We start from the raw sequence: 144,179 nt of genomic DNA on the forward strand, positions 1-144,179 counted from the left end.
GTTGGAAGATAGGCCCAAGCCCACACGACCAAGGAAGACGCACAAGATGGACCCAAGAACATAAGAAGTAGGACCCACCATGATTACCACAAGCTGGCATCCTTATCACATAAGTTGGAAGATCAAGAAGGACTCACCAAGGCATCTTTATCTTATGGTCACATCCTAGAAGAGTTTTAGTTTGAGTTATGTTTGCCTTTTATCTTTATTGAGTTATTTAATTATGCTAGGACTTATCTTTAAGTGTTAGAGTTAGGGTGTAATTGGGACAAAAGTAGTTTTATTGTAATTGGACTCTACTACCTTCCTCTTTTATAAATAGAGGTTCATGTACTCTGATTAAGATAAGTTTATGAAGTCAATGAAGTATTTATCTTTTCCATAAATTCAACATGGTATCAGAGCAGGTTCTGTGAATTGACTTGGTCAACCCACGAAGATAACGATATCCCTTTCTCTAAACTCTAAACCCTAAGTCTAGGTTTGTATTATTTTTCTTTTCTTTTTAGTCCCTACACTCGTTAGTTTTTTTTACGTTTTCACCTTTATAATGATATTTTCATATTACAAATTATATATTGACGGAAAGATATTCAACTCAAATTTCCAATAAAAAAGAAATTTTTCCAATCAGATTTATCTACAAAGAGAAATCGATATTTGAATCAGAAAAGGTCAGATTGGAAAATAGGTTCAAACAGCAACAAAAAGTTTCAAATTCTGAGGTATTTTATTCTATCAAGAACGAGACATTATATGGAGAATTATACATCAAAACAAATATCTGAAGTCTATTTTCTTACCTACTCAACCAATTCTCTATTTGAGTTTTATATAAGGAGATATTGATCTTGGAAGAGTCAATGATCATTGGCAAAAGGAGAAACAGTACTAAGTTCGGCCAGATGATAGAGACCAAAATCTATCAAATTATTTATCTTTTAATAATTACATTTTATGAATAGAAGTTATACTTGGATGAATGGTATTTAAGTATAGTTTCAGAAGGAGAAAGTTTTATGTCAATCTGATCTATAATTAAAGATATATTCGCATTGGAAGAATCAAAGGTCATGCTGGTATTCTGTTGTATTGAAAAATCAAAATTTATGCCAATTATTTTGCGTCACTTTTTGAGTTGATATATCAAGAAAATATCTCACTTCTCCCAGGTTTGAGGGTTTATTTATACATCTCTGTTATTTTGGCTTATTTCTAAATCTATGATATTTGGTTCAAGCTGGGATCACTGCCATTACTTCCATGCTTAAGGGGGAGAAGTAGAAGAAGTACAAGAAATAGGTATTTTATTCCTTATGCTATGGATAAGTTTATGTGACCAAAATATTCAAGAAAGGGGGAGCACAAAAGATGAAGCTTCTGCAACTAAGAAAAAATATTTATATCAGATTATAATTATTTCATTGGTCCTTCTACGAAGTTTATTATTTTGGTTCGTGTTATATGTGTTGGAAGATGGTCGTGTTACATTACAGCTGCTATTATTATGTCTCTTTGGATGTAACATTATTATTGATGAAGAGGTGGCCTTAGTACCTTTTCTCATACCATAATTTATTTGACGCTCAAAAATATCACGGTTGGGACAACATGAGAGTCGGTGCCCGGATTGGGACACCATGATAAATTTAACTCTAAAAAATATCACGGTTGGGATACCATGAGAGTCGGTGTCCGGATTGGGACAACATTATAAATAAACCCACTACCCCCCTTGTAATGGCTTTTATTAATCCTATCACTTGAGAGTTGTTGTCCTGTGGAGGGACACGGTGGTGGACACTTCAGAGCAATGCCGATAGACACACTACCTACAAAAAATGGAGTGTACCGTACATCCAGCATTAGGACTAGAGTATGGAGCAATGTCTTACCGGCTAGGAGTGATTTTTGCTCTCCCTTATATTATAGCAGTAGGGCCTCAAGGAAGGACGCAACAGTGTGAGGGGAGTGTTGGAAGATGAAGGCATACAGGAAGATGTGCCATTTTATACAAAAAAAATTTATACATCATTTGCAGCAAGCTGGGAGTTCATGTTGTTCTCTCACCCCCAGCTTGAGAGGGAGTGTTGGAAGATAGGCCCAAGCCCACATGACTAAGGAAGACCCACATATCTAAGAGTATTATAAGATGAGCCACACGACCAAAGAAGGCCAACAAGATGGGCCCAAGAACATAAGAAGTATGACCCACCATAATTACGACAAGCTGGCATCCTTATCACATAAGTTGGTCAATAAAGAAGGACTCGCAAAGGCACTTTTATCTTAAGGTCACGTCCTAGAAGAGTTCTACTTTGATTTATGTTTGTCTTTTATCTATATTGAGTTATTTAATTATGCTAGGACTTACCTTTAAGTGTTAGAGTTTGGGTGTAATTGGGATAAATGTAGTTTTATTGTAATTGTACTCTACTACCTTCCTTTATTATAAATAGAGGTTCATGTACTCTGATTATGATAAGTTTATGAAGTCAATGAAGTATTTATCTTTTCCATAAATTCAACATTCTGATTTACTTCTAGGGGTATGTTTTCTTAGTCTTCCTGAGCAATATTCTCCATCCCAATAACTGAAAGATCTGTCAACTGGATCACTTCAGACTTCTTAGCTTCATTGTTTGTGCTCTCAGAATCTATTCCCAACCTGTCTTTATTATGGCCACCTTAATTGAAGATCACATCCTTACTTCTTATAACCTTACGACTTTGGTCATCCTATAAACGATAACCAAACTCAGTACCACCATTGGCAATAAAGAAACATATCTTGGATTTAACACCAAGTTTACTTCTAACAGTAGAATTAATGTGAATATAAGAAACAAAACCAAACACTTTCTAGAAAGAAAAGTTTATCTCTTTGTCGCTCCTAACCTCTTCTGGTATTTTACAATCCAATGGTGTTGAAGGACCTTAGTTGATCAAATAGGCAGTGGTGTTAATAGCCTCAGATCAGAACATCTTTGGCAATCCCGCATGTAATCTCATGCTCGTTCAAAGTTTTCTTCATGTTCTTAGCCACACCATTTTGCTTCTTCATCTTGATCCCATTATCAACACAATACCGCTTGAAATCACCATCTATGTATTCTTCCCCATTATCTAACTGCAAACACATCACCTTCAAATCAGTCTCATTCTCAACCATTGTTCTCCATTTCTTGAATGTATCAAAAACATCAGATTTGTTTTTCAGGAAATAAACTCATACTTTCCTGCTTGCATCATCAATAAATATCAAATGGTAATTTGAACCACCAAGGGAGGTAACAGTGGAAGGGCCCCACACATCTGTGTGGACCAACTCCAATTTTGATATCTTTTGCTCCTTTTCAGCCTTAGAAAAACAAACACTTTTTTGCATGTCGAAAATACAGCCTTCATACAAACTATTGTTTATTTTTCAACCAGGGTAGCTTCCCTTTGGACCGAAACACTTTAATTCTCTTCTCACTCATGTAATCGAGCCTATAATGCCATAAATCAGAATCAGTAACAGCATCAGCAATTGCAACTGTGTCTCTGCAACTAGAAGTGGTGTAAAGAGTTCCAATTTTAAATCCTCGTGCAACAACCATCTCACCCTTAATGACTTACCAGACAACACCATTAAAAGTCACAGTATGACCTTCAACATCAAGTTGCCCCACTGAGATCAGATTACGCATCATTTTTAGTACATGTTTCACCTTGTGAATTTTTCACACTGGCCCATTTGACATCCTCAAACTAACATCATCAATACTGACAATATCCAAAGGTTCTCAATCAGCAAGATATCAACATAATTCTCCATAATCTCGCATTGTGCAGTGGTGTGAATAGAAGCTCCTAAACCTAACACCCAAAAGTCAATAGGGCTATCAAATGACAATAGTAAAACATCGTGTACTTCTTCAATCATAGCCTTTGCCACGTCATTTTTCTTTTCTTCCTTCTTGAGTGCTCTGAAGTTCTTATTTATATGACTAGACTTGCCACAATTCCTGCATTCCACATTTCTTCCGAATTTGGACTTGCTTATTTAATTCTTTGACTTCCATCTATTGTTGCCCTTGTTAGAATTCCTCTCGAAGTTCCTACCCTTAGTATCGATATTTAGGGCAAAATTAGATGTCGACGATTCTCTAGAGTCCTTTCCACGAACTTCCTCAACAAAAATAATATCTCGACCATCATTAAAGATCAACTTCCCGTTGCCTACAAAATTGCAGACCGCAGCCCTCATAGGCTCCCAAAAATTTGGCAGAGATGCCAAAAGAATTAAAACACAAACCTTATTGTCAAATTTAATTTGAATGAAGGTTAATTGATTGACAATCATGCTAAACTCATTCAAATATGTTACCACTGATGTATTTTCTATCATCTTTAAATTGAACAGTGTTTTCATGAGATGTACCTTAATATTTACATAAGGCTTCTCATACATATTAGACCAAATCTTCATCAATCCTGTTGTGGTTTTCTCTGACGCCACGTTATGAGCGATATTCTTCAAAAATGTTAACAAGACTACTCCTTACACCTGTCTATCAAGGAGATTCCACTCATCATCTTTTATACCTTCTTGTTTCATATCCGGAATTGGTGAGTGCAGTTTTTTACCGTACAGATTATCTTTGATCTGCATCCTCCAGAACGCAAAATCCATACCATTAAACTTGTTGAATCCAAGTGTGATCCTTCTCCACCAGCCATTGCTCCCAATCATGAATCAAAGATCTGATAGCACTTGTTAGGTATTGGAAGATGGACTTAAACCCACAAGCTCAAGACTTAGAAGCCCACACGTCAAAGGAGTGGCAAAGTGGTTATTTATGGTATGTTCCATAAGGATGGCATGAAGATGTAAATACATTATCTTAGTACATCTTTTAATCTATTGAGTTGTAACCCTAAGGGCTTTGTAAGACTATAAATAAGAGCAACCTTTTCCTCTCTTGGGAAAAACATCTAGCCACCCTCTCTTCTCCCTTGACGCATTCTCTCCTTCTCCTTTCTCTCTCTTCTCTCTCTTTTCTCCTTCTTCCAAGTTAACCTAGAGTCATTCTCATGGGGTCCTAACTTCTACATGGTATCAGAGCTTAGAGGTTAGGATCCCTATTCAAGTAGCTATGTCATCCATTCAATAACTTGTGTATAGAAGAGGGAGTTCTGCCATGAAGAGAGAGGTAAAATCTGTTTTTTTTTTTTTTTTTACATTTTCTCTCTTTATGGTATCAATTTTTTTTTTCTCCCTTCTTGAATTCTTGATTCATGTCAAGGCAAGATAATCTTCATAAACATTGTGAAGATCTATCTTGTAAGACTAAAAGGATATTGTAGTCTTGATCATCTTGTAGCAAAATTACATGATTGATCAACGGTTAATTTTTTCGGTTTGTTATTTGGATTCAGTTACCTTTATGTAACGGGAATCACACATTGTTGATATGGGATTCCAGTATATGTTGTTGCCAATTCTATAATCTAACGTTACTCATGGGTGTGTGTTATGTGGTTGGATGCCCGTTATATGTTTGATGAAATTCCAACACTCATTTATCCCTATTATTTTTGGCGATTGAACTTCAGCAATTGAATTTTTTTTTGTGTTGAAGTATTCCCATGAATTGGAATTTATTTTGCCAAATCTCTAAATGTGAAAAAAGAAGAGTTGCATCTATTCTCTTCTCTATATTTTTTTTAAAAATACAAGAAAAGTTGAGTAGTGGTTGGTTCTTGTTATCACTTGACAAAAACACCAATTTTTCCATGATTTGGAGCTTATTCTCGTGAAAATATTCTCTACTTAGTTTTGGTGGCTAATTTGGTCTACGGGTGCTTCAAATTACGTTGCGTAATTGTTATTTGAGCCCCTTTGATAATTGACCTTACTAGTTGATTTGCGTTTAAATGGAGAGTGGACATATGAGTAATAAGAGTGACATACTCCGAATTACTACAATTCCACTAAAAGGTCTTTCCAATTACCTCAGTTGGTCACAATCGGTACGGAAGGTTCTGCTTACTCATGATCTTGTCAATCATGTTATCAAAATCCCTCCTCCAATTGATGAAGAAGATGAAGTCCACCGTAAATACGTAAAAAATGATAACATGGTTATCAGTTGGCTTATTAATAGCTTGGAAGAGCATGTCGCTAACAATGTGGTCCACTTGGACACTTCCAAGGATATTGTGGACACATGTGCTAAGCTCTATTCTACTACCGCTTCCTTGCAAAGAGTATGTGATGTTTTCCAAAGTATGTTGGCAACCAAACAAGGAGATAATATTCATGAGTTTCTGGCCCGATTTCGTGGCCTTCTCCACCGCGAGGCCCTGGCACCTGCTATTTGCCTTACCAATATTAAGTCATATCTAGAGGTGGCCAAAACTCAGCTTCTTAGTTACTCTGCCCTTCCCTCTTTTGATGACATCACTGCTACATTATTACGGATACCTGATCCATCTCCTCCTTCTCCGATTGATGTTCAATCAGCTATGTTCTTTGGTAATTGGGGTACATCATCCCCATTTCGAGGATGTGCCAGAAATATAAAAGGAGGCCGCAATAGAGGTGGTCGAATGGGTCCGACCCATTCCCGCACTAAGCTTCAATTGCGCACTTACTGTGGTGGTCAGAACCACCTTGTGGATTCATGCTGGAAACTTAAAGAAATCTTTATATGAGCTTAAACAGTTCCCTTGGGCCTGGTTTGATAAATTCAGTCAAGCGCTTCTTCGATTTGGCTTTCATAGGTGCTCAGTTGATCACTGGGTGTATGTTAAAGAAACTATCAAAGGGAAGATAATCTTAGCCGTGTATGTTGATGATATTATCTTAACTGGAAATGACGCTCATAGTATACAAGAACTGTAGAATATGATATATAAAAAGTTCAAGACTAAAGATTTGGGTAAGCTCGAATATTTTCTGGATATAGAAGTCCTTCAATCAAATCATGGAATAATATTGTCTCATAGAAAATACGTCTTGGATCTTCTTGAAGAAACCGGAATGAAGGGTTGTAGAATAGTTGATACACCTATGGATGCAAATGAAAAATTGTGTTCCACAACTGGAGAAGAAGTTGACACTGACAAATATCAATGACTTGTGGGAAAATTGATCTATTTCAAGGTAACCAAGCCAGATATATCATATGTTGTGAGAGTGGTAAGCCAATTCATGTACAAACCACAAATTAGTCACTGGCAAGCGTTAGAGAGAATACTACGATACTTAAAAGGTGCTCCATGAAGAGGATTGTTATATAAACAACATGGTCACTTCAATATAGAAGGCTTCTCAGATACAGATTGGGATGGATCACCCGATGATAGAAAATCTACGTTTGGGTATTGTACCCTTGTTGGGGGAAACTTGGTCACATGGAAAAGCAAAAAGAAAAACGCGGTTGCAAGACCTAGTGCTGAAGCAGAATACCAAGCTATGGCCCACCCTGTAAGTCAACTTTTATGGATAAAGACTCTTCTTACTGAATTGGGATTTTATAAAGGAGGCTCTATGGGCCTACATTGTGATAATCAAGCAACTATTCATATTACGTCAAATCCAGTCTTCCATGAAAGAACTAAACATATTGAAGTGGATTGTCATTTTATACAGGAAAAGTTTCAAGTAGGAATAATTTCTCTTAAGTATGTTTCATCTCTAGAGCAATTAGCTGATATCCTCACCAAACCGGTAACATCCAAAATTCTATCGTATATAGGTGGCAAGCTAGGTAGTTATGATGTATTTTTTCCTCCAACTTGAGGGGGGGTGTTGAAAGATGGGCTCAAGCCCACAAGCTCAAGGCTAGAAGCCCACACGTCAAAGGAGTGGCAAAGTGCTTATTTATGGTATGTTCCATCAGGATGGCAAGAAGATGTAAATACATTATCTTAGTATGTCTTTTAATCTATTGAGTTGTAACCCTAAGGGCTTTGTAACACTATAAATAAGAGCATTGGCTAAGAGGTAAAACATTTAAGCCTTTTCCTCTCTTTGGAAAAACGTCCAGCCACCCTCTCTTCTCCCTTGACGAATTCTCTCCTTCCCTTAATCCAAACTCTCCTCTTTAACGTCCTTCTCCTTTCTCCCTCTTCTCTCTCTTCTCTCTCTTCTCTTCTTCTTCTTCCTCGTTAACCTAGAGTCATTCTCATGGGGTCCTAACTTCTACATTAGGAATTAGATGCCCAAATTCAAAACTAATGAGAGCAATAGTAATCGTAGAAGAAGAAAACGCAACCACGAAAAACACAAGATTTATATAGGTTCACCTCAAGGTGAGACTACGTTCTGTCTTCAGCTGCTGTAATAATTCACTATGAAGATGAAATGGTTTACAAGAGAAATGACTTTTCTCTAACCTCTCTCAGCCGCAACTGATGATCCTTTTCCCGATGATTAAACCCTAACAATGGTGCCCACACATATAAAGAGAAAACAAGGGCAACCGTAATATAAGAGTGAAATCCCAAAATTATCCTTAATGAAATAGTAGTCGATCTATGACACAATGATCTGAGTAAGGCGTAAGGTGTTAATTAGGCTCCATAACTTAACATGCACACCCAGTTATCAGTCCTCAAAGGACCAAAACCAGTTCTACTACCTCTTGCCTCCTCTATAATTTCTATTGTACCCTCTGTTGGTAGAAATAGTACTCCTATTGCCTGAGTACATAGCAGAAGATACCTCAGTCAGAGGAGAGGAAGAGGGGTCTAGTATCCAAAGTAGTGTGACACTTATGTCATTAAAGGATGGAAGTGCTGAGGAGCTGAGATGTTGTGATTTGGCCACCTCTAGATATGGCTTGATATCGGCCAAACAAATAGCAGTTGTTTTGGCCTCCCACTGTTTTTCTTGAATTGAAATGTCAATGTAGGGTTGAGCAAATTTCCATTAATGAATCAACCCTCTAAACCGAACCAAGTACTCATGTAGATTTTCCCCTTATTTTGCATTAAACATATTTTCAAACACATCATATAGCTTTTGTAAATTCTCGGTACAAGAGTACAATTTGGCACATGTGTCACATAATTGCTTTTTTTGTCTCAAGGAGGACCAAATTATTAGCCACATTCTCCCCATGCAATTTATTGACCAACTAATCACTAGAGTGTCACACTTGAGCCAGTTAATATAGGAGTTATCCTGTTCATCAACAGGTGGAGTTAGTGTAGTTAACTCTCCTAAGAGGTCCCAAGTGATAAAGAACCTTTTAACCGATTGAGACTATTGGAAGATAGGACCCAAGCCCACATGACCAAGAAAGACCCACATTCCAAGTGTATTAGAAGATGGGCCTAAGCCCATAAGACTAAGGAAGACCCATGCATCCAAGAGATATAGAAGATGGGCTCAAGGCCTACAGATCAAAGAGAAACCCATAGATCCACATACAATGATGGCAGGATGGTAAATAAAGGGTCATCTCATAGAGATGGCATTGCAGTAATTAAGTTCAAGTTTCAAGGTTAACACCCTAAACCCAAAGTTTAGGGGTATTATTATAATACAATAGTTTCATAAATCTATAAATAGAGCCTCGGGGGGGGGTTTAGGATCATCAAGTTCATAACCCTTTTTCCTCCAGTTTTTTCTCCATGAGCTAAATCCATGGAGTCCCAAAAATCAACATGGTATTAGAGCTTTGATTTTCAGGACTCCGACTAAGGTTTTTCAGGTTTCATTATCCTCCGTTTAGGATAAGAAATTTTTTTTCTCTCTCTTTTATTTCTTAGTCTCGTGAACTATTTTTTTTTCTTTCGTGTTTTGATTAAATCTTAACATACACCATGCCCGTATTCCGGAGGCAACCACAACTCTCTCTATGCTTTTCAACGATGGTCTTTGGTCAATATCATTCCAGTTTCTCAGTGACGATTATTTGTTAGCAAACAGATTATTATAAAAGCCATCAAAATCTGATACATTGCAAGTTGGATTGGCTTTTCTGCTCTGTTTCTGGTGTATAATATCAGTTATATACATCTTATTTGAAAACAACAACAAGTACATAGATTTATTTCTGGAAGTTGCAGGCATCGTTATTATTCAGAGATGGAGCAAGAATGCACTGCTCGTTTTCACTCTACAACTCGTCTGCCGCCTTCGACGTTGTCGATCGTCTATTTCTGGGAGAACTGCCATTTCAATCACTGTGTATCATTGTTCCAATAGATGGATCCTCTATTCCAGAAAACTCAGCCGAAAAAAGGGGCCTACCAGCGTTTCTGTTGCTAAACTCTGCTCCACCATGAACGTCGGTATTTCCACTTTCAACATCGGTTGCTAGAATTGAACAGTCAGGGGAACTCGTCGTAATAATTCACCCAGAATCAACAAACACAGCTTGGTGCACCAGCTGTATCGTCGACTTCTCAGTTCCGGGATGGGCTTCGGGGTGCCAGAGTTGTTTCTTATTTCAAAAAAAAACTCTGCCACCCGAGACTCCTAGAAAAATTTTGTTGCATGGTTTCCGCGAGAGGACAATGACCCTGAACTATGCAAGGAGTTGTAGTTGTTGGAATGTTTTTGTCGCGAGTCTGTCGGCGCTGAGAAAAATGACTACTGTTGTGAGAAAGTTTCTCGTTACTGCTATCTGAAAGATCATTTCTAACTATCTTCGGAAAATTATTTTGCGTTGTTGTTTTTGGAAGTTATCATCATCAAAATCTTACCTTTGACTTTCTGCTTGATTCCTAGTGATGTCTCTTATTTCAAAAAGTTTTCATTTCCATTTTGTCGTCAAGATCTCTCTTCTCGATTGTTGTTATTCTAAAAATTTCCTCCAGAAAAACTCTCTCTGTTCGGAACTTGGGAAGCAGACACACTGGTTAGGAAAAATGAAATAATTATTGCTGGTTTAGTGTAGCCCACGCCCATTCCAGCCCAAGTCAAACCGTACTGAGTTCCCAGCCAACCCAAGGATACTGCTTCTGCACTAGCTAGACTGAGACAACTCGGACAAACTCGGTTCGGGTTTGAGTCAATCTGACTCGGGCCACTTATTTTCTACCTCGGTATACGTATCTAGGCCAAAGTTTATACATATTTCTATAGCCACTCGGATATATTCGTCTACTATTTTTATCCCTTAATGCTTAGGATTTTATAATTATTTTGGTGCCTAAATATACTCATTATTCTTATATTTTCAATTAGGATGCAAATGCAAGTGTTAAGTGCAAAACGAAGTTAATTGGGTGATTTTGGACAGTTTCAACATAGCTTCGTAACCTGGGCATAACTCACTCATCCGAGTTCTGAAGGAGATGATTCAAGATGATATGGAATTCCAAAAAAACGTTCTACAACTTTTCTGTTCTTTTTTTTATGCAATATGGCTTGCATCCAGCTTAAAACCGGGCTTGAAGTCTCGGCACGTGCACTGTGACCCAAATCGGATGAACGAAAAGAAAAACCCTAAACCGGGAGAGAAAAGGGAACTAAAAAGGAGAAAAGGAGTTTGGCGCCCCAGACCTTATTTTCTCTTCTCCAGCTTTTCCTCTCTCTTTTCTTTTGTTTTTCCTTCAAATTTCTAATTGGCCCAGCGTGGCTAAACTTTCAGACTTGATCTAAGGAATTTGAAGCCTCACTATCAATAAAATTGTGAGATCTGATTTATTTTTATCGTTCAATTTATATTTTGAGTATCTGATGTTCTTTTTTAATTTTCTTTCATGATTATCTCGTTTAATCACTAGGAGGCCTACTAGTTTATTACTCATTGCAATCTAGTGCTAAGCTAGATGTCAAATCCGTATTTGTTTGATCTCTCTTACTTGTGAAGCAATAGAGATTTGATGATTTGTTGCATCACGAATTGTTAGATCTTGAGAAGAACGTTGGACTAAATTAAATGCAGCAGTTTGTGCTTGTGTTGTTTAGCTTCATCGATCTCTCTAATTCTTAAGGCTCCTGCTAGATTAAACCTTTAGCCCTTGTCTTAGGTTGTTTAGTAGTTAGGGTTAATTGGTTCGCTTGTTTTACAATTAACTATGAAAGGAGAGATAGGTCGATGATCAGCTGTCAAATTTCGATGGTGGATGTTCACTTAGACCAAGGTTTGTTCTTTTGATTGATTTCGATTCTTTTAATTTGAATTGTTTCTAAGTTGTTATTCTAAAAAGTGGTTTCGTTATACTATACACCCCCCCCCCCTCCCTTTCCATGTCACAGAGCATAAAAGTAGACTAATCACTCTTCATGGGATCGATCCTTATTCTCACTACTACATATATTTTTAAAAGTATAGGTTTTAATTTTGGTTGCCTGCGACAGCACACCAAATTTTGGCATCGTTGCCGGGGAGTGATTTTAGTTGATTTTTGTGCTTCTTGAAATAATTATTTCGTTCATGAAAATTTTGAAAAAAAAATCGTTAGTTTTTCCTTGTTACGGTTTTGGCAAAATCTTGACTCCGAAGCCAAATTCCACAATTTCTTGGATTTTTAAAATTTTTATTTGTTTTCATTATTTTAGATTTTTCTTGATTTGCTTTTCATGTTTTATTAGAATTCCCTTGATTGTTTATGACTGTATCTCTATCTTCTAATCAAGCTGATTATTGGAAGATAAGATCAAACCCAAACGACCAAGGAAGGCCCACATATGTAAGATTATTATAAGATGGACCACATGACCAAGGAAGGCCCACAAAATGGGCCCAAGCCCATAATAAGTAGAACCGATAAGGATTACCATGAGCTGGCGTCCTTATCACATCAGTTGGAAGATCAATAAGTACTCACAACGGTATATTTATCTTAGGGTCACGACCTAGAAGAGTTTTAGTTTAAGTTATATTTGTCTTTTATTAATATTGAGTTATCTAATTATGTTAGGACTTACCTTTAAGTGTTAGAGTTTGGGAGTAATTGGGACAAGGGTAGTTTTATTGTAATTGGACTCTACTACCTTCCTCTATTATAAATAGTGGTCCATGAACTCTGATAACAATAAGTTATTGATGTCAATGAAGTATTTCACTTTTCCATAAATTCAACATGGTATTAGAGCAGGATCTGTAAGTTGACTTGGTCAACTTACAGATCCTGCTCTGCACGGAGGTAATGTGATCCTTTTCTTTAAACCCTAAACCCCTGGTCTAGGTTCGTAATTATTTTTTTCAGTCCCTTCACCCGTAGTATTCTTTGCATTTTGTTTCCTCTATACGGAGTTTTTAATATTACAAAATATATATTGATGGAAAGATATTTGAGTCTAATTTCCAAATAAATACAATTTGTTCCAATTGAAGTTATATACAGAGAGATATCTATATTTTAATGAGCCAAGGTCAGATTGTAAAAAGGTTCAAGCTGTAGCAGCAATCTTCCGATTCTGAGGTATTTTTTGCTATCAAGAACTAGACTTTATATGGAGAGATATATATCAAAAAAAATATTTGTAATTATATTCTTTTACCTATTCAACCAATTTTTTTCTTAGTTATCGACAAAGAGAAATCGATATTTGAAGCAGCAAAGGTCAGATTGAAAAAGAAGTTTGAGCGACAATAGAAAGCTTCAAATTTCGACGTATTTTATTCTATCATGAAAGAGACTTTTTATGGAGAATTATATATTAAAAAATATCTATAAGTCTATTTTATTACCTATTGAACCAATTCTATTGATCTTGGAAGAGTCAGTGGTCTTTCTTGAAAAATAGGAGAAACAATACTTTGTTCGGCTAGATGACAGAGACCGAAACCTATCAGATTATTTATCCTCTAATAATTATATTTTATGAAGTGATGTTATACTTGGATGAAAGGTATTTAAGTCTAGTTTCAGATGAAGAAAATTTCATGTCAGTCTGATCTATATTTAAAGATATATTCATATTGGAAGAATCAAAGGTCATGTTGGTATTCTGTTACATTCACAATCCAAATTTAAGCCGATTGTTTTGCCTCACTTTTTGAGTTGATATATCAGGAAAATATCTTACTTCTCCCAGGTTTGAGGCTTTATTTATACCTCTCTGTTACTTTGGCCTATTGCTACTTATATGACATTTGGTTCAACCTGGGATCACTGCCATTACCTCCCAGCTTGAAGGGGAGAAAAAGAACAACAACAAGAAAGAGGTATGTTAGTCCTTATGTTGTGGATAAGTTTATGTGACCAAAATATTCAAGAAAGGGGGAGCACAGAAAATGAAGCTTGTGCATCAAAGGAGAAATTTTTATATCGTATTATTGCATGGGTTCTTTGACAAAGTTTACTAATTGGTTCGTGTTATATATGTAGGAAGATGGTCGTGTTATATTCAGTTGCAGCTATTATGTCTCTTTGGGGAAATTATTATTGAATAACAGGTGGCCCCATGTCATCATTTATTTTACCCTGTCAAAAAGATCAAAATTGTTTGTGGTTGGGAGTCCACGACGGAGAAAATTCATCCCCATAAAAAAGATGAAAATTATTTGTGGTTGGGAGTCCACGACGGAGGAATTTCATCCCTGTAAAAAAGATGAAAATTATTTGTGGTTGGAAGTCCATGACAGAGGAATTTATGATTACATCTATGTTACCCCCACCCCTCCCCCCCTTTAATGGCTTTTATGTCTCCTACCACTTGAGAGTCGTTGTCCTCTGGAGGGACACGGTGGTGGATACTTTAGAGCAATGTCGATAGACACACTACTGATAGCAGTGGAGTGTGCCCTACATCCAGCAATAATACTGGAGTATGAAGCAATGGCTTACCGGCTAGGATTGATTTTTACTCTCACATATAATGCTGCAGGTCCTCATAGAAGGACGCAACAACGTGAGGGGGAATGTTGGAAGATGAAGACATATTGGAAGATGTAACATTTTATATAAAAATATTTTATACATCATTTGCAACAAGCTGGGAGTTCATTTTGTTCTCTCACCCCCAGTTTGAGGAGGAGTGTTGGAAGATAAGATCAAGCCCAAACGACCAAGGAAGACCCACATATGTAAGATTATTATAAGATGGGCCACATGACCAAGGAAGGCCCACAATGTGGGCCCAAGCCCATAAGAAGTAGGACCCACAATCATTACCATGAGCTGGCATCCTTATCACATCAGTTGGAAGAAAAAGAAGAACTCACAAAAGTATTTTTATCTTAGGGTCACGACCATGAAGAGTTTTAGTTTAAGTTATAATTTTCTTTTATCAATATTGAATTACCTAATTATGTTAGGACTTACCTTAAGTGTTAGAGCTTGGGAGTAATTGGGACAAGGGTAGTTTTATTATAATTGGACTCTACTACCTTCCTCTATTATAAATAGAAGTTCATGTACTCTGATTACAATAAGTTATTGATGTCAATGAAGTATTTCACTTTTCCATAAATTCAACAGTGATTTGCAGTGCGATCCAGAAATAGAGGCAACTTTGCATAGGTTAAGGAGAGAAACTCAGAGGAAATCTGAAGAGAACGATCTAGCTCGTGATTCCCCATTTGATAGTGAATCTGATTTAGAGGAGGAGGAAGTCATGGCTGGAAATCAAACTTTGAAAGAGCTTGCAACCCCTGATTTGAATCAACCACACTTATGCATAACATTCCCTACTTTAGATGCTACTACTACATTTAAATTAAAATTTGGACTAATACATCTCTTGCCCACTTTTCATGGTCTTGCAGGTGAAGATCCTCACAAGCAGCTAAAGGAGTTTTATGTGGTAAGCATGAGTTTGAAACCCACGGGGGTGATTGAAGAGCAAATAAAATTACGAGTCTTTCAGTTTTCTTTGAAGGATTCAGCTAAGGATTGGCTCTATTATCTATCCTCCTAGAGTATTACCACATGGGACGAGATGAAGAGATTGTTTTTGAAGAAATATTTCCCAACTTCAAGTGCGGCCAACATTCAGAAAGAAATTTGTGGTGTGAGGCAGCATAACAGAGAGTAGGGGTGGCATTCAATCGAGCCGAGCACGAACCTGCATATGTTCGAGCCGAGTTTGATTTAAATATTTTGAACTCGAGCTCAAACCAAGCCTAGGTTCGAGACTAAAATTGTTATCGAGCTCGAGCCTAATAATTTTAACCAATTTCGAGCCGAGCTCGAGCTTCAACATACATTTAAAATTTTTCAAACAATGCATGTTAAATAAATTGTATATAAAATTATGCATACATTTTACATAAAATCTGGAATAACATCTACTTAAAATTGGGCATCAGGGTGACATCAAATCCAGCTGAGTCCGAACCTTGCTCAAGCCGAGCTTGATTTAAATTTTTTGAACTCAAGCTCGAGCCAACCCTAGCCTCGAACCTAGAATAGTAATCGAACTTGAGCCTAATAATTTTAACTGAGTTCGAACTCGATCACTACTTGAGTTTGACCGTAACCTACATTTAATACTCGATATAAAATATATGTCAAATAAATTATATATAAACTTATACATACATTTTAAAAAAAGAATGATAGAGGAGGTTTAGGATTGAAGTTCACTAATAGATTAAAATGCACCAATATTAATTTTGCCATAAATTTACTATGGCCTCCTTAGTGCCCCTGGTTGAAACTTATATTCAAGGAAAAACTAGAAATATTTTTCCCATGATACATATTTCAAAAAATTTAAATAAAATCCTATTACTATTAGTGACTTATTATAAAATTACAAGAAATATTTTAAAATTTTCTTAGGAAAGTTAAATGGATCTCTTATTGCCTCTTTCAGGGAAATAAATAAAAATTAATAATCAATCTAATATAATACTATACTTATCGATAAATTTTTAATCAAATAATTTGTCGAACACAAAATTACAAAAAAAATTGCAGTCAAAATTGCCTCATGCTAAAAGTATTACAACATCAACTGTCAAATATTTATTCAAAAATTTTCTATACGGTTTTCTAGCCCATCTTAGATGGAAAATCTTACTTAGAAAAGTATATGATTTTTTAATAAGAATTATTAATTAGAAAAATGTTAACAAAAAACATCAGACACTAATAGTCCCTAGAAACTTATTTCTACTACAATGTATTTCTTCAAGATCCATGAGGAAGGAAAGTTTAAGGAATTTTTTTATAAATGTTATGTTCTCGCACGTGAGAAATCATCTTCTAGTAGAGCGGGGGGGGTAAGAATTATTTCTCTCCTGAACTTTAGTATTCCGCAAAGACGACGCAGACAAAGCGTGTTACGTCGCCAGTGTTGTCAGGGATGTTGGCAGCAATAGAGGTTGTGGCAATGGAAGCGGTGGCGATGGAAACAGATATGAAGGTGAGGGGAGGAATAAATCGAACGGTCGATGACAGAGGCGGTCAGCGAGCGGTTATCGACGGCGACAATAGTGGATGGGAGGGGTTCGATGGTGACGAGGGGAGGAGGAATTTTTCCCCCCTCGCTCTTGCTCTCAATCCCACTCCCGCTCCCGTTCCCCGCTTCAACTCCCGACTCAACTTGTTAACGAACCGGCTCGGGAGTCATCGAGCCGAACGAGGATTCAGTCGAGCTCAGTTTATTAATTTAAACGAGTCGATTCCGAATCTCGAGCTAGAGAGATACCGAATTGAAATGAGCTGGCACCGAGCCGATCTCGAGCCGCTCGCCACTCGGCTCAGTTCAAAGCCACCCCTAACAGAGAGTCCCTACACGAATATTGGGAATGTTTCAAGAAATTATGTGCAAGTTGCCCCCATCATCAGATTAGTGAGCAACTTCTTATCCAGTATTTCTATGAGGGCCTTCTACCCACTGATAGGTGAGTGACTGATGTTGCTAGCAGAGCAGCTTTGGTGGATGAAACTCATGAGGCCGCGAGAAACTTGATTGCAAATATGGCGGCCAATTCTCAACAATTTGGCACTAGGCTTGACTTTCCATCTGAGAATGTTAATGAGGTTAATATTTTCTCATTTGAACAACAAATTGCGAGTCTAACTTCTCTTAGTCATCAAATGGTTGTAGGAAATACGCAAACAGTGAAGGCTTGTGGGATTTGTTTAGTAGTAGGTCATTCAACCGATATCTATCCAACTCTTCAAGAGAAGCCCACTAAGCAAGTGAATGCGGAGGGTGGTTTTCCTAGACAACCGCAAAGGAAGTATGATTCCTATGCAAACAAGTATAACATGGGATGGAGGGATCATCCCAACCTTAGCTATGGGAATCCACAAGTTAATCAATCCGCGACTCAAAATTACCAAAGTTACTAGCAATATAGGCAGCCATATCCCTCACGATAACAACCGGTCCAAACTTCCAATTCTGGTATGTCTTTAGAAGATATTGTTAAATCTGAAACCACAAATAATTAGCAAATTCAATAGGAAACAATGGCCAGTATTCAAAGTTTGGACAATCAGATGGGTCAAATGGCAACCGCAATTAGTCGGCTAGAGGTACAAAGTTCGGAGAAATTACCCTCTCAAATGGTATTAAATCCAAAAGAAAACGAAAGTGTAATCATTTTGAGAAGTGGTAAAGAAGTTGAGATTCCGGTAAAGGTAGCCCCTGCATCGTCGAAGCAAGAAAAGGAGAAAAACGTTGTTGCAGACAGGAACTTTCCCAATGTTGATGATGTACCTAAGCAAAAGTTTCCACCTCTTTCTGATTCTAAACCAGTTCCTCCTTTTCCTCAGGTTTTGACAATATATGAAACTTTTCATAGATGTGAGGTAAATATTCCACTATTAGATGCTATTAAACAAGTGCCTCGTTACGCTAAATTCCTGAAAGAACTGTGCACAATTAAAGGGAAACAAAAACTTAGAGGATGTGAGAAGGTGAGAGTAGGGGAGAATGTTTCTGCAATTATTCAAAGAAAACACTCTGCGAAGTGCAAAGATCCAAGTATGTTTACTATCCCTTGTACGTTAGGTAACATCAGATTTGAGAAGGTCATGATAGATTTAGGGGCTTCAATTAATGTCATGCTATATTCTATAAATGTTTCTTTGAAACTTGGACCTTTGAATAAAACTGGTGTTGTGATTCAAATAGCTGATAGAGCTAATGCCTATCCTAAGGGTGTAGTTGAGGATGTTTTTTTGTGCAAGTTAATGATTTGATTTTCCCTGTTGATTTCTATGTGCTTGATATGGAAAATGGTGACCAAATTGCTCCTATTTTGTTAGGAAGACCATTCTTACAGATAGATCTTCATAGTGGCACACTTACCATGGAATTTGATGGTGAAATTGTTAAGTTTAACATTTATTTTAACATTTATGATGCCATGAAATATCCTGGTGATTACAATCATGTTTATTCTATAGATGTGATTAATCATTTCGCGTAGGAAATTTTTGAACTTGATAGAAAAGATGAATTGGAAGTTTCCATTAGTAAGCATCTAGAGAAAGAGAATGAGGAGTTATCCTTGAGTTCTGATTTGTAGAAAATTGTTGCAACGTTAAATGATATTCCACAGTTACAACAATCAGGTAACGTTCCATATATTGAGTTACCAATTTCTAATGAGAGGCCTTTACCCCCTGTTTTACAGGCTCCCACTCTGGATTTGAAGCCTCTCCCCAATCATCTCAAGTACATGTTCCTTGGAGATAGAGGAACGTTACTAGTGATGATTTTCAGTAAACTTAGTGCACCTCAAGAAGAAAAGCATGTGCAGGATGAACTTCATTTGCAAGAAACATTCGCTGATGAGCAATTCCTCGCCACTAGTGTGACATAACCTTGGTGTGTGAATATTGTAAATTATTTGGTTATTAATATGTTACCTTCTCGTTTGTCTAGGGCTCAAAGAGATAACGTCAAGAGTGATGACAAATACTACGTATGGGATGACCCTTAATTATGGAAGCATTGAGTCAAGCCAATGACGATAAACAAAGGCACTGCTTGGGATGTAACCCAAGGGGAGTTCATTCATTTTTCACTTTATTTTCACATTTATATTTTGGTTATTTGTGCCTTCTCTTTACATTTCACCTTACATTGGGGACAATGTAAGTTGTAAGTGTGGGGGAGGGGATTATGCTGTGTTTCAATTTTGTTTTCAAAAAAAAATCTTTGTTTTTGTATTTTTTAATGATTTTTGGTTGTGTATGTCATGAGCAAGATAAAATAAGGTTCTTGAAAGATTCATAACATGATTGAATAAGTAATCTTCCAACTGAGAATGAATTAGTCTAGTTATTTTCTTTGAGGATGGTAGTGACTAAATTCTATAGACAAAAGTCGATAAGATTTTGAGCCTTTAGATTAACACATCCATATCAGTCTCACTATTTTCTTTCAAGAGAGATAATCTTCCATGGATTTGTTCATCTAGAACTTGCCTTGATTCTCTTTGAGGTCACATTGACACAAGCATGCATGAACATGATTAAGGCCCTCTTTGTTATAAGCTACATAAGCCAAATAGTTAGTGTGTTGTCGCAGGCAACCAAAAATAAAACCTATACTCCTAAAAATATATGTAGTAGTGCAAATAAGGATCAATCCCACGAAGAGTGATTAGTCTACTTTTATGCTCCGTGAACAAGGATGTGGGGGGGTTGAGTGTAATGAAACCACTTTTAAGAAAAACAACTTAGAAATAATTCAAATTAAACGAATCGAAATCACTCAAAAGAACAAACCTTGGTCTAAGTCAACATCCACCATTAGAATTTTACTACGAATCATCGATGCAAGCATATATCAATTCGCACTTGAATATTGACCATTGGAAATATCTTCCTATATCTCCTTTTGTAGTTAATTAGAAAATAAGCGATCCAATTAACCCAAACTACTAAACAACCCAAGACAAACGCTAAAGGTTTAATCAAGTAGTAGCGTTAAGAATTAGAGAGATCGATGAAGCTAAATAACACAAGCACAAACGGGTACATTTAATTTAGTCCAACATTCTTCTCAAGATCTAGTAATTCCTGATGCAACAAATCATCAAATCACAATTGCTTCACAGGTTAGAGAGATCAAACAATAATGGATTTGACATCTAACTTAGCAATATATTGCAACAAGTAATAAACTACTAGGCCTCCTAGTGATTAAAAGAGACAATCATGAAAGAAAATTATAGAAGAACATCAGATATTCAAAACATAAATTGAACGTTGAAAATAAATCAAATCTCACAGTTGTATTGATATCAAGGCTTCAGTTTCCTTTGACCAAATCTGAAAGTTTTGCCACGCTAGGCCATGAAGAAATCTGATGGAAAAAACTAGAGAAAAGAGAGAGGAAAAACTGGAGAAGAGAAAATGAGATTTGGAGCGCTGAACTCCTTTTCTCCTTTTTTTCCCCTTCTTTCTCCCGGTTTTGAGTTTTTCTTTTCGTGCATCCGGTCTCGGTCACAGTGCTCGTGTCGCTACTTCAAGCCCCATTTAGACCTGGATGCAGCCCATATAACTCAAAATTTAAAAACATAAAAGTTGTATAAAGTTTTTTTGGAATTCCATAGAATCTTGAATCATCTCCATAAGAGCTCAAATGAGAGAGTTATGCCCAGATTACGAAGAAATGTCGAAACTGTCCAGAATCACCCAATTAACTTTGTTTTGCACTTAACACTTTCATTTGCATCCTAAATCAAAATATAAGAATAATGAGTACATTTAGGCACCAAATAATTATAAAAGCCTAAGCATTTAGGGATAATAATATGACATCTTGCATTCTCATCAAATTCCCTACACTTAGCTTTTGCACATCCTCGGGCAAAACTCAAATTCACTTTATCAAAAACACCAAGGTTGTAACGTCATCAACAAAAAACTACCAAGCTCTTCAAAACTCATAACATACAATGAACAAACATTGTTAAACAACTTAAAATTAATTAGTAAGCATTTTCATTCAAAGATGGAGTAAACTAAATAAGAAGAGCCTCACAAAAATAAACACTCAACTCTCATGTGTTTGAAGGGTATGTGTTTCTCTCGAATTTATTCCTAAGAAAATGATCTACCATCGCCTTGCATATCTTCTCATTCTCCACCACTCAGATCACATGCATAACACAAATCATAAGGACTTTCCAATGGTTGTAACAGGGTTTAGGATCAAGGTGGGAAATATTTGGGAATTTAGCTCAAAAGCTATCGAAACTAGTGGAGCAAAAATTAATCAACTCAAGCTCGAATAAATAAGACATGAAGACCAATCACTCCACTCAACATCTTCTTCAATTTGTATCTATCTCATATAAATAGACCCCTTTCTTAGAATTTAAGGAGGAATTATGAACAAGGACAGTTTGTAACTTTAAAAGCCATTTCCCTTCATCACTTCCTTTCTTCATTTCTTTTTCTCTTCACTTTATTTTTTTTTACTAACAATGGGACTCATGAAATGAGGATGAAAACATGTTCCATTTCACCAGTCATACCCATACCACAAATCCATACACCCCCACACTTATTTCTTGCACACCCATATGAACCATAATGATGAACAATGCGGCACTAGCTCTACGGCTTGGGTAAAGGTTGGGAGTCCGTGACGGAGGAACTTAATATCCCATAAAAAATATCAAAATTATTTGCACTTGGGAGTCTATGATGGAGGAACTTAATACCCTATCAAAAATATCAAAATTATTTGCGGTTGGGATTCCATAACGGAGGAACTTAATACCCCGTAAAAAATATCAAAATTATTTGCAGTTAGGAGTCCATGACAGAGGAACTTAATACCCCATTGAAAATATTAAAATTATTTGCGATTGGGAGTCCATGACGGAGGAACTTATTATTACATTTATGTTACTTCCCCTCATTAATGTCATATATTACTCTACCACTTGATAGTCGTTGTCCTATGGAGGGACACGGTGTTGGAGGTGGACACTTCACAGCAATGCCGATAGACACACTACCTACAGAAGACGGAGTGTGCCCTACATCCAGCATGAGTTAAGACTGGAGTATGGAGCAAAGTCTTAGCGGCTAGGAGTGATTTACTCTCACTGATATTATTCCTGTTCGGCCTCATGCTCTCATATTATTCCAGTTCGGCCTCATGAACGAGTGCACCAGTGTGAGGGGGAGTGTTGGAAGATCAAGGCATATTGGAATAATATCAGATTTTATACATCATTTACAACAAGTTGGGGAATTCATGTTGTTCTCTCACCTCCAGCTTGAGGGGGAATGTTGGAATATAGGGCCCAAGCCCACACAACAAAGGAAGGCCAACATATCCAAGAGTATTAGAACATGGGCCTAAGCCCTTAAGACCAAGGAAGACACATACATCCAAGAGATATAGAAGATGGGATCAAGGCCCACTTATCAAAGAGAAGGCCCATAGGCCCACATACAATTATCGCAGGACGGTAAATAAAGGGTCATTTCATAGAGATTGCATTAATGTAATTAAATTAAAGTTCCAGGGTTAATACCCTAAACCCTAAACCCTAAGTTTATGTAAGTCTATTTTCTTACCTATTCAACCAATTCACAATCGGAGTTTTCTTGAGGGAGATATCGATCTTGGAGAAAAAGAAGAAAAAATACTCAGATCGGTTAGATTACAAAATTTTGAATGTAAATACATTGTCTTTGTATGTCTTTCAATCTATTTTTCAACACCCACATCTTCTTCAGTACCTATAGACAATTTTGTATTTGAATCCATATGGGTTTCTGTTGGTCTACACCCTATTATTCTTGTCTCCTCCAGTAGATCAAGGACATACTTCCTTTGAGTTATTACAATCCCATGTTTGGACTATAGTACTTCAATACCCATAAAATATTAAGTAGTCTAAGATCTTTTGTCTTGAATTCTGCACATTTTTTTCCATAGTTTCTTGAATGCCGTTGGGATCACAACCGGTTAAGACAATATCATCAACATATACTGCCAAAATCACTTTGCCTTTAGGTGCGTCTTTAATAAATACAGAGTGATCTACAGAACATCATTGGAATCCAGCTCGTATGAGTGCTTGGTTAAATTTATCAAACTATGCACAAGGAGATTGTTTCAGACCATAAAGGGATTTCTTCAATCGACATACCGACTCCCCCTCAACCACAAATCCCGGTGGTTGTTACATATAAATTTCTTCCTTGGTATCAATTGAGAAAAAAATTATTCACATCAAATTGATAGATCTTCCAGGAATAAAATACGTATTGAGTTTATTTTGGCCACCGGAGAGAATGTTTCCTCATAATTGATCCCATAACATTGTGTATAGCCTTTAGCAATGAAACGCTTCATAAGGCGAGCAACGGACCCATCCGGATTGTGTTTCATAGTAAAAACCCACTTATAACCGACAGGTTGCTTATCTGATAGAAGAGGAACTGGAGCCCATGTCTGATTTTCATAGAGTGCCTGCATTTCTTCATCCATTAATGCCTTCCACCCAAGATGTTTTAGAACCTCCTGATAGGATAGTCGGACTGAGGTGGAGGAGATAGAAGAAAGAAATTGACAACATGAAGAGGATAAACGATGGTGAGACACAAAATTGGATGTGGGGTGAGATATAGAGGCCCTAGTGCAACTTCTGGGTTCTTTTCTTAAGGCAATGGTATGAGTATCATATTGTGGGCCAAAAATAACAGGTGAAGATGGACTTACCTCGGTGGGATCTGTAAACTCTACAAGTGTGGTGTCAACCAGTGTGTCTGGGGGTTGAACATTTTTTGTAGCACTGGGCACAACCGATCGAGGAGAAGTTGGTACTGAAGAGAGACCTGGAGGAGCATTGTCAGAGTAGTATGAAGAGTCTTCAAAAAAAGTTACATCCCTGGACACAAGTAACCTTTGGAGAGTGGGATTATAGCAAATGTAATCCTTCTGTGTGCAAGAGTATTCTAAGAAGATACACTTGATAGATTTTGGATCAATTAAATTTTTTGTAGGGAGGTACTATGAACAAAGCATGTACACCTGAAGACTTTCGAGGGTAGTGAAAAAGGATCATCATGTGGTAGCAATAAGGATTATGGGGATTTATTACCAAAAACGGAAGAGGGTAGCTTATTTATAAGAAAGCATGCAGTAAGGATGGCATGAGACAAATAAAAGTATGGGACTTTCATGGTATATAGTAAACTGCGAGCAACCTCAAGAAGAAGACGATTCTTCCGTTCTGCTACACCTTTTGGTGGAGGAGTGTAGGCACCATTTTGTTGGGATGTTTGATGAATAATGCCATTCTCCTGACAAAATAAATCAGAGTCTCTAGAAGTATATTCTTTGGCATTATCTGACTAAAGTAATTTGATTTTTTTACCAAATTGAGTGAACACCATAGCAAGAAAGGATTTAAATATGGATGGTATTTCAGAACATTCTTTAAAAAGAAATAGTCATGTGGTACGAATAAAATCATCAATAAATGTAATAAAGTAATTGACTCAGGAAATATTTGAGATACTCAAGGGTTCCCATACATCTATGTGGATCAATGAAAAAGGAGCAACACTCTTAAGTTCTGGACGAGGTGAGTATGTAGTTCTCTGGTGTTTGCTCCGTTGACTGACTTCACAATTTAAATTTGACTTATCTTTAAAAGTAGGGGGAAAACGATGAAGAGATTCTGTGGATGGATGTCCCAACCAATTGTGCCATAGACTTGTCTCAGTTTTATTGGTTGAAACAATATTTATTTTTGGCACATCCAGGTAGTAGAACCCCCCTTGTTCACGACCTCTACCAATCACCTGTTTCATTATAAGATCCTGAAACACACAAGAAGTGGGTGAGAAGGTAATGGAGCAATTAAAATATTTTGTTAGTTGACTAATAGATAAAAGAATCAAGGGAAAAATATCAACAAAAAGAATATTTGCGAGCAAAAGTGATGGTGTAACAGAGGTGGATTCTTTCCCAAGAATTTTAGTTTGAGAGTCGTCAACTATGGTAACAAATTTAATCGTGAGACAAGGAGAAAATGAGTGGAATAGAGTTTTGTTACCTGTGAGATGTTCGAAGACGCCTGAGTCAATTATCCACGATGAAGAGGAGGTAGAGAGCATACCTGAAGTAGTAGTGGCAACAATAGTTGACGAGGAACACGAAGGAGAGACCATCAATGTTTTCATTTTCTGGAATAAGTCATACTCATCATCGGTAAGGGTTTTCTTTTCTATGGTAGACTGGTCCTCCTTTGAATCACTTACTAAGGCTTGATTAGCCTTCATCCAATTTGGTTTGCCATGGATTCTATAACATGTCTTTATAGTGTGGCCATATTTCCCACAATGGGTACATTTCCTGTAATAACACGTATCTATGGTGTGGCCATATCTCCCACACTGAGTGCATTCCTTTCCATCTATTCTAACAAAACCATTCATTCCACCCCTTCCTCTTCCTCCTCTATAATTTCTTCCACGACCTCGACTACAGTCAATTGATGTTCCCCTATGCCCAGAGTACATAGTGGATGATACTTTTATAATAGAAGAAGAAGAAGAAGAAGAAGAAGAATTTGGAATACGGCGTAATGTGGCACATACATCATCAAAAGTGGGAATAGCAAAGGCGCTAAGGAGTTGAATTTTAGCAACTTCGAGATATGGCTTAATGTTTGCAAGGCAAATGGTAGTGACTAAGGCTTCTTTCTTCTTGTCTTGGATAAAGACATTTGTGGAGGTAGTCCGAGCTATCTTCCATTCTTGAAGAAGGCCCATAAAACGAGCCAAATATTTATGGATATTTTCTCCTTGTTTAGTGTTGAACAATCTTTGGAGAATATCATATGGCCTATGTAAGTTGTCAGAGCTAAAGTACAACATAGCATATGTCTCTCAAATTTGTTTAGTGGTATCAAGATGAATAACATTGTTGGAGACAGGTTCGCCCATGTTGTTGATGAGCCAACTAATCACCAAAGTATCATTTTTTAGCCACTTAATATAAGAAATATCTTCTTCATCAATTAGATGCCCTAGTTTGGTGAGGTGACTAAGTAGATCCTTTGTTATAAGGAGCCGACGAACCGATGTGGACTAGCTCATGAAATTTGATACCCCTCGCAAGGGTATGGTAGTAATATCGAGAATATCACTCTTGTTTCCCATGTTTTCGTCAGTCACAATAGGCAACTCAATGTACTAAAAAAATCTCCAAAATAATAATCACAAAACTGAGTAGAGTTCTTCAACCAACTCAGTTAATGGAGAGGCTGAGCATAGAAGCTAAGTAATCATATTTCTGAAATCCAATGAATAAACAACCACTCATAATAGGCTCAAGAATAATTTTTTTTATCAGGGAATCTTGTTCCCACAAAATTGTAACCTTTTATGCAAAAAATCTCAACATAAACCAATTTTCTGTAAAAAAAATTTAAACTAACAAAACCTCCTTGGCCTTCTACTAATCCGAGATGCATAAGCGCAATAATCTCATATGATTAAGAGAACCATAAAATCATCTCTAAACCATCTTCTAAATCCAAAAACCAAGAGCATGAATTAATAATATCAAGAATATAAAAAACTTATCTCACAAACTTCAATCTTGTTTCACAAAGAGCCTTCTATGAGTAGCTTTGATCATAACTTCTTAGAGCATTCTCTTGACATGGGGATCCTAAATTTGATGCTCTGATATCATGTTGAATTTAGGACCCCATGACTGAAATCTTGAGTAAGGTGAGAGAGGGAGAAAAAGAGAAGGAGAGAGGAGAGAAGAGTAAAATCGAGAAAAAGAGTTTAGGCCAGAGAGGAATAGTTCATGAGTTGAGAAGTGGAGAACTACTTTGCTTGATTATAATTCGAGTACACGAATCTCTATTTATAGTAGAGGAAAGTGGTAGAGTCCAAATACAATTAAACTACCTTGTCCTAATTACACTCAAACTCTAACACTTAAAGATAAGTCCTAGCATAATTAAATAACTCATCATAACTAGAAAAATAACATAACTACAATTGAAACTCTTCTATGAAGTATGTGATCATATGATAAGGATGCCAACTCGTGGTTATCATGGTGGGTTGTCCCACTTTGTAACAACACTCATGTTGGAGAAAACCTGGTTACATGAAGATGCAAGAAGCAAAATGTGGTTACAAGATCTAGTACAAAAGCATAATACAGGGCTATGACTCACACAGTTAGTGAACTCCTATGGATCAATCCCTTCTTACCAAATTAGGATTTTATAAAGGCAGTTCTATGGGTCTATATTGTGATAACTAAGTAGTTATTGATACCATTTCAAATCCAGTCTTCGATGAAAGGACCAAACACATTGAGGTGAACTGCCACTTTATACGGGAAAAATCTCAATCGGGTATAATCTCCCTCAAGCATTTTTCATCACAAGAACAAGTAGAAACCAGTTATGTCTAAGATCCTATCTTTTATATGTGGCAAGTTGAGTATTTATGATGTCTTTTCTCCTCCATCTTGAGGAGGAGTGTTAGAAGATGGGTTCAAGTCTACACGTCCAAGGAAGAAAGCCCACACATCCAAGAGGTGGCATATTGATAAATAGGAAGACTTCTAATAAAGATGGCTTGAAGATGTAATTACTTGTCTATTTATGTCTCTTCTCTTGTAATATTGTAGCCCTAAGGGTATTTTAAAAACTATAAATAGAGGCCCTTGGCTAAGAGGTAGAGCATTAACTTCTCTCCTCTCTTCTCAAATTCGTCCAAACTCTCCTCTCCCTTCTCTCGGAAGTCGATCACTAAATTCTCTCTCATTTCTCTTATCTTCTCTTTCTTCTTCTTCTCCTCTCCCTCTTTTCTCGAGATCATTATGAAGGAGTCATAAATTATACACTCTATATAAAGTTTCATTCTTGATGACATCAAATGTCTCAAAGGTTGAACCATTCTACTGTTGCTCAAACCTCTTTTGCAGTTTGACCTTTGCTGCTTTAAATATCAATTTCTCTCTGTATATAACTCCAATTACAAAATTTATTTTTTGCGTTGGAAAGTAAACTTGAAGATATTTCCGTCAATATATAATTTAAAATATGAAAAGCTCGGAATAGAGGTGTGAACATTAAAAAAACAACATGTACTAGAACACGAAAAAAGAAAAAATATAGAATACAAACAAAAACTACTTGAGATGATAGATCAGAAAAGGATCACATAATTTTCATGGGTTGACCGAGTCAACTCATAGATCCTGCTTTGATACCATGTTGAATTTATGGAAAAGAGAAAAACTTCACTTACTTGATGTAATTTGTAAACTTTCATTTATAATAGACGAAATAAGTAGCATCCAATTATAATTAAACTATCCTTGCCCAATTACACTCAAAGTTAAACATTAAAAGATAAGTCCTAGAACAATTGAACAACTAAACCTAAATCGAAGATTAACATAACTAAAACACCTTTTGTTGAAGAGCAAATATGAAAGAGTCTTACGTGACTATTATAATTAGAAGTCTTATAAAGCCAAAATTATTATGGAAAGAGGTCTCACATAAACGTTTCAGTTTGACGGTGTTTTAGTTACGTTAGTCTTCTATTCATGTTGAGTTATTTAATTATGCTATGACTTATCTTTAAGTGTTAGAGTTTGGGTATAATTGGGACAAAGGTAGTTTAATTGTAATTGAGCTCTACTACTGTCCTCTGTTATAAATAGGTGTTTATGTACTCTGATTACAACAAGTCAATAAAGTTTTTATCTTTCCATAAATTCAATATGGTATCAGAGCAGATTATTTGAGTTGACTCGGTCAACCCACAGAGATAATGAGTTTTTATCTATTATATCAGTTTAGGTTCGTATATATTTTTTTCAGTTTTTAGTCCCTATATCCTTTGTTTCCTTTGCATTTTTACCTCTATATTGAGATTTTAATATTACATATTAGATATTTACGGAAAGATATTAGAGTCTACCTTCTAATTTTTTATTTTTTTTTGCCATTGGAGTTTTCTACAAAAAGAAATTGAAATGCAAAGGTCAGGCTGCATGTAGGGGTGGCTTCAAACCGAGCCGGCTCGAGTTTGGCTCGGTACTAGCTCGGTTCGATTCGTTATCTATCGAGGTCGAGCACCGAAATCGGCTCGTTTACCTTAACGAGTCGAGCTCGACCGAAGCCAGGTTCGGTTCATCGGCTTGCGAGACTGTTCGAGGTGAGTCGAAATCGGGATTGGGAGCAGGGGAGCGGGATCGAGAGCGAGGGGGGGGGGAATTTTTTCCTCCCCTCGTCATCGCCGAGCCCCTCCCGTCAGCTATTGTCGCCGCCTCTACCGTCGTCGCAGCTGTTCATCGGCCGTCTCTACAGCCGTCGCAGCTACTCGTCGGTCGCCTCTGTGGTCGTCCGTTCCATTTCTTCCTCTCCTCGTCATCACCTCTGTTTTTGTTTTCGTCGTTTTCGTCACCGCTGCCTCCGTCGCAGTCGTCATCCTCGACGACAGGTCCTCCCTGGCACCGTAACCCCCTTCCCTCCGCGTCGTCTCAGCAAAAAACCAGAACCTAACTTTAGTGGAGAGATTAGGGGAGAAATAATCTCCCCCCCTCCCCCGCGCGAAGATGATCTCGCACGTGCGAGATCATAAAGTAAAAAAAAAAAAAATCCTCTCGAAAAAATTAAAAATAAATTTTATAGAAATAAGTTTCTATAAAATATTAATGTCTCATTTTTTTAAACATTTTTCTTATTGAATTTTTTATTAAAAATCATATAATTTTCTAAGTAAGATTTTCGTACCAATATGGGGTAGAAAACTGTATAGAAAATTTTTGAATAAGTATTTAACAGTTGATGCTTTAATACTTTTAGCATGAAGCAATTTTCATTGTAATTTTGTGTTTGATATTTTATTTAATTAAAATTTTATCGATAAGTATAATAATATATTAGATTGATTATAAATTTTTATTTATTTCCCGAGAAGTGACAATAAAAGGTCCATTTAACTTTCCTTAGAAAATTTTAAAATATTTTTTGTAAATTTCTAATAAGTGACTAATAGTAATAAGATTTTATTTAAAGTATTTTTTTGGAAATATGTATCATACGAAAAATATTTTTAGTTTTTCCTAGAATATAAACTTTCATCTAGGGGGATTCAAAAATTAAAAAACAAGCTAGACAACAATTGGAGTAAAAAAGATTAATATTGGTGCATTTTAATCCATTATTGAAATTCAATCCTGAACCTCCCCTATCATTATATTTTTTAAAAATTTATGCATAATTTTATATATAATTTATTCAAAGCCACCCCTATGGGCGAGATCATAAACAAGGGAAAAAAAATTCTTTGTCCCTTCCTCATGGCTCTTAAAGAAATTGAAAAGATATTTTAGTAGAAATACGTTTCTAGAAACTATTAGTGGTTTTTTCAATAACTGTTGAAAAGAAATTTTTAGTAGACATATAGGGACCATTAGTGCCTCATGTTTTTTCAAAATATTTTTCTAATTATAAATTCTTTTTAAAAAATCATATAATTTTCTAAGTAAGATTTTCTTGCCAAGATGGGTTAGAAAACCATATAGAAAAATTTTGAATAAGTATTTGACAGTTGATGATATAATACTTTGAGCATGAGGCAATTTTCATGGCAATTTTGTGTTTGACGTTTTATGTGATTCAAAATTTATCGATAAGTATATAATATATTAGATTAATTATTAATTTTTATTTATTTCCTTAGAAAAGGCAATAAGAGGTCCATTTAACTTTCCTAAGAACAATTTAAAATATTTCTTGTAATTTTCTAGTAAGTCTTTAATAGTAATAGGATTTTATTTAAAGGATTTATAGTTTTTATTTGGGTGATTGTAAATTGATAGTGATATTTCATTTAATTTTGTTGTGTTTGATTATTGTATGGAGTTTATTTATAATGTTTTGCAGTGTATGGAGTGTTTAGACTATTTTATGAAGTGTATAAACAATTTTATGGAGTGTTTATGGAATGTAGATGGAGTGTTTATGGAGTGTTTATGTAGGTATTGTGTAAATTGATTATGCCCAATTTTAAGTAGAGGTCATGCCCAATTTTATACAAGTATTATATATATAGATTATGCTCAATTTCAAGTAAAGGTTATGCCCAATCTTATACACGTATTATATATATAGGTTATGCCCAATCTTATACACGTATTATATATATAGGTTATGCCCAATATTATGAAGAGGTCATGCCCAATTTTATGTAAAATGTATGCATAATTTTATATACATTTTATTCGATATATATTATTTGAAAAGTTTTAAATGTATGTTGAGGCTCGAGCTCTGCTCGAAGCTTGGTTCGAAATCGTTGGGCTCGAGCTCGATAACAATTTTAGGCTCGAGATGAGGCTCGACTCGAAATATTTAAATCAAGCTCGGCTCGAACATAGGCAGGTTCGGGTTTGGCTCGGCTCGGCTCGATGCCACTTCTAACTGCAAGAGAGGTTCGAGCTGTAGTAGAAAACTACAACTTTCTAGCCATTTTATACTATAAAAAATGAGACTTTATATGAAAAATTATATATCAAAAGAAATATCTGTAAATCTATTTTCTTACCTATTCAACCAATTCTAGATCTGAGTTTTTTATAAGGAGATATTGATCTTGGAAAAGTAAATGGTCATACTGGCAAAAGGAGAAAGAGTACTTAGTTCGGCCAGATTACAGAGCCAGAAATCTATAAGTTTATTTATCTCAAAATAAGAATATTTTATGAAGATAAACTATACTTGGATGAAATTTTTTTAAGTCTAGTTTCAAAATGAAAAAATTTCTTATCAATTTGATCTATATTGAAGGATATATGCGCATTGGAATAATCAAATGTCATGTTGGTATCCTATTGCATTAAAAAATTCGAATTTAAGCCGAAATTTTTGCATAACTTTTTGAGTTGGTATTTTTGGTCAACAATATCAGGAAAATATCTAATATACCCCTTTTTATTGGTTACCTTTTTCCTACCATCATTTTTTTACTCTCATATACCCCTTTGGGCCAACCTCTTGTGCGTTGCTTCGGTTAGTTTACCTTTTTATATATATGGGTGTTTTTAAGTCCATTGAGACTTTTTATTGGTACCCTTGGGTTTTTTATCCCTTTCTTGTGAATGATAGACATTATCCACTTTAGTGATTATTGTGACTATTTTTGTTTGAAATCTTTTGATGTTGGTTTCGACTTATGTTTTATCACCTATTTTTACCTTTTAAGAGTGTGTGTCCACTTTTGTACTAATCCTTGGGACACCATGATAGAAGAAATTATTAATACATCTATGTTATTTATTTCAAACTGAGATCACTGCCATTACCACCCAGCTCGAGGAAGAGAAATAGAAGATGTACAAGAAATAAATATTTTATTCCATATATTGTGATAATTTTTATGTGACCAAAATATTAAAGAAAGGGGGAGCTCAAAAGATGAAGTTTTTGCATCTATGAAGAATTGTTTTTGTGAAAAATTCTTTTTCAACAAAAGAAAATTGAAGACCAAGAATCTTTTTCATTACAAGCTGAAGTTATAAACTCAACTTGAGGGGGAGTGTTGAAGAGCAAATATGGAAGAGTTTTACATGACTCTCACAATAAGAAGTCTTACAGAGCCAAAACTATTATGGAAGGAGATCTCACAAAAAAGTTTCAATTTGAAGATGTTTTAGTTATATTAGTCTTCTATTTATGTTGAATTATTTAATTATGCTAGGACTTATCTTTAAGTGTTAGTGTTTGGGTGTAATTGGATCAAGGGTAATTTAATTGTAATTGGATTCTACTACTTTCCTCTATTATAAATAAAGGTTCATGTACTCTAATTACAACAAGTCAATGAAGTATTTATCTTTTTAATAAATTCAACACCTTTAAACTGAGACTCTTCTGTGAGACCTCCTTCTATGATACTCTTCTTAGACTCCATATTAATTACGGCTTTGTGAGGTTTTTAACTGTGAGAGTCATGTAAGATTTTTCCATACCTTCTCTTCAACACTACCAGTAGGGATTTTTATTGATCGATTATACCATGTATATTGATCGATCAACTTAAAATGTTATACACGATGGGAAGATGTTAATCGACTATATCTTCGATCAATAAGTTATATCTATCTCAGTCATAAAAGAGAAAGATTTTTGGTCGGATCGATTTGTGAAAGAGTAGAGAAAGTGAACGTATCTAATTTTGAACCACTGATAAAAAAAAGGAGGATACATGCTTGAGTAAAATATATTTTTTTATGACAGAAAAATAGTCATTGCACACGATTGATTGGTCATCCACTTTACACTTATTTATTAATGTGAACTCAACTTTTTGTAGACAGGAAAAAACAACTAATTTGGTTTGGGGAATTTATAAATACCCCGCCAAACCTCCCTTTGAGAAGTTAATGAGCTTTTATTGGTATGTCAACAAACATTTATTTTCAATTTATTGAAATTCTTCCTAAAGTGCATTTTTTAGTCCGAGTGAATCAAAACTCTAAAATTTTCATTCTCTATATTCATACCATCTTCATTGCACATATCATAGTCAAACTCCAACATTCTACATTGCACAAAGGTTGGAAGCTTTTGATCTCTCAAAGGTGAAAATTCTCTCCAATTGATAAGCGTGTAAGTTTTTACCTCTCCTTTGTATTTTTCATTTGAGATAGGTTCATCCATAACCTAATCAAATTTAGATAAAAAAAAGGGTCTTATTAGAGTTAGAATCTATTAAATCTCTTGGGGATGTTAAATTGTAAATCGTGTATTTGAGTATACTCATGGCTTACAATAGAGCTGAAATCTATTTTATGTAATTCCAGTTAATAGGTCTAGATTAGTCGAATCTCCTAAGTACAAAGTTTTGGGCGGTGAATACCAATAGGGAAACATCTATAACAAAACATTTGGTGTCAAATCTTGTATTGTTTGAATTTCTATGTTTTACTTTACTTGTTTGCATGATTTATTGTTCCATGCCTTAAAATTTTTTAAACTTGTAATTCTCAATTCATCCTCCTCTTGATAAACCATGTGGGCCAACAATTAGTAGAGCTAGATCAACTTGTAAGGGGTATTTTTTTTTTCTTCTTTTTTTAGCCTCACCATTTTGTTGGAGTGTATATGTGCATGATATTTTGTCCAAAATTTTAAGTTAATATAGATTATATGCAATATAAAATAATTTAATTTTATATTATTTATTTATTTATTTCAAAATAAAATAGGATAAGACTCCTATTGCCATGACAAGTGGCTTTCTTCATCATAAAACCTAATGAAATGAGAAGGGGAGCAGGAGGTATCTTCCCTAGCCATCACTCTTCGTGTCATCAAAAGGAGGATATGGAATCATTCAATAGAGAATGGATTCCACTCATGAGATATGGAATTTCAAATTTTATCATTTTATGAAGGAACAAAGTGATCTACCAACTATTCATGTGCACTAGGGGTTTAGTACATTTGGAAAGTAAATCACCTAGTGAGGGAAAGAGAAAGTGAATATAAATTCTAGGGTATCTATTTTCCATAAGGAATATACATTTTGTGTTAGTGTGTCATACAGAAAGTGCGATGAAATAAACTTTATAGTGTTAGTATAATCTTATGACAATGTTAAATGAATTCATTACTAAAATAGACTTGGTATGGAGTGAACGAGAAAAAGAGGTATTCATGTATTTATTGGCCACTCCAAATTATAAATTTTTTTTTGAATTTGATAAAACAAATATAAATTCATCTAATTAATCAATATACTATATTTAAAATAAGTATAATAAAAAATATAAATCTATTAGTATTTTAAAGTTGTATAACATAATTTTTTATATGATTGATAATTTTTAATTATAAAAGAAATATTTATACAAAATATATTTCATTATTAGGAACAAAAAGAAGAGAAAAAAGACAGAAGAAGTAAGACGAAGAAAGGAGAAAAAACAGGAAAGAAAAGAAAAGTTGGAATAAGAAGTAGCTTCCGCTTGTGAAAGCTGAAATTTCAGACTGCAAGAGAAGAAGTGTTCTGCTCCAATCTTTCACACATTAATATAATTTTGTGGAATGAAATTTACATTCTATTAACTTTCCGAGTGCACTATGAGCGAGTGGAATTGAAATTAAATTCACATGCCAACTTTCCAACTTTCTTCCACCCATTCTGGTCTCACCATTCTCATTTATCATTTAGCCACTGAGATTCGCCTCGTTCGAGCTTTTGTCTGTCACTCTTTCCGCCTCGTCTCATTGGACATTTCGCTCTTTTCACAGAGCATCCGTAGGGTTCAGACCATTTCGTCCGGACAATTTCTGGAAGTGTAGAAGATAAACAAAAGCCCTAGCTCATGTCTTGTCCTTATTTTGTTATCTGAAACCCTAAGCTCGCTCGCTCGATTCAGTGACCTCTTTGCATACTGGAACTCATCAGCTTAAAATCTACCTGAGTCCATGGGAACTTTGTCATGTTTTTGTAGAAATTACTATTCCAGTTTGGGAGGATAAAACCACTCTACCTCGAGGTAAAGATTTAAAATTTCGTCTCTTTTCCATTTCGCATGACATATTTTTGCTGGTACTGCTGGATTCGATACTCTTTTAGGGTTTAACGCACCGTGCTTTGTCTCCCATTGTCAAGGTTCTCGTTTTTGCAGATGTCCCCTCGGAATTGTCTTCTATTGGTTAATTTTTTTTTTTTTCTTTTTTGCCTGTTGGAGTTCTGGGACTTCGCTCCATGGTTTAAGTGAAGAAAGAGAAGAGCCATGGCGGGAGATGACCCTCTTGTTATGATTGCTTGCGTTGTCTCGGGGACGCTTTTCTCCGTTCTGAGTTCGTTGTCCGTTTCCATCCTTTGTGCTGTAAATTGGCGGCCATGGCGGATTTACAGGTAATGTTTGTTTGTCCACTCTCAGGTTTATCTCAATCGAAGTGTTTTTCCTTATGTTTTGTTCTACGGTAGTGAGGCCATATTTTGTTAGCTAAGTTGATAAATTATGTTTGGCGGTTCTCGATATCACTTCTGAGAGTTTCATTGCTCCCACTGTGAAAATATAAAACTTTTGACGGGAAAAATCCTACCGTTATCGATTGCAGTGTGTTCAGAGAAATGTTTTTATGTTGATGGAGGAAGAGACGTTGTTGTTATGTAAACGGGTCCGACATTGTTTCTATTTTTATTTTCCTCCTCTTCTCTACATATGTGGGAGAAGGGTAATTTTAAGTGTCTGTGCTACTTGCTAGCATTAAATGGTGTTAGAGATTTTGGATTATACAGCGTCATATTAGTCTCTGTCATTTGTACAAATCTTTTTTTTTTTGCTTTTCAGCGTCCGCGCAGAGTTCGTGTCATTAAAACTATAACTTATTGCAGTATTTTATTTTAAAAGTCTTTTATAGGATGTGTTTTTGGTATATCTTGTTCATAATTTTAGTAGCCATTTTAGGTGAAGAACCATATTTGGTTGCATATAGAGCATTAATAGCTCAGTAGTCGTTATGATCTGCATGAAACCAATCAGATATTGCAAAGTGCTGCTTAGCTTCAGTATTTAATGCCAGTGGATGAAATAAACTATAAAAGTTTTGGCAACTACATACAGTTGTCTTTCTGACTTTGCTATTGAGGTTGATGTATTGTTCTCTTGCATGTTATTAGCTGTTCAAGTAATGGTACGTATAGACTGTTAGCAAATAAAATGCATAGTTTAGTATTCTGTTCCATCTGTACGTGTCATGTTGTAGTTGAATTTGGGCATGTAACTCGGTAAGCATCATCATGACTTCTTTTTTTGCTCTTGCATTAATTAGTAAGCCTATGCCTCAGCAGTGGTGATCAATTGGTTCTGTTCATATGGGCTTCGTTCGTGGAATTTATACTTTATTTCATGAGATTCGTGACCAAGCTTGTTTCTGTCTGCTTTTGTGGTGACATACTCCGATTGAGGTTGATATGTCGTTCTCTTGCATGTTATTAGCTGTTCAAGTAATAGTACGTATGGACTGTTAGCAAATAAAATGCGTAGTTTAATATTCTGTTCCATCTGTACGTGTCATGTTGTAGTTAAATTTGGGTCTCATTAATTATGATGGTTATGAATGTAACTCTGTAAGCATCATCATGACTTCTTTTTTTGCTCTTGCATTAATGAGTAAGCCTATGCCTCAGCAGTGATGACCAGTTGGTTCTGTTCGTATGGGCATCATTTGTGGAGTTTATTACTTTATTTCATGAGATTCGTCACAATGCTTGTTTCTGTCAGATTTTGTGGTGACATACTCCTAGAAGTGCAAAATTCCATGGCAGACCAGATTGCCCAGTTTGGTGTTACTCAATTGCATTTAATTGTGGGAGATCTTTTCCCTCTAGTAAAAAATTCTTTGTGCTTGTGGCCAACTTGGCTAGCAATTGTGTATTTTCTTTCCCTTAATGAAATTTTCTCTCTTTGAAAAAAAGAAAGTATACCTTTGGTTGATATCCTCATCTGTATGATTCACACTCTAGGTATTTTCTATATTGACCACATGATTGCATCCGTGATCTGGGATCTGCCCTAGACCAAGTTTTTGGCAAATCTTTTATGCTTCCTTCATTAAAAAATAATACTGAATCCCTGTCAATCAAGCTATAACTATAGCCTTTAAGCCAATGAACCAGGGAATATACTTATAAGCTGCTGAAAGATTACTCAGCAATCTGTTATGAAAGCACCATGTTATGCTGCCTTTACTTGCCTCAGAAAAGCTTAATTTGAAAAGTGTGAAGTAGATTTTTCAGATGAAAACACCTCATTGTAAAGGTTCCCCCTTCAATAGTGTGTTGTCTTTTGCTTTCGAGCCTTTAATGAAATCGTGCAAAGTATGAAGTAGTTTTTTGTGATGAAAATGGGCAAGGAATAAAAAGGGGGCCTAAATGTTAAGTTGGGTCCAAGGCCAATCCCAAAATGACTAGCCAACTTAGGGAACCTCTTTCATAAACTCAAGATCTTTGTACTCACTAATCCATGTGGGACTATTTCTTAACACTTCCCCCCTCATGTGTAGGCCATCTTTTGTGTTTCTACAAGTGGATAGTTTAGGTGTAGGCCTTCTTTTATGGCTCTACAAGTAAATAACTTTAGGTGTAAGTCCTCTTTTGTGGCTCTACAAGTGGATAATTTTTATCTGTAGGCCCTCTTTTTGTGGCTCTACAAGTATATAATTTAGGTGTAGGCCCTCTTTTGTGGCTCTACAAGTGGATAATTTTAGGTGTAGGCTCACATATGAGTACTCACTCTGATACCATTTGAAGTTGGTTCCAAGGCCCATCCCAAAATGACTAGCCAACTTAGGAAGCCTCTTTCTCAACTAATAAACTCAAGATTTTTGTACTCACTAATCCATGTGAGACTATTCCTTAACAAAAATACAACAATGTGGGGGACTTGGAGGTAAAGTAGCTCTCTGTTCAATCCTCAAGGATGGGGTACAAGAGTTGTTACATACCAAGAGCTGATCAAGCTCATTGGCATATTTTATTTCAATTGTCTTTACTAGTGGTTCTGTCATCTGCCTACTATTGAATCGATCTTCTGTCAGCTAACCAATAGTGTGTGGATTTTCTCTTCATTTTCCCCCTTTACAAGGATTGGATGATCTTGCTCATGAATATTGCATGTCTTACTTATTTGACAAATCTAGTGTTTTCCTTGTTCTAAGGTGCAAAAATCTGTCATGGTGCCCGTTAATACATTGTGGGCATTTTTTTTAATTGATGGGGATGGCATTTTCTTTATCAAGGATTCACTTTATGGATATATATATGCTTGTTTGTGTCAAAATGGTGAATATCACTGAGTTGCTATTGTTTCTTGCTCTTTAAGGTTCATGAAGATTCTAGTATGAATTTTGATGTTATATTATGCAATTTTGTGTTTGCATTTATTTCTTAGATGAGTAGCTGCCAGTTTTTCTTTAACTAACTCTACCTTAGAGTTTTTAGTTATTGAAATCCTCTTAATAATGTTTTAGTGTCTTGAATTACAATTGCTAATGATGACAGTATAGTGTCTTAAAAACTTCTACATCAACTTTTGAGACCCAGCTTCTCATTTTACTGTTGGAGATTACATTTGAAAACTGCAAATGACGTAAATAAAAGGAAAAATAAGAGTATTGCTTTATTGCTTCAAGCAATTTGTTCATGTAATGGTATAGGGATTTTAATGGTTTCTGGAATTTTCAGTTTTGTGAAAGCCAAGCTATTTCTTTTTCTGCTACTTTTTTTTTTTTGAATGATAGAATTGAGCTATTATTACAAGTTTTTGCATGTGGCTTGCTTTTCAGTTCTATACTTATGATATGGATGGGGTAAAATGCTTCAATGGCATCTAGTGTAAGTTCCATTAGCATCTCGTGCAAGTTCCACCTATTGGGAGCATGTTATTCGGTCCATATTTCATTGCTACATTTTTCTGAGGCGCTTCTTCTGCTGCTGGGCTGGATAAAATTAATTGTCTATTTTGCATATTTTTTCCTACTTTCCCATGATTATTTTGTTTTAGTTTTTTGTTTTACTATGTAATTATTTTGTATTTTATGTTTACTAATTCTGTTAATTTTACACTCTCTTCCTTGTTCTGATGTTCTGATGCTTCTATTTTGCATCCCCAGTTGGATCTTTGCCAGAAAATGGCCGGATATTCTACAGGGTCCTCAACTGGGCCCATTATGCTGTTTACTTTCTCTTTCAGCTTGGTTACTTGTTCTTTCTCCCATCATGGTGGTTATCATGTGGGGTGCTTGGTTAATAGCGATACTGGATCGGGATATAATAGGTCTAGCTGTGATCATGGCGGGTACAGCTCTTTTACTGGCATTTTATGCCATCATGCTATGGTGGAGGACACAATGGCAAAGCTCAAGTATGTTTTTTTACTTTCGTTTTAAAGTTAGGGCAAGCTCTTATTATAATATATTTTTGGTTTCTCATCTCTATAATAGTTGCAGTAGTTTCCAGTATGAACTGACCATCTTCATGTCTTTTGGTGATACATCCTGGTACTTCAAGATTTTGATTGTCTTATTGACAGGAGCTGTTGCTATTCTTCTACTTTTGGCTGTGGCTCTCCTCTGTGGATATGAACTCTGTGCTGTATATGTCACAGCTGGTTCGAGTGCATCAGAGAGATATTCCCCATCTGGTTTCTTCTTTGGTGTGTCAGCTATAGCATTGGCCATCAACATGCTTTTTATCTGCAGAATGGTGTTTAATGGTAATGCTGCTTCCCTGACGTTGCCTAGTTTTGATAGACTTTGTTTAGCTGTGAGAACTAAGCTGCAAAGAATGAGCTGTTTGATCATATTTCCTGGACTTTGATGTTGCAGGAACTGGGTTAGATGTGGATGAATATGTGAGGAGGTCATATAAATTTGCTTATTCTGATTGTATTGAAGTGGGTCCAGTAGCTTGCTTACCAGAACCACCTGAGCCAAATGAACTATATACTCGAAAATGTAGCAGGCAAGCCAATGTGATGTTTGTTTTGTTTTAAGTATAATTTGGATGCCCAGTATCTTCGCTCTGTTTATTTATGTTTTAATGCTAGACATTCTCAGTGTCACATTTTGTAAATGATTCTCATTTTCATTGGATCTAGTAATATGTGGTCTTTTTTTGAGCTGCTTTAATTTGTCATTGTTTCCATAGGGCTCTGCACCTTGGGCTTCTGTATTTGGGTTCACTTGTTGTTCTTCTTGTTTATTCCATCTTATATGGCCTGACTTCAAAGGAGGCACACTGGCTGGGTGCCATTACATCTGCTGCTGTTATTATTCTTGGTAATACTATCTTTTCAAGATACGGTTGTTTATTTTTTCTATGTTCTAGTGTTATTGGGGAATGTTCCTGTTTACTTATTGCATTGAAATGTTCAGACTGGAACATGGGAGTATGCTTATTTGGTTTTGAGCTGCTCAAGGACCGAGTGGCGGCATTGTTTGTTGCTGGAACATCACGTATTTTCCTCATATGCTTTGGAGTACATTATTGGTATGTTGTATCCTTGAAGTATTTTCCTGGTTGTCCTGATTGGTGTGCATTATCTGAAAGTAGCTATTTAACATCATTTGAAAAGAATTATTACAAATATGCACTCCTTTTCTATTTCAGTTACTGAAACATATGGCCTTGTGAATGCCTTTATTCAGATATATATATCCCAGGAAAAATAGGTAAAGGTTTCCAGTTGTTGGTTTGCTGGAAGTGATTAACTTGAAATGCAATTATTGCATTTCCCCATATGAATCCAGTTGTTTACTAGGTTCTTGTCTTTATGATTATCCGTATCTTTGATCATTATTATTCGGAACTTGTTTGTGATAACAATCCAGTTACTATGGAATCAAAACCTCTTTTTTTTTAAAACAAATGAAATCAAAGTCTCAGTTTCATAAATGCAATTAGTGCTCAAATTCTTCAGAATTGAAACGCTAAAGAATTTTTTTCTGGGGGGGTGCAGAGGAGTAATGTGACGGGAGGAGGTGAATGAGAACAAATAGGGAGAGAGTGAAGGCCAGAAGGAGAGAGTGAGACGAGAGTAGCAGAGAGAAGGAGAAGAGAGTGGAGAGAGGATAGGGAGGGATGAGATAGTGATCTAGTAGGGGGAGAGATAAACTTATGGAAGAACAGGATAAGATAGAAAGAAGACAAGAAAAATTGGCAGTTTTCCAGGAAAGATGTACCCCAACTGTTGAGCTGGATGGAGGCTTTTCAGCTAGATATACTTTTTTCAAGAAGCAAGGGAATATACTCCTTGGAAATATGCTTTTAGAGAGTAAATTAATGCTTCCCAGCATTTCCTGGAGGCCATTGGTATACCTGTTTGCATAATGTGAGGATATTTGGAATAGGAAATATTAAAAAGTGCCTGGAACTTGTGCTCGTGTCCCAAATGCAGTTTATATTGAAATTATTGGCACATTTTGCCCATATGCCCACTTTGTGGAGTAGATAACAGAAGTTCCTTTCTCTTTTTCATGCCTTGTAAACTAGGCAGAATCAATTGTTCATGCCTTGTAAACTAGGCAGAATCAATTGTCAAGGTGATGTCTGTATTTTTTTTTTTTTTTTTTTTTTGTGAGGTGTGCAAATATGCTGTTTCTATGGCATGGATGTAAATAAAACTTAGTTTTAGCTCTTTTTTTTTGGCTTAATTCATTATAAAAGTTTGACTTTTTAAAGTTGCTATTTGGTGATTATGGTCTGAAGGTTTCCTCTTCTCCCCCAGGTATTTAGGACATTGCATCAGTTATGCTGTTGTTGCATCTGTACTTTTAGGTGCTGCTGTGTTTCGTCATCTCTCTGTTGTGAACCCCTTGGCTGCAAGAAGAGATGCTTTGCAGAGTACCGTAGTTCGTCTGAGGGAAGGGTTTCGGTGGAAGGGCCAGAACAGTTCATCCAGCTCATCTGAAGGGTGTGGTTCAAGTGCCAAACATAGCAGTAGTGTTGAAGCAGGTCAACTTGGTAACGGTATTGAGGCTATTTGTAGGAGCAGTAGTGTAAATTGTGGAGGTGACGGTGGTAACTGGAATAATATGGTCCTAGGTGGTGCTGCAATTAGCTCTCACGAGGGCATAACCAGTGACAAGAGTATTGACAGTGGAAGGCCAAGTCTGGCACTTCGAAGTAGCTCATGTCGTTCTGTCATTCAGGAATCTGATGTTGGAACCTCTGTTGATAAACATTTTGATAATAGTAACACTTATGCAGTTTGTTCAAGTGGTGGTCTGGAAAGTCAAGGCTGTGAATCAAGCACATCGACTTCAGCTAATCAACAAACACTAGATCTCAACCTGGCTTTGGCTTTACAAGAGAGATTAAATGATCCAAGGCTGACATCAATGTTGAGAAAGAAGGCTAAGCAAGGTGATCGTGAATTGGCGAGTCTTCTACAGGACAAGGGTCTAGACCCTAATTTTGCTGTGATGTTAAAGGATAAAGGCCTGGATCCAACTATCCTTGCATTGCTTCAGAGAAGTAGTTTGGATGCTGATAGAGATCACTGTGATAATACAGATATTGGTGCTACAGACTCAAATAACCTGGATAATGCCGTGCCTAATCAGATTTCATTGTCCGAGGAACTTAGGCAACAGGGTTTAGAAAAATGGCTTGATTTTTCTAGGACCCTCTTTCATCAAATAGCTGGCACCCCTGAGCGTGCTTGGGTTGTCTTTAGTTTTATTTTCATCCTTGAGACAGTTATAGTGGCAATCTTTCGGCCAAGGCCGGTTAAGTTGATAAATGCCAGGCATCAGCAGGTGATAATCATTTTGGGAATTTCATTTGTTTATATCTGATTCTGTGTTTACTTACGCCCCTAGAGTATCTATGCAGTTTGAGTTTGGCTTCTCGGTGTTGCTTCTCTCTCCCGTTGTTTGTTCAATTTTGGCCTTTCTCCGGTCACTTCAAGCGGAGGAAATGGCAATGACCTCCAAACCACGGAAGGTACTTTGTGAAACTCCACATGCATGTGACAAACTTAGTCTCATGCTAGAAGCACACTGGATGCTTATTCATTGCTAAATTATTTTACTGTAGATTAATTTTGTTTAATGAGTCCAATCTTATCTTCTGTTTAATCATGGTGGTGGGTTTCATGATTTATGTCTTTACCTGTGTTGGCATTCAGTTGCATATATTAATCAAGAGCAACTCTTGCTTCCAATTACAATCTCTTTATGTGCCTATGTAGTTTGAGAATTCTATGTGGTCATATATTTGATGTTTGAACTGAGTTGACTGAGTGTGTTATTTACTTACAAAAAAGAGAGTTATTCTTTCTAGCTTAGCAATGACTGGAATATGGAGGTTGTTGTTGTTCATTCTGGTTTTACAATTTCCAAATGTGCCCTTATAGCTTGATCTTGTAGTCAAAAGCAGAAACTTTGAGAAGATAAACAAATTCAGCCAACCTTGCAGCACCCAACTTTTTCTTCCTTTACAAAGGTCATTTACTTCGTTAAATTTACAACTATACCATTATCTCTATTTTATCCTTTAAAGAATGATAAGTATGAGAAAAATATCAAATCAACAACAATCATGAATAGATTGTATTAGGAATAAATGTAGAATTAGAAGAAATTAAGTCTTAAGTTGTTCGAGTTAATTTTGATGGAAGATTAAAAATTGGGTGCGCTTAGCTTAGATGGGTAACACCCTAAATGCAAGTTTAAAAAATGTATATTAAACTATTTCTAAACCAAAAAATTAAAGGTGGTATTATTTTTTTGAATGACAACAACAATTCTATGAAAAAAAAACTGTGATCAGCTGAAATTGGCTAAATATTGATAGCTAAAAATTTGCTTAGCAACTCCACTTTTTATATGAAGTTAGGGGTGTTCAATTTTTTGACATACTTCTGTAAACTGCATATTACTCATTAAAAAAATAAAAAAATAATTCTGATCTTGCATCCTATATGAGCGCACTTTATGCTTGAAACTTACTTGAAAGTCTTGCTAATGTGCTGTTACTGGGTTAAGGACCTTGCTACTTCATGGCATCTCTCTCTCTTTCTCTCTTTCTTGTCTAGATAATATTTTCTCTGAAAAATCATTTATTGTTTAGCAATAGTATTCTTCTTATGTATTTCTAATTCTTACAGTACGGCTTCATTGCATGGCTGTTGAGTACCTGTGTTGGCTTACTGCTCTCTCTTTTAAGGTTGGCAGATTTCAAGTTTTTGAATAACATTTTACATTTTATTTTATTTTTCCTTCTAGGTGCCTATACTGTTGTTCTTTTTGACTAATGCCATCATATGGAGAGCTTTAATCATGTTTTGTTATTTTTAAAATTACATCATGCATGCTAGCTATGTATCTTCTTAAAACCTCCATTTCACTTCTTGGCAAGTTGACTTGCATATTGGACTAGTCATCTTGGTTTTTGGAGATCCTAGGACAAGATGAAAGGTTTGAGTCTCCCAAAATCTCGATTGAGGTAACTTATCTCAAAAGAGTTATCTTGGAATTTGAGCTACTTGGGACAACACCTGGTATCTAGTTGGCCAACCCTGCTTAGAGCAAGTATTGTTGTTATCATTTTTTAATGTTATTACTATTGTTATTATTGTAATTATATTAACAGCATTGATATTCTTCTTAACTTGTATCTGCCAATTTATATGGAGTGGGACCTTTTTCCTGGTTTTCCACTTATGCCTTTGACTACCTTTTTTATGTAATGCTATTCACTTTTTTTTTTTCCTTTGGGGAGGGGTGGAGAGGGTAATGATGAGAAACAATTACTATTAAGAAGAAGGGTTGATGCAAAGATCTCCAGTGGAGAGAAAGACAGTAAGGATAAATAGCGCCAATGGGGGGAGAAATACAATAATTGACTCTAATAGATTGATTCTCTCACATCAAGATGGGAGACCCCCATGTGGCCATGTAGTGACTAGAGTATATGCACTATAAGGAGGTGAATCCAAAATAAGGGAAAAGATCTGTAAGGGTGAACCATCTCTTCATGAATCGAGAGTTTTATTATCAGTATTTTTTTTTTTTTTTTGAGAAAAAGGTGTGAATATATTGCAAAGAATAAAGGGAATACAATACCTAGCAAGAGGGACCTTCCTCCACAACAAGCTGTTGGAGGGAAACACCCTTTTTAGCTTGAATATCTGCTAAATAATTAGCAGATCTTGAAATGCGATTCCACTTACATTGAATTTGGGAAATTAAAATACATATATCCTCAAATAACTCCCAATGCCACCAAGGAGGTTTGGAAGGCTTCGTACACCAACTGATAATAACTTTTGAATCGCCTTCAACATAAAGGAGGCCCTCCAGCTTTTGCTTGAAAAGTTTCAACCCGTTATACAGCCCGTGTAACTCAGCACTTGTTGAATCTGATATCCCAATTTGACCCTCATATGAAAAAAAAAGCTTCCCATTTTCATCATGAATCACTCTGCTATATCCAGCAAGCCCCGGGCATCCAAACGCACTTCCATCGAAGTTTAATTTGAAGTGCCCTACGGGAGGTTCAGACCAAATTGCCATTTCAGAAGGTCTAGCTGGAGAAGACATTTCTGCGATAAGTCGCCAATTTCCGCGCAATTTTGATCCTTGTAAGGTACAAAATTCCTTTTGTAAGAGTACCCAAGAGGATACTTGCCCAATGATTCTGTCACATAAGATTTTCCATGGAAGAGATTTCTGGTTAAATTTTCTGTTGTTTCTCTCTTTCCATAAATTCCAGATCATGTACCCAACACAACAAGATATTATTATTTTCCCTAGTTTGGGAAGTAGAGCGCTTGTAGTAGTGAAGATTGTGTCGTGTAGGTATTGCGATGGGCAATATTGTAACCCAATTTTGTTCATCAGTTCGGTCTAGACCAAATGGGCATATTCGCAATGCAATAGCGTATGATCAGCAGTTTGAGGGGAAGAATTGCAGAATGGGCACAATGGGTTTGGGACACTATTTCCACGTCGCATTAATGCGTCGGAAGTTAAGATTTTCTTTCGACAAACGGTCCAAATGAAAAACTTTGCACGAGGAGGAATATGCATAGACCATGCAAAGGTAGCTGGATGCGCTGATTGATGTGCTTGGGGAGAGATCATGAAGTGATAGGCAAAAGTAGTAGAGAACATACCTTGCCTGCATGGCGTCCAGATTAATGTGTCTAATGAATTTTTTATCTTCACTACAGAAAGATTAGTGACCAGATCTGCAGCTTCCAAAGCTTCAACATTAGTTAAGGCTCGTCTGAGATCTAAGTTCCACTCGCCAGAGGTCAGCCGTTGCGTTGTTCATAAACCATCGCATCCTGAATTCTTGACAATCGATTGATGCATCCATAACTATCTTTGAAGCTGCTTGAGCCAACCCACCAGTCGGTTCAAAACTTAGTTTGACTTCCAGAACCAATATAGCATTTGACCGCATATTTAAAGACAGGAAGGAGTTGGGCAATTTTCTTCCATATGGGGGATAATTTGTAAATTCTCCCACTGTCAAGCCACCACCCAGTGTTTTTCCTAGATTTGCCTTCTACCATTTTCCTCCATAACAGAGTAGGTTGCACATTAAATTTCCATATCCACTTCAATAGTAAGGCCGAGTTGGTAGTTGCAATATCCCGAATCCCGAGACCACCCATCATGATGGGTTTACAAACGTAATCCCGTTTTACAAGACTATACTTTCTTTCCCCATTTGGCCCATCCCATAAAAATCTCCTTTTTAGGAGTTCTATTCTATTTCAAATAGAGGCAGAACAGTGGTACAACGACAGAAAATAAGAGGGTATGTCATGTAAACATGATTTAATTAGAACCAACTTGCCAACTTTGGATAAAAATCTGCCTTTCCATGATGCAAGACGGCCTTCGAGGCGTTCAATGACAGGGAACCAGGCACTTTTTGTTGGCAAAACCGGGATCAGAGGCAGACCCAAATAAGTGCCCGGATGGGACGCAACTTTACACCCCAAATAGCTTGCCATTGAGTTTAGTACAGTGGAATCAATATTAAATCCAATGATAGAAGTTTTTGCCTAGCTTACCTTTTGACCAGTAGTTAATTTGATTATGTTCAGCACAACTTTCATGTGAGAAACTTGTCTCATAGACCCTTCTCCAAAAAGGATTGTGTCATCAGCATATTGTAAAATCTGGATGTCTTGGTTCGGGTCTTCAAAGATAGGACTAAGCCAACCCGAACGTTTAGCCAATTGGAGTAGAGAGACAAGGTACTCTCCAATGAGAGCAAATAGGAAAGGGGATAAAGGGCCACCTTGTCTAATCCCCCTTGATGCATTGAAGTAACGGCAAGACTTCCCATTAACGAGGACATAATAAGATGTGGTAGAAATACAGCTTCTCATCCAAAATTTCCACCTTGTGCCAAAACCCATTCGGTCGAAAAGGTGATCAACAAGTTTCCAGTCAACCCGGTCAAAAGCTTTCTCAAAATCTATTTTTAGGACGATTGGGAAGATTTTTCGAAAGAATCTAATAGCTCATGAGCAGTCATAGAAGAGTCCAAGATATTCTTGTCATGGATGAAAGCACTTTGACTAGGATTAATAACCTTCGGAAGGATGGCTTTGAGCCGATTTACCAGGAGATGACCAATGATTTGTAAGAACTAGTGGTGAGGCTAATGGGTCGAAAATCTTGGGGCAATTCAGTATTTGACTTTTTTGGGATAAGAGCAACGAAAGACGCACCGATACCTCTGTGGGTTGTACCGACTTCGTGGAAATTGTGGACGAGAGCGTACACATCCTTTTTTATCAGATCCCAAAAACGACGGTAAAACTCACCGTTAAAGCCATCTGGTCCGGGGGCTTTGTCTTTTGGCAGCCAAGGGCAGCCAATTCGATTCTTCAGTTGTGAATGGCTTTTCCAGATCTGCAACGTCGTTAGAAGAGATTTGTTGGAAATCAAGTTGCGGGAGCTTAGGTTTGTTGTAGCATTCTTCTGTATACAAGTCTGAGAAATACTTCACCAGAAGGTTAGATATGGAGGTACTATCCGTAATCACTTGGTCTCCATGACAGAGTAGTGATACGGTTAGTCCTCCTCCTGGTCGAAGCGATGGAATGAAAAAACTTTGTGTTCTCATTTCCTTCGGCCATCCAGCGAAATCTAGCACGTTGTTTCCAACAGACAGATTTTGAACAAAGAAAGTTCAAATACTCCATATTTAAATGATTTCTAACAAGTAAATCAGAAGGAGAGGTTGACCTTTGCTCTTCGAGTAAATCCAGCTCAAATATGCGGCGACGAATCGAATCTTTCTGAGAAGCAGCAACAACACGGTGATTTTTTGCCCATAATCGGATCTTTGCCTTGAGCGCTTTGAGTTTTAGAGGAAGAGCCCAACCCGGGTTGGGATGAGTCTCCTGCTCAAGCCACCAGTTTTTAAGGGAAGGAATGAAGGACTCAACAAGTATCCATGCATTTTCAAAACGGAAGGGGGATCATCCCCAAGCAGATGGACGAGTATTGATTTGAATAGGCCAGTGATCGGATCCGATTTTGTTTAAGACTTGGCCAAAAATGTTAGGGAAAAGTTGGCCCCATTCATTGTTGGCAAAAAAACGGTCCAACTTTTACAAAACTGGGGGGGGGGGGTCTGACAATTGGTCCAAGTGAATTTTTTCCCCGAGAGGGGAATCTTTGAGAGCCCCAGTGTCACGCGGTTAGATTTGGGCTAGGTCCGTCTAGCCAAGCGGAATATCTACCCCGTGCGGCCTAGCTCTTCCGAAGAACTAGTCAGCCTCCTTGAGCCTCGGATCCTCCAACCAATACTTCACACAAGAAGTTGCGAGCCAAATGGGACAACGAAAACACCAAGGTATAGAAGAGAAAAGCCTACTTTGTATTGAGGATACAAGATTACAAAGGGTGGCCAAACACTCTTGAAGGCCAAGGCTAAAAACTCTCTCTATACACCAAAAGAGTAAAGAAGGCTAAGGATTTTTCGACCCCTTTACCATGGGAGAGGCCTCTCTATTTATAGTCTCTCCCTAGGCCTTTTGAAATCTCTAAAAACGCTCAAAAACCCGTCAGATCCCAAAAATTTGGTTTCTGGCGTCAAGGGGCGCCCGCCAGACCAGGGCGCCTGGCGACCTGGTCGCCAGGAAACCCCATTTCGCGTGGGGCGCCTGGCGGATACCCCATTTCGCCCGCGGGCGCCTGGAGTCCTGCGCGCGCGGGCGCCTGGTGCCTGTGCCTGGAGTCCTGCCGCGCGGGCGCCTGCGCCTGGCGTCTTGAGGAAACCCCATTTCGCCCTGCCTGGAGTCCTGGTTGTGCGCCAGCAACCCCATTTCGCCCCGCCAAGATTTCTGGTTGCGCCCAACCCCATTTCGCCCCGCCAGAAGTGTCTGCTGGCGTGCTGCCTTGTGTCTGAGCTGGCTGTTGGGGTTGTTGTGCACCTTGTTGCTTGGCCATCCGTTTGGCAAGCTCAAGTGTGTCTTTTTCCGTTGCAGCTGGTTCTAGGCCGGCCATATGCGTGCGCCCCTCTGGGCAGTGCCTTTGCACTTGGCCTTGGCCGCCGCTGCTATTGCTGTGCACTGGACTTGCACAGTCTTTGGCCTTGGTGTTTGGCTACACCATGGCTTCTTCCCCCGTCTCACCCAGGCTGCTAATGAAATCGGAGAAAGCTCTCATGATGGACGAAGTTCTAGTGGTGGGAGGGCTTTTATCAGAGCAAAGGAGAATAGCATTGAAGTCTTCGACCAGTAGCCAGGGCAGGTCCCATAATTTAATGAGTTGGAAAACTTCCTCGCAGCAGGAGGCCTGATCGCGGTGTCGAGTAGGGCCATAGATGCCAGCTAACGCCCATGAGGTTCCAAGGGTGTGCTCATTGAAGCGCAGACCAATTGAGAAATGACTCGGCACAGTGAGAGTGGCGTCAACTGCTTTTGGGTCCCAGATGACAACGATGCCACCAGAGTGCCCAATCGCATCGACATTAGCCCACGTAGGATCCGAATCATACCATAATTCACTGGCAACAGAGTAGTCAAAAGAATGTAGCATTGTTTCAACAAGAATTACTATTTTTGGCTTACATTCAAAAAGAGCTGCTGCTTTGACAAGGGCTCGCTTAGACTGAGAACAAAGTCCTCTGACATTCCAGGACAACACGATCATTAAGGACGTGGGGGGGTCATATTCTGCGCCGTCTCACGAGCTTCCAGGTAGTAGGAACAGAAGATTGTAGGAACAGAAGATTGTTGCCAGCTCCGTCATTTCGGAAAAGTCTTCAGGTGGGGATTCTTGTTCTTGTTCCAACAGAAACTGGAGTAGGTCATTCCGCTGATTGGCTTGAGGGAGTATGATTGGGGTTGGGGTTAAGGTTGGTGGAAGGTCAGACAAAGAGGAGGGATTTCCGTGGGGAGGACTGGAGGGGAATTTTTTTTTTTGGGGGGGGGGGGGGGGGCGCTTTGGCTGGGGGAAGTGTTAATAGGAGGTACAGAGTAAGGAACGATTTGATGTGGATATGGAGGAGGAAGGGGCGATGTAGAAGGTGCTTCGGGGAATGGAACTGGGGAAGGGAGTAATGATTGGGAAACACATAAGAGTAGTGTTTTCCCGCGACGTAATCGGGGGGATTACCGAGGTTGATGGGCCTCGGGAAGTGGAATTTGGGGAGGTGGCGTGTGAAGAGGGGTGTGAAGTTAGTTGATTTGGACGTTAAAAGTGAAAAGGTGATTGTTGGTGGGGAGGAAAGTCTGGCCAGGGCTCGAGGGGGGATCTGACAGAATTTTTCCATGTGGGGGTGGCGTTTTAAAGATAGGTACGGCGTTTGAAGTGGGTGTCGTGATTTGGCATGGTGGAGTTGTCGAGGATGATGGTCCTCGGGAAGAGAAAGGGACGGGAGCATGGGAGGCGGGATCTGTTTGAGGTGCATACCCGAGTGTGACAAAAGTTGATGGTTCTTGGGGGAATGGATTTGGGGAAGTGACGTGGTAAGTGAGGCGTGGGCAGAGAGTACTGACAATCGTTCTGTCAGTTGGGGATGATGGTTCTTTGGGAATGGGCTTTGGGGAAGTGGCATGATAGGTGAGGCTTGGGTAGAGAGTACTGACAGTATTGTCAGTTGTTGATGGTGACGGTGGCAGCGTAACTTGTATGTTTGTGTCAGAATTTTTTTTTGGTGGGATAAGCTTGGATGATGACGGGGTGATGGCTGCATTTCGGGAGTCTCGATTGAGAGGTGTGAGCACGGTGGACGAGGGCAGTAATATTGGGGGGTCTTTGTCATCTCGGGTGATTGATGGGCTGCTCAAGGACGGCGGTGAAGGGATTGTTTTGACATTTGAATGAGTTCCAAGGATTTTGTTTTTTGTTTTGAATTTGAATTTTGAGACTGAGGGACAGCCGTACCTGTCATGTCCCTTTTCGGGACCCACATCTGAGTCGACTCTGGGTTTTGGCATCAAGTCGCTTCCGATTGCTGATGAGTCGGCTCAGGCTGAGTTAGGCATGGGGGAGGATCTTCCGAGTCGAAATATTTGGCCGGAAGGATTTCCAGGCCTTCGAATTCCATGGTGACCGTGATTTTTCCAAAAGAGATATTAAAAAAATGTAATCCACTTACCAGTGAATTTGGCCGGAGGAAGATTTTCTCCAGGTGGAGATTCGCCGGTTGGTTTTCAGCCTAGATGAGCTCTCCAAAAATGTTTGTGATGCATTCCATTGTATGTCTGCAACAAATTTCCACCGGTATTCCTTTGATGATCACCCATTGCCCTGAAAGGGGAGTTGTGAGTTTTGGCCTCCAATTAATCACGTGTAGGATTGGGGATCCTTCCTTTGTCCTCAAACAATGTATTTTCTGGTGATCCTCTTCCGAGTTGAAGATAATAAGCCATCGCCCATCTTGAACTATGACGATGGCTTTGAGTCTGATGCTTTTTTCTTGTATCCATTCCTGGATTTGTTGACTAGAACGAATTATCGGCGAGACCTCGATGATTGCTGCCAGGGACATTTTACGAGTTCCCTCAATTTCGGTGTGGGCTGGCAAGGTGATGGAATAGTGGGTTTCATGTACTAAGATCTGAGGGGGGGGGGGGGGGGGGGGGGGGGGTAGCCAGATGTTTGATATGAGATGTGGTTGATTAGGTGGAGGAGCAGACGGGGTTGCAAGGTTTGGATTTTTCTGGTGCGATATGCTCGTTTTGGGTGGGTTTTTTGCTGCGTGGTTAATTGCCAGAGGGTTTGGTGGAAGAGTTTCCATCTGAGGCCAGAATTTGAAAGTTGCGGTAGGAAGATCATACCCATAATCATCGAGCCGCATCTTTGAGTGATGACGCATTCTAGGAAGCCACCGTGATATTGGGTGTGGAACTGGAATTCCAGTTTGCCGGTGAGGAGTGATCGGCTGTAGCTTCTTCCTGTTTTGCCAGTTTGAATATTTTTGAAGATGGCCAGGAAAGAGTCAACTGCGGAAATCGGAAGGGAAATGTAGGATTTTTTCCCCTTCCTGTGAAAGTATCCGGATTGCTTCACCACTTTTCTCTTTCCTTTTCCGAAAAGTCAATTTGGCTTTTCCGTTTCTGAATTCAAATCTTGGAGGGTCCTCCGCCAGAATCCTTCGCCGTGAAGTTTGCGAAATGACAGTTTGCCATTTTGCTCCTGAGCCTTTTTCAGAATCACTTTTTTCTTCCTCCTTGTCTTCATCTAGTTGATGCTCTTGCCACTGTTGCTGCTGCTGCTTCTGCTGCTTCTCCAGTCTTGTTTGATCGTCACCCCATACTGTGCGCTGTTCCACTCGAAGAGGTGGGTCAGGTAGATTGGTAGTCTGGTGGGAGTTACTCCGTGTCCCGTTTGGTAGGTGGGAGGGATTTACTCCTTGCAGACTGCTCTCCATCAGGAGATGCCTCTGCTTATTATCACTATTATTATTATTATTATTGTTATTGTTGTTATTGTTGTTGTTATTATTTTTATTATTACCACCATGATTAGATTGGGAGAGGGGAAGGTATGATAAACAACTGAAAATATCACAATGCCATGAAGGATTACTTGAAGTGCTACTTCTGTTAAATCATAATGACCGAAAAAAAGCTAAAGTATATCAACTAGATCCTTCAATATTTGTCACTAATTGTACTGCTACTACTGTAGGCTTTGAGTTACCTTTGGAGCTACTGTCAGAGTTGATTTTAAGCCAACCCAAGAGTGATGGGAACCCCTTTACCCATGATGAGACTTGAACCCAAAACCTCAAACTAGAAAACCCCCCATCTGGTCATTAAGCCAAAAGCTCAGGTCACAGTAAAGAGGACATATTTTTCTTCAATTTGTCATAATAATGAGCCAGGAAGCTAACTCAACGAGTACTTACTATCCTGGACTAGGATATGATGCTGACCATGTTTAGTATTCCCATCTATTCTAGGACTTATTCTGTCAACTATAATAACATTCCTTCTAAACACTCCAATTAACAACTGTCCAAGCCAGCTATCTTGTAACATTCCTGACTTTATTTATGCTTTGACTATTCAATATAGAAAAATTTATGCTTTGACTATTCAATATAGAAAAAATGCTAATATCTGTAGCTTTTTCTTTTGTGATTTTCCCTTCAAGATAGTGATAAATATAATTGCTGAAGTGAAGATAGAACGATAGGGTCACAAGAGTATGAAACTTGAAGTGCAAGAAAACCCCAAACAATTTTATGGAAGGGAAGCATGATGTGGTGAAAAAGTTGAAAGTGGATTGCTAACACGTTGTTTTCATTGGGTTGAAGTAAGCTTGCGTCTTGTTGAAAAGCAGAGGTATAATGCCATTCAAAAAAAAAGCAGAGGTGTGAGATACTGGTCGAAGACTTTGTCAAAGTTTTTGTCCTCAAACAATGTCAGTACCAAAGCTTGAGGAGGGTTCTTCCCACTAGATGTTGGTCCCCAGATTCTTGCTTTCTCTCTCTTTCTTCTTTCTGTGCTAGGTTATCCAAAGTATGTTTAGCCCATTTTAATCTGCAGCATTGTGGTTTCTCGAAGCTCTAAATAGAAGTGTAAAACTCTAAAACAATGTCAGTACTATAGCTTGAGAAGGTTGTTCATCCCACAAAATGTTATTCTTCATCTCTCTCTCTCTCTCTCCTCTTTCTCTCTCTCTTCTTTCTGTGCTAGTTTATCCACAAATATGATTAACCCATCTTAAGCTGCGGTGTTATGGTTCTGTGATAAAAGTAGGTGTGTGCTGCCATAAAAGTGAAGAAGCCTCTGAGGCAGGGAAGAGCTACTCTTTGACCAATAACCATTGCAGCAATCATCTTCCACTTGAAAAATTGTCCTTAAAAAAAAATATAGGGGGATCTTATAAGGGAAAGAGGATACAGCAAGACAAGGCCCCCCCTTCAACGAGGGGAGGAGAGCAAAAACAACAATGCCAAGATGCAAAAATTAAAGATAAAAAAATATAAAATGTAAACAGCAAGAGCTCTATTCTTAGGGGATCAAATCAAGATACTCTGGAGAGTTCCTCCCTCTAATGCAAGAGCATCAACAACACCATTTGTTGTACAAGAAATGTGTGTCCATGAGATGGGCAATCGGCGAGAGGTGTCAAGGATCTCATCAATGAGAAGGAGAGGCAGCTGGGTGGCCAACTTGACCAGGATTGCCACACGAACTTCCATCAAAGATGAGCTTAATAATACAGGGAAGAGGAGCATTCCAAGCAGCTGGAGTCAGAGGAGAAGAAGGCTGAAGAGCAATAATTGAAGACCGGTTCTTTCTATTGAAGACCGGTTCTTTCTAGTCAAGGAGGAAGGAAACTGGGCAAAATCTTTATGGGCGTGCAAGCAAGCCAGAGCCAAGTCTTATATAGGGAGAAATTGTCCTTACGCTTGCTTTGGTGTTGACCTATGTAAGAGGCCTGTCTCCATCTCTGAGCCGCCATACTCAACAGCCTTCTTAGATGACACCTCTTCCTTCAGCTTGCCGAGGTACACTTGAGCTACCATAACATGTTAGCGAGTTGCATAAGGCAATGAACCCTTAGTTATCAATTGCTTCATGTGGCTCTCACTAGACATAACAGTTTAGTCTCTAATTACCTATCCAACGGAGCTAAGTGCAAAATCTGGAATTCCATGACCTTACCTGTCCAATTGCGGAAATGGGTACTTATTTATCCTTTTGAAGAAAAAACAAAAATTAAAATGCTCCAAAAGGATTGGGTTTTCTTACTAAGTTCTTCTGCTTCCTCTCACTAAGATGCTGCATTGAATGGTTGAAGATTTGTACTATCTTTTGTTAGTAGTGAGTTTAAGCATTGCTTCAACATGTGGAGAAAAGAGGTAGAGAGAAAAATAGGGCTGTAAGGGTCATTAATGTTACAAAAAATGCCTCGATTGACCTGGAAAGGTGTTTGAGTCTGGATCAGCCACAAAAAACCAGAAGTTGAATTGGGTGATGTCATCAACAATACCCTGAATAATAACAAAAAGTTACAGTTTGAAGGAGGGGGGCAAGGCTCTTCTCTTGTCAAACGTGTGGAAAGAGAATGAGGGGCAAGGCTCTGCTCTGGCCTCTTTTTTTAACCTAGTTTGGGTAGTAGATGGCTGGCAATAGCATCAATGGTGTCTCACCCTCGAGGCTTCTTGTAGTGTGAGGTTGTTGCAATGCAGATTAGGTTCTTAGGCCAACTGGATAATGAATAAATACTTGTATTACTTGCATACCCTATTCAGCAGTGAAGCTAGAACGTAGTTGTTGCTTTCATCTTGGCATGGATTTAATACCTGGACTGCACTTCAAGAAGGCAAGAGTTCTCTTGGTAGTTGTTTTGATCTTGAGGAGGTTTCTTTGCATGATGGAGGATCTGTGGTGGTGTAGCACTAAAGCCATTGTGCTAGATTTTGATTCATAAGCTTGATTGTTTTGGTCTTCATGGTTGCCTTAGGGCTGTGGAACACAACTCTTTCCAATTTATTTGGTGAACTCTGAATCTGCCATTGGCCTCCTACTAAAGCTGTCTCCTTAAAAGATGGTGACCTATGATTGAAATATTTTGGTTGTTTGGATGCATGCTATGTGAGACAATATGACCCTTATTCATTAATGGCCTTATAAATCAAAAGGAAGACCTTTTGTGATTTTTATTATTCTGTTGTTCCCTTGCAAAAGTAGGTGATATCATCTACTAAAAGAAAAGTGGTAGCTTCATGTGGGCATAGTTTTTTTTCTTTTTCCTTTTTTGTTTGAAGATGGTGTAATTTCTATTAAAAAAATACAGAGCTTGTGATTGAGGAGAGGGAAGCACTCAAGTCCCTAGGGAAACAGAATTCCCAATAGTAATAAAAGATCTGAGAACACCATCTTTAGCTAATTTATCTGCAAGACTATTCACGGAGTGCAAAACATGAGCTCAAGTAACAGTTAATTTGGAAGCCAAATGAATAATTTTGTGATAAACATGGCGAAGACACCGCACTGGTGTAGAGGATCACAAGGACCGAGACATTTGCAAAATAATCCCCCTCAATATTTTTTTTTTTTTTTTTTGAAGAGTATACCTCTCAATATTTAACTGAGACGAAAGCTTTGCAACATAAAGTTTGATTCCTTGCAAAAGAGTGTGGATCTCAGCTTGAATGACATCTGCTTATCTGAAGGTCCAAAAGAAGCAGCCGAACCAAACTGTCATAATCACGAATGACTCCTCCCACACCATTGGATCCGGATTTCCAAGTGAATTTCTGTCAAAATTTATTTTGAAATGATCAGCTGTGGCAGGGACCAAGAAGGTCCTAGAGATATAGAAGCACTGCAAGAAAATATCAGAGCTGACCAAGTCCTTCTAATAATCGAATTGTGATATTGCCTAAACAACCCACGGCTAAGTATGGAATGAATAACTCGCTCAATAGCACTCCCACCAAACACTGAATTCTTTTAAAAGGTGAGCATTCCTCTCCTTCCATAAGTGCCAAAAAATAGCAGCAGTAGACAACTACCAAAATTTCCTGCCTTCAACAAAGAATGAGCCAGAAATACTGGGAGATAAAATTGGCAATCACAGATGGGAAAACACTTGTTATGCCAAACCTCTTGAAAATAGCATGCCATACATGCTGACTACATATTCAATGCAGCAGAAGATGAACAGCTGTTTTCTCTATGTCTCGACACAATATGCACAAACTAGCCAGCACCATTTGACCCCTTTTAACCAGTTCATCACAGTTTAAAATCCTTCCATGAGTAGAACACCAGATAAAGTGAAGAACCTTAGGAGGAGCTCAAAACCTTGGAACAAGTGGCAGCAGCCTATTGCAAAGCCAAATTCTTGTAATAGGAAGCAACAGTGGCCTGAAGACTCCAGATAGCAAAAAGGTGTCCACACTAAGACCCTAAACAAAAATAGAGTCCAGAAGCTGATGGAACAAGCTGAGATCCAAGACTTAACCGTCAAGGAGATCATGGTGAAAATTAAAGCGCCAAACCTTAGATGCTATGGGTGCCATCAAAGAAGAGTAAACAGAAACATTCTTATCTCTTGCTTGGCTAAACGATGTTAGGAAAGAAGATAGGGGCTCACTACCTAGCCAGGGATCAAACCAGAATCTTACTAACCCTCCTTCATGAACAGGATAGCGTAAATGACAAATACTTTTCCATAAATAAGATTAATGAAAGACACAAGAGCCAGAAGGCAGCCATGATGAAGGGTCATGTATGTACTTATTGCACATAACCATCCTCCACGAAGAACTCTTATTACTCATAACACTCCATAACCACTTGCATAGAAATGATTGATTAGCGAGACTCAACCTCCTTATCCCTAGACCTCCGTGGATTTTACTTTGACATTGTTTCATGACGTACCAATGTGTACTTAAATTTACCCTCAGCCCTCCATCGAACTTACGTCAAAACCTTTCCAGCCGTGCAATAACACTTTTTTTTTTTTGAAGAGTGACACTTTGATGAAAGGAAACAGGAAAAAAAAAGTATGGATGTCCGAGAGAATTGACTCGATAGTCACAGTAAGACCTGCCAAAGATTCCAAGAAGACAACCTTATCTCCGTTTGTTCAATAATCTTGTCCCAGATACTAATAGAAGGATAGACCAACAATAATAATGGGTGCCCACAATATGTCACGGGAAAGGAAAGGGTGCTACAGCCCATCATAGAAGCATAACCAGAGATACCTCCTTTTCTTGATTAATTTCAAAGATATCGGTTTTGCTCCATTTTTCACTGATTGTCTTGATATAACAGAGTATCAGAGCTAATGCCTTAACATTCAGCAATTGTTACAAGGAGTCTTCATCGAAACATATGACATTGTCAACAAATTGGAGCAATGGAATAGAAACATCAGAGACCACAACAAAGAAACCTTGTATCCAGCCAGCAGCTACACCGTATTTAAAAATAGCGGTAAGACCTTCCCCATTTATACTAAAAAGAAGAGGAGATAAGGGATCACCTTGGTGAACCCCTTGACATCCCTTAACAATAGCCTTTTACTATGCCATTCGGCATTATTAAGGCGTGCCTTCCAGTTAGAAGGGAATCCTATTGAAAAAGAGTGAACTTCAGGGTTTTGGAGAAGGAGAGAGAAATAAAAGAGAAAGAAATCAGAGTTCTGGAATGATTCTTTATGGGGGTTGATTTTGATCCCTAGGGGTTTTAGTCCTAAAAAACAATTACAAAAATGCCCCTAGTCACTTAAAGACACTTACCCTTATATCTCTTTGCATACTTATTCAAATTACATGAAACTTGAACTAGAGATAAACCAAACACATAGAATAGGATAGTGTAGCTACGTAGCTACTGGACTTTGTAGGAAGTGTCAAATGATAAAATTGCCCTTCAGTAGATTTTGTAACACTCACCTTCAAGTTAGAGCATGTATATCCATAAGACCTAGCTTGCTGCAAAACACATTGAATTCACGTTTGCCTAGTGCTTTAGTAAACACGTCTCCAATTAGACCACCAAACTGCACATAGGGAGTGATGACTTCATTTTTCATCACAACATCTCGAATGAAATGACAAGCAACTTCAATGTGTTTCTTCTGTTTATGAAACACGGGGTTTTCTGCAATGAATATGGCAGCTTGATTGTCACAGTAAATAGTCATCGGCCTTTCTTGTTGTAGTTTCAATTCTTTGACCATGGACCTTACCCACATTAGTTCATTGACTGTATGAGCCATGACTTTATACTTAGATTAAACACTGGAATGAGCAACAACGTTCTGTTTGTTACTTTTCCAGGTAGTTAGATTACCTCTCAGGAAGGCACAATATTCAGGAGTAGATTTTCAATCAAGTTTAGATCCAACATAGTCAACATCTGAGAAGACCTTTATCTTCATGTGATTGTGACGTTTAAAGTATAGTGCATTTCTAGGTGCCCCTTTCAGATATCTCAAGATTCGTTGGCAATTTCCCTATGAATCTTGTGAGGACACTCAATGAACTGACTAACAACACTCACAACAAAGAATATGTCAAGACAGGTGACAGTAGCATATATGAGTTTTCCAATCAGCTGATGATACATTGTCTTGGAGTTTATCACTTTGTTCATCATGAAGGTTGTGTCTAACTTCCATAGAAGTCTCCACCGGATTAGTATCCAATAATTCGTACTCATGTAATATGGTGACATATTGACTCTGAGTAAGTACCAAACCTACCTTGTTTCGAGCTACTTCAATGTTGAGAAAGTATTTTAGAGAACCCAAGTCTTTAGTTTGAAAATGTTGTGCCAGATGAGCTTGTCTTTTCAATGCCTTGGACATCATTGCCAGATAAAATGGTGTCATCCACATATACCAGTATTACAACAATGCCAGATGACCTCTTCATAACAAACAATGAATGGTTACAATGGCTTCTAACAAAGCCAATTGACATGACCACTGGACTGAACTTTTCAAACCATGCCTGGGGGCTTTGTTTGAGACCGTATATAGCTTTCTTCAGTCAGCAGACCTTGTCATTTTCCCCTTGAGTAACATATCCAGGAGGTTGCTCCATATATACCTCCTCAATCAGATCATCATACATGAAAACATTTTTAATATCCAATTGATATAGTGACCACCCTTGGCTAACAACAATAGACATTAAAATCCGAATCGAAGATAGCCATGCCACAGGAGAAAAAGTTTCGAAGACATCAATCCCACATGTTTGGGTGTATCCTTTGGCAACCAACTTTACTCTTTTACCTTTCAACAAAGTTGTTTGCTTTATACTTCACTGTGCATACCCATCTACAAATGACAAATGTGGTGCCAAAGGATAGATCACATAGCTGCTAAGGTGCCTCTATCCAATAGTGCCTCCATCTTAACATCCCTAACTTTCTTCCACTGAGGGGAGGAAAAAGCATCTTACACAGACGAAGGAATAGTATAGGAGCACAAGGACAAGGCAAATTGTTTGTACTAGTCAGAAAGAGACTCAAATGATATAAAGTGAGGCAATGGATAACATGTACCTTTTCTAACATCTTTTAGGTAGGTGTAGGTCGCTTACCTCAATATCCATAGACAAGTGGGGTTCTTGATCCAACGGGAGAGATGAAACCGGTTCATCTTGATTAACTTTCCGTTTATGATATACCTGTAGTGGCTTCTCTATAGTAGCATCAAGAAGTGGATGAGGGATATCCCATAGGAACTGAGGCAACAACCTCAGACATAGAGACAAGTGGGGGGACCACAATGGAAAACGAAGAGAAGAAAGGAGTATCTTAAAAAAGTCACATCAACAGAGATATATGTGTTCTTAGTAGACGGACAATAGCATTTATATCATTCCTGTGTATGCAAGTGGCCCAAAAAAATACACTTGACAACACAAGGTGACAACTTGTCTTTAGAGGCCCCAAATACATGTGCAAAACAAACACTTCTGAAGACTCGAGCGGTTATTGAAAACAAGGTGACCTATGGTAGTGATGTCTAGATAGGTATTTTTCCATCAATAACAGAAGAAGGCATTCGATTAATAAGGAAGCATGCAGTTAGGACAGCATGGCTCTAGTATGATTTTGGTACATGCATATGAAGAAGCATAGTATGAACCACTTCTAACAGATGGCAATTTTTGTGTTCAACAACGCCATTTTTGTGGCATAAAAACACACAAAGACTGATTTATAATGCCATGATTTGTATAGAAGTTAAATATTTGATTCATAAATTCAAGACCATCATCAGTGCGAAGTACACGAACCAAAGTATTGAACTCATTTTTATTTTAATATAAAAACGATTGAACACATCACATACTTCGGATTTCTCCCATAGCAGATATACCAAAGTACATCGACTGTAATCATCTATAAAAGATAAAAAAGGCTTAAAACCAGAAATACCAGGCACCGGACATGGCCCCCAAACATTAGAATGAACAATATCAAACGAGCAACGGCTTTGGGATTGACTTGGAGGAAAGGATGTTCAACAAGCTTGCCCAATTGACGAGTCACATTGGAAGGATAGACGTGACGAAAATGCTGGAAATAATTTAATCAACTTTGAAGGAGACGGTTGGGATGACTTAACCCTAGATGCCACTGTAGAGGAGAAACCACATTGTGTAATGTTTGTGGAGAGTTTTGTGAATTGTCCTCCACATAGTATAGTTCGCTTCTCTCATGCGTCAAACTAATCCTCCTCCTCCTTGTAAGATCCTGAAGAACACAGTGTGAAGGATAAAAATTTACGGAGTAATTCATAGATTTAGTAATTGATTTGCTGACAACAAGTTGAGAGGAAATTTAGGGACAAACAGAACTGATTGCGGTGACTTAAAATTGGATGGGGCTAATGTACCCATTCCCTTTACTGGGGGAATGGATCCATCAGCTAAGGTGACTTGTTTAATAGAAGTGGATTCCTTCAAATCTGAAAACAATGTGGACATACTTGACATGTGAGTAGACGCCCTTGAGTCAAAAACCTAAGTGGAGGATGGACACACATGAAAAGCTGACATACCTGAATTGGCCAATGTGGCTGTAGGAGTGGAAGATTGAGTCAAAAATATTGATGAGAAGGCAACATTTAATTGTGCCATGTGCTGAATAAGCTGCTGCATTTCATTAGAGGCGCTTGTTACGACTTGTATAGGAGGTTCAATGAATGAGTCAGTACTCTCATGAACAAGAGAGTTGGCCCAAGCAGGTCTCTTAAACTTCTCCCAAAATTTTTCAGAGAAGAGGTTTGTGTGGCCACAATGAGTGCATTTTGTGTTCAGCTTAGTGTCACCTCTGCCTTTTTCTCTTCCTTGAACATCTTTGCCCTTTCCTCTAATGTTTCCAATTCTGCCCTTAGATGATTCTAAGGAACCCTGAGAGTTTAGGGCTGATGCTGGGGTGCTGTTCACATCAGCATTTTCTGGTGCTACAATGACTTTCTCTGCATGCAAAACTCGGCTATGTGCTGTAGACAGTGACTAAACATCCTTTGAGGCCAATAATTCAGCCCTAACAGAGTTAAATTCAGGTCCTAACCCATCCACAAAAGTAGCAATGTGAACTTGTCCATTTTGTTTCCGTATTTCCCTTTCACTCATGGTGATGAGATGGAAAACACTGATCTCCTGTAATATACCAACAAGTTCATTGTAGTATGCAGTGACAGACCGTTGACCTCTATTGAGGCAAAACATCTTGGCATATAATTCAAAAACACGGGACAAGTTACTCTCTTGTGAATAAACAGATTCTAAAGAATTCCATATTTCCTTGGCAAATTTTCAATTCATAACCTGATTTTTAAAGTCAGGCTCAAAACGGTTAAGTATCCAGGTCATAATCTGACTATCTTCTGCTTCCCAGTGTTCATTCAACTAGATAGGAGGGTCATCTCTAATGATATTTGGCTATTTCTTGCCCTTTAAATATAGAAGAACTGATTGTGACCAGCTTAAGTATTTCTGGCCATTCAGTCTCTCAGTAGTTATCGCAATAGTATCCCTTCCTTTTAAACTTATAGATCCTCTTGAAAGAGTAAAAATTTCACCTGAATCAGCCATTATGATCCCTAAACAGTCTGAAAAACAGCAGACAAGTCCATGTGCGTAGGTGTAGTGGGCTCCACCTTACACGCAAAAATTAGGGTTTTTGGAAATTGGAAGATCCAACTTACTCTAACAGGCAATTCTTGCTGCTGTTGGTAATCCTCTGAGAAAAATCACAAAATTTCACCCTTTGAGGCTGACGTCACCTAACCCTATTATGATGCAGGCAGTCCAGCCTAGTTACAGGCTGCTCGACAAGGAAAAAAGAGAATTCAAGTAAAATATTCTCCTTTAATGTATAATTCCTAGATTAAGCACTTAAGTACACAAATTCATGCAACAAACCACAAATCTGGCTGATGCAAGCAAACCAAGATATGACACAGACAAAAGGACATAGTGTTGGGCTCTTAGAGTCCAAAAAAGTGATTTTTATCACTTTGCAATCAGTTATAGGCCAGCAAGTAGCTCAGAACCAAACAAACTGTAGAAACCATCAATCCTAGGGTTATGGCAGGATAGGGAGGAAAAAGTTCAGATTTTTACAAACCAGTCAATGTAGATTTTGGGAAATCTTCTTTCTTGAAGTCCCAGGCTTTGATAAAAGGTTTGGAGAGAGCTAGAAGACTTTAACCAAGACCTACTGTTATGATACCATGAAAAAAATTGAAATTTGGGGTTTTGGAGAAGGAGAGAGAAACAAAAGAGAAACAAATCAGAGTTCTGGAATGACTCTTTGTGGGGTCGAGCTTGACACCCAGGGCTTTTGTAGTCCTGAAAAGCAATTATAAATATGCCCCTAGTCGCTTAAAAACACTTAAACCTTTTATTTCTTTACATACTTATTCAAAGTACATGAAACTTAAACTAGAGATAGCACTAAATAGATATAGGATAGTGTAGTTGTTGGACTTTGAAAGAAGTATAAAATGATGAAATTGCCCTTCAGTAGATTTTCAAACTCCCGTCTTTGACAGAACAATACCAGTTGATACGGTTAATTGCCTTTTCCATGGTGAAGCTTAGTAACAAGGCCAACTTTGCTTCTCATCTTGCTGTCATTGATAAGCTCAGGAGCAATAAGAGCAGAATCTAAAATTCATCTACTCTTAATAAATGCACTCTTGAGTATCACTAATAACAGAAGGGAGGACTTTTGCAAGTCTTATAGGAAGAACCTTGGCACTAAGGTAAAAATTGGATAGGTTTGATCTATGGTCATCGAGATCTTTTAAAGGCATCTATTAAAATTCATTATGTTGTTCCAAAAGATCAAAATGACCAGTTATTAATGGAATCCTTAGTTGGCTTTATGTGAAATACTCGTTTGCTGAGGATTTCCGAAGACTTCATAAGCTAAACAATGCCGATGAATAGGGATGATATAGTAATACTAAGGAAACTAAATCGGTAATCAGCAGGTTTATCTGTTTCTTTTTTCTTTGGCAGAAGCACTGTAAATGAAGCTCCCATACTGGATGAAACACTCCCTTTATCATAAACCAAGAAACATGGCCTGAGCATCTTTTTTTTTTTTATGAAACAGTGGTGAACCTGACCAGCCCTGGGGCTTTGACATCAACTTGAGTGCCAATTCAATTTCCTTCAACGTGAAAGGCTGAATCAAATCAGCAGCTGTAGAACTCGAGGCTAGAGAACCAAATTGACAGGAAATGGTCTATCTTGACAGTCATCAGAATAAAGATTCTGGTAAAATTATGAAAGAGCTTGTAATCACTTCCCTATCAATAGATTGAATTCCGTCCATACTCAGACTGGAAATGGTATTAACCCACCTATGTGACAATGCTACTGCATGAAGAAACCTTGTATTAGCAGCACTCTATATTATTCACTTAAATTGACCTTGCTGCTTCCAGCCTTTTTTGGGTAACAATATACTGGAAATCTTCTGAAGGAAATCTGTTGGCAACATCTCAACATGTGAGAGAGCTATAGTTGTTTCCATACTGTTAATATCTTGAATGCTTTGAAGAAGAAAATTTGTTTTGTCATTGAAACTATAAAGTGGGTGTCAGTTTCTCCCCCATGGTATTGAAGAAGAGGACTCTGGTAATGAATCATGCTACCTTGGCTCAGGCTATTCATACGAGGAAATTTTTTTTTGGCCTTTATTACTTAGTAAGTGGTTCCATTTTGGAAGCCACGTCTGTAGCCCTTAAACTGCAAAGTTTAGAAGCAGAAAAACAGATACCTTCCTCCTCTTTCACCTGTAGAGAAGATGGCATGAATAGTTTCTGCCACGATAGTATGGAGAAATGATGAGACTGGGTCCTGTTAAAGAGAGACCTTTGTAACTTCTAAAAATCCATGAACCGCGCCATTTAACAAAAGAAAAAGGGATCATTAAAACAGGGGTAGTAGATGAAAGACAATTTCTGACACCAAAACATCAAGTCTCACTTAGTACAAAACCCCTTGTTACTGCACAGTAATGAAGTGCCTCCTTAACCCAATATAAAACTTCTCAATGTCCTCGTGAGATAATGCTGTCTACTTCCTTTTAGAGGAACAGACAAGCTTGCTGTTTAACTGAAGTAGAGTTTTATTTTTTGATAATAGCACTTTGACTCATGCTAATGACATATGACAATGCTCTCTGGAGCCTCTTTGATGAGACTTATCCTAGCACAAACAAGCAGGATGATTGGCAGAAATCATCTTGAATTTCAGCCCACTTCTTAGAAATCAACAAACTAAATGAGGCCCTGGTTGCCTTTAACTTCTATGATGATAAAAATGTTCAAAAAGACCTGGTATGTCATGTTGCTGGAAAATACCAACACTTATTTTAAAAATCACAGATGAGTCCATTTGGACCAGGTGCTTTGTCTGAAGGGACGGCTGGTTTGGAATACATCTTCCTTGGTAATAGGTAGCATGGTTGAAGTGAGGTCCCTGGGGTGTTTCTGTGGGCTGTGATGTGGTATATCTTTTATCAACTGTTTTACTTCTTAGATTTGAACCACTTGTGCTTAGAAAACCTGAGTTTTGCAAGAATGGCCTTGTCTTATGCCATATATCATCAAAGCTTCGCTCATTTGTGTATACTTATTAACTTTTCCATGCATTCTGAAGCCTCTCCCTTCTGTTCTTTTCGGTGTGTGGGTCTTTGTGTCAGCATACTAAGTGTTTTATGTTCTTTTTTTGTAGCAAATCATCTGTGTTACTGGGGCTAGCTTTGACTCTTCCTCTGATGGTTGCATGCCTTTCTGTTGCAATTCCAATATGGATACGGAATGGTTACCAGTTTTGGGTGCCACGAGCAGTTTGTTCAAGTGAAGGAAGCAACCGTCCCACTTCAGGGATAAAGGAGGTTTGCTTTGTTCTCTTTGATACCTGAGCTAGATTCACATGTTGGAGTGCTATGTTGATCAATCTTCTTGTTAGCACTAATTTTGGTTGTCATGTCTAATTTTGTTGTTCATTTTAGAGCATTGTCCTTGCTATCAGTATGGTAGTATTTGCTGGATCTGTTTTGGCTCTTGGTGCAATAGTGTCTGCCAAGCCTTTAGATGACTTGGGTTACAAAGGATGGGGTGGAGATCAAAGAAGTTTTTCTTCTCCCTATGCATCATCTGTGTATCTTGGCTGGGCGATAACTTCTGCAATTGCTTTATTGGTTACTGGTGTGCTGCCAATTTGGTCCTGGTTTGCTACGTACCGATTCTCCCTGTCATCTGCTATTTGTGTTGGAATATTTGCCAGTAAGTTTTGCTTTGTATTTTCTCATGCTGTGACCTTATTCGTGCAAAATTAAAAGTGCTATGTTCAGATATTCTTTGATTACATTTCTGGTGTAGTTGTACTTGTGGCCTTCTGTGGTGCATCTTATTTGGAGGTAGTGAACTCTCATGATGATCGAGACCCAACGAAGGCCGATTTTCTGGCTGCTTTGCTTCCTTTGATGTGCATTCCAGCTGTGCTATCATTATGTACTGGTCTTCATAAATGGTGAGGCAGCTGGCTGATATTTGACTTACTTTTTTCTTTATAGGGTTTGAAATTCCCTAAAACTCGTTGTAAAAACTTATCAGGAAAGATGATGACTGGGGACTTTCTCATGGTGTTTATGTCTTTGTCGGCATTGGTCTTCTTCTCTTGCTTGGCGCGATATCTGCTGTGATTGTTATTGTTAAACCCTGGACGGTTGGACTTATTCATTTTTTAATGCCATTTCATGCTTAGCTTTGGTGAATTGTTTAATGATAATTCTTCAATCTTAGTTGTTATTTTTCTTACTCCTAGCTTCTTTGTTTCAACTGAGACAGATAGGGGTGGCTTTCTTGCTGGTTTTACTTCTTCTTGTTCTAGCTATTGGCGTTGTTCATTATTGGGCTTCAAACAATTTTTACCTAACGAGAATGCAGATGTTCTTGGTTTGCTTACTTGCATTTGTACTGGCTCTGGCAGCTTTTTTGGTTGGGCTTTTGGAAGGTGATAATCAGAATCCTACAGTTGTTATGTTGTTTGCTCCTTTGTTGTCCTTTGAAGAATGTAGTGTTTCAGGTTTTTCTTTGTAGATCTATTCTGTTCTTTTGTACTAAAGATGATATCTGTTTGCAGATAAGCCTTTTGTTGGTGCATCTGTTGGTTATTTTTCATTCTTGTTTCTTCTTGCTGGGAGGGCTTTGACTGTGAGTCTCTTATTAAAAATTTGAAGTTCCTTTATCTGACTGTTCAACTGTTTCGGAACCATGTTCCTTATTTTGGTTGTTTAATCTCAAATTATCAGCTTGATATCCTCTCCATTACATGGTTAATGCAGGTGCTTCTTTCTCCACCAATTGTTGTGTACTCTCCTAGGGTTTTACCTGTATATGTTTATGATGCTCATGCAGACTGTGCAAAAAATGTCAGGTCTGCTATAATAGTGCTGGGCATGTACTAATAGCTAAATTTTCAGTTGCTATGCTGTGTCCTCAGATAGGTCATTTGAGTGTTGACTTTTCCCTAGTAATTGGTTTAATTCATATTGTCACAGTGCTGCCTTTCTTGTGCTCTATGGGATAGCTTTGGCAACTGAGGGCTGGGGTGTTGTTGCCTGTTTAAAGATATATCCTCCATTTGCTGGTGCGGCTGTTTCGGCGATTACTCTTGTGGTGGCTTTTGGTTTTGCTGTATCACGTCCATGCCTGACTCTTAAGGTCTTTGCTTGTTTAGAAATTTCAAGATTTCTTCTGTGCGTCATAATCTTTTTCCTTAGCTATTAATTGCTTTGTTTTGGGCATGCCTTTCTTGGTTACCAGATGTTGGAAGATGCTGTGCATTTTCTAAGTAAGGAAACTGTTGTTCAGGCCATTGCTCGATCGGCTACGAAAGTAAGTCTCTGTTTTAGATCTTTGGTGACTTTAGCATGGTATAGTGAACTGCTTCCTACTCATTTCAGAAAACAATATCTTTCTATTTCTTTCCACTGTTCATATATTGTCATTTATCTTTTTTATTTAGTTCATGTCATGGATTCTGGACATAATCTCTTTGAAGTAAGGCAATGCACATAACTTGTGAAAATCATTATTAGTTGTCTTAATAAAATTTTCTGTCTTTCTTTTTCTTGGATGGTGGAAGTACTGATTTTATTTCATTCCATTTTTGACATTGCAGACCAGAAATGCCCTATCTGGAACATATTCAGCTCCCCAGAGGTCTGCAAGTTCTGCTGCTCTTTTAGTTGGGGACCCTACCATTACAAGAGATCGAGCAGGAAATTTTGTGCTTCCTCGAGCTGATGTCATGAAGTTGAGAGATCGCCTCAGAAATGAGGAAGCTGCTACAGGATTGTTCTTCTGTAAAATGAGAACTGGGCTGACATACAGACGTGAAATTGCTGCTGACATGGGTCATAGGAGGGAAATGTGTGCTCATGCACGGATTCTGGCCCTAGAAGAAGCTATTGATACAGAGTGGGTGTATATGTGGGATAAGTTTGGTGGTTATTTGTTACTTTTGCTTGGTTTAACTGCCAAGGCAGAGAGAGTGCAGGTGGGATTGATTTCCATCTTTGGTATAGTATCTTTTTTCGATGTTCTCTACATGTTACCTCTTAACATGCCCATATATTTGTTCCCCTTTGTGCTTTGCCAGGATGAAGTTCGTTTAAGGCTTTTCCTGGACAGCATAGGTTTTTCAGATTTGAGTGCCAAGAAGATTAAGAAATGGATGCCTGAGGATCGGAGACAGTTTGAACTTATCCAGGAAAGGTAATTGATTGTTCTTCATCATCTCTTATTTATTTGTCAGTTCTTTACCGCATTTGGTGTTTCATGACTTCTAGTTACATACGAGAAAAGGAGATGGAAGAGGAAATATTAATGCAACGACGTGAAGAAGAAGGAAAGGGTAAAGAACGAAGGAAAGCACTATTAGAGAAAGAAGAACGGAAATGGAAGGAGATAGAAGCTTCTCTTATATCTTCTATGCCAAAAGTTGGGAACAGAGAAGCTGCTGCAATGGCAGCTGCAGTACGCGCTGTTGGTGGTGATTCGGTTTTGGATGATTCCTTTGCTCGAGAGCGTGTTTCCAGTATTGCTCGTCGTATTCGTGCAACGCAGTTGGCACGCCGAGCAGACCAGGTTTACCTCATTGTTACAATTTATGGCTATTTATAAATTTGTTCAATATCTTAATGTTGAACTTCTTGCAGACTGGAGTTCCTGGTGCTGTGTGCATTCTTGATGATGAACCTATGTCAGGAGGCCGACATTGTGGTCAGATTGAACCTACACTTTGTCAAAGTCAGAAGGTTACCTTCTCCGTTGCGGTAATGATTCAGCCAGAGTCTGGTCCGGTCTGCCTTTTAGGATCAGAATATCAAAAGAATGTTTGTTGGGAGATCCTAGTTGCTGGTGCAGAACAAGGCATTGAAGCAGGACAAGTTGGGCTTAGGTTAGTGATGAAAGGTGATAGACAGACAACTGTTGCAAAGGAGTGGAATATTGGTGCATCTTGTATTGCAGATGGAAGGTTTGTGCATCTTTTATTAAAGTTCCTATTGTTTTAGTGTAGATAATAGTATGTATTTACTAATGATTAAGTCTTGCCAGAAACATCAATCTCTCTTAGTTGCTTTGCAGGTGGCATATTGTGACAGTAACAATAGATGGAGAAGTAGGTGAGGCAACATCTTATCTTGATGGGGGTTTTGATGGATTTCAAAGTGGATTGCCACTTGAGATGAGTAGTAATGGTATATGGGAGATAGGGACTGAAGTTTGGATTGGCATTAGACCGCCCATAGATTTAGATGCTTTTGGGAGGTCGGATAGCGAAGGATCTGATTCCAAGATGCACATTATGGATGCCTTTCTGTGGGGTAGATGTTTGACTGAGGATGAGGTTGGAGCCATTCATTCTGCTACCAGTTCTGCTGAATATGGCATAATTGATCTTCCAGAAGATGGCTGGCACTGGGGTGATTCACCTTCCAGGGTATTATTCTATTCTCTGTCATTTGTAATTGTATTTATATTGGTCGTAATAGCATGGGAGATTAGAGTACAATTCTGGATGGGAAGAGAGAGAGAGAGAGAGAGAGAGTCTGTGGTTGAGCTTGAGAGATGCATGTATTTTATATTTTGCATAGTTTATTTGGTTTTACTGTTTCTGAACTGATATTTTTGGCTTACATGTTTAAACCTTAGATGGATGAATGGGATAGCGACCCTGCAGATGTTGATTTGTATGATAGGGATGACATTGATTGGGATGGGCAATCCAGTGGGAGGAAGAGAAGATCTGATCGGGAAGGGGTGGCAGTAGACATGGACTCTTTTGCAAGAAGGCTGAGGAAACCAAGAATGGAAACTCAGGAAGAAATAAATCAGCACATGCTTTCAGTTGAAACTGCTGTGAAGGAGGCGCTCTCTGCAAGAGGTGAAGCACATTTCACTGACCAGGAATTCCCCCCGACTGATAATTCTTTGTACGTGGACCCTGATAATCCACCTGCAAAATTACAGGTAGTTCTGATCACCTATAAAAAATCTTGGTATGTATTTACCCATTTTTGCACTTCAAATGATAATTAATGACTTTTAGGTTGTTTCTGAGTGGATGAGGCCCACTGAAATTGTGAAAGAGAACTTCAGGGATCTTTGGCCATGTTTATTTTCTGGTCCTGCTAATCCTTCCGATGTTTGTCAGGTAATTGACTTGCCTCATTAACTCATGTATTTGTTTGTACAATCATCTGGAAGTTGTCAGGAGAGCATGATTGGTGTATTATAATATTTTAAGTCATTTTAATGCACTTTGCACTCTTGGCAGGGCCGATTAGGTGACTGCTGGTTCTTGAGTGCTGTTGCTGTTCTGACCGAGGTATCAAGAATATCAGAAGTTATTATCACACCAGAGTACAATGAAGAGGGAATTTATACTGTTCGCTTTTGCATTCAGGTAGTAGTACACTGATGTATTGCAGATAATATTTTGCAGTTATCTTTTCAAGAAACTATTTGCTGACATTTGTCTCAATCTGAAATTCAGCGTTTGTTTTGTGGTATTAGCCCAACTTGCTTTCCTGTTTAGCTTGTGCTTCTATGTCAGCTATTGTTTTGAGAGACTATGCACCTGATGTTGAGTTCTGAGCCATGAACTGCATGCTATTAAGGTTGTTAAAATGCTGAATTGTTCTAGACTGGATTCTCAAAGAAATGATCGATCCTTGTTGTACTCAATGCAGTGGGATAATTTCTGAGAAGTCCTCTTGTTGCTGGCTTATTTGTTGTGTTGTCTGTAAGTTTCATTCAACAAGATGTTCTGCAGTACAGTTAGGCTGAATAGTTTGTATTGTTCTTATAGGGGGAGTGGGTACCTGTTGTTGTTGATGATTGGATACCCTGTGAGTCACCTGGCAAACCAGCATTTGCAACCAGTCGGAAAGGAAATGAACTCTGGGTCTCTATTTTGGAGAAGGCCTATGCAAAACTGCATGGTTCTTTTGAAGCTTTAGAAGGAGGGCTTGTCCAAGATGCTCTTGTGGACCTCACAGGTGGGGCTGGTGAGGAGATAGACATGAGGAGTTCACAAGCACAGATTGATCTGGCAAGTGGAAGGTTATGGTCACAGTTGTTGCGCTTCAAACAGGAGGGATTTTTACTTGGTGCTGGTAGTCCATCGGGTTCTGATGTACATGTTTCTTCCAGTGGGATCGTCCAAGGCCATGCCTATTCTCTTTTGCAGGTCTGTCAAAATTGTATCTTATCTGAGTTTTGTTGTTTGCGTTTTAAGGAGAGAAAAACTTCACTAAAACCTTTCCATTGACTTTTACTGCAATTTAGGTGAGAGAGGTAGATGGTCACAAACTTGTTCAAATTCGTAATCCTTGGGCGAATGAAGTTGAGTGGAACGGCCCGTGGTCAGACTCATCACCTGAATGGACTGATCGGATGCGGCACAAGCTCAAGCATGTTCCTCTGGTAATATTATTGATCTACTTTATCCTTCTCAAAAGGGCTGTTAGCTATACTCCTGTAAAGTAATACAGACAGTACTAACAATTATCTGAGTGACTTAAAGTCTAGGTCGGACTAGTTTGGTACCTCCTATTCCTCACCAACTAGCACTTTTTGTTGAACAGTCAAAGGATGGAATATTCTGGATGTCTTGGCAGGACTTCCAGATTCACTTTCGATCCATCTATGTTTGCCGGGTCTATCCGCCTGAGATGCGTTATTCTGTTCATAGTCAATGGTGTGGTTACACTGCTGGTGGTTGTCAAGATTATGATACATGGCATCAGAATCCACAGTTTCGACTTCGGGCAACTGGATCTGATGCATCGTTGCCAATCCATGTATTTATCACTTTAACCCAGGTAAAATTTATTTTTGCCTTTACCGTAAAACATCATAGACTTCTGATTGTTTGTTTGGTTTCTTATAATCTTTATATGTCATTATGTTAGGGTGTTAGTTTCTCCAGAAAAACAGCTGGTTTCAGGAATTACCAGTCAAGCCATGACTCTCTAATGTTCTACATTGGAATGAGGATACTAAAAACACGTGGTCGCCGTGCAGCATATAACATATACATGCATGAGTCAGTTGGTGGGACTGATTATGTCAATTCTCGTGAAATATCTTGTGAAATGGTCCTAGAGCCTGATCTGAAGGGATACACAATTGTGCCGACCACTATCCACCCTGGAGAAGAGGCACCATTTGTTTTATCTGTTTTCACCAAAGCAGCTGTGACACTGGAGCCTTTATGATAAAACACATTGGTGGATTTCACAATTGTCAATCTTGTAGCTTGGTGCATTGAAAATGCGTATGATCTGTGTCACGGAGCTGCCAATGCAACTGCACATTCGGCAGTCCTGCCGAGTGGGGTTCTCATGTGGGCATGAACACTGGAACTTGGTACGCCTTTCTTGTCCAACCTTTGTTTACATTAGTGGGTAACTAGGCCTACTAAATTTCTTTGCATGAACTGCTATAAAAATAGCTGATTCGAAATGGAATAATATAGTCATTATTTTTATATTCTGTTATAAAATGTTAGCTCCTTGTTTGGCAAAAACCTCTGGACGGAGATAGTTATACTGATCGCAATAAAAATAGATAATGATTAGTCTTTCTTTAGTGAGAAATGGAGCAGGAGCAAGAAGTGGGCTACTTGAGGGTTGTTGCACATGGGCTATTAAATGAGTTGGATGCTTTTTCATAGTATAGGAGCAGGTTCAGTGAGACTACTGATAGTAGGTCTATCAGAGAATTAGACACACAACCATACTTGTCTTCAGTGAATAGATACAAGGGCCTTTATGAAAAAGTTATGTATGTGCTCAGAGCTGTGATGATGGCTGGACATGAGGTAATGACTTTCCAATGCAAGGAGCTATGGAGCAACAGTAGTATTGTGAATTTCTAGCATCAAGTTAGTTGGGAAAGAGCTCAAAGGAAATATGGATGGCTGAAGTTCTACTAGGGCACTTGTTGTATCTATGATCACTAGATTGGTTCTTTCCTCTCTGTGCATTACTGCAGAATGTGAGAATTTATGACTCTTACCACATTGACTGCTTAAGAGTTCCCCATGAGATATTTGATTAAAATATATATGCTCCTTTACTGTGTCATGTGCCGGTCTGTTGTGTGCCTATTTTTCTTATTAACATTTCGTGATGGATTTGTAGAGGTTGTCATTGAGGGTTTGGAAAGTAAGATCACCAGGGAAAGGTAACGTGAAAGTGAATTCTAGGATTGATCTAGTTTTCTGTCTACTTTTTTGTGTTAGTGTACTTATAGAAAGTAGGGTGGAGTATAAATTGTGTTAGTTAGACTTTATGGAAAGTGTATAATGAATTCATCTATAAGACAGGAAAGATAGAGAATATAGCTGCTTGTGGTTGAAGTGAGATAGAGAGAGAGAGTGAGAAGCAGGTGTTCGGAATAGAGGATCGGCAATGTGACACTTCACTAGCTACAAGGACAGTGACGAGAGCTATCCAAAGATTCATCACGTGCAATCGAGCAACGGAAAGGAAAGGAAATCCTAATCGAAAACCTGCTGGAAATGGTGCTTGAAGTTGAGTATTGGCAACCAGCCTTCCTCTTTACCATCGCCACCTCCTGGAGTCGAACAACCAAGACTAGGAGATCGTCCAGGGAAGAAGTCGTCGCTACTTCGATCACCCTCCAAGCAGCATCACCAAGACACTTATTGCACTGGCAACACCTCCTCTTTCCACCTCGAGTCAACAATGCTGTTTGGATAACGAGTTAGATAGGCATGAAGAAATCCTTTCCTTCAGAAATGTTAAGACTTGATTCATCCTACATATCACTATACCAGATAATGCTGCAATTAGCTTCATTCAACTGTTCGATCTTGTCACCTCCGACTAGCTATCAGGAAGAAAAACCAAAGATCTCTGGACGTGCTACATTGTTTTCTACATCTCAGTTTTTCAGTATCATGGAGGAAATGAGAATAAAATAACCCAATGTCGTGACATGATGATCATGACAAGACTGCATTCCAGAGTAAACGAACACTGGATTTGGATGGTCATGTTTCAAAAACGGAATCCTCAAGCACACTATAACCACATAACCACCACAACCCCCTCCTACCTCTCCTATTTCCTTTCCCTCGCTTACACCAACCTCGTCAACCAGGCCACCAAGCCCTTGACCATCGACCGCCAACCTCCACCCATTTGACCCCCAAGCTCCAAATCAATTACCATCTACCATCACAGACCCTCTACTGTTACTCTACCCACATGTGTGTGGGATGAGGAAGGAAAATTGTTCTCACTTTCCCTTATTGCCACCATTTGTAGAATCAACTTGCATCCCCTCCATTGCCAAATGGTTCACTGACAACTTGAAACTGAACTATAACCCAACCTACTCCTTTCAATGGCTCTTCTACTTTCTTACCTCGGAGGACAAACTGTTGGTCATGAACCTTTCTCTCTTTCATTGCGCTGAACTCATCAGAATCACCGATTGGGCTACTTCTGGACCCAATAACCTCTTTGGCCAATGGACCAGTGTATGGGGACTCCCAGCAGAACTATGGCACAACCACACCTTCACCCTAATTGCCAAAGCCTTGGGTACCTGTCATCCCTTGATACTGCCACCTCCTTGAAATCTAGACTCGATGTTGCAAGATTATGTATTATACCCAAATACCCCAGATTCCTCAGGATCTCAATTGGAGATGCCGTCTTCTGGTTGAAGATCTTCTTCAAGGACGTCTCCCTGTTATAGTGGGCTAACATCGTACTTCGGAGCTGGGGTGACAACAATGAGTCAACTCGGTTGATGATGACCAAGGCTGCGAGACCGGAATCACTATTGAGTTGCTGGATACACAATGCCATTACCTGGAGACCAACAGGTCGAACCCTGCCATCACAATTTCAAATTTCAAACATTCTACACCTATGCCTGCACCCACCGACCATACCAACGTTGTCCTCGACACCACTAAGCCCATCTTGACATCCCTGCCCCTCTATACCATACACAATGAAGAAACCCATGACCCACAATTGCCCTACCCAGAACCTTCCCCTTCTCCTTTTCATACCCTACTGACCATGTCCCTGATCCCAAGAATCTGCTAAGTCAAACCAATTATTCCATTGTTGCTTGCGAGCCTGCAACAGTCAGACACCAGCCTTACATTGTCCCCTTTCCACCCCAACTCTTCCTCTCAGCTGTCGCCCCTTAAACCAACTCTCGGAAAACCCCCACATATCGAGCACTAATTCCCTGAACACTTGGTAGAATGCATCTCCTATTTTAGGAAATGTCTCTACTCTATTTCCAAGACCGGCATTCTTCAACACTCAATCACCCTGCAAGCTGTCCCAAACAGTCTGCCTACCACCCCTGTTTTTGGAATGTCACACCTCCCCTCATCGCCCACACCTTCTTCCTCACCAAACCACCCAACAGGTCCCCCTACTGGCACTGAATCCATGACCCCCACTATCACTCGGGAAAGAGCCTCCCTTCAACCCTTTGAGCTATTACTAGAATACAACCCCCACCCCCCTAGAACATACCAAAGGAAAGGGCGAGCTCTTGGCGATGGCTCCTCCAAGGAGAATCCAGTACCCCAACCTAGTACCCTCTTGACCTGGTAACAAGCGACTCATCTGCCCATCCCAAGTGAGAGTTCCAGAAAATTGGTTGCTGAGTTACAATCAGAACGCCACAAGTATGTTAAGGAGACTTGGGCTCAGATGATGAGATTAGTCGAGATTATGATTCCTTAGAATCCTCCCACTAACTCAAATTCCAACTAGGGAGTACAATACAAGCCATGATTATTCTCTCATAGAACATTCGTGAAGTTGGTCTCCCTCAGAAAAAAAGCAGCCGTTCTTCTTGCCCCTTCCAAGGCATCTATCATTTTCCTCCCCGAAACCGTGCTTCAAAACATGGATGATTGAATTGTTCATGAGCTATGGGGCAACCCAACCCTCGTCTGGATTGCCCTGAATGCCATCAGCCAATCTTGTGGAGTCCTTGCCCTTTGCAACACCGACCATTGATGTCTTTGAGGACTGCATTGGTGCCTATTCTATTGGTCTGAAAGTCCGTGATCATTCCTCCGGTAGTGTTTGGGGCTTTGTTGGCATTTACAGACCTAATCGCTATCCTGGACGACACCAATTTTGGGATGAAATGGCAGACATCGTGGCTCTTCCTTGGAGACTTCTGCACTGTTCAGTACTGCAATGACAAATTACCTCCCAACTCCGGAATCACTTCATCCATGCACAATTTTGCTGATTTCATTGGCGGATGTGAGCTGGAAGAGATCCTTTTATCTAGGAAAACTACACGACCAAATTGCCAACAACTCCTGTCCATCCTCTCTAAACTTGACTGTTTCCTTGCCAATGGCGACTGGCTCCTATTTTACCAACAATCAACTTGAAAACTTCCCAACCGAATTTGTTCCGACCACTGGCCGATCCTTGACACCAAGCTTGGTCAATGGGGCCGCAAACCTTTCAGGTTTGAGAATTCTTGGCTATTGGAAGATGATTTTGATGGCTTCATTTCGAGTCAATTGGGATTTGCTCGCCAATAATTGTAATACCGGTTGGTGATTACCTTAGAAACTCAAAAGTGATGAAAGGCCACCTAAAGAAATGGGCTGCTGATTGCCGTGCATCCGCCTTTGCTGCTATGCCTAAGAAACTCATCAAAATTTCTGAATTGGATAAGATTGAAGAGGAAAACCACCCTCTCTCCTAGACTGAATTCAGTGCTCAACTCTCTCTCCAATCTCATGTGCTCTCCCTTACCATTCTTGAGATAATCCATTTGGAAACAAAGAGCCCTTTTCAAGTGGCTCTTGTAAGGAGATGAGAACACCAAATTCTTCCATGCAATGGCTTCAACTAGGCGGAGAACCAACCGTATTACCTCCCTTTATCTAAACAATCAGGTGATCTCAGAACGTGCTGTTATTACTAATGCCTTTCTTAATTTTTTTACAGGTTTATACAGAAAAGAATGCCTTTGGCGCTCCAAGCTCCAAAATATCCAACTCATCACAATTTTCACCACAATTGCTGCTCTCTTTGAACTGCCCTTCTCCACTAAGGAGATTGAATGTGCCACTTTGGGCATGCCCACTGATTGAGCTCCGGGCCCCGATGCCTAGTCGATTTCTATCGTTGATGCTGTCTTATTATTAAAGATGACATTCTTGCCATGGCCAACTTCTTCTACCATTGAGGGATCATCGTCAAGAGTTTGGAAGCAACTTTTATTACTCTGATCCCTAAGGTCTTTATTGAGCACCCCATGGACTACCGGCCGATCAGTCTGGTCTCTAGTGCATATAAAATTATCTCTTGCATCCTCTCTCACCGTTTCAAAGCATTCATCAAAGGACGGACTATCCTTGACATGGCCATGGCCACACATGGGATCCTCAACCATTTCAAGAAATCTGGTCAACCCCTTTCAAAATTGATTTGGAAAAAGGTTTTGATCGTGTGAATTGGCGCCTTCTGCGTGATCTTCTTAGTAGAATGGGCTTTTGAGATAAATTACAATTCTGGATAAGGAGCTGTGTCAGTTCCCCATCCTTGTCTCTTATTGAACGACACAATTTGTGGTTATTTCAAGAGTTCCAGAGGAATCCAGCCAGGGGACCTACTGTTGCCCCTCATCTTCAACATTGTGGCTGAATATCTTTTAGTGTTGGTCTCTACTGCTAGGCAGATTGGATGGTTAATGCTCACTTCCCCTGAGCCAGCCTTCAATGTCTCTCCCCTTCAATTTGCTGATGATACCATCCTATTTGGCGTTGGCACAATGGACCAAATCAAGCATCTTAAAGCTCTCATTGGGTTCTTCAAATTTACCTCAGGCCTGAAGGTCAAATGGCAGAAAACACTCTTATCTGCTACAACATTGAGCCTATTCTGCTTCAATCCATGGCAGCACACCTGGACTCTGAGATTAGTACTCTACTTGGGCCTACCTGTCTTTGACTGCCGACCTCATAATCATCTTTGGGATCCAGTAATGGAAGGACTTGAATGGTGGCTAGCAACTTGGAGAGGAAGACTTCTATCCAAGGTAGGTTGTCTAATCCTCCTTAACTCGTACCTAGCTGGGATACCAAACTACTTCTTTTCATTCCTCCACTGACTGGCTGCCGTCTGCCGGAAAATTGATGCCCTCAAATGGAGGTTCCTCTAGCTTGGTGCATGTGATGGCTTCAAGTACCACCTAGTTAATTGGAGTGATGTTTGCAACACTTTTGACATGAACAAAACCTTCATTCTGAAGTGGTTCTTGAAGTTTGACGCCATGCCCAACGCAATCTGGAGACTGATGGTTGCCTCCTACCTCAACTGGAGCTCCACCTGGCGGATTTCTGGAGGAAGATGTCAGCACCTCTCCCCTATGGCGAGCTTTCTACCCCATTCCAGACGCCTTGGAGAAAGGGATCCGTTTCTTTGCTGGAAACGGCACTACTATGAAATTTTGGATAGATTGTTGGTGTGACTGAGGACCTCTCTGCTCTACCTACCTGCTGCTCCTCCCGATCAGCACTCAGCCTCATGCCTTGGTTGCTGACTCCTGGTCCCCTCCTACTTGCTTGAATTTCAATTTCTGCCGGGGCCTAAGTGAGAGTGAGGCTAACCTCGTCTCCTCCCTAACCATGGAACTTCAAAAAAATTCGTATTCACCATCACACTAATGATAAAATTATCTGGCGTCACGAGGAGAAGGGTATATTTTCTGTAACTTCAGCATATAGCCCATCAATAGCTGGTCCACCCCTTCTTCTCCCCATGAGGTGACCTTTATTTGAAGATTGTCTGCCCCCCTCAAGATGACGTTCTTTCTCTGGTGTGCTGTGGGGACAAAATCCTTACCGCTGTCAACCTTCACAAGAGAGGCAACTCTACACCTTGTACCTTACACACTTTTGCAACTCTACTCAGGAAATGACATCTCATCTTCTCCTCTATTGTCACTGTGCTTGGTCAGTCTGGGCTAGCATGTTCAAACGAATTGGCCTTCAGCTATGCCTGCCCAATAATCTCCTTGACACCTGCAGACTCCTCACCGGCCCTTCCCTTCCCACTCTACTTAGCTCATCCTCTCCTCTTGTATTGGCCAGATTCCATGGGCCCTTTGGTAGGAGAGAAACAACTCACGTTTCAATTTCAAGGCCAGCTGCATTGAGGGTGTGGCCAACAACATCATCAGCCATGTATCGGCCTGGTTACATACCAGAAAAGAATTCTGCATGGTCAGTTCATTGCTGCTCTTCAATTGGACAGCCTCGGTTCCCCACCCATCAATCAAGCCTGGACGCCTCCTCCTCAAGGAGTTCTTATGCTGAACTTCGACGGCAATGCCTGTGGTAGTTTGGGCTTTGCAGGATTTGATGGTGTCATTCTCTGAGGGACAATCTCTCATCACTTAGTCTGGTTCGATGGGCGTTGCTGACTCTACCGAAGCAGAGCTCTTTGCTCTCCTTCAAGGCCTCTCCATTTTTAGAGACCATTTCGGTGGGCCTCTCATCATTGATGGAGACTCACAAGTTGTTTTCAACTGGTGTTCATCAATATCTATATCCCCCCTCGGTGGAGGCATTGGACCGTTCTTCATCAAAATTTGGACATTGTTTCCTTTTTTAAATGTTTTTGGACGCATGTACCAAGATCAACTGACTCTCTTGCTAAGGATGGAGCCTCCCTCCAATCTCTTGTTGTAAGGGGAACACTCATTTAATCTTTGGTTTGTATGCCTTCTCCTTTAATAAAATTATCATTTCACTAAAAAAAATCATCTATAAGATGGATTTATCACTAAGGAGATTGAAGGGGATTGTGCACATTTCATACCACTAAATCAAAACTCTAAAAAAAATATGTTATGAATTTATTTTATTTAAAAGTATAAATAATATTAAATACTTAAAAAAATTGAATGCCTAATGTTTTAAGTTATTGATTAACAAATGAGCTCTGAATAATTGTTTATGGATGAAATAACAAAATTACTTAAAATATTTCATCTATTTCATTTTTTGAGAAAAGTTTATCGATTATTCATGAAATGAAAGAAGTTATTAAAATATCAAAACAATGCTTGTATAAATGATTTATGTTACCAAAATAACCAATTATTTGATTTTAATTTGGTTTAAATAATAATATAATCATTCATCTATTTTTTTAATGTTCTAAAAAATTATGTGCTTTAAAGAACAATAAAAAGGTGGTTCATATCTAAAAGACCCTGTTTTAGTCTCCTTTTGGTTGGATGGCCTCAAGAAGTGTGGTGGGGGGAGGAGGGAGGCCCTTTTCTTCCCTCGCCTCTTTTAGATCAAGGATGGGAAGAAAAGTGCAGGGCGAGGGCCTCCCTTACCCTCCTTTGTCTCTCTTTGGCAATGGGCAACAGTTTCATTAGGGGAAAAGATCAACCCCTAAGCACTTCTATTAAGTTACTAAGCAAGATATTCCAAAGGACAAATATAACCTCATCATTTATACTTCTACAATAGTTTTTAATCAATGTTTTTCTAAATCCTTGTTTTCCATAATAAGCATTGTTTTTTAAATCACTACTTTTCATATGAACTTGAACATTGCCTCCTTAAAGCTAGGGCATATATATCAAATAACCCCAACTTGTTACAAAAATTACCAGACTCTCGTCTTTTGAGGGCTTCCAATTTGGTCTAGTGTTTTGAGATAAAGGGTAACAACTTTCCCATTAATCATAGCATCATGTACAAAGTGAAGAATGACTTATGTATTCTCATGGAGAACTAAGTTGCTAGCAACAAAGATTGGTGCTTGGTTCTGACACTTTAATACCATCAGGTCATCAGATGCAAATTTCAACTCTTTTAAACCTGACTTAAACTACATAAGTTCACTCATTGCATGAGCTATGATATGGTACTTAGCTTCTACACTTGAATGAGCCATAATATTTTGCTTTTTGCTCTTCCAACTTATGAGATTGTCTCCAATAAATACACAAAAACTTGTTGTAGATTTTTTTTACCATCTTGGAACTTTTGAATATCACTCAACTTTTAAATGTTCATATTTATAGAATAACTCTTTACTAGGTGCTCCTTTCAAATAGTGTAGATTTCTTTGAGTTGCTTCAAGATGAATCTTGTGAGGACTCTCCATGGATTGACTCACCACACTGACTAGTCTCTTGTACATTGTCGTCTCTTAGTAAGGGACCCTCTTCATTTAAAATGATAATGACCAAGTTCAATAGGTGTTCTTGTTGACTTAGCTCCTAATAACCCATACTCATGCAACATGTTAGTAATACTTGGTTTAAGGAAACACCACACTTCCTTTGATCTAAGCAACTTCAATTCCTAGAAAATATTTTCAACTTTCCAAGGTCCTTGGTCTAAAAATGTGCTTTGTTATACTCCAATTTTTTTATTGTTACCTTTAGATAACACAAGATCATCTACACATACCACAAGTACCACAATTTTAGAAGATTGATGCAAACAAACATGTAATAATCACAATGACTCGCAAAGACAAAAGAAGTTACAACTTTACTGAATTTACTAAACCATGCCCTTGGAGATTGCTTCAAATCATAGATAGATTTATGCAATTTACATACCTTTCCAATAACACTTTAAGCTACATACCTAGGAGGTTGCTCCATTTAGATTTCCTTTTGAAAGTCGCCATAAAAATATGCATTTTTAATATCCAATTGGTACAACAATTACCTCTTATTAATTGTAAAAAAAATTAACATGCGGACAATACTCATTCTGCCACTGGAGAAAAAGTATCTAAAACATCCACTCCATATGTCTGCGTGTAACCTTGGCAACCAAATATGCCTTAAAATTGTTCACTATACCTTAAACATTATACTTGACCCTGTATGCCCTACAGTACCCCCGCACAATAGGTGGATCAACTAAAATCTAAGTGTGCCGAGTCAATAGAGCATCCATAGCCTTCTTCCACTCAGGCGACAAGACATCTTGCATTTGTTAGTGACAACAATACTAGATAGGGACACAACGAAGGACTTAGGGTTTAGGGTAAAGGAAATATCTATCACAGTGGGGATACCATGGGAAAACCCATTACAGGAAGAGGTAAAGGAAACAACCTATGTGGATTCAAAAGACAGAAAAATGAGGTGTACCTTCATGTTCATGTCTAGAACTAGTCATCTTCCTCGATTACAAATTCTGGTAGACACAATGAGAAGGAAAAAAATGTAATAGAACAATTTAAGGACTCGGTGGGTTGACTAACTGACAATGATTTAATTGGGAACTTTGGAACATATAAAACAGAGGATAGAGGAAGCTGAGGAGTAGGATGAACTACACCTTCACCTATAACAGATGAAGACAAGCCATCTGGACTGATGCTCAGAATCAATAATTCATGGAGATGTAGATGACTCAATGAAGTGCAGAGATGCCTAATGTAGCTTAGATAGTGCTGGCAGAGGAAGATGTGCTGGTAACAGAAGTAGATGTAGGAGTAGCTGTAAGTTGTCCTAGGCGCTGGAGAAAGTTTCCCTTGCTCTAGATACAAGGGATACTTGAGTTAGCTTACAAGTTATTCTGACATTTCTTTGAATTGTGGTTAGATCAACCAGTGCTCACATTTTTGAGCATGACCACGGCCACCATTGTCATGACCATCTCCCCTACTTTTCCCTCATTCTTTGAATCTGATCAAGCAGGGTGGCAGACAAATTAAAGGCAATAGCATCTGAGCTTTTAGTTTCTTGAGCTCCCTTGGACATAACTGCACTTTCAGCTCTGGCTTTCTTAAGTGTCAGAACAACATCATCTGCTAGCATTTGTGCATGCAAAGCATCATAATTAGGCTGCAGACCATCCAAGAACCTGGCAACTTGAATTTGACCTTCTTTTCCCTAAGCTTTTTCATGTTTGTTGTGATGGGAATAAAACACTGCAATTTCTTGTAACATCCACACATCTTTGTAAAATATTCTGTAATTGTCTTTTCTTTTCTTGTCATGCTGAAAAATCTGAGATATAACTCATAGGCTCGGGAAAGATTGCTCTCTTGGGCAATTGACTCCAGAGTCTTCCTCATATCTTTGGTCGTATCACATCTCATAACTTGGTCACTTACATGGGCATATAATTTGACATCCAAGTCTGAAACTGATAATTTTCTGCCTCTCAATCCTCAATCATAGGATCAGGAAGACTATCATGGATATACTTCACCTTCCTCTTGGCAATCAAGAACTTCTTAACAGCCCTGGACCAATTTAAGTAATTTGATCTATTCAGCTTGATAGATGTGCTATGAATGTAGTCTTTGGTCTCTGCAGATCTTGATGTCTTGGTAGGTGTAATAACTTCTCCTTATCTGTCATAGATCAATTTCTCACAGAAAACATTAGCCAGCAATATTCTGGCTTTAGTCAGAATTCAAGCCTGCACAAATCACTTCCAATGATTCTAGATTGATGTCCTACTGATATGTATGCTGGAATATCGACAAACACTATATAAGTACCTATTGATGACAACAACTTGGATGCTCCTACAAATACACTTTTGCAACTTTAAATCCTAACAGAGTCACCAAAAATACACAAAACGAGCAATCTCAAACCCTGCTCAGACCATCAGACACCCTCCAGAGGGCAGTAATGAGCCCCTAAAAAGACAGCACATAAAAAAAACTGCTTTATGCAGTAGGCACAAACATTAACCCTCAGGTTATGGCACAAAGAAAGGTAATACACTAACCTTTAAGGTCACTTAGCAGAGGAGAGGAATCCTGGAGATGGTCGTAGGCTTCAAGGAGAGTAAACAGTAGTCTGAAACTCCTCTCCTTGTGTGGCTTTGATACCATGTAAGATTGATAAAACAGAGAACAGAGAAGAATGCAATGAGAGAGAAAACTGTGATATGCAGCAGTCTCGTTGGGGGAATGATCGACCCTTCACCACTTTTATTAGGTCAGTAAGCAAGACATTACAAAAGACAGAATACCCTTCATCACTTATGCTTGTACAACAGTTTGTATAGGTGTTCCCACTATTCCACTGAGCTTTTTCTTTGGGATTTATTTATAATTTTTTATTGAAAGTCTAAAATACATTGCTGTCAACTAACATATAATTGGTAAGTATGGTGTTCTAGCACAATATTTAGTTGCAAAATTGAAGAGTCTGTTGTGCTAATTTTGTTTGTGCAATCACATGCCTTGTTTTCATTTTTGTGGCTGGTAATGAAGAGTACCACAAGGATCATGGGTTTATTAGTACTGAAGAGCTGATATTTCAAGTTGCTGGATATGATATTTATTGGTACTGAAAGAGGAGTAGCGAAGTTTTATACTCTCACAAGTGGTTGCTAAATTGGAATTTTCTGTGTTATTATTCTTTTGGGATCCCATATTTTCAATTTAGTCTGAAGGCAAATTTATTTTCCTGTCTCGTTGTAACAGGGTGTTAATGGATGATGCCGTCCTTGTCAATGTCACGGATGACTTTCTTGGACATGATATATGGTGCGGTAAATCCGAGTTCCCCATGCTTGAAAGTTGCTCATGCCAAGTGACAGGCGAGCTTTTCAAGAACTGGGCATTGGAGGATTCCTTTCACGGGCGAAGCTGGATGTGGCTACCGGTGAGGTGTATCTGACAGCAGCCTGCTGGTTCTGTCGAAGTGCCTGCCAGCCCTGTGTTCTAGTTCTTGGTTCCGGGTACTGGCCAAAACTGTAAATAGCGGTAAATCTCTGTTACAGGGAAAAGGTGTAGTGGGCATGGAATCTGTGAATTTCTTGTAAAGGCTGAGAAGAAATAATAGGGCTTGTGGCAGGAGTCGTTCGGACTTCTGTTGCAGTTTTGAAGCGCCCCAAGTCTTTGATTGCTGTAAATACAGATTCCTTGGAAAAAAAGCCCCGTTTTTAACGTGTATTTAGTGGCTAGCTAGTTTTCGCGTTATCAGCATGGATTTTTGCAAGGGATGCGAGTATTTTGACTTTTCTAAGCTTGCTGAGGCACAGGGTTGCCCATATCAATAGGATTTGTAGGTTTTTTTTTTTTTTTGTTACTGTACAGCCCCCATTAACAGCCATTCATATTGTAACTATTATAAAAATGTTGCAAAACCAGTTACAGCTGTAAAAGCTTTCGAATATGACCTCTCACTTTGATCTCCTTATCCTTGTTTTTCTCGTATTTTAACATAATTTGGTGGAAAAAAGAAGAAAAAGATGCTGCTAATCATCCAAGAAATTGCAACTTTAAATAGTAAACGTGACAGACCTAGTTCCAGGTTCAATCATAGATTTGCATGATTTGGCAATTTGTGGTCTGAATTATAATATTTTACCCTGTTTAAATAATATTTTGCCATACTTGTAAATTTCTTAATTTATGCTACATATAGAGTTAGATTATGTTAAATTGTTTAATGTTAATTGTGTTAAGCTCTTAGTTAAACAAACAATTTCCTCATGCCAAAGACAGAGGCATGTATTCTTGTCATCTCGTTGTTCGTCACCATCGAGGAAAAGGCTGGTCAATGACTTGGGTCAAATGTCACAAGGACAACATAAACCCCAATGCGGTGACAGTAGGGGTGGCATAGAGCCGAGCCGAGTCTAGTTCGAAGCTCAAACCAGATAATTTTAACTGAGTTCGAGCATCAACCTATATTTAAAACTTTGTATATGTATACATTTTACATAAAATTGGATATAACCTCAACTTAAAATTGGACATAACCTCTAAATATTAACTTTGCAAAAAATTATCTCTACACTGCATAAAATTATTCATAAAAGCTTCATGATTATGCATAAATTTTATTCAATAATCATCCACAAAAATATTTCTTTAAAAAGCAACACTAGTTTTGTTCATTTGTACTTAATCATATCGTTCTGATTCAAGGACTAGAAAACTAGATCATGGAGACAGAGATAAAATTTTAAGAAAAATGGTTTTGGATGACTTAATCGTATGCCCATTTTTCGTTTTTTCTTTGGAGCATAGATTCATACAACAACAGTTCTAAAATGTTACCAATCCGTTCATTTAAAAAACTTGAGTGGAGTTAGCATTAAGAGGGTACCTCAAACAATTTGAGTCTCTTCATGAGGCATGAGGAAGAGACAGCCAAAGTTCAAGAAATATTTTTTTTCACGTGCTTGTGATCTCGTAAGTGCGAAATCGCACGATGTCTTCGTGCGCACAGGGGGGAAAATATTTCTCCCCTAATCTACTCTGGTTTTCTGTCGAGACGATGCGGGGAGGGGGAGGGGGTCTAGCGGCGCCGGCGAGGAGTTGTCGTCAGGACTAATAGTTGCGACGGAGGCGGCGGTGACGGAAGCAATCGCTAAGGCAGACGAGGGGAGGAAGAAATCGACCAACGCAGCGGCGAAGGCGGTTAGCGATCAATTGTCGACAGTAACAGAGGTGGCCACAATAGCCGATAGGAGGGGCTTAGCGGTGATAAGGATCGGCGACAACAAACGAGGGGAGGAAGAAATCAAAGACGACTCCCGGTCCTGATCTCTGAGCCCTCGTTAAGTTAACGAGTTGGCTCGCGAGCTTTTGAACTGAACCATGGTTCGGTCGAGTTCAACTTGTTAACTCAAACAAGCCTTATCTGGATCTTGAACTCGGTTCAAGATCCAAATAAATCAAATCATTCCGAGTTGGAACTGAGCCGAGCTCGAGTCACTCACGAACCGGCTCGGTTCAATGCCACCTCTAGGTGCCAGCTTGCTCGACTGACCTAGGCCAAAGGTTGCATTTTACCAAATGTTAATAAGTGAGTCCACACATGACTGATGAGGAAGGAAATGATGATAGTATGTGACTAATACAATATAAATGTGTTAGTATGCCTAAAAATGCCCTTTTATCCAAGGGGAGAGATTGTCTCTGTGAAAACTCTCTCCCATCGACATTGGCCCTTTGCACAACTACTAAGGATTCCTTCACCTAAATGCTCAAAATCTCCTCAATTTAATTACTTCACCATTAAATTTTACCAAAACCATTTTTGTATGTAGTTGCCACTCTAATAACTACTTACTTGTCGAGTTGTATTTGTCAAGACTCTGACTCAACCGATCTTGTAAGCTCCTCTTCGCTAAGAGCAGATACTCCTATTTGTTGACTTTGTACTAGGTTTGGGCCAAATACCAAATATCATAGGGATCAAGTAAGAAAACAGACCATCCTTGAGAACTACATAACCAACACCATATAGCATGATCCATCAACCTACTTAGATTGATCGATCAATTGACCATTTTTGAGAAGTTGAGGATCCAACTCATCGATCAACAAAGCTGGAAAAATAAAAAATATAGTCGTTTTACATGGTTCATTGACCATACCTTTTCAGTGGTTGATAGACACTTTTTGTAACTTTTTTAAGATAGGCAAACAGTGGCTAGTTTGGTAGGAAAACTTATAAATACCCCTCCAAACTCCTATAGAAAAACTAATGTGAGCATTTAATGGCAATTTATTGCATTCAAGAATTATTTTACTTGAAATTTTTTCACAAATCTACTTTTAACAGAAATAGTGCTATATTCTTTCAAAATCATTGTTTCTCTCTAGAATTCATTGTGCATTCTAGTATTTCAAAACTCCAATTCTATAGTGCAGTAAAGATTGGGGACTTGAAAATCTCTAAGTGATTGTCTCTCCAAAATTCAAGGGTGTACGTTTTCCTTTTCTTTTTGTATTTTCCACTTTTCGTATCAAGTTTGATCTAGAACTCATAATCTAGATAAAAAAGTTTTGTTGGATCTAGAATCTAGTTGTATTGTCTCAAACAATGATTTTTAATTGTGTATTTGAGTATAACTTAAAAGAGAGTCAGAATCTATTTTGTATAAAGTTTTAGCTAATAGAGCTTATTAGTGAAAATTTCTCAAGCATGGTTTTTTGGGCAATGACTACTAATAGGGGATCATCGATAAAAAAAAATTATATTCTATTATGGTCTATGCTTTTGTTTTTTGATTTACCTAAATTTTACATATAAACACCTAGTTTTTAATTGTAAAATCTTAATTCATCCCGTTCTTGAGAAGTTACCTCAACCAACACATGCACCATGAAGCGCTAACGAGAAAGAAAACTATTCGATGTACTCATACATGACATAGATATAATTTTTACATACTTCCAACAATAAATATTACATGATTTTAGAAGGATAGTTTAGGCCCTTTATAATACTTTTTTCTCAATATAAATATAGAAAATGAGAGAAATCGACCTAATTCAAGTCAGCCAACTTTCCTATTGGTTCCTCATCTTCTCCTTTACAAGTCCATTCTCTTTAAACCTTAATCTCCTTTTGTTTCATCTCTTCTTCTCCTCTTTCTCTCCTCACCTTCTTCACTTCAACCAGCCTTCTATAAAGTATGAAATCCTAGAATTCAACATAGGTGACTGAAATATGAAAAAATTAATTCAAGAATGGTTAAAAAGAAAAAAAATCAGTCAAAGAAAAACTTTTTCTATAAAAAAAGTAGACAAATGTTAGTCAATAAGAAAAAAAATTCAGCTTTTTTTCCGTTGGGCAACATAAACTGTCCTAAAAACAAAAATACAGTTGTGTCATGAAAGAAAGTAACTACTCACATGTTGAACAAAAACTATTTCACCCAATCTACTGTTTGCATAACCCTTCATGCCTTACCTGGAACTTGTATTACTACACAAGCGAAAAGTATAATCCTCTTTATACATTTAATTCTCATTTTTGTTCATTTTGCTATCATGTAAAGCAACTGATATTTTACTTTGTTAGTGCATCCAAAGATACAATACCATGATAAATTTCCTTATGAAACCCTAAGGGTCTGTTTGAAACCCCATGGAAAAGAAAAGAAAAGAGAATTTTACCATTATTATTCTCAAAATAGTTAGTGAAAAGGAGAATTTGATAATTACCACATTTTCACCAACTATTTTTGGGAATAATAATGGTCATATTTTCATTTTCTTTTCTTTTTTAGGGGTTCCAAACAGATCATAAGACAATCAAAATGAATACGTATTGAAGAGTTGTACATGACTACAAGCACCATATGAAATTTTCAGATTGACCAAAACCATAAAAAAGCTATATGTGTCAAATTATATAGAGGTCATGGGATTTAGGCTTATAACATGGGAGAAAATTTGGTTCTCCCTAGAAAGAAAACACGATGTGAAATGTCAATTTACAATATGAATTTAATGTATGTGTGTGCCACGTGTAGACTTTCGGTAAATCTTTCTTTCTTATTCATCATTTCATACAAATACATCCATATTTATATACAAAGATTACAAATGAATTAAACCTGCCTCTCAGATCATCTCCGAAGTTGTTGTTACGAAGGACTTCTTCCTCTGTTTTTATGGATTTGGAAGACAGTTCGATGGAGGAAGAAGTCCTCCTCTGCAGGATCTCACTCCAACAGTGCCCCTCAAATTGGTGCATATAGATCTTTAATGCCAAAATTGCCAAGTGAGTTGTAGAAATTCCTAGTGCATACTGCTTTGGTAAGTATGTCTGCCAATTGGTCTTCAGATTTAACAAGCATAAAACGAATTATCTTTGCCTCAAGGTTTTGCTTGATGAAGTGCCGATCTACTTCCACATGTTTAGTCTGATCATGCTGAACCAGGTTATGTGAAATATCAATAGCCGCCTTCTTATCACAGAATAAGTCCATCTCACAGTTTGTTCCAAAGCCAATTTCGGTTAATAATCTTCGAAGCCGGAAAAACTGACAAAGACCATTAGCCATCCCATGAAATTGAACTTCAACACTTGGTAATGCTACCTCCTTTTGTTTCTTACTTTTCCAGGTAACTAGGTTTCCTCCAACAAAAGTAAAATAGTCTGAGGTGGATTTTCTATCTAAAATATTCCTTACCCAGTCAACATTTGTATAACCTTCAACCCTTAGGTGATGGTTTCTTGAGAACATGAGTCCTTTCCCAGGGGAGGAATTTAGGTATCGAAAAATTTGATTCACAACATTCATATGATCTTCACTTGGACAATGCATGAATTGGCTTACTACGCTTATTGCATATGCGATATCAGTTCATATATGGGAGAGATAAATAAGTTTCCCAACCAACCTCTGGTATCTTCTTTTGTTTGTTGGCACTTGGTCTGGGTATTTTCCAAACTTGTGATTGGGATTATTGGGGTATATGCAGGCTTACACTCCAATAATTCAATTTCTGATAATAGATTTAGGATATATTTTCATTGGGAAAGGAATATGCCTTACTTGGACGTAGAAACTTCGATTCCCAAAAAATATTTGAGTCCTCCCAGATTTTTCATCTCAAATTCTGTTGCCGAATGCTCTTGAAGTCTTGCTATTTCTTCTGAATATTCTCCTGTAATGATCATATCGTCTACATACACTACAATGTTGTTACTCTACCTTGTCGATGCTTTAAGAATAACGTATGATCTAAGTTACTTTGTTTAAAATCGTATTTTTGCATTGCCAAACTCAAATCTCCCAAACCACGCTCTAGGAGATTGTCTCAAGCCATATAAAGTTCGTTGGAGTTTGCACACCGTCCTTGGGTCAAAATTTTCTATATATCCTAGATGAACACCCATGTAGATTTCTTCTTCAAGATCTCCACGGAGAAAAGCATTTTTAATGGCAAATTGGTGCAATGACCAATTAAGATTAACAATATTCAATTTGGTCACCTGTGAGAATGTCCCTTGATAATCCATGCCATATGTCTGTGTATATCCTTTTGTTACTAGCCTTGCCTTGTATCGTTCAACTGCTCCATCAGATTTGTATTTGATGGAGAATACCCATTTACACCCCACTGTTCTTTTACCTTCAAGTAAATGAACAAAACTCTAGGTCTAGTAGTTGGATCGTAGTAGTAGTACCCTTTTTGATGGACCACATATCCCAAAAATAGACATTGAATGGCACACAGATCAAGTTTCGAGTGCTAGATTTTGTGGAGATTAACAAACACAACACATCTAAAAATACGAGGGGGGGGGGGGGGGGGGGAGAGGGAGCATTTGCACCGAGGGTAATGAAACATAGTTTGACAGGGCATGTAAGGGAGTCTTAAACTCAAATTTTTTTAAGGCATGCGGTTAATGAGGTGGACGGTTGTAGTAACATCATCAGGCAAATGATGACTAGGCACTTGGGCCCAATGTAAAAGAGCCTGAGCTGTTTCAAGAATGTGGCAATTTTTCCTCTCCGCAATACCATTTTGTTGAGGAGTCTAGGGCATGAGGTTTCATGAATCAGTCCATGGTGATGGAAATAATCACAGAATTGATGATTCACATATTCTCCACCATTATCAGATAGAAGAATTTGAATGTTGATGGAGAAATGAGTTTGTATCTTCTTATGAAAGGATTGAAAGGTGTGAAGGACCCCATCATTGTGTTTCAACAAGTAAAGCCAAGTCATTCGTGTGAAATCATAAAAAAATATGACAAACCAACGGACACCAGATCCAGAATTTCTTGGGAAAGGACCCCACATGTCAAAGTGAATTAAAGTGAAATGATCATCACTCTTATTCATACTTAAAGGATAATTGACCCGATGACTTTTAGCTAAAATATAAGTTTCACATTTAAAATCCATAACTAACAAATTTAAAAATAGATCAAGAAACATATGTTTCAAATAGCTAAACGAAGGATGGCTTAATCGACAGTGCCACAACAAAATTTGTTCCAGTTTGAGGTCGCTCGGGTGCCACATGTGATGTGCACGGCCTACGCTGAAATATTTCATGCAACAGAGCCCCCTCCTCTTAGTACCATACCCAATGATCTCTTTGGTGAGAATGTTCTGAATAAGACAAAATGTAGGGTAAATAAAAATAACACAATTCAGCTCGTTGGTAACTTTACTCGCTAATAGTAATTTTTGAGAAAAAGAGAGCATGGGTAGTGTATTAGATTATGGTAGGGCTAGTGATAATATTACTGTTCCAGCCCGGGTAAATAAAAATAACACAATTCAGCTCGTTGGTAACTTTACTCACTAATAGTAATTTTTGAGAAAGAGAGGGCATGGGTAGTGTATTAGATTATGGTAGGGCTAGTGATAATATTACTGTTCCAGCCCCTGTTATCGAAGAGATAACTCAATTAGCATTGGCAATGCTAGTCCTGTTACTCATATGTTCCATTGCTCCCGAATCAAGTATCCAAGTTGTGTAGTCAACCTTTCTATTAGATCCATGGAGGACATTACCTGGAGTAGAATTTGAACTGTTGGCTGGAATAAGTAAAAGATGCAGCTCTTCTACAACCTTCATTATTCCCACTTGTATCCTGAATTTTTCTACCCTAGAGTTCGTGCCACCAATTAGGATACCCATGTAGCTTGATGCAGTTCTCACGGGTATGCATATCATTTCCACTGTGAGAGCATCTAGTTCCATCATGATTTGGAGTGACTAGTGATTTGGAGTTGGAACCAGATTTGTTACCATGCAAAGAGATAGACCTAGAGTGTGCTGGAGGGTGCGAACCATATTTGATGCTTTTAGATGCCAGAGCTGCTCCTGGAGAATCATGGATCTACTAGTCGTCATCACCGCTTGATGAACAACAACTTTGCGGACGTGAGCATAAGAGGTTGGAAAAGATTGTATCTGGAGAACACCAGTCCAGATATGTTCTAGGCAATCATCGAGACCATCCAAGAAAACATATGCCCGCTCTTCTTGAACTAAGGTATCGTTGTATATCGGCCGAGCACTCCATTGAATTTGGTCAACGGAACCCTATTTCACGCCAGAGGCACTGGAGATTATTGTAGAATGTTTCAAGAGAACCACCAGACTGTTTGAGACGTGTCACACATCTCCGAAGATCATACACCTCAGAGATGTCACTGCCATCAAAATATGTAGTTGCAATGACATCCCAAACCATCTTGGTTGTCGAAAATCTACTGAAGTTGCTGACGAGGGAAAATCCATGGAGTTAATCAATCATCCTTTGACAATAGCATTGTCTGTGGGCCATCGTCGAAACGTAGGATCAGTCTGAGGAGGTTGAGGGAAATCGCCATTCAAATACCCCAGTTTGTATTTACCTGAGATAAACATCTTAATAACCTGGGACCAAAGTGCATAGTTGGTGCCATCCAACTTGATTCCAATCAATGCAACAATATTGGTGGTCTGGGTCGGGGCTGAAGTTTTTCTCAAAGCTTCAATCATTCTTGTTGTCAACTCGTCTAGGGTAGAGGAGGACGAATATTCACTAGACTAGAAGTTTGTATCGGCCATGGATGAAGACACGAGTCCGGTCTAGTCCAGGTTGTCAGGGTTGACTAGGCTTGAGTCCAGTCCTAGTCAGGTCAATGGGCTTGGTTCGAGTCATTAGGGTTGACTTGGCTTCAATCTGGTCCAAGTCAGGTCGCTAGGCTTGGTTTGGGGTGTCAAGGTTGACTCAACTTGAGTCTAGTCCGGGTTGGGTCACTGGGCATCGAAATTAATTCTGCCTAAAGTTAGGAAGTGGAATTAATTCGAACAATCGTTGTCCCTGTGACTAGGGGTGGCTTCGAATCGAGCTTGAGATCCGAAATCGGCTCGTTTGAGTTAACGAGCCGAACTCGACCGAATCAAGGTTCGATTTGGAAGTTTGCGAGTCGGCTCGTTAACGGGCGAGTTGCTGTATCAGGGGGAGGGGAACGCCGAGCCCCTACCGTCCGCCTCTGTAGGCGTCGATATCTCCTTTCTTCCTCTTCCTTCAATTTCTTCGCCTCCTCTATTTCCGTCCCCGCCGTTTTCATATCCCCCCCCCAATGATCTCCTTGGTGAGAATGTTCTGAATAAGACAAAATGTAGGGCAAATAAAAATAACACAATTCAGCTTGTTGGTAACTTTACTCACTAATAGTAATTTCTGAGAAAGAGAGGGCATGGGTAGTGTATTAGATTATGATAGGGCTAGTGATAATATTACTGTTCCAGCCCCTGTTACTGAAGAGATAACTCAATTAGCATTGGCAATGCTAGTCCTGTTACTCATATGGTCCATTGCTCCCGAATCAAGTATCCAAGTTGTGTAGTCAACCTTTCTATTAGATCCATGGAGGACATTACCTGGAGTAGAATTTGAACTGTTGGCTGGAATAAGTAAAAGATGCAGCTCTTCTACAGCCTTCATTATTCCCACTTGTATCCCGACTTTTTCTACCCTAGAGTTTGTGCCACCAATCAGGATACCCATGTAGCTTGATGCAGTTCTCACGGGTATGCATATCATTTCCACTGTGAGAGCATATAGTTCCATCATGATTTGGAGTGACTAGTGATTTGGAGTTGGAACCAGATTTGTTACCATGCAAAGAGATAGACCTAGAGTGTGCTAGAGGGTGCGAACCATATTTGATGCTTTTAAATGCCAGAGCTGCTCCTGGAGAATCATGGATCTACTAGTCGTCATCACTGCTTGATGAACAACAACTTTGCGGACGTGAGCATAGGAGATTGGAAAAGATTGTATCTGGAGAACACCACTCCAGATATGTTCTAGGCAATCATCGAGACCATCCAAGAAAACATATGCCCGCTCTTCTTGAACTAAGGTATCGTTGTATATCGGCCGAGCACTCCATTGAATTTGGTCAACGGAACCCTATTTCACACCAGAGGCACTGGAGATTATTGTAGAATGTTTCAAGAGAACCACCAGACTGTTTGAGACGTGTCACACATCTCCGAAGATCATACACCTCAGAGATGTCACTACCATCAAAATATGTAGTTGCAATGACATCCCAAACCATCTTGGTTGTCGGAAATCTACTGAAGTTGCTGACGAGGGAAAATCCATGGAGTTAATCAATCATCCTTTGACAATAGCATTGTCTGTGGGCCATCGTCGAAACGTAGGATCCGTCTGAGGAGGTTGAGGGAAATCGCCATTCAAATACCCCAGTTTGTATTTACCTGAGATAAACATCTTAATAACCTAGGACCAAAGTGCATAGTTGGTGCCATCCAACTTGATTCCAATCAATGCAACAATATCGGTGGTCTGGGTCGGGGATGAAGTTTTTCTCAAAGCTTCAATCATTCTCGTTGTCAACTCGTCTAGGGTAGAGGAGGACAAAAATTCACTAGACTGGAAGTTTGTATCGGCCATGGATGAAGACACGAGTCCGGTCTAGTCCAGGTCGTCAGGGTTGACTAGGCTTGAGTCCAGTCCTAGTCAGGTCAATAGGCTTGGTTCGAGTCATTAGGGTTGACTTGGCTTCGATCTGGTCCAAGTCAGGTCGCTAGGCTTGGTTTGGGGTGTCAAGGTTGACTCAACTTGAGTCTAGTCCGGGTTGGCTCACTGGGCATCGGAATTAATTCTGCCCAAAGTTAGGAAGTGGAATTAATTCGAACAATCGTTGTCCCTGCGACTAGGGGTGGCTTCGAATCGAGCTTGAGATCCGAAATCGGCTCGTTTGAGTTAACGAGCCGAACTCGACCGAATCAAGGTTCATCTTGAAAGTTTGCGAGCCGGCTCGTTAACGGGCGAGTTGTTGTATCGGTGGGAGGGGAACGCCGAGCCCCTACCGTCCGCCTCTATCGGCGTCGACATCTCCTTTCTTCCTCTTCCTTCAAATTTTTCGCCTCCTCTGTTTCCGTCGCCGCCATTTTCCTCCCCCCCCCCCGGTCTCCGCAAGTGTGAAAGTCACACATGCGAGATCATAAACAAGTAAAAAAAAAACTCTTTGTCCCTTCCTCACACGTGCGAGATCATAAACATGTAAAAAAAAAAAAAACTCTTTGTCCCTTCCTCATGGCTTTTGAAGAAATTGAAAAGACATTTTAGTAGAAATACGTTTCTAGAGACTATTAGTGGTTTTTTCAATAAATGTTGAAAGACATTTTTAGTAGAAATATAAGGACCATTAGTGCCTCATGTTTTTTGAAAATAATTTTCTAATTAGAAATTCTTGTTAAAAAATCATATAATTTTCCAAGTAAGATTTTGTTGCCAAGATGGGCTAGAAAACAGTATAGAAAATTTTTGAATAAGTATTTGACAGTTAATGATATAATACTTTTAGAATGAGGCAATTTTCATATCAATTTTGTGTTTGACATTTTATTTGATTAAAAATTTATCGATAAGTATAATAATATATTAGATTAATTATTAATTTTTATTTATTTCCTTAGAAAAGGCAATAAGAGGTCCATTTAACTTTCCTAAAAAAAATTTAAAATATTTCTTGTAATTTTCTAGTAAGTCTCTAATAGTAATAAGATTTTATTTAAAGGTTGTTTTGGAAATGTGTATCCTAGGAAAAACATTTCTAGTTTTTCCTAGAATATATATTTTCAATGAGGGGCACTAAGGAGGTCATAGTAAATTTATGGCCAGATTCTAAAATTACAAAATAAGCTAGACAATATTTGGGGTAAAAAAAATTAATATTGGTAGGTTCTAATCCATTATAGAGATTCAATTCCGAACCTCCCCTATCATTCTTTTTTTTTTAAATGTATGCATAATTTAATAGATAATTTATTTGATATATATTTTATGTAGAGTATTAAATGTAGGTTAACTTCGAACTCAGCATGAGCTCGAGCTCGAACTCGGTCAAAATTATTAGGCTCGAGCTCGATTACAATTTTAGGGTTGAGGCTAGGTTGGCTCGAGCTTTAGTTCGAAATCATTAAATCAAACTGGGCTCGAACATAGGAAGGTTTAGACTCGGCTGGATTCGATGCCAACCTTATGCTCAATTTTATGTAAAATGTATTCCCAATTTTATGTAAAATGTATGTATAATTTTATATACTATTTATTTGACATGTATTTTTTGAAAAGTTTTAAATGTATGTTGGAGCTCGAACTCGAGACATATAATTTTTTAAAATTTTTAAATGAATGTTGAAGCTTGAGCTCGGCTCGAGTTCGGCTCGAACTCGGTTAAAATTATTGGGCTCGAGCTCGATAACAATTTTAGGCTCGAGGCTAGGCTTGGCTCGAGCTCAAGTTCGAAATATTTAAATCAAGCTCGGCTCAAGCATAGGTAGGTTCGGGCTCAGCTCGGCTCAATGCCACCCCTACCCGCGACGCAGGTTCCAGAGCGCCGGACTAGAGAGCTTCCACTGTCGGGAGATCAGAGTTCATCGTCTCTGGAACGGTGTTCCGTATGTTAGAGGCTCGGCCAAAGTCGCACGCAGCGGCCAACGGAGGAAGCGGCGAACGGGAGTTTTTCTCCCGCATTAGTCGCCTACCTCTTTTTATTCCCGCTCTCATACCATGTAAACTTTCGATAAATCGTTCTTTCTTACTCATCATTTCATACAAATATATCCGTATTTATATACAAAGATTGCAAGTGAATTAAACCGGTCTCTCAGATCATCTCCGATGTTGTTGTTACACAGGACTTCTTCCTTTGTTTTTATGGATCTGGAAGACAGTTCAATGGAGGAAGAAGTCTTCTGGAGGATCTCACGTCATTACCATGGAGTCCAGTACACAACGAAAATACTAAGAAGACCATAGAGAGCAAGTTCAGGAGGATGAATAGAAGCTATAAATGGAAGAACAGAAGCTAAAGAGGTCAACGAGTCCGAGGCAACCAATCTCGCCATGAGGTAAAGAAAACCAGAATTTCTGATGATCTTTGTGTTTTCTGGCGCCTCATCAATTGAAAGTTTGCAGCGGGGATGATTTCCATGAGAGGCTAGGGCATTAGATTGATAACCTGAAAATCAGTTGTCACCTTAAATACAACATTCTTGCACAAAATGTTAAAACGGTTTTTCGTCACCACTAATTCTCTGAGGATGTACGAGCTTTGACCTTTCTTTCTACAACTGCTTTCCAAGTGTAAATTAATTCTCTTCAAATAAACTCAAGGCGCTGCTGCGAAAAAACGGGAACCAACAGTAAATCTGCATCCCTACCACAATTTCAAATGAATCTTTCCACGATCACACACAGTATTGCAAATGTTCTTTCTAAGAAAGGTTTATTATACACTGCGACTTGAATGTTAACCTATTTAGCTGTTGTAGGAGGGCTGCCTGCCTCAACTACACTAGAAAGCTGAAAAATCTTATTATGTAACTGATGTTACATTGCTTTTGTTAAGTCGATAAGAATTCCCTTCATTTACAGCCCTATAGACTTCTCCAACTTCTGGATTTGGTTCAAGAATATCCATGTCTTCTGCAGAGAAAAGAGGCCATTTGAGATACTGCTCAAATATTGACAGGTATCAGAGAAAAACCTAGGAAACGAAATGACAACATAGAAAAAGGTTTTGAATTTACCATCACATAAGGAGCAATCCTCACGCAACAAATAGGAAATCCAGTGTAAAATTTGAATGGTCCCCCTGATTTGAGAGTCTTCATTGCACAGTCCAAGGAACCACTGTAATGGTATTTACCAGTTGCATCTGTTTGCATTTTTTGTATTTGTGTTTTAACATATCAAACGGTAAACTGCAAGCTGATGCAAAGGAACCTGAAACAGCACTGGCCCTGCAAGAGAACATGAAGAAAATATCAGAACTACCTCAAGCTACAGACCTGTTATACTCGGTACAAGTTGGACTATACAAAAGCAATGGTGATATACTAACCTACGACTGTACTGGCTTCACCAAATCCAAGTGAATCCTTGAAGAACTCAACACTATGATCATAGGATGCAAGCATCACCATATTAAGTGCACTGGAAAACAAATTCTAGTGTTAGTGGCCTAAAATAAAAAAATATGATATAAACAAGAAAATGAGTAACTTTTTATAAAATACTTAAAATAAAATTATTACCTAAACAATAAATAAATAAATAAATTGAACTGAATAAAAAAAATTATTTTATTAGTAACAGAAGATGATTTTTTACTTACTATTAATTAATAATATATTTTTAAAAAAATTTAAATGATTAATTTAATTAAATATAAAAATGAGATAATTAAACCAAAATAATTGATCAAATACTCTCTTTAACAATATTTTAATTACCACTCTTAAATTTATAATTTAATACAGTAATAAAATTAATGAATATAATAAATAAATAAATAAATAAATTATTTTTATTAATAAACTAGGATAGATTATTTATAACACACAAACACACACACACACACACACACACACACACACACACACACACACACATATAATTAACATTTAAAAAACATGCTTGAAAAGAGTTACTCGTAATAGTCCATAATTTACAGTATAAAAACGAACGTTTATGCCTTTGATCATTCCACATGTTAGTCGTTATGGCATCTCGAAATTATACAGCTCTTGTGGATTCTAATGTACACAACCTCCGCATGTTTGTTGATAGGTTGTCTTCATCCATAAGATCATCGTTATCTTCATCCTCGTTTACACCTGCTAATCGGACTTCATCACCTCCTCCACCTAGCTAATCACCCGAATCATCATCTTTCGATTCAAACATATCATTGTAATCCTTTTTACGTACATAATTATGTAATATGAAATAAGTTATTACAATTTTAATCTGGATCTTATAAGAAAATGGAGGAGCGCCTTTCAACATTTGAAATCGAGCTTTTAAAGCACCAAAAGTTAGTTTAATAGTATTCCTCAAAGATGAGTGCCTTTGGTTGAATAACTCTTTATCATTTCTAGGAAGGTTGTCTCCATATTCTTGCAGATGATAACGAGTTGCTCGATATGGAGCCAAAAATCCTGGCAGATTTGCATAACCAACATCGTATAGATAATATTTACCTACAGTACAAAATATATTCCACCTAAAATAATTGAAGATAATAATAGATAAAAAGATACTGAATAAAAAAATATTATTTACCTTCAGGTAGAAATCGTCTATCTTCGCGAGTCAATACGATCTTTAGTACACATGAATCAACTACTAATCCTTCCCATCCAGCAAGTACATAAGTGAATTGCATGTCAAATGTACATGCTGCCATTACATTTTGTGATAAATAACCCTTTCTGTTCTAGAACCTTTGTTGTTCTTCAAGTGGGATGTTCGCTTTGGTATGAGTTCCATTAATAGCTCCAATACAATCCTAATTATACCAGTTCAATTAATATAAAGTAATTGTATATATTAATCTAAAATTTTTCATTAGAAGGCAAGTGATGTTACCTTAAAAATATGGATATAACATTGGATTGTTTAAAACCTTCGAGTGAGTGCGCTCTAAAGGCCGTTTGATGTAATCAGATTGAAGTTTGAGAATAGAATTCAATACCTTATTTAAATACCTACTTATGGTCCAGTTTGATTTGTCAAACATCTCTATTGTGACACTATATGATTGTTGTTGACCAACAATTAGGAGAAAATATGCAAGTTGTTCTTCCACTAAGAAAATATCCTGTAAACTTTTTGAAGTTTAACAAGCTATTTATCTAATGCCTTTTGCAAATAAATAGGACCACCAATCTCACAAGAACGTGGTGCACAACAAGAACGTGGTGCACGTCTATTCCAATGGTTGAGATAGTATCTTCCCATGGCGTAAAAAATACATGTGAATGCTAACATGCAATCCTTTTTTTTTTGTCCTTCTCAATATCCATGGAAACTTGCAAATACAAGCACCACCAGCACAATGACGATTACAAAAATAATTCATGTTTCTTCCTAAATGTCAAAAACACAAATATACCCCTATCTTTAATCATAACCTATTTTCAAACACACCTCTACAGTAGCATATCCAATCACACATCCACAATATTCATCTACACAATAAGAACCCAACAATCATGAAAACCCAAATCTTAACCGTAATAACATTTATAATCTATAAATGATAAGTCTTATAATGTCATAATTAAAAAAACATCATTAAAATTCAAAACACTCATCCCAAAGTAGACACAGTACTTAAAAACTCATTACTACATTTCACTAGAACAATCTTGAAGCCACTCAAGTCGCTCTTCCACTGTCAACTTCGTAAACATGTCCCTCTTAATTTTTGTATCCAACCATCGTGGAACGTGAAACTTCAACTTTTTTGGCAAGTCCGGGATTTTCGTGAGGGCTTCGAACTATTTATCTCCGACTTTACCGTCTTTAGGTTTGATAGCATCACTAAATACCGCGGCGATTTCCTTCATTGCATTAGAGAATACGAAAGTGTCATCAGTGGACATATTGGATCTCTTTCTATGACGAGTTGAAGTTGATGGGTTCCTATTTTGAGACTGATATGGTGTCGACTCATTCCCACAAAAAATGGTGATGGAGTATCCCTACCTAAATCAACATCCTCAAACTCGTTTAAGGGTGAATTTTCTAACTCACGCTGGACATCATTGCACTTTGACTTACTGTCCTCATCGCTATTGAGTTTCCCACTACCAAAGCCAAATTGTCGTAAAGCGGCACCCTTCATATGTATACTTCTCAGCGTCTTTATGCTCCTACAAGCAAGAAACATCTTATAGACCTGCCGATAGAGAGTTCTAGTAATACAAAAAATATAAAAAATATTTTGCAGTTCAGTATGATTTACTGACCTTGATGTAGTCTTGCCATACAAAATAACACGTAGTAACTCATTGTGTGTGTTACGATATCTTGCATTGTAATTTAGATAGAATTTATGATTATAATTTTTGTAAATTTTGGTTTATGTAAATAGGGTATTTAGGTAGGCATTGTATTGGGCCATGGGCCAGTTCATAATAACTTCTTAAACCTAAGCTTAAATAGCTAATGAAGGCGGAGGAAGAAGCGAAGATCATTTTTCAGAAACTGTTCGTCTTCTCCGTAGCCGTCCTCTTCGCCGAGAGTCCAAAGAGCTGTCCTCTTCACCGAGAGTCCAGAGAGCGTGATGCTCTCTGTCTGGACTGTTCCGTTAGTCCCGTGAGGTGGTGGTGGTTCCGTCCACCGCCGTAAGAGCTGAGATCTCCTGTTGCACTGTCAGCCTCTCCGACGAACGTCTTCTTCGCTCTGAAGAAACCGGAGCTTGAACTCTGCCCATCGCTACTCTTTGGTCATGCTTCATCGTCGGAATCCTTCTTGACAAGGTATCAAAGCTTGCTCCGACGGAAGAGTGATCAAATCACCTCCGTACGAAAAGATTTCCGCCCGACGAACCTTTGTTCGACGAGCTGCTGTCCGACGACTCAGAGTTCAGCAAAGCTCTGAGGGGTGGTCGAAAAACAGCGTCTGAGCTCGGAGGAGTGGTCGGAATCTCTATCCGAGCTCCGAGGAGCGTCCCTCGCCGAAAAAGGAGAATAGAGAGGTTAGTTTTTTTTTTTTTTTCGACGTCAGCCGGCACTGTTCCTAAGTTTGGAATGCAATTATTGGCTTAAGGTAGTTTCTGTAATTTTCAAAAATTGTGGGGGCAGATTTACAAATTTTGAAACTGTTGGAGTAGATTTGGAATTTTTGAAATTGTAGGGGCAGATTTGCAAGTTTTGAAACTGTGGCGGCAGATTTGGAATTTTTAAAACTGTGGGAGCAGATTTGAAATTTTTGAAAACGTGGGGGCAGATTTGGAATTTGTTGGGGACGGGGTGGTATTTATTTTGGTCTTAACATGTCAACAGACAAGTTAGATTTCGCTCCTATTAGGTTCACGGGTAAGAACTATAGTGCTTGGGAATTTCATTCCGGCTTTTTGTCATGGGAAAAGATTTATGGGAGTGATCCGGTGCCTCGCGATGTTGAAGATATCAAAATGGACTACGATGGATGCTTGAGTCATGACCTGGATACTTGGATCCATTGAGCCTCATCTAGTCCTTAATCTGAGGCCCTACAAAACTGCAATGGATATGTGGAACTACCTCCACAAGGTTTATCACCAAACTAGCACGGTGCATCGATTTCAAGTTGAATATGAAATGATAAATTTCACACAAGGAGGCTATTCCATTGAAGAATATTTCTCGGGCTTCCAAAATCTGTGGGTAGACTACACAAATATTTTTTATGAGAATGTCCCGGTTGCTGCTCTCTCTACAGTATAAGCTGTACATGAAACCAGTAAATGGGACCAATTCTTGATGAAGCTACGTCCAAAATTTGATATTGCTCGATCACATCTGATGAATTGTCATCCAGTGCCGTCACTGGATGCCTGTTTGAGTGGAAGAGCAGCGTCTTGCTACTCAGGCCGGTATGGAACATCGAGTCCAGACTGATATCTCGGCTCTAGTGGCTTATGTAGCATAACGGAAAAATTTGGGTTGGGACATGAGTTTTGTTCAGTGCTTCCACTGCAAGGCATATCGTCACTTTGCTCGAGAATGCACCGAGAAGTCCTGTAACTATTGCAAGAAGTCGGCCCATCTCATTGCAGCTTGCCCTACTCGCCCTGAAAAGAAGAAGAATACCGCTTATTAAGTCTCCACTGGTACTTCTAGTTCTGTAGATTGCGGATTGCTGTCCCTGTCACTGCACTTCTGGTTTCTCCAGCACCTACAAGTTCGACCACTCTAACTCCTGAAATGGTACAACAGATAATCATATCTGCTTTTTCTACTTTTGGTATCTCAGGTAAGCAGAAAATCTCTACTCAGCCATGGTATTTTGATTTCGGTGCCTCTAACCACATGACCAACGACGTAGTGTCTCTTTCTAAAGTCAGAAAGTATGAGGGCAACCTACACATCAACATTGCTGCAGTCGATTTACCTTGGTCTACTTCTTACGGGTTAAGTCTGAAGTTTTTGTCATTTTTAAGAGGTTTCTTGCACTCATTGAAACATAGTTCTTTGCTCACATTAAAGTACTATGCTCTGACTCTAGAGGCGAGTATATGTCATTTGAATTCCAGGAATTTCTTCAAAGCAAAGGCATTATCTCTCAATGTTCTTGTCCCTTGACACCACAACAAAATGGCGTTGCTGAGAGGAAAAATCGTCACCTTCTTCATATGGTCCGGACCCTTCTCATTGAATCATCCGTTCCTCTTCGATTTTGGTGTGAAGCTCTCTTTACCTCCGTTCATTTAATCAACTACCTGCCCTCCCCTACCTTGCATCATGTTTCTTCATTTGTTAAATTATTTGGTTATTCTTCGTCCTACACTAATCTTCTGACGTTCGGTTGTGTTTGTTTTGTGCATCTACCTGATCATGAACGACATAAACTTACAACCCAATTAGTTATGTGTGCATTTCTTGGGTATGAAGTTTCTCAAAAGGGTTATGTTTGCTATGATCCCTATGTGCGTCGAGTCCGTGTTTCTCAAAATGTGTTTTTTTTAAAATCAATATTTCTTTCCCTCTCAAGTTACATTGCCTTCTGCATCTCTGTCTAGCCTACTGAGCTTTGATGAGCCTAACTCCACTACATCGCTGCCCCATCCCCATCCTGACCTAGCGCTTGCTCCTAATCCTCCCTTTGCTTTTGCTCCCCTCACTCTTCGCAGATCCACGCGTCGTTCTTACCTCCTGCCAGGTATGGTTTCCTCTCCCTTGTATCACTTGTAGCTACTTTGTCTTGTATTTCCATTCTTTTTGGCTATAAATAGGTTATGGTACATGAATGTTGGCAAAAAGGCAAAAACAAAACTACAAGCGCTCAATGAAAATCACACTTGGGACATTGTGACTTGCCCTCCTACTATTCGGCCTCTTGGGAGTAAATGGGTATTCTCTGTCAAATTACGTATAGATGGATCGTTGGATAGGTACAAAGCTCGCCTTGTAGCCATGGGGAATAGGCAGGGATATGGGATTGATTATGAGGAAACATTTGCGCCGATTGCCAAGATGACCACGGTTCGAACTATATTAGCCATTGCAGCCTCTCAGTCCTGGCTGCTGCATCAGATGGATGTGAATAATGCCTTTCTCCATGGTGACCTCCAGGAAGATGTATACATGAAGCTCGCCTCGAGTATGACTAGCTCCTCTCCTGTTTAGGTTTGCAAGCTTCGTCGTCCTCTGTATGGGCTTAAGCAAGCCCCCCTGGGGTTGGTTTGAGAATTTTTGTAGCACACTTATTCTCCACAGGTTTACACAGAGTCGGTATGATTCATCTCTATTCTATCATAAGTCTGCCACGAGCATGGTCATTCTCTTGGTTTATGTGGATGACATCATTATTACTGGCACTGACTCTGGTCTGATTACCAAGCTGCAGTAAGTGTTACATGCCACCTTTCATATGAAGGATCTTGGGCAACTCACGTATTTCATAGGGCTGGAGGTACATCACAAACCCACTGGTATTTTCTTAACCAACATAAGTATATTCAAGATCTTATTACACTCGCTGGGTTGGAGGATACATCTTTGGTGGCTACCCCTATGGAGGTCAATGTCAAATATAGCAAAGATGAAGGGACTCTCCTTGAAGATCCGACTCTTTATCGCTGTCTAGTAGGGATCTTATATATTTGACCACTACTTGTCCGGACATCTCCTATTCAGTGCATCAGGTCAGTTAGTTTAACATCTCCTATGCAGTTCATTAGGTCAGTCAGTTTATGTCATCTCCTTGGCACCTTCATCTTATGACAGTTTGGCGTATCATCCACTATCTGAGTGGGTCCTCTGCTAGTGGATTATTCTTTCTTACCGGCTTTGAGCTTCGACTGGTTGCATACAGTGATGCAGATTGGGCATGGTGCCCCAATTCCAGTCGCTCTACTACATGCTGGTGCATGTTTTTAGGGGATGCACTGATTTCTTGGAAATGTAAGAAACATGACCGGGAGTCCAAGTCATCTACCGAAGCCGAGTATCGCCATGTCTACTGCGTGCTCTAAAGTTATTTGGCTCCACGGTCTTCTAGCTGAGCTCCAGAGTCCTCAAACCTCCCCTACACCCCTTCATGCGGAAAATACGAGTGCTTTTCAGATTGCGGCCAATCCTGTTTTGCATGAGCGCACCAAGCACATTGAGGTTGATTGTCACTCTATCTGCGACACTTTGGAGCGCTGGGTAATATCTCTTCCGCACATCTCTTCGAATCTTCGAGTGGCTGATGTCTTCACCAAAGCATTGTCTCAACCACGACATAATTTTCTGGTTGGCAAATTGTTGTTGGTTGACTCACCAACATCTATTTGAGGGGGGATGTTGTGATATCTTGCGTTGTAATTTAGATAGAATTTCTGATTATAATTGTTGTACAATTTGGTTTATGTAAATAGGGTATTTAGGTAGGCATTGTATTGGGCCCATGGGCCAGTTTGTAATAACCTCTTAAATCTAAGCTTAAATTGCTAATGAAGAGGGAGGAAGAGGAGGAGATCATTTTTCAGAAACTGTTTGTCTTCTCCATAGCCGTCCTCTTCGCCAAGAGTCCAGAGATCGCGATGCTCTCCGTCTGGACTATTTCGTCAGTCCCATGAGGTTGTGGTGGTTTCGTCCACCGTCGTAAGAGCTGAGAGCTCTAGCTATACCATCAACCTCTCTAACGAACGTCTTCTTCACTCTTGATAAACCAGAGCTTAAACTCTTCCTGTCATTACACTTTGGTCTTGCTTCACTGTTGGAATCCTTCTTGACAATGTGGTTGCATCCCAGCCAAATCCACTAGTATTGAGACAACTCGTTACTTTTTGGTAAGTTTTCTTCCATGATCTTGTTCGATTCTTTAGCTGCTCAACAATTTTTTTTATTAATTGTGTCTTCATTGAACCTATTGACACATTCCATATACACCTCATGCTTCCAAACCCCATTGGGCAACTTGCCCTATATTGACCTAATCAACCAAGATATCGAGCATTTTGTGCTCATCCTCGAAGGTACAAACATCATATGATCGAAGAGTTTGTTGTCTTCTTCTAGCCATTTATAATCTAAATCCAAGATGGTCCTCATAGAATTTTTTTTATCAGACAATCTTTACCCGTCATAGTAAATAGGGACACATGGAAACACAAATAAGAACTTAAAAAAAATCATGTGGTGGATATTTATAAGCCATCCAAATCTCCTCATCACATGGCAAGATCATTTCATAACACTTCAAAATTATTCAACAACATTCTATAACACTTACAAATTAATCAAACTAATTCCATTGCATATGACTAGAACATTGCAAAAACACACTCATCAAGTCCAAATTCATCGAACACCTCTGGTAGAGCCCCATATGACTTCGCAGTCACCACAAACTGTACCTCATCAATGATGGGGGGCGGATTTTGTTGGCTAAAGGACGCCTGTGTAGATGACTCAGTTTAATTTGAAATGGACTCAACCCACCCATTAGCCCCATAAACCCTAAACCCTAAACCTTAGCCCCTAAAACCTAAACCCTAAACCCACTCTCCATTAGCCCCTACACCCTAAAGCCTAAACCCACCCTCCATTAGCCCCTACACCCTAAAGCCTAAACCCACCCTCCATTAGCCCCTACACCCTAAAGCCTAAACCCACCCTCCATTAGCCCCTAAACCCTAAACCCTAAATCCTAATTCCAAAACCTAAACCATAAATTTTTTACACTAAACCCTATAAAAGTCCCAAACCCTAAACCCCTAACCCTAACATGACCACGCTTTAAAAAAAAAAAAAACTCTAGCCACCACGTACCCTAAACCCTAAAACCCTTCCTTAACCATACTCTAAATACCCTTAACCCAAAACTCAAAATTATACCCTACCTTAACCCTAACTCCAAATACCCTAAACCTAAACCTTAAAAACGAAATTGAACCCTAAATACCATAAACCCTAACCCTATATCTCGAAATTATGTCGAAACTGAACAATAAATACAAATACCACACACAAAAATTAAGATTAAATAAAATAAAATATTAAATTAATAATAAAAAATTTAGGGTTTAGGGTTACCTTATGAAAATTGGGGAAAACCGAAACCCAATGTTGAAATCGAAGGCAAATGGGGAAATCAAGGGAAATTGAAGTAGAATCAAAGAAATTGATGCTAAAATGGGGAAATCGAAGGAAATCAAAATCGAAATGGGTTAAATCGAAGGAAATCAGGAAGATTTTTAAGGGAAAAGAGAAGAGCGAGAGTGAGAAGGGAGAGGGAGGCCAAGAGGGAGAAGAGAGAGGGATGCCGAGAGAGACAGAGAGAGGAGATGAGAAGACGATGAAGGGAGAAGCAATGCGAAGACGATGAGAAGGGAGAAGAGATATTGTTGAATTTATGGAAAAGAGAAATACTTCATTGATTTCATTAACTTATTATAATCAGAGTACATGAACCTCTATGTATAATAGAGGAAGGTAGTAGAGTCCAATTACAATAAAACTACCTTTGTCCCAATTACACCCAAACTCTAACACTTAAAGATAAGTCCTAGCATAATTAAATAACTCAATATAGATAAAATAAAAACATTACTCAAACTAGAACTCTTCTAGGACGTGAACATAAGATAAAGATGCCTTAGTGAGTCCTTCTTGATCTTCCAGCTTATGTGATAAGGATGCCAGCTCATGGTAATCATCGTGGATCCTACTTCTTATGGACTTGGGCCTATCTTGTGGGCCTTCCTTGATCGTGTGGGCTGGAGCCCATCTTCAAACACCCCCCCTCAAGCTAGGAGTGAGAGAACATCATGAACTTCCAACTTGCTGCAAATGATGTATAAAATCTTTTTGTATAACATGACATATCTTCTAATATGCCTTCATCTTCCAACACTCCCCTTCACATTGTTGCGTCCTTCCATGAGGCCTTGCTGGCATAATATATGTTTGAGTAAAAATCACTCCTAGCTGGTAAGACATTGCTCCATACTCCAGCCCTAATGCTGAATGTAGGGCACACTCCGTCTTCTGTAGGTAGTGTGTCTATTGGCATTGCTCTAAAGTGTCCACCACCGTGTCCCTCCAGAGGACAACGACTCTCAAGTGGTAGGAGTAATAAAAGCCATTACAGGAAGGGTAGTGGGTTTATTTATAATGGTTTCCCAATCCAAACACCAACTCTCATGGCATCCCAACCATGATATTTTTGAGAGTTAATTAATCATGGTGTCCCAATCCTGGCACCGACTCTAATGGTGTCCCAACCGTGATATTTTTGAGAGTGAAATAAATTATGGTATGAGAAAAGGTATTGAGGCCACCTCTTCTTCAATAATAATGTCTCATCCAAAGAGACATAATAGCATTAGTTGTAATGTAACATGTCCATCATCCAACACATATAACATGAACCAAAATAATTAACCTTGTAGAAGGACCCATGAAATAATCATAATCCGATATAAATATTTTTTCTTAGATGCAGAAGCTTCATCTTTTGTGCTCCCCCTTTCTTGAATATTTTGGTTACATAAACTTATCCACAACATATGGAATAAAATACCTCTTTCTTGTACGTTTTCTACTTCTCTCCCTCAAGCTGGGATGTAATGGTAGTGATCACATCTTGAAAAAAATATCATAGATGTAGCAATAAGCCCAAATAATAGAGAAGTAGTAATAAGCCCTTAACCATGGAGAAGTGAGATATTTTTCTGATATAGCAACTCAAACAATGATGCAAAACCATTGGCTTAAATTCGGATTTTTCAATACAATACCAGCATGACCTTTGATTATTCCAATGAAAATATATCTTAAAGTATAGATCAGATTGACATGATTTTTTTTCCTTTTGAAACTAGACTTAAATAAATTTCATAAAAGTTTAAATTCTCTTCATAAAATATAATTATCAGAAGATAAATAATCTGATAGATTTCGGTCTCTGTAATCTGGCCGAACTCAGTACTATTTTTTTTTTCAGCATGACCATTGACTCTTCCAAGATCAATATCTTCTTATAAAAAGCTCAGATCGAGAATTGGTTAAATAGGTAAGAAAATAGACTCACATATATTTATTTTTATATATAATTTTACATAAAAACTCTCGTTATTTATAGCATAAAATTCCTCGGAAGTTGAAGCTTTCTACTGCTATTAGAACCTTTTTTTTTTTTCAATCTGACCTTCGCTGCTTCAAATATTGATTTCTCTTTGTAGATAACATAGATTGAAAATTGGTTGAATATGTCAGAGAATAGACTTACAGATATTAATTTTGATATATATTTATCAAAATAAAGTCTCATTCTTGATAGCATAAAATACCTTTGAAGTTGAAGCTTTCTGCTCCTGCCTGAACCTCTTTCGCAATCTGACCTTTCCTCATTCAAATATCGATTTATTTTTGTAGATAAATCTGATTGGAAAAAATCATTTTCCCTTGGAAATTAGACTCAATATATTTACTTCAATATATAATGTGAAATATGAAAATCTAAGTATAGAGGTAAAAAATACAAAGCAAACTATGGGTGTAGGAACAAAAACAACCTATAAACCTAAAATTAGGGTTAGGGTTTTGAGAAAAGGGTTTCATTATCTTTGTGGGTTGACCAAGTCAAATCACAGAACCTGCTCTGATACCATGTTGAATTTATCAAAAAGAGAAATACTTCATTGACTTCACTAATTTATTATAATCAAAGTACATGAACCTCTACTTGTAATAGAGGAAGGTAGTAGAGTCCAATTACAATAAAACTACCTTTGTCCTTATTATACCCAAACTCTAACACTTAAAGATAAGTCCTAGCATAATTAAATAACTTAATATAGATAAAAGACAAACATAACTCAAACTAGAACTCTTTTAGAACGTGATCATAAGATAAAGATGCCTTTGTGAGTCCTTCTTGATCTTCCAACTTTTGTGATAAGGATGCCAACTCGTGGTAATCATGGTGGGTCCTACTTCTTATGGGTTTGGGCCCATCTTGTGAGACTTCCTTGGTCATGTGGCCCATCTTATAATACTCTTAGATATGTGGGCCTTCCTTGGTCGTGTGAGCTGGATCCCATCTTCCAACATTTACGAAGACGACGAAGGGAGAAGAAGCCGAAGACGAGAAAGGAAGACAATGAGAGGAATAAGAGAGCGGGAGAAAAAAATTTTGGGAGAGGAAGGCCAATAGGGAGAGCAGAGCGTAAATGTGGGAAAAAATTTTCATCGGGGGAGGCAACGACACATCCCGAGCGATGCTTCAAGTGAATGATTCGGAAAATTGATTACATATCTCTCTCTTTTCTCTTCCATCTTCATGAAGTTTACATATTCCAAAAAATGTTTTTTTTTTATTTTCATCTGATTGAAGCTAAAGGTCTGATTTTTTCTTTTTCTTTGTGACATATCCTAAGGGTTAATGATTCATATTGCTGATTAAGTCAATTCTATGCAAGATTTGTGCCCTTAAAGGGTTATACTAATGGAAATCCTCCAAACCTAACCTGTGCTGGCCCTCTGTTGCATCATCATTAAGAAAGGTGACATCATCCTATATTTGCCTAATTGAAGAGTTATTTCTTGGGTTAAGGACCATTGGTGGTGGAATTGATCTATTATTCCTGTCCTTATCATTATTCTTGCCCTTATTGCATGTGTGGGGCCCACATAACTTGCCTACAAAACTATTACTAGTTTTTTGGGTCATTCGAGATGTCTGATGCTGGAGAAAAATTTTACACCCACACGAGAGAAAAGTAATTCAAATGGGAATTGTGGTTCTACTAAAAGTTGAATGGCCAAAACTATCTAAGTTGGACCAATCAATCAGAATATATTTAAAGGCCAAGTACCTAAGCGATGTTCATTTGTACCATTAAATGATGATTAGGAAGCTAAAGATTGCCAAGTCATGACTTGGTTATTGAATAGTATGGATACTAAGCTACGGAATCAAGTCAACTGTGAGACTGCCAATGAGCGGGTGTCCCTAGAGTCAATGTATACACAATAAAGCAATCTTTCAAGGATCTATGAGTTATATTCTCGGTTTTTTGACTTAAAGAGGGGTGAAAGGAAAGTCCATGACTATTATAGTGATTTACAAAGCATTCTACATGAAACCAGGTGATAATCAACATTTATTATCCATTTACTACCAATAAGAATGAGTAGAGGAAAAACCAAAGACAAATCTATGTTGCAAAATTTTTCGAAGGTCTTGGCTTAAAGTATGATGCAGTATGAGCTGAGCTGTTTGTGTCATATGAGGTAGCCTCTCTTCATAATGTATTCAACTGGGAGCTTCGTGCAAAGACAATTGTACATCACTTGGTAGTAAGGAAGTGTCCATTGTTGATGTTTCTGCCCTTAGTATTCAGCATGGGTCTATTTGATCAAATGCTACTTCTTGTTGTGGCATCAATAACAGAGGCCAATGTCGAGACGGCTTTAGTCCTATTAGAGACTAATAGCAACCCTAAAATCCTCAAAAGCATCAAGGAAGAAGGAAAAAGCAAGAGTGGTGGTGCATATGTGGACCCATGCACATGCATAGGGACACACGAGCTCAAGGGCAAAAAAGGAAAAATGGCACTCAAGGGCAAAAGTAGAAATAAGGCCAAAAGTCAAGGGCCAAAATAGGAGTCCTACCTTCCTCATTTTTATGGATTCCTAGAATTTGTACTTCCCTCTCTTAAAGAATCTCTAGAGATAAGATTGTAATTGATTTAGAAGTTTCCTAGATTATCTCCTTTGATTTTATAATCTTCCCTTGATTGATGTAATTAGGAAGCTTAATTTATTAAAGAGTTTCCATAAACTTGAAATGAAAAAATATAAATAAAGGTCTTAATTGAAGGAAAAATAAATCAAGCCTAGTCCCAAATCTTTCTTACTCTCCTTTCCCTCTCCTAAAATGTGTCCTCTCTCTCTCTCTCTCTCTCTCTCTCTCTCTCTCTCTCTCTTTCTCCCCCTTGCCTAAAAGCTTTCATGCTTTCTCCTTCCAAGAGCCCCACATGGTCCTTCTTGCCCCCTAAGAGCCCCTTGCCTACTTTCATAATCCTCTTCGTCATCCCATCAAACAACCTCCATCAAAGCACTTCAGTTACACACAAATTCCATCTTTTTCCAAGACTTCCAGCCTTCGTTATTTTCTTGATAATTGAAAAGGATTGAACCTTGAAGAGGTTTATATTTTTTTTTAAATGTTGAGGAGGTTTATATCAAAGTGATATTAGAGAAAAACTTTTCCTTGAGGCCTTTATCATCAACATAGTCAATACAAAAAATATGGAGCTCCAATTACAAGAGGTGGTTGCAGCCCAAAAATCCAACCAAGAAAACTTCAGTGATGAAATCTCAAGTTTAAAAGGATTACAACAATCAACCACCATGTTTCAAACCTTTTTTGAAGAAAGGAAGGCAAGACTTTCTTCCCCTCCTCTACAAGCTATGTGTAGAATTTAGGATCCCATGAGAAGAACTTTAGATCAACGAGGAAGAGGAAGAGGAAGAAGAAGAGAGAAAGGAGTGGAGAAGAAGAAGAACGTAGAAGGAGAGAGTTTGAATTAAGGGAAGAAGGGTTTGCATAAAATAAGAAAGAGGAAGGTTGGGGGAATTTGTGGAAGAAGAGGAGAGGGATTCAATACTCTACCTCTTAGCCAATGCCTTTATTTATAGTTTTACAATGCCCTTAGGGCTACAACTTGATAAAACAAAAGACATAAAAGGAACACATATTTACACCTCTATGACATCTTTATGGAAAGTACCATATTTTACTTGGAAGACAAACGATAGCGAGACATAAAATTTGAGATAGGATGTGAAGTTGTACAGGAACGACGTTCCTTTCTTAAAGCAATAAGCCTAATATCAAATTCAGGCCCAAACATAGGAGAGAAGGATTGACCTTGATCCGACAAGTCCACAGGTGAAGGTACGGTTGGTGTGTCAGGTGGTGGATTAATATCAACATTGAAAGGCACAAGCAGACACAAAGTGGTAGAAAGAAATGTCTACCCTGGAGGAGCATCATGGGAGGAGTAGAAGGAGGTGTTCTAAAAGAAAGTCACATCCCGTGAAACACGCATCCTCCAAAGGATAGGATTGTAATAGACATAACCTTTCTGGGTGCGAGAATACCCAAAAAACATACACCTCATAGACCGAGGATCAAGTTAATTTTTTTGTGGGGAAGTAACATGAACAAAACATGTACATTCAAACACTTTAAGAAGAAGAGAAAATGGATCTTCACCATGAAATAAAAAAAAGTAAGGACTTTTATTAAGAAGAACCGATGAAGGTAACCTATTAATAAGAAAGCATGCCATAAGTATAGCATGAGGCCAATAAAAATAGGGTACCTTCATGGAGTAGAGGAGGCCCCGAGCAACTTAAAGAAGGTGATAATTCTTCCTTTCAGCAACACCATTTTGTTGAGGGGTATAGGCACATGATGTTTGATGGATAAGCCCATTACCCTCAACGATTTGATTTCATTAGACAAATATTTATTAGTATTATCAGACCTAAAGATCTGAATTTTATTTCCAAATTGTGTCAATACTATAGCACAAAAATTTTTAAACTGAGGAAGAATTTCTAAACGTTCTTTAAATAAATATAACCAAGTCACTCAGGTAAAATCATCAACAAAAGTGAAAAAATATTTAACTTGAGCAATATTTGAGACACATAAAGGTCCCCATACATCAGAATGTATTAACTCAATAGGAGCAACACTTGTAGTTGTAAGACGAGGAGAATATGTACTCCTAATGTGTTTACTTAATTGACAAACCTTTCAACTAAAAGTAGAAAGTACTTTTAAAGACAGAAGCAATGAACAAAGTGAAAAAGTAGACGGATGACTAAGCCGGTTGTGCCAAAGTTGGGCCTCAGATGTAGTGGATGATAGGGCAACTAATGGTAGAAGAGTGAAGTAGTACAAACCCCCCTTTCATGGCTGTCGCCAATCACCCGCTTCATAGTGAGATCCTAAAATCTACAAGAAGACGATGAGAAGGTGACAGAGCAATTCAATTTTTTTGTTAATTGACTAACAAAAAGAAAATTTAAAGGAGATTAAGGGACAAACAAAACATCTTGAAGAGGAATATATGAGGTAAAAGGAGAGGAACCTTTGACATGGACCTTGGTTTGGTTACCATTAGCAATATTAATGAATTTCTGAGGAAGATAAGGAGATAATGACTCAAACAAGTTTTTGTTACCTGACAAATGTTCGGAGGCCCTAGAGTCGATGATCCAAGAGAAAGATAATGAAGAGGAAGAAAGCATACCTGAGGTAATAGTGGTAGCGGCAGTAGATAATGGAGGAAGTGAGGATTCCATTAAGGACTTCATCTTCTAAAATGCAACATAGTCTTCAATAGTGAGAATTACATTTTCAGAGTGGGAGTCAACCTTTTCTTCACATTTCTCAACATTAACAGAGATTGGGTTAGTTGTGGGCCAATCAGGCTTGCCATGAAGTTTCTAGCATGTTTCCACAAGGTGGTTCTGACCACCACATTAAGTGCAAAGTCAAGGATCAGTACGGGAATTATTCGGACCCGTTTGACCACCTCTATTTTCTGTCCCCCTCATAATTATGCCCCCTCTCATATTTTTTCCTTATCCTCGGTATGAGGATGATGTAGCCTGATTGTCGAAGAACATAGCCGATGGAGCATCAATAGGAGGAGGGGATGGATCAGGGATCCGTAGTAACGTAGCACTGATGTCATCGAAGGATGGAAGAGCAGACGAACTTAGAATCTAGGTTTTCGCAACCTCAAGGTAGGGCTTAATATTTGACAAGCAAATTGCTGCTGCCAAGGCCTCTAGTTGTCATTCTTGAACAACAATGTCAATGGACTATGGTTGAGCTATTTTCCATTCTTGGAGAAGGCCCCTAAACCGGGCCAAAAACTCATGAATGTTATCTCTGTGTTTAGTATGTAGCATACTTTGTAAGACATCATATACTCTTTGTAAGGAGGCAGCACTCGAGTAGAGCATAACACAAGTGTCCCAAATGTCCTTGGTTGTTTCCAAGTGGACCACATTCTTAGCTACATACTCTTTCATGCTATTGATGAGCCAAATGATAACCATGTTATCATTTTTAACCCACTTGTGGTAGGCTTCATCTTCTTCATCAACCGAAGGAGAGTTTTTGAGAACATGACTTAGAAGGTCATGAGCAATGAGAACCCTCCGTACCGATTGTGACCAGCTAAGGTAATTGGAGAGACCTCTTAGTAGAATCATAGTAACGAGGAGTATGTTACTCTTATTACTAGTGTGTCCACTCTCCATGATGAGGCAAGGCAAATGTAGAGGTCAAGGGCAGGGGCCTTCTTCAAATAACAATTACTCAATGTAATTTGAAGAACCCATGGACCAAATCAGTCACCAACAATAGAGGGAAAAGGAGAAAATAATTTCTTCATGAGAGTAAGCACCAAATTATTAACAAATTTTTGCTTTTGGCAAGTGAGAATAAGATCCAGCCATCACTCAATTCCTCTTATATTCTTAAAGGAAAAACAAAGAGGAGAAGGTAGATACAACCGCTTAGGCCTTAATCCAAACTCCAACAGAAACTGAGAGCAAAAAATATTTAGAGAAAACTTAGAGGCAAATCAAGATACTTGGAAACAAATTTATCTTCATATCATGGGAATACTTCAACGTAAAAAAATTCAATTATTGAAGTTCAAGAGCAACAAAAATAATAGAGATAAGTGAGTGCTGGAATTTTATTAAACATATAACGGTCATCCAACAACATATCCCATGAGCAACTTCAAGTGGGAGAATTTACAACAATATGTGTTGGAATTCCACCTCAAATAAAACTGATCCAAGTTACATAAAGGTAACTGAATCTCTAAACATCAATCTTGATAAGACACAAGTAACAATTGATCTTGATCATGCTTGTATTTGATCTACAAGAAGATTCAAGATTATAACATCATTTTAGTCATAAAAATAAATCTTCACAACATATGAAGATTATCTTGACTTGATGCGATTCAAAGTTCAAGAAGAAGAAAAAAAAATATAAAGGAGTATGTAAATAAGAAGAAGAAAGAAGGTAAAGAAGAAGAGAATTAACTTTTCTCTTCATGGTTGAACTCCTTTTACCAACTTCTTGGACAAATTTCATAACTACTTCATCAAGTGGGATCCTAAACTCCTTACTTTGATACCATGTAGAATTTAGGATACCATGAGAAGAACTTTAGATCAACGAGGAGGAGGAAGAATAAGAGAGAAAGGAGAGGAGAAGAATAAGAAGAACGTAGAAGGAGAGAGTTTGGATTAAGGGAAGAAGGGTTTGCGTCAAATAAGAAAGAGGAAGGTTGGACAAATTTGTGGAAGAGGAGGAGAGGGCTTCAATGCTCTTCCTCTTAGCCAATGCCTTTATTTATAGTTTTACAATGCCCTTTGGGCTACAACTTGATAAAACAAAAGACATAAAAGGAACACATATTTACACCTCTATGCCATCTTATGGAAAATACCATATTTTACACATATGTCATTCCTTTGATGTGTGAACTTCTTGTCTTGAGCTTGTGGGATTGAGCCCATCTTCCAGCACTATGGATCATGAAGCTTAAATCAAACCTATTTTTGGTAAGTTATCTTCCCCTCCACCACCAATCCTACCTACCCCTTCTCTCCCAAACATCAATCCTCATCACAACTCTTCTACCTTTCAGCATCCTCCCCATTATATGACCACTCCAACCACATCCCTACCCTCTTACCCTTGACCACCATATCTCACTTCCTATCCTCTTGAGCACCCTCATGGTACACAATTTATGCCTCATCCAAATTTCACCTATATTACCAACTTACCTTCCTTTGACCACCACTTTCCCCTACATGAGGCCACAAATACAAGAGGAGGATCAGTATAAGTCTGCATGACCTGAATAGATTTTCCAAAATATGAACCCAAAGATGACTCAACAAAAGGTGCTTCTCGCTTCTTTCCATCTAGAAGGAAATATCAAAACTGGTTCCATTGGCACAATCGTACCAGCCTTATTCTCACTTGGCATGGGGTTTTACAAGTTCTATGCATACAGTTTTGACCAACCCAATATCAAGATTTTTTTTTTGAAATAGTACTAAGTTATATTAAAAAGGCTCAAGAGAGGAAGATTACACGAAGGGGAAGCCATCCCAATCTATGAGAGATTTTTTGGAGGTTCCAAATTTGGCTTTCCTATCAGCCACTAAATTAGCTAACCTAGGAATGTGATTCAAGTACAAGAAATAGAAGATACAATATCTACAATAGATGGAGTAATTGGCCAATGCCGCCAAGGGGGAGAGGCTAAATTAGAGCACTAGCTTATGACCACTTTAGAGTCTCCCTCAATCACCAATTTCCCTTGAAGTCTGTCTTTGAAAATCTTCAACCGGAGATGAGGAGCATTCACCTCTGCTGTGGTAGAATCTGCAATGCCTACATGCCCAACATAGGAGAAGATAGTCTCTCCACTGTGATTTCTGAAACCACAACCGTGCCGCCCCCCTCCTCCCGCACTTGCCTGTCCTGGGCATCCCAAAGCACTACCATCGAAATTCAGCTAAAAACAATCTCTTGGGGGAAGCTCCTACTCGGTCATGATTGGAGTTCTCTGGGGGCCAGCCATGTGGGCCAGAAGACACCAATTCCATCGAAGGGAGACACTAGCCTGAGGAGCAAATTCCTTCCTGGTGTGGCGCCAACTATTCTAGAAACCATACCCACAACGCAAGATACCGTACTATCTAGATTGTTGAACTTGGAGTTGAATCTCCGATTATTTCTCTCAAGTCAGAGACGCCAAGGGATGTGAACCCAATATCAAGATTTTGACTCTCCTCTTGTAAAGTTCAAGCAAACTGGCTCCGTCAAATAATACCAAACGTAGTTTGAACACATAGTCAACCGAGCCCAATTTATGGAACATATTCAAGTTGGTATCTTTATTGAAAGTGTAAAGCAGAAATAGTAGTTGAGGTAAGGGTATTTCATCCGAGAACCCTTGTTGAACCAATTTTCCAAGTTCGCGTACAAGAGATTATCTCTTTTATAGTTCCGACCTAAGAGATCTTCCACCCAATCCATTCATACCACAAATTCTCATGCTCGGAATAACACTTCTTTTTGGAATGGTCAAACCCAAAAGTCGTTCAAGGCTCTCCCTTGAAGAAATAGATAGAAAGATAAGCAAAGGCCTATGTATTAACTATGACAAAAAATTCACTTCTGGTCACTGAATCAAAAGATTTTAGTTGCACTTGAGGATGACAAAGAGGGCCCAAGTCCTCAGTTTGAGATCATGGAAGAAGAGATCTCAAATTCTAAAGTATCCTTCCATGCCGTCTCCAGGATGCTACAACCTCGAACTATGCAATTTGACGAGTGAATCAAAAGTCATAAGGAGCGCATCTTGGTTGACAATGGAAACACCCATAATGTTTTGTGTGGAAAAATTTCAAAACTCCTTAGGCTTCATCTAAATCAAATTTTGGTGTTTCCAGTTATGGTGGGATACGGTACCAACATCCAATGTTCATCTAACGTGATAAATGTATCGATTGAAGTCCAAGGATATCATATTAATGAAGATTTTATTTGTCCTTCCAATAAAAGGAGGAAATTTGGTACTAGGAATGCAATGGTTGCACACCTTAGGGGAAGTTTTTTTGGGATTTCAAACACACGACCATGGATTTCTAAACCGATGAAGCTCAAATTGACTGATCAAACTTGTGACATTTTCACTAAATCTTTGGGCAAGAAAGAAGTTGGGACTTCTTATATATACGCTCCAGCTTGAGGGGGTATTAAAATATATTGAAGGGTATTTTTCATTTCTAGTGATCTAGAGTTAGAAATAGGCAATATGTCATATTACGAACCGATGGTTCAATTTTGGTTAAAATTTTATTTGTATACACGAAGTTATGCATATTGAGGATATGAGGGGCAATGTTGTAGTTGTACTCATGAAATAACTTATGTGAAATATAAAGAGAAGGAGGTCTAATTTTTTAGCCTCTAAGGAGTGTCTCACCTACACTCTCCCTTCATCTATCTATTCTCTCTTTTCTTCATTATTTTTTAATCAATTGTTTTCCATTTTTACATTTTTATTGGAACCAATGTGAATAGCAATGTGATTGTGACATGGGAATGGTCACAAGAAACCCAAATTCAGATAACAGAGATCTTATCCAAAAATTTCAATCACTGCATGAGTCATTACTCTATATTTAGCCTCTCCACTTGATCTTGCAATCATGTTTTTTTTAATATCCTAAAATAGATTTCCTGTATAGCCTTCTATATTAACATGATCATAAGATTTGTATAACATAGCTTATCTGGGAGATTTTTTGAGATACCTTGTCCAATGGACCTTATTCAAGTGAATTCTTGAGTAGTTGTGACTTGTACATGAATTACTAATAACACTTACAAAAAAAATATTTGGTCTAATAGCAATGAAGTAGATCAACTTACCAACCAACTGCAGAAATCTACCAATCTCTTTATCATGATCTGAGCCAACGCTTAGTTTCACATTTGATCCATTTGTGTATCCACTATCGGCATCCAAGCATACATTTTTTTCTAAAAAGTCTAATACAGATTTCCTTCATTACTGAACAATACTATGTCTAGACTGTAGCACCTCAATTCCAAGAAAGGATACCCAAAGTCTTTAATCTGAAATTCTTTGCATAAGTTTTTTTTATTGTGAGAGCCTTCTAAGTAATTCCTATAAAAATAATATCAAAGACATAGAAAGCCATGATAATCACCGCCACATTAGTATGTTTCACTAACACCGAATGATCAACTACACAACATTTAATACCAAGGCAAATAACCATAGTACTAAACTTAGCAAACCAAGCTCCATGTGATTTTTGAACCCATAAATGGATTTGCAGCATCTACACATGGGTGCTTTTTTAGCCCATAACTGGATTTGCAAAGTCCACACACCTTCTTTCCCTCTACCACAAGTCTAGGTAGTTGTGTCATATAGACTTCTTCAAGCAAATCATTATTAAAAAAGACATTCTTGACATCCAATGGAAAAAAATACCACTTGAGTTTGGCAACAACAATGAGAAGTATGCATACTGAGTTTAGCAACCAGAAAGAATGTTTCTTTGTAAGCTACACCATATGATTGAGTCTTTGCGACAAATCTGGTTTTTAGTTTTGCAATGCTTCCATCAAGGTTATGTTAGATAGCACAAACCCATCTACAACCATCTGCCTTTTTGTTTGACACAATGAAGTGAGTTCTCAAGTCTGATTTGTATACATAACTTCCATTTCTTCTTCCATTGCAACTCTCCACCCAGGACGTTGGAGGGTTCCTACATAAGACTCATGAATAGCCACTGAGGGTAAGACTGCCATAAAGAAACAACCATTGGAAGAGAACTGGTGAATCAAAACAAAAATAGAATAGAATGAGTAAGTAGATGGCAAATGAGTTCATGCACGAGATTCCTTCCGGATAGCTATAAGTCAAGTGTCGTATTATGATCCAAAAACAATAAGAGAACTAGGGAATTACTAAGCTCAAAAGTATCCACAATTGGTGTAAGGGATTGGTCAGTCAAAGGAGTAGTAGCCACAAAGGATACCTCACCTGGTGAATCATCCAATGACTAGTCAAGTGGCACCAAAGGTCTCAACACGGTGGAAGTAGTAGTAAAACCCAATGGAGATGTAATAGAGTAGAACAATTGATCTTCAAAGAAGCTAAAATCAGTTAAAATAAATGTTTTTTTTGGGGTGGGATGATAACAGATATCCTTTTTTAGGTTTGAAGTACCCCAAAAAAGACTGGAATGCTCAAGGATCAAGTTTATTCCAACCAATGAGACCAATTATGTACAAAACATACAAATTCAAATACCCTAGGTGTAGGGGTGGCATCGAGCCGAGCCGTGCCCGAACCTGCCTATGTTCGAGCCGAGTTTGATTTAAATATTTCAAGCCGAGCTTCGAGCCGAACCTCGTCTCGAGCCTAAAATTGTTATCGAGCTCGAGCCCAAAAATTTTAACCGAGTTCGAGCCGAGCTCGAGCTTCAACATACATTTAAAACTTTTCAATATATATATATATATATATATATATATATATATATAGATAATAAATTTTATATAAAATTATTTATACATTTTACGTAAAATTGGGCATGACCTCTACATAAAATTGGGCATAACCTATATATATATAATACATGTATAAGATTGGGCATGACCTCCACTTAAAATTGAGCATAATCTATGTACATAATACCTATATAAATTTCGGCATGACTTCTACTTAAAATTGGGTATAATCTATATACATAATACTTGCATAAACACTCCATAAACACTCGTCTATACATTCCATAAACACTCCATGAAATTGTTTATACACTCCATAAAATAGTCTAAACACTCCATACAATAATCAAACACAACAAAATTAAATGAAATATCAATATCAATTTAAAATTACCCAAGTAAAAACTATAAATCCTTTAAATAAAATCGTATTACTATTAGTGACTTATTAGAAAATTACAAGAAATATTTTAAAATTTCTTAGGAAAGTTAATCGAACCTCTTATTGCCTCTTCTAGGGAAATAAATAAAATTAATAATCAATCTAATATATTATTATACTTATCGATACATTGTTAATAAAATAAAATATCAAACACAAAATTGCAATGAAAATTACTTCATGCTAAAAGTATTACAGCATCAATTTTTAAATACTTATTCAAAAGTTTTCTATACAATATCCCATCTTGGCAGGAAAATCTTACTTAGAAAATTATATGATTTTTTAATAAGAATTTTCAATTAGAAAAATGTTTACAAAAAACATGAGATGCTAATAGTTCATCGAAACTTATTTCTATAAAATTTATTTTTAATTTGTTCAAGAGCTATGAGGAAGGAGAGTTTAAGGAAAAAGTTTTTTTGTTTTACTTTATGATCTCGCACATGCGAAATCATCTTCACGTGGGGGAGGGGGGAGATTATTTCTCCTCTAATTTCTCCCTTTGTTCTGGTTTTCCGCCGAGACGATGCAAAGGAAAGGGGTTTACAGTACCGGGGAGGACCTGTCATCAGGGATGACGGCTGCGATGATGACAGAAGTGGCGGCGAGGGAAACAGAGGCGATGACGAGGAGAGGAATAAATCGAACAGACGGCCACAGAGGCGGCCGACGAGCAGCTCTCGACAATGATAGAGGCGACGACAACAGCCAAGGGGAGGGGCTCGACGGTGACGAGGGGAAGAAAAAATTTTCCCCCTTGCTCTTGCTCCCGCTCCCCTGCTCCCAATCCCGATACCGATCCCGACTCACCTCGAGCTGGCTCGCGAGTCGACGAACCGAACTTGAATTCGGTCGAGCTCGACTCGTTAATTTAAACGAGCCAATTTAGGAGCTCGAGAGATAACAAATCGAACCGAGCCGGCACCGAGCCGAACTCTAGTTGACTCGGTTTGAAGCTACCCCTACCTAGGTGGTAGAGGAAAAGCATGTTCATCATGGAAAAGAGTAGAATAAGGAGAAACATAGAGAAATAAACTAGAAGACATCCGATTAATGAGGTAACGAACTATCAGAACAGTATATAGCCATTAAAAATATGGAACATCCATGGTGAGTAACAAAGCATGGACTACTTTTCTTTCAACAACACCGCTTTGATAAGGTGCATAGACACAAGAGGTCTGATGCATGATGCCTTGTTCAATATAAGGCAACTGAAAAATCATATGAGATATATTCTCGTGCATTATCAAAATAAAGAACTTTAACTTTGGATTAAAATTGAATAGAAACCATTACACAAAAGATTTAAAAATAGATAGAACTTTAGATTTTTCTTTCATAAGAAACAACTATGTCATTCATGAATAATCATCCACAAAAATAACAAAATACTTCGATTAAGTAATTTTAGAATATGTAATTTTTATATTAAATTTCTAGAAAAGAATAATACTTCACTAACTTGTTCATAACTGAATACAATGAGCTTCAATTTATAATAGAGGAAATAAGAAGAATCAGATTAGAATTAAACTACCTCTGTCCTAGTTACACCCAAAGTAAAATACTTAAAGATAACTCCTACAATAACTAAACTTCTGAACATAAAAAAAATACTAACATAATGTTAAACACCTGACCAATACTACCCAAAAGACATGCCTGGTAGGTAGCGGAAAACCAAGCATTTAACCCAGGATCATAACATCACACACCCCTTAGAGAAAGAGTTTGTCCTCAAGCTCTTACGAGCCGATGTCCACGATGGCCCACACTAGCGACACCGCTAGGTCGTCCCCTCCGCTAGGTCGCCTCCTTCGGGATTTAAACTGGCAACGTGAGTAGTGACTCTGATACCAAATGTTATGGTCCCATGAATAAAAAAAAGACAGTTACCAAGAATGCACTGATTTCTGGATATAATCTAAATGGCTTCACATGTAAGTGGATTGATCATTTCCTTGAAATGCTTTAAAAAAAGGTGGTGCCAGATTCTGTGCCCTCAGTGAGTGTGGATGTTGGAGCTTCGGACTTAGATGGAAGAATTTGGGAGAGGAAACAGAAGGGAGCTGCTAGTTTTGCAACACTTGAATTCTTTCACAGTTTTTTTTGTGTTGTTGCTATGGCACTGTAGCAACCAATGCTGACACCAGTGCTGCCAGCCAGCCAAGCAAACAATGATGCAGTGGTAGTTTAGAATACATTGCTGCTAGACAGCCAAGGACACAGTGCTACTGTCACATTGCAGAAGACAATGCTGCTAGACAGCCAAGGACACAGTGATGTTGTGGCAGTGCATAAAAGTTTGCTACTAGACAAACAGAAAACCACTGCTGAAAATAGTGACTTTTATGTTTAGCAGTATGGTTTTTCTGGAAATGGTGGATAATATATTGTGGATAGAAAACAAACCAAATTCTGGACAGTCTCATGGACAACATTGTTTTTGGGCTCTACACAAAGAGGTCATCCTAGCGAGGCCATAGAGCTCTTGCCAGAAAAGAAGTGGGAAACTATGGATCCCAATTCTGTAACTATATCTGGCCTTCTTTCTGTATGTTCACTGTTAAGGAAGGTGAAAATGGTTCGAGTAGTACAGCATGCTGGCCAATGTGAGGCACTTGGACTGGCTCCAACGAATGCAAACTGTGACTATCTGGTAGGCTATTCTCAGTACAGTAGGGTATGCACATAACATGCCACCTGAAGCAGCACATGAGTTCTTCACCAGATTTTTTTGTGCTGCTGCTATGGAACTGCAAAAACCAATGCTAACAATAGTGGCACTGCTGAAAACAATGATGCCAAACAGCCAAGAAAATAAAGTTGTTGTGACAGTGCATAAACCATTTCACAAAACAATACTGCACCACATTTTTCAACATGATATATCAGTTCTACTGTTCAGTGCGGCTGCTGCTATTGCAATGAAGAAATGTGCCAAACATCAGAACATGCAACCTGAGAGAGGTTTTTGAGGCAGCTGAGCAGAACTTCTCAACTTTAGTGGCTTATTCATTGTCTTCAACAAAGGGAGCTACTGGTCATCGCCTTGGGGCAGCTGGGATAGTTGAAGCAATCCTTCTTGTCCTTTTGATAGAAATAGCGATGCCATATGGCAAGGACTGCCAACTTCCACACTGCTGCTACAATAATTCCCCATAGCATACTACTTGCTCTTTGTGAGTCCTTTCAGCAGATTTCCCTCAATGTTACTGTTGCCAACATAGGCATACACCATAGTGGTCTGTGACTGCAGGAAAGACTTCAACAGCGGAAGTATGTTGTTGTTTGTGTAAACTTCATTAGGTATGGAAGCTTTGAGCGTGATTTTCTTAAGTTAAGCCTCTTGCATGTGAATGACTCCATCGTAATGAATAGTAAGGGATCCATAAATGAATCTGTTGGTTTTGCAACACAGGGGTTATGCACAGCTTCACTAGAACTGTTTGGTACAATGGAAACTCATGCCGTTGGACTTGATGAGGTCACTTGCCTATGTTTTTTTAGTGCTTACACTCATGGTAATTTAGTCAAGAATGTTGCACACTTTGCTGAACATGGACTGGGTCTAAAGACTGATGTTACTAGGGACATGCTGCATTTTGCCAATGAGGCAACCGTTGGGGCAGATCACACAAGGGCTGTTCATATCAAAGCTGAAGCTGCTAGTTTGGAGCAAGTGATATTCCAACTTATTGTTTGGTTGCTTATCCGTATTGGGGTATGCTACAACAAGTGATGCTAGCAATGCCGACAAAAAAAAAATTGCTTTTATGGTAGGATGCTCCAGTTTTGTCATCCATAGGGCTAACACAGATACCGCGGATGCTACTTGCGAATAGGTGGAGACTTCGGCAAGGGCAAGCAGACCCTACCTTCGAGCTTGAAGACAAGCTCTTTCTCCCAGGGGGTGTAATGTTATGCATGAAATAACAATATTAAGAGTCTAATTAATTGTTTTTCTTTAATTTACTTTATTTTATTTCAGTTAAAGAATTAATAGGCCACAAGGTCATTTTTTTAATATTTTATCTATAGGGGTATTTTTGTAATATTTTATCTTAAACCTTATAATGGTGAACCCTATTTATGGGGAAAGAGTAATGAGAAAAAACAAGCATTGATTTAGTGTAAACAAGGGGTTTGATTTCTCCTCAACGAGCTTAGGAGTGTTCGTTCTCCTCAAAGAACCTAGGGTTTTCAATCTTCCCTTCAACTTGATTTTCGTCTTTCTCTTCTTCCTCCCTACGAATCGCCGTGTCAGATTCGGGACCATAACACATAACTAAAACACCTTTAACTAAGAATCTTCCTTGAGACCTCATATGAAACTCTTTTTAGACTCCACTATATTAATTCTAGCTCGTTGAAACTTATTTATGTGAGAGTCATGTAAGCTTCTTCAATACCTGCTCTTCAACACTCCTCCTCAAGTTGGAGTTTGTAACTTCAACTTGCAATAAAAAAGATTTTTGAACTTCAATTTTCTTTTGCTGAAAAAAATTATTTATAGATGCAAATTTTTTATCTTTTGTTCTCCCCCTTTCTTAAATATTTTGGTCACATAAAAATTACCACAACGTGTGAAATAACATACCTCTTTCTTGTACTTTTTCTTCTACTTCTCCCCTCAAGCTGGGGATAAAAAAGACATAAAGGCCCAGCTTGGACAAAAAACATTATGAGAGAAGAAAATCACTCTTAGCCATATGAAAAAAATCCATACACCATTCAAAATGGACATAGTCTGAAACACACTCTTCTCAATTTTAAAGGTGAAACAGGCCCAACTTTAGGGTACAACAAAGAAACCAACTTTTTAAGGGTAGCTCAAACACAAATCACCTTCTAGGTGAAGAATAAAATACTTGACTCGAACTAGATATTGGGCACACTCCTATACTTTTTAGGTAATGGGTCTATGAACTCCTCTAAAGTGATAAAAACAAAAGATGATAAAACTGAAGAAATAATAGAGGAAAAAAACTTTATTCGAAAGGAGGTGACTATGCAACACTCATACTTTCAAACAAATCTCGAATGTGACCCTTTTAAAAAAAAAAACTAGGGAAAACTATAACAGTAGAACTTAAAAAAATTTAATCAAGTGGACAACCACAATGTTTCGGAATTAAAAATACAGAAGATACACAACTAAGTAACAAAACACAAAACTTGAAAATAAAGCAGGATATTACATACCTTGAACGAGCAATAATGGACTGATTACTGACCAAAACTCTTTGATCAAAAGAGAAAATTTACCTAAAAAAACTAGGATTCTAGGAGAAGAGGAAACTCAATTTAGTTTAATGCATGGAGAGAAAAATAGTAGAGAAAATAGGGAAAAAGGTAGAGATTTTTTATAAAACTGACCTTTGATACTTTCGATATCGATATCTCCAAAAATATTGCATAGAATCACAAACGGTTGTTGCGCAAGAAACTCGACTCAAATATATTTACTTTGATACCTAATTTGACAAAAAGAGCTTCATTCCTGACTCTTGTATGACCTTATGATTTGCTTCATTCTATAGCTTGACCCTTACCGACTCCAATGAGAATATCTCCTTACATATAGATCGAATTGACAAGAAATTTACTCCTAAAAATAAAATTTGATACATTTCATTCAAATATAACATTTATTCATAAAATATGCTTCTTTTGAGATAAAAAATCTGATAATCGATCCGAACTAAGTACTCTTTCTTTTTTCGCTAGCATGACTATTGACTCTTCCAATATTGATATCTCCCCCTAGAAAACTCAAATTGAGAATTGATTTGATAGTTAAAAAAATAAACTTATAGACCTTTCTTTTGACATATAATCTCCTTATAAAGTCCTATTCTTGATAGCATAAACACCTCAAAAATAGAAGTTTTCTGGTACTACTTAAACCTCTCTTGCAATTTGATCTTTTCTATTTCAAATATCGATTTATCTTTGTAGAAATCTCTGATTGCCAAAATTATTTTTGCGTTGGAAAGTAGACACAAAGATATTTTCCTCAATATATAATTTGAAATATGAAAAATTCAAAATGAAGGTGCAAATGCCAATGAAATAATGGGTACTAGGATAGGAAATAAAAAAAACAAGGAATACGAACCTAAGCTACTAGAGATGATAAACCGTTTTGATACCATGTTGAATTTATAGAAAAGATAAATGCTTCACTCGCTTGTTTATAACTAAGTATAATGAGCCTCTATTTGTAATAAATAAAACAAGAAGAATCAGATCAGAATTAAACTACTCATATCCCAGTTACACCAAACACTTAAAGATAACTCCTAAGACAATTAAACAACTGAACATAAATAGAATACTAACATAACTAAAACACCTTTAATTGAGACACTTATGTGAGACCTCCTTATATGAGATTCTTATTAGACTCCACCATATCAATTCTGACTCTGTTAGACTTCTTGCTGTGAAAGTCATATAAAACTCTTCCATATCTGTTCTTCAACATTTTATTTACTTAGGTTTCTAGAAAACCATTTTCTTATAGAATCTTATTTCAAAGGGTGTAAGGAGAGAAAAAGTATTAATGTATTTTGTCACCATTTCAAGAAGAAGAAAAAGAAGCAACTTTCATATCGATTTGGGCTCTTTATAAGGAGATTCTCAATGAAGTTGGAAAAGGTCAAGATACAGAACAAAGTTAATCAAGAAGTAAGAAAAGATTCAAGGTCCAAGATTTTTATATAAAATTGTGTAACAAATTAAAGTTCTTTAAGTTTAGCTTCTTAAGCAACAAGTTGTTTGTGATTCTAAGCAATATTTTTTTAGAGAGACTTATATCTGAAGCAAAAAATGTCAGTACTGCCGAGAATATGTCCTTTCCTATTTCTTCTCCACACATTGTGTTATGCACGCAATAAAATTATTATTTTAGTAGTTTTTCTTCAATTTACTTTATTTATTTCAGTTTTATGCCACAGGGGTATTTTTGGAATATTTTATTTATATGGGTATTTTTAGAATATTTTATTTACATGGGTATTTTTTTAATATTTTATATTAAACCCTAACAGGGTGAAACCTATTTAAGGGGTAAGAGTAATGAGAAAGACAAGGATTGAAGTATTGAAAATTAGGTTAAATCTAGCGTAAACAGGCTTGAGATCACATTCTTGATCTCAAGGTTTGGGTTTTCCTCAAAAACCAACGTATTCTCTCATCCTCCATTGATCTTGGTCTTCCCCATGTCTTCCTACTATCCCTACAATAATGCATGGCAGACCTGTAACCCGTGGCAGATCCCAGATCCTCCCAAAGAATCCTTATGTCAGATCCGGGACCGTAACACATTGACGTGAGTTGAGTTTCCCTTTCTCCTGGAGTCTTAATTTTGTGCGATAATTTTCCTTTTAACAAAAGAATTTTGCTCAGAATTAATGACCTCAAGTTTTGTAGGCATCTCTTCTTCTAAATTTTCTCTCCAGATAGGTTAGTTACATTAAGTCTCCATGTCCATGTGAACTTCTTATTTTGAAAGTTTCATGTCTCTTATTGTAATAAGAGATCTATATTTTCTTCCTCAAATTTTCTTTGCTTACCTCTGGCCTAGTTTGTCTGATTGTTTGGTGATTACTAGTGTGCTGTTATGTTTTTTTCTTTTCGGTCACTCTTTGTTCTCTCTTTGTCCATACCTGCGGTTGGGTGAGTGGTTTAAGGATTTGTCTCACAAAAGAGCAACATCAAAATTTTCAAGGGTAGACTATGAAACCACTTGTAGTACTTTCTCGACTGGTTTTGTTTTTATCACTTTGGAGCAATGCCTACAGACTCATTATTCATGGCAGCCCTTTGTGACATTGCTTCTTTGAAGAATTAAAGAGTGTACTCAAATTATTTTTGCTGCTTAGGAGTACGTCTAACCGGAGTCGACGAGCATAACCTTCTTACAACTTTTTGTCACTGCAAGGGGTTGTGACAAATTAAGAAATTAACAAGGGATTGAGTTCTTGTGTCAATTCTTGCTAGAAGTTGATCCATGTGTTTGTTAGAGTATAGGATATGGTGTCTGGCTATAAGTGATGTTTATATATTATTGGCAAGCCGAGTCTCTAGTTGTCATTCATCCCCAACTAGAGGGGAGAAGTAGGAGTACAAAAGGAGGTAACTTGGAAGAGTCTACAATCAAGTGTTCCAAGAGGTAGTGATTTTTTTAGCAAAGTTGGTGACTAGAGAAATTTTTCTAGGACATCCAAGGGGGAGAATAGAAGATGCAAGTTTTTTTAGAAGTGGCAAACTGCATGCTGAAGTAGGAGATCAAGTTAAACCGGAAATTTTGAAAGTTCATTACTTCATTGAAGATATTGAAGACTCGAGTGGGAAATTTTTTTATCATGTTTTTTTATATTATGCTAAGTAACAAGCTGAAGTTGTAAACTTCAGCTTAAGGGAAAGTATTAGAAGATATAATTTTTATTTACTTAGGTTTTTAGGAAAGTATTTTCTAATACAATCTTATTTCCAAAGGAGTAAGGGATCAGGGGTATTCGTTGCTTTATCATTGTTTCATGTTATAAATAGAAGAGAAGAGGGAACCTAATTGATTCTCTTCCATAATTCTACATGAGATTTTTTCTCCAACTCTCTCTCCTCCCATGTTCTCTCTTCTATGTTCATGAAATTTCACAAGTAATATTAGAGGTAAGGTCCCCCAACATCTACATGTATTAATGAAAATGGAGCTTTAATACTATTATCAAATGTGACACATATCACAATGTAAACCAGAAATAGATTTCAATAAAAAGAATTAATGTCTTCATAGTAGGTAAAGAAGGATGGACAAGTCAATTGTGCCATTGAAGTGCATGTTGATAAGACTTTTTTTTTTTTTGAAAATGAAAAAAAAATTAGATGAACTTAAAGTTATTCATTTTTTTTATATATATGTAATCTTGTTGATAAGATGTTACTAGTGCTAAAATAATTTTGTTGTCCAAACAATATAATTTTCCTCGCTCATAACCACTACTAATCACCTGTTTGGTTTGTAGGTCTTGAAAAACACAATGAGATGAAAAAAGGTTATATAACAACCAAGTTTCTTAGTCAATTGACTTACAAGAAAAAACCTTAAATGCAAATTTAGACACAAAAAGAACATTAGAAAGAGATAGGGAAAGTGAAAGATGGTTGGACCCAATTCCTCAAACCTGGGTTTGACATTTGTCAGCAAGTGATCCAAATCAATCATTGGTGCAAGAAGATAGAGAATAATTGGATAATATCATCTAGTTAAATGTTTAGAATCTCCTGAGTCAATAATCCAAGGGAACTAGAAGAAATGTATATGTGTTGTGGCAATTGTGGTAGTAATAGTGGAGGTAGATTATAATATACTCTTGATTTTCTACAAGGCCTCATAGTCCTCACCTATGAGAACCTATTACATTTGGAATTATCTGAATTGTTGCCATCCTTTTGCTCATTGGTTGATGTTTGATTGGTTGTGGGCCATTCTGGCATGAAGCTTCCAATAGGCCTCAACTATATTATTGTTTCTATCACAGTGAGTACAATATCTTTTCAGTGAGTACAGTACCCTAAACCCTAATAGGGGTACCACCAGCATTCATACCCCTTTCCTTTCCTTGGCCACCTCTGCCTCTTCCACTGATGCTTCCACTCGAATCTCCTCCATGTAAATACATTGCTAAGGTTTCTGTTGTGTGTCACTAGAGGCTTTGAAGTTGTGACAAGAATTGTGTAGCATTATAACACTGATGTCATCAAATGACGGTTTGGTTGTCAAGCTAAAAATTTGAAACTTAGCAACTTCAAGATACGGCTTGAGATTTGCAAGGCAACTTGAAGCTACTAGAGCCTCCCTCTACTGTTCTTGAATGACAATGTTTGTTGAGTAAGGCTAGAGTAGTTTCCATTCTTGCAAGAGTCATTTGAACATGCAAAATAATCATGTAGATTGTCCTCTTACTTGGTATGGAACATAGTCTAAAGGATATCATATATCTTTTGCAAGTTGCCAAAAATAGAATTCAACTTACCACATGTATCCCAATAATCTTTGCTCTCCCTAGATGAACAACATTATTAACATGTTCCTCCATGCGATCAGTCAACTAGGGAATAACCATAGTATCTTCCTTGAGCCACTTTTTGTAAGCAACATCGTCAATATCTAGTGTAGGTGCCGGTTCAGTTAGGTGCTCAACCAAATCCCTACTAATCGGGAATCGTTTAGTAGACTTTGACCAAGATAGATAATTCGACAGACCTTTAAGAGGGATGGTAGTAATTTTCAAAGAATCACTTTTTCCAAACATCTGGCCGGAATTTCTTCAGGTATGACCCAAGGAACAGTAATGGATGACAAACTTCCAAATAACAAAAATGATCAATCAATGTAAACAAGGTATTATCGATCAACCAAAGAGTATTAAAGTGTCCTTTAATAGTCTAAATTCTTGATTAGAGTTAGGGTTTAGTGTATTTAGGGTTTGGTGCACGGTATTTAAGGGTTAAGTGTTTAGGGTTTAGGTTTTTTTTAAATTTTTTTTAGGGTTTAGGGTTAGGGTTTTAAGGTTTATTAGGGTTTTTTAAGGTTCTAGAGTAGGGTTTAGAGTTTGGGGTGTTTAGTCCAATTCAAATAAGGCTGAGTCACCTACACGGGCGTCCATTAGCTAACGAAACCTGATGCCCATCATTGGCGAGGTATAGTTCGTAGTGACTATGAAGTCATATGGGGCTCTACCAGGGGTATTCGGTGAATTTGAACTTGATGTGTGTGTTTTTGCATTGTTTCGTGCATCTGCAGTAGTGAAAATGGTTTGATTAATTTGAAAATGTTTTAGAATGTTGTTGAAAATTTTTGAAGTGTTATGGAATGTTTTTGCCAGGTGGTGAGGAGATTCAAGTGTTATACATATCCACAACATGGTATTCTATTTTTTGTGGTTTGTGTTTCCGTGACGGGTAAAGGTTGTCTAGGGTTTAGGGTTTTAAGTTCTAGAATTAGTGTTTAGGGTTTAGGGTTTACGAGGTGATAGGGTTTAGGGTTTAGAGAGTTTAGGGTTTTAAGGGTTTAGGGATTAGGATATTTTTAGGGTTTATTAGGGTTTTTTTTTTTAGATTCTCGATTAGGGTTTAGAGTTTGGGGTGTTTAGTCCAGTTCAAACAAGGCTGAGTCGCCTCCACGAGCGTCCATTAGCAAATGAAACCTGACCCCATCACTAACGAGGCACAGTTTGTAGTGACTGTAAAGTCATATGGGGCCTCTACCAGGGGTGTTCGGTGAATTTGGACTTGATGTTTGTGTTTACTTTTGAATTGTCACAATTTGGTTTTATACTTTCAGTTTGTGTTTTTTTTTTAAAATGCTTCCTTTGATGCAGCTGGTTGATTTTGAGAGATGGAAAACAATATTATGGAAAAGAACTCAGCTTCAATCTGCAATGGAAATGCTTTATGTGGCATACCTGATTTGATTGAGAGACGTCATATGGACATTCAAGGCAACACATTTGCATTCGGTGTTCTTTTAATAGAAATTGTTAGTGGCAGACCTACTTACTGCAAAGATGGGGGCTATTTGGTGGATTGGGTAAGAAGTCCAGATTCCAGTCATATTAACTGTGTTCTTTTTCCTGCAGTTGGTATGAGGAAGTTGATTGATCTTGTATAGATTGACCGTCTACTGCTATTCTCTGGCAGGCAAGAGAATATGTCGACTTGCCCGAAGTGATATCGTATCTAGTCGACCCTGAATTGACATATTTCTTCGAGTAATCTGTGAGGTGATTAGCCTCTGCGTTCAACTAGACTCAACCAAACGTCCATCCATGGAATCAGTTTGCTCCTCACTTGAAAATGGAATTGCTATCTCACTTGCTGCTGATCTGAAGGGATCCCCCTTAGCTTGGGCAGAGTTGGCAATCCAGTCATAGTTTATGACAAGCCTATACTGTAAATCTGAAGTGTATACGATCAAAGTGTATTTTTATTTTCCCCATAATTCTTTTCCACTATGATTTTTAAAAAGATGCTGGAATGAAGAAAATGTAGAGTTCGGTGCGTGGCTATCAGTTTATCTTTGTATACTTGCTAGCTGATCAGGAAAATGAAATAGAAAATTTTGTATCAATAGCTTTTGTTTGACTTATTTTTGTTTCATCAAAGTGGTATTTTTAGAATATAGAAAAGAGTCTAAAGAAGTGGTTGAAAGGCCTGAAAAATGTCGTTGGTGGGAGCAGTTGGATGCCTAAAGAAAATCCTCCTACTGAGAGGACTATGAATTATGATCTCTTAAGAGGTTTTCTAGTTCATTAGGCTTGAGGGACCGAGTATGAAGCCATTATAATAAAAGAAAAAATAAGAAAGGACGATAATTCTGAAAGAGTAGGGAATGTTGGTTTAGTATAAATATGTAACAAACATTTGATACCATATATTAAAGTATACAATATATTATCAATAAATTTGATAGATTTTTCGGGTTTAATCATGCCTTTTTATGTTTTAATTAAGTATACTATTACAAGTTATTAATTCTCTTATTTTTCATATTTTTCTCATTTTGGAACACTAACACTAGAAACTGTTTTCCAGTCCACATGAACTCGTCCACACTACACCCAATTTGAAGATGAAGTTCATATAGATGAATGAAATGATTTTAAAGCAGGATATGAAGATGAACTTCAAATTTTATGTTTGTTGATTAACCCCTCCCCCCCTCCCCCTTAATTATCTTATTTTTATAATTAATTAAACTAATCATTTTTTATTTTTGTAAAAAATATTATTAATTAATAGTACGTAAAAATCCATCTTCTATTATTAATAAAATAATTTTTTTATTTATTCAGTTCAATTAATTAATTAATTAATTTATTATATTCGCTTATGTTATTTTTATATTTTTTTAATTTATTTTTTATAATTTATTCTAGTCACACATAATTATTATATTAATTTAATTGTAATCATTAAGTAAAACAATATAGTCTTTAATTAATTAATTTATTAATATATTTTAATACTACACATTAAATCACTTATAAGTGTAGAAACCATATTTATTTTGGTTAATTATCTGTTTAGGTATATGTTCTATTTAAGTATATTATAAAAAAATTACCCATTTTCTTGTTTATATCATATTTTTCATTTTGGGGCACTAACACTGGAATCTATTTTCCAGTGCACTTGAACTCGTCTACACTAATAACCAAGGATGAGTTGAAGTTGAATCAATTCATTTAAGATGAATTAAAATTTAAATTCATTTCAAGTTCATTATGAACTACCTTCCGCTTCCGCTGAGTCTAACAAGGCTCAAGTGCAGAGCCTTCCAAGACTACGCAAATGTAGAACACCATAGATACTTTGCTGACTTTCTCGTAAACCTTGATTTCGCTACGCTCAATATGAACCCGAGAATTCTTTGCAGATGAAGAGATGTCAAAGGGGCTTATTACTTCCCACACAAATCCTCCTACATCTATGTATAAAGGCTGGTTCATCAAGAATACGCAAGAAAAGCAATTCGAATTGTTCATTCAACGCCAGAGATGACATAGAACCAGTAGTTCATTATCTAATGGATCTTTCCGTTCAAATACTCTATCCGAGAGTTATCAGTATTTATCAAATCTGTTCCTATCTAACCGAACACTATTGGATCAAATGACAAAGGCATTGTTGAGAAAGAGATGGCTTTTCCCGGATGGAATGAAACATTTGATTCATGTAACAGGAGAAAGATTTCCCATTCTTTAGCCGGAAAGATATGTGGCCATGAAAGAGGGACTTAGTAGAACAGAATTGAACGGGCGGTAGAGACGTGGAAACACTTGTTTCTTCCATATTTTGGACCTTAGCTCCATGGAAAATATCCTACGGCAAAAACTAAGAATTGAAATCTTAGATCAAAAGACTATGCATGGATGGTATGTACTGCCTAAACAAGAATTCTTGAACGGCGAACAACCAGAGCCTGTTTATTTTATTACTCGCTACATCAAACAATTTCCATTAATGAAAGATGTAAATCCATTGGAAAATCCAAAAAGACGTGTATCAAAATCAGAATTGAACCCATTTTATTTGAATTTCAAGAGAAATAAATGATTCAGAAAGATGATCAAGTAATATCAGTATGGTCCTAGATATGTAACTGCTCAAGATATCATCTCACCACCCTACGTCGAAATAGTTGATACTGTTAGCCTGTCAGAGCCAATTGATTTGTGTATTGAATTCAAAATCGAAAGGAATCGCGGATATCGTATGAAAACCCCATCTAACTATCAAGATGGAAATTACCCTATGGATGCTGTATTCATGCCTGTTTGAAATGTGAATCACAGTATGAAATTTTTCCTAGTGTTGCATTGCTAAGCATAGCGCTGGGGTTTTCAGCCGATCTAGCTATTCAACAAATAAATGGGAGTTTGGCCACTTGGACCATCAATAATGATTTTTCCTAAAGAGTTTGGCTACTCGATCGACGCACTTTCTTCTATTATGTCAACACTAATCACTACTGTTGGAATAATGGTTCTTATTATATGTCTCACGATCAAGGGTATTTGAGATTGTCAAAAAGCGTTTGTAGCTAATCGTGCAGGGGATTTTGGTTTCTTTTATTGGATAACGGGCAATTTCTAATTTCGGGATTTGTTCAAATTTTTCAGTAACTTGATCCATAATGATGGGATCATTTTCTGATTTGCGACTCTGTGTGCCTCTCTATTATTTCTCGGTTCAGTTGCTAAATCTGCACAATTCCCCCCTTCATGCAATGGAGGGGCCTATTCCTATTTCGGCTCTTATACATGCAGCTACCATGGTAGCCTAGGGAATTTTGCTTGTCGCTAGACTTTTTCCTCTTTTCACAGTCATACCTTACATAATGTTTCTCATTTCTTTGATAGGTGTAATAACGGTATTTTTAGGGGATACTTTGGCTCGTGCTCAAAGAGACATTAATAGAAGTTTAGCCTATTCAACAATGTCTCAATTGGGTTACATTATGTTAGCTTTAGGGATGGGTTCTTATCGAGCTGCCTTATTCCATTTGATCACCTATGCCTATTCTAAAGCATTGTTGTTTTTAGGATCCGGATCCATTATTCATTCAATGGAACCCCTTGTTGGATTTTCTCCAGAAAAAAGTCAAAACATATGGGTGGTTTAAGAAAATATGTGCCAATTACAAAAATGATTTTTTTATTAGGTATACTTTATCTTTGTGGTATTCCACCTCTTGCTTGTTTTTGGTCCAAAGATGAGATTCTTAATGATAGTTGGTTATATTCACCAATTTTTGTGATAATAGCTTGTTTCACAGTGGGATTAACTGCATTTTATAAGTTTTGGGTCTATTTACTTTTGAAGAGTTGCAACACAAGGTCCTTCTCCGTGATGATGATCAAACCCTAATAGCAGTGCCCCCAAATATAAAGGAAAAATTAGGACAGCCGCAATACAAAAGTGAAATCCCCAAACTGCTCTTAATGAAATAACAATCAATATATCGTGGACCATTTGGGGGCTCTACCCTCCTACCAACCCCCCACGGCGACCTTATAGTGAAGGTCAATCCACGTACTGTCTCAATATAGGGCGTTGATTAGACTCCACAACTTAACAATCTCCCACTTAGAGACTAATCCATCATCAATATCTCCTCTACAGTGGCAACAACTTCTCAATCCTCATAGAGAAGTCCAACTGAAGGTACACACAACTTCATTTTCTCAATCGTAACAGTCTTTGTCAACATATCCGCCAAATTCTAACTCCCTTAAATCTTCTCAAGTGCTAAGACTCCATCCTCCATAACAGATCTAATGAAGTGATAACGCATCTGTATGTGCTTTATTCTAGTATGATAAACAAGGTCCTTTGCTAAATGAATAACATTCTGACTGTCACAATACAACACAGTCTTCCCATGTTTGAGACCTAATTCTTCCAAGAAAGACTGCAACCATACCATCTCTTTGTTGGCTTCGGTCACGACAACAAATTTTGCCTCAATTGTGGAAAGAGAAACTATTTTCTACAACTAAGAGACCCAACTAACTACTCTACCACCCAATGTGTATACATATCCAGTGGTACTCTTTTTGCCATCAATGTGTTGTGGACTCGATAGCGGTACGAGTAATTCAGAGGCGACTCGGACGAGTCGGGGACTCAAGGGAGAAGTGAAGTGCATTAGGCAGTTTATGTTCTTTTAATTTATTAATGTTTATGTTCTTTTAACTTATTAATGTCATGTAGAAAGGCCAAGGGCCATATTGTAATAAACCACAACGCTATAGCTTGTGCCTTTGCTTTATTAGGCTATCGAGAGGAATGGAAGATTAAGCAAGAAATTACAAGGGATCTGTGTTCTCCTTCAACGAACCAGGGTCGGCATTCCTCTGGAACCCAAGGTGTAGACTCCCTTTGACGAGTCTGATTCATCTTCTCCGCCATCGATTTCCCTTTTTCTCACTCTTCCATCTCGCAATCATCCTTAATTAGTCACCATAGGTTGTCAGGGCAGAACCAGGAGACCAAATTCGGATTCGGAAATACAAGAAACTCTCTCCCACAGAAGAATTACTAGGTCCATGGTCAGAGACCACAACATCTTGGTATCAGAGCAGGGCAATTTGGGAGAGTCATCGAACAATGAAGATTGGATAACCATCGTCAGGGGAATGATACAGGCATGGCAGGAAGAAACCGAGGGGAATCTGGCAATGTTGGTCAACAATAGAGCTTCTCAGGTCAACATCCAATTTCAACAATTAAATTCTATAGTTGACGAACTGATGGAGGTAAGGAACCCTAACCCTCGTGAAGGAGGGAGGAGCTCTGCGACTACGTAGGGAGACTACTTTGTTGGACTGATAGACCATCCAACGAATGGAATCAACTCCAGTTCAGGTGGTGGGACCATTCTGAGGTATACAAAATTGGACTTCCCAATTTTTAAGGGATTTGAGGACCCGTTGATTTGGATCTATAGGTGTGAGAATTTTTTTTCCCACCAAAGAACGACTGAAATAGATAAAGTGGGGTTGGCCGCCTTCCACATGCTCGATGAAGCGCAACTATGGAGCCACCAGTTAGAAATGGAGAATCTGAACCTAGACTGGGAGGAGTTTAAAGAGTTGTGTACAATTCGGTTTGGACCTTCTGCTCAGAGCAATCCGTTAGGGGATTTACTCTTGCTGCGCCAAACCGGCACAGTTGGCCTTCCAAGAGAAATTGGCTAGAGCCAGTAGGAGGGTTCGAGTGGACCAACAGGTGGAGTTCTTTATTGCAAGCTTAATGGAGTCTCTCCAATTAGAGGTGAAACTCCTTGCTCCCTCTTATTTAGCCCGTGCAATGAACTTGGCCAGGACACTAGAGGCCAAACATAAAATCCAGAACCGTAGGCCGCCTTGGCAAAATAACAGGTCCGTTGCTGGCACTACATCCACATGGCGCTCCAGTACCACTGCAAATTCCCCTCCAACTTCCAAGCCCAGTCCATCACAACCAGCATTCATAAAAAAATTGAACAGGGCAGAGATGGAAGACAGATGGTCCCGAGGCTTATGTTAAAATTGTGATGAAAAGTATACCTTTGGACATCAATGCCAGAAGTTGTTTTGGTTAGAAGTAGATGATGAGGAGGAGGAAAACCCTAACAGCGCAGAGACAGTGAAGGAAGAAAAAAAACCTGAAAAATTCTCTCCACGCCATTACAAGCCTCCAATCCACCAAAATAATGCAATTGTGTGCCCTTGTCAATGAGAAACCTCTCCTAAGTCTGGTTGACTCTGGGAGTACCCATAATTTCATAAGCTTCAATGCAGCCCAACAGTTGCAACTACAAGTGCAACCTCGTCCAGTAGCTTCAGTATCAGTGGCCAATGGCAAAAAACTTCCAAGTTATGGGATCAGCAAGGCAGTGTTGTTTTCCATTGAAGGTCATCCGTTTGAGGCAGAATTTCTGATTATCCCCCTAGCCGGATTCAGTATGGTGCTAGGAATTAAATGGCTGCAAGCTTTGGGTCCCATTTTGTGAGATTTTGTAGCCTTGACCATGAGTTTTGAGATGGCAGGCCAGAAGTACATTTTCCAGGGTAGCAAGACTGCAATTCCTCCACACTTACATGTACTCTAGCAACAACATCCATCACCCACTAACTTACAAAATTTGTTGGATGATTATAGCGATGTCTTTCAGGAACCAACAGGCCTCCCGCCTCTAAGATAGTGTGACCACAAAATTTCCTTCAAGGCTGGTGCTGATGTGGTAGTGGTGCGCCCCTATCGCTATCCCCATCTACAAAAAGAAGAAATAGAAAAACAATGCAGATTGATGCCCGAGCAAGGCCTCATCTGCAGGAGTACATCCCGTTTCTCTTCTCCAGTCTTGTTAGCCAAGAAAAAGGACAATACTTGGAGATTTTGTGTGGACTATCGGGAATTGAATTCCAAGACTATCAAGGACAAGTTTCCCATTCCGGTGGTAGATGAGTTATTAGATGAACAACATGGAGCTCAAATTTTCACCAAGCTCGATTTATGCTCAGGGTATCATGAGGTCCGTATGTATTCTCCGGATATTCATAAAACAACATTCAGGCTACATCATGGCCACTTTGAATTTCTGGTCATGCCCTTCGGTCTCTCCAATGTTTCTTCAATATTTCAGGCCTTAATGAACAAGGTATTCAGTGAGTATCTCAGAAAATTTGTGTTAGTATTCTTTGATGACATATTAATTTTCAGCAAGTCTTGGCCTCAACATTTAGAGCATTTGCACATGGTTTTCCAACTGATTCGAGCACATCGACTTTATCTAAAAAGGACCAAGTGTACTTTTGGGCGCCCACAGATAACCTATTTGGGGCATATTCTTACGGCGCCAGGGGTCACAATGGACCCGGACAAAATTGCAGTAGTTACATAGTGGCCTCCTCCACAAAATGTCTCAGTCTTACAGGTTTTTTGGGCCTAGCCAGCTATTATTGGAAATTCATTTCCAGCTATGCGGCAATCACAACACCCTTATCCAACTTGCTACGTCGCAATGCCTTTTTTTGGAATGAGGGAACAAGCACAACCTTCCAATATCTTAAAACAACCCTCACCACCGCCCCGGTGTTACAGTTGCCTAATTTTGAAGAACCTTTCGTGGTTGAATGTGATGCATCAGGAGGGGGTATCGAGGCAATGCTGCAATAGTCCAACCATCCTATTGCCTATTTCAACCGAAAAATCGCAATTCATCAACATAAGGTACCAGCCTATGAACGCGAATTGATTGGCTTGGCAAAGGCAGTCCACCACTGGAGACCTTATTTATGGGGCCG

General features: G+C 38.2%; 1 protein-coding gene across 1 annotated transcript; it reads left to right on the forward strand.

Moving 5' to 3' along the window:
- Positions 1-35,961: 35,961 nt before the first annotated feature.
- Positions 35,962-87,603, forward strand: LOC137940147 (calpain-type cysteine protease DEK1-like). Its single transcript, XM_068785085.1, has 32 exons — positions 35,962-36,400; positions 36,517-36,765; positions 40,527-40,777; positions 40,946-41,128; positions 41,241-41,376; positions 41,563-41,693; positions 41,790-41,904; positions 43,142-44,174; positions 44,251-44,361; positions 45,527-45,585; positions 67,600-67,762; positions 67,880-68,153; positions 68,250-68,400; positions 68,484-68,595; positions 68,718-68,883; positions 69,013-69,083; positions 69,215-69,306; positions 69,431-69,593; positions 69,696-69,767; positions 70,054-70,431; positions 70,534-70,649; positions 70,724-71,021; positions 71,093-71,412; positions 71,523-71,877; positions 72,090-72,407; positions 72,487-72,591; positions 72,715-72,843; positions 73,249-73,629; positions 73,728-73,865; positions 74,027-74,263; positions 74,354-74,810; positions 86,918-87,603. Exons 2-31 carry the CDS (start codon positions 36,641-36,643, stop codon positions 74,657-74,659), a joined length of 6,489 nt encoding a protein of 2,162 aa, XP_068641186.1. The 5' UTR covers positions 35,962-36,400; positions 36,517-36,640; the 3' UTR covers positions 74,660-74,810; positions 86,918-87,603.
- Positions 87,604-144,179: the final 56,576 nt, after the last annotated feature.

The sequence above is a fragment of the Aristolochia californica genome, unplaced genomic scaffold, assembly GCF_029961685.1.
Source record: "Aristolochia californica isolate CCGP_79_NKW_82.1479 unplaced genomic scaffold, dmAriCali1.0.hap1 SCAF_9, whole genome shotgun sequence".
Lineage (NCBI taxonomy): Eukaryota > Viridiplantae > Streptophyta > Magnoliopsida > Piperales > Aristolochiaceae > Aristolochia > Aristolochia californica.

Coding starts and splice junctions, on each gene's coding strand:
- LOC137940147 (XM_068785085.1), top strand. CDS start 36,641: ATGGCGGGAGATGACCCTCTTGTTATGATTGCTTGCGTTGTCTCGGGG. Junction 44,175..44,250: donor TAAATGCCAGGCATCAGCAG/GTGATAATCATT, acceptor GTATCTATGCAG/TTTGAGTTTGGCTTCTCGGT. Junction 73,630..73,727: donor ATGCCTATTCTCTTTTGCAG/GTCTGTCAAAAT, acceptor ACTGCAATTTAG/GTGAGAGAGGTAGATGGTCA.